Consider the following 135,605-nt stretch of genomic DNA (forward strand, 5'->3'; position numbering starts at 1 on the left):
CTCCTACTGTGTCCCTCAGCCTGGGCAGCTCAGTGGGACCTGACAGCAGCCAGACCCCTGCAGCCTTGGCCATCTCACCTCAGGGCTCTCCTGGTGTCCTCCCAGAGAACAGATTCCCACTTTGATTGTCCTGCTGGGTATTCTCTTACCAGTGCACCTCCTGTCAGGAGTCCTCCCATGGACACGTGCTGGCTGGCACAGTGATCAGCCTCCAGACAACCCATAGCTGGCAAATGTGAGCAAATCCAGCCTTGTATTGTATTTCATCCTGATTCTTTATAGTTACAGAGGCTCAAAACAGGAGAAAACACATCTGGAAGCAGATGTACAGCTCCAAATCTTGTAGACATTGTAGACCTTGCAGAATCTCCAGACCTTGGACTTGGACTCTTCCTATTGGCAGCATCTTCCCTGGTGTGCCAAGGCCATGTCATGGAGAACATGTGTCACAGAGGACTTTGGTTCCTCTTCCCACTTCTGTGACTCTCCAGGGCTGTGAGGTGAGTGCCCATGGTCTTGGGTGATCACCTTGTGGGCAATGTCCCACGAGACACCAGAAATGTGAGAAGTTATCCCAGCCCACCTGAGCTTTGGCCTGCAGTGGGAAAGGGAGCAGAGGTGTCTGCCCAGGAGGTCCATGCCTCCCTCTTCCCAGCAGAGGGGTATTTTCAGGTCTCCAAAGCTGAATATCTTTAGCTCAGCCTATTTATCTTAGTCTTGCACTCAGCAGCTGCCCAGAGACCCCTGCCATGACGATTCTGCCGGATGGAAATGAACGATTCAGCCTGAATTCTTGTCCTCAGCCTCCCAGGTGGTTTGTGCTCCTCACGTGTCAATGTGGGACTGGGCAGACCCCTGGATGGACCATGTGGAGCAGTTGGGAACTTTGGGAATGTCTTGGTGATGATCAGAGCAGCTGTCTGGGTTGGGCAGCGAGGCTCAGTGAGCCCCCACTGCACTTCAGCCTTCTAAAGAGCCTCTGCTTCAGGATAGACCCACATCCCCGACTCCTGTCCCTTGGATGCCTTGGTGGATCTCAGGATGGGCTGGTGATTCACAGCTTTCTCAGCTTAATCACTGCTTGTGCATCCATTCCCTGCAGGAGCTTCTGGCACTGGCCATTTTAACTCTGCTGGAGGAGATCTGGAGGATTCCCAGTGTCTGTGAGTGCAGCAAGAGCAGAGCAGCTTGACCTGGAGCTCGCAGTAACAACCAAATCCCTGTGAGGCTGTTTCCTCCCTGGGTCACTTGTGTCAGTGCCTTGTAAGCACTGTCCCAGTGGATGAATGCCTGTGCCCACCTCAGAGAGCATCTGGGGGTGCAGTGAGCCCCCCACCCTCTGGAGAGGGACTGCTGTCCCTTGTCATGAGGACAAAACCCTGGCAAGCCCTCTGAATTGCTGTTTCCTTTCTGTGTTCTTACTGAAGGTCCTCATGGCTACACATGAGCCACAGGCCTTGGGTGGCACTGAGCTGCCCACAGCAGCAATAAGGACATTTTGGATTCAGTGGCACCCTGGAATGGCCATGGGCTCCTGAGTGAGGTCACACCCACTGGAGACCCCATTTCCTTGCTGTGCAGAGTTCCCTGCTGGCTCAGCCCCATCCCACGGCCACCAGTTCCTGTCCAGCCATGCAGCTCAGAGCTGTTTTCAACCACTGTGGGCCCTCCTGCCCTGCTGTGGGCCAGGTGTGGACCCTCACCCAGCGCTGCCCCAGGGGAGCCCATTGCTCAGCACAGGCCATGCCCAGTGCCTGGAGGGGTGGCTAGGGTGCCCTGCTCGCCTCCAGCACCCGCAGCTGCCACCTCAGCCCCTCTCAGCTCATTCCCACCAGCTCCCACCTCCTCCTGCCCCAACACCCCCATCAGCCGGGCTGTGGTCCCCACTCGTGTCCCACCTGCCCTTTGCTGCTGCTGGGTTTGTTTCCTTTCCAGGTTCCTCGGCTCTGGTCTCTGCTGTGCCGTGTTGGGAAGACAAGGTGAGTCCAGGTGTGATCTCCACTTCTCCTCCCCAGCAGTGCTCACTCTTCACAGTGTGGACACTCCTATTCCCACGCCAGTTGTATCCCATGTCCTTAGAGGAAGGTGATTCCCCCATCCCAGGGCAACAGCACCATCCCAGGGTAAATCCCAGGCCATGGCTAATTTAAGGGGAGCCACCCCAGCTGCCAGCTCCCCATGGGAACCACCACCCCAAAACCAGGCCTAGAACCAACCTGGCCTTGCAGCCCTCTGTGCCACCGCTGCCCGGGGAAGGCACTGAGGGGCGAGGGTCCCACTGAGGTCCTGGCAGGATCCCGGTGAGGTTTCAGGGCTGGCCGGAGCTGGGAACATCCCTGCCCTCTTTGTGCTCCCCTGGTAAGCAGCGCAGTGCAAATATCAGCCGCGTTCTTTGAAATGAAAATAAAACTGATGAAAGTCGGGCAAATCCTCCTGCTGGCCCCTGCTGCTGGCCCGAGCAGTGGCTCTTTCTGCCGCCGAGCCGGCTCCCGCAGTTATCAATACATTATGTATGCCGGTGTCCGTCGGCCAGAGCCTTTTGTTGATGCTGAATATGTCCTGGCCAACAAAAGTGGACTGGATTAGCCACAGTGGATTAAAAGATTTTCTTCTTGGAGTTTACCTAATAATATAACAATTGACATTGAAGGTCTCTTTGAACCCTACACGACTCTCTTATTTTACCATCTGTGAGTTTGCTCTCGGTGCCGCTGATGGGGCTGCCGGTGGTGCCGGTGGTGGGAACGCCGCCCGCAGCCAAATTTATCACTGAGCAGAAGAAAGCAGCCCGTGTTTGAAGGGAAGCAGTGGGAAGGGAAAGTGGCACAACTTCTGTCCTCCTGCCTTTGTCCTCGGCCCTTCTGCTGGTGGCTCACCAGGCTGGCGATGCTGCGGTGTGAGGAGAGACGAGAGCCAAGGAGTGGGCTCCAGCGGTGGGGAAGCCACCCGCTCATCTGCAATTCGAGGTGTCTGGAGAGGTCCCGGACGGAATAAGCTCCTTTATTAACCATGAATTTTGGGAGAGTTGTCGAACTGTGAGCCAATGGAGTTCGCTCGTCTCGGTTCCAGCTGTTGGGATCTGGCCACTGTCCCTGGTCTCCATTGCAAGATGGGTCAGGCAGCAGCGGCAGCGACACCGGGAAACATGGAGGGCAGCGGCAGCAGGGGAGGAAGGCTCCCCCCAGCATCCTGCGGCGCCGCTGGCCCTCGCCCCCTCCTCCGGCACACCCTGGCGTCCCAGCCTCGGGCTTTGATCTCATCCGGGGGGGCTCCATTCACAAGTCTTTCATTGCAGCCTTTGGAAATATCCGTCCTCAGAAGTCGCCAGTAATGAGATGGGGAGACGATGAGCAATTTAGGCGCCGTTCTTTCTCGCTTGCGTTTTTTATCTCCATATCCCCCCCCTTTTTTTTTTCCCTCCTTTTTTCTTTTTTTTTTTTTTTTTTTGCAAAGACACTTCTGGAGCGGTGCCGACTTTGTATGGGATCACCCCACCACCCCAGACCTGCCGGGGGGGCAGGAATATGGGGGCTCGTGCCTCTCAGCCGGGGGCCTTTGATGAAGCTGCTTTGCGAAATTTGATTTGAAAGGCCTACGATGGCAATTTGGGGAGAATGGTGGAGCCTTTCTCCACCCGCCTCTCTTTGTCTCCCACCCGAAGGGGGGTTCCATTGTGGGTGCCGGGGCGAGGGGGTCGGGGCGGCGGCGTGGGTGGGGTGGGGCAGCGCGGGGAGCGCGGCGCGGGAGAACAATGAGCGGGAGATGGGGAGAGTTGGATTCTCACCTGCCCGGGCGTTCGCAGTCCGCCATGACGGGAGCAGCCGCCCTGCCTGCCTCGCGCCGGCCGCAGCACTTTTTTTCCCCAGACTCTTGAACCTATTTCCCTTTCTTGGCAAGTGCGTGGCTGGAAGATGGGAATCTTTACTTTATATTGCAGCTTGGGCTTCCCAGCCTGATTGGCTGCAGCCAGGACCAAATGCTGGTCCTTCCATCCCATCGTCACTATGGCAACCGGCCCCGTTAGGCACCACCGATTTACTTATAATTGCTGGGTAAATAGTCAAGACAGGCCGCTTTCATCCCGCACCCAGAGATTGCTCTTCCTCATCTCCTTTTTTCCCTACTTTTTTTTTTCCCCTTGGAGGAGGAAGCCCTGAAGAGCAGCAACACTTAAGGAAACTCTTTGAAGGCTGTTGCAGGAACGGTGCCTCCCTTGGCCAGCCTTTCCCATCGCTCCTGCTGCACAATGCCTCGGTGCCAAGGCTTTCCTGAACCTTCATGGCTCATCACCATCAACCCTCATCATCCTCCTCCTCAAGGAGCTCACTGGCTGCAGACACACCATGCCCTACCAGCCGTTTCTTCTGTTTCCCATGTGGATTCCACATTGGTTCATCCCAAGAGTGAGGATGGGGCCAAACTGTCCTCCATGACCTCTTCCCCCCTTCCCCACTGCTGCCATCATGATTCCTGCTCACAGCAGGGGTGTTTCCTGACAGGGAACTGGCACTGCCTGCATCAGCCATCCCTTTTCCTGGCCTTGTGGTGCTGGCTGGAATGAGGAAGTGCTGCCTTTGGCCATGCTCATCCCTGGATGCTTCCTGCCTTCCTGCTGAGCTGCTCCGAGCCAGGTCTGTGAGGCCCAGAGCCTCCCACTCCTCTGGAGGGTTTTAACCATGATGGGCAGAGCACAGGGCTGGACAGCAGTCCTGTGATGTGGGCATGGGCTCACGCTCATGGCTGAGTGGGCCCTGCAGGCGGGAATGTGCTCCTGGCTCCACCCTCATGGTCCAGGGATGGATGTGGCAGCCGAGAACAGCAAACAGCCCAGCCGAGCCCTGCTGGCTGGAACACCAACGTGGCACCTGCAATGTGCTTCTGTTCCCATGGTCATTTCTGGCACCAAACAGCAGTTCCAGGAAAGTGGGGGGAAAAGGGGTCTTAGGAAGAATCTAAAGGCTGAAGAGATCTGAAGAAAAAGGACAGCAAGGCAAGAGATGATAATGTGGGCTTGAGGGAAAGGAAGCTGAGGTCATTTTCCCTTTTCCTCCTCAAATCAATCCAGAGAGTGGAGTCCTTCAGGGCAGCTGCAGTAGGAGCATGAGGAGACTCTGCCCAAGCTCATTATTTTGTTGGGAGAACTGGGGGATTCCCACCCTGGGGAGCAGAGAGGAGACAAAGGTGACCACAGATGTCAACACGAACCCAGTTGAGAAGGGAACAGAAAGAAGCTGTGGAGCTGCAGGTGTGTCAGGGGCTTCTGAAGGAACTGGGGGAGAACAGCTGATCCTCAGCCAGATCCTACCCACCCACTGCCAGAAAGAGTTGTCTGGAGCCTGGCAGATGTGATAATAAATTTCTTTTTCACACATCACAGGGAGAGCCTGGAAAGGGCTGGTCACTGACCCCCACAGCAGTACCAGTGAGTTGGCAGAAACCCTCCTGGAAATGGAGTTTGTGGGCACCAGGATAAACACCCTCCATCTGGGAAACTGGGGGGATTGTAAAGGGAAGCCTGTCTCCTGGAGCAGCAGCATTGGATGATGCCCACAGTAAAGCTCCCATGCAAAGGGCTGCTGATAATGTGGTCACCAAAGGCTTCCAGAGAACTGGAAAAGGGCCTGGCTGGTGCCTGGAGCAGCTGCTGCTGACAGTGCTGGTCCCAGTGCTGGGCAAAGAGCCCACCTGGGGCCAGGGCAAGCAAAGGGAGGCACCAAGGGTGGGCTCTCCCTGCCCACACTCATCAGCAGCCGGCTCAGGGTGGCCGGGAAGGCTCAGCTCAAACACTCCAGCCGAGCACTGCATCCCCCATTGCAGCGAGAGGGGCCGCACCAAGGACGGTGTCCCAGCCCCAGCCGTGCTCTGGGCCAGGGATGGCTGCTCCGGGCCCTGCTGGGCACGGGGGGCAGGTCTGGGACTCGGAGATGGGACTCGGCACAGCTCGGGGGCTGTTCCAGATCCTGCCTGGGGCTGCTTTCCTGCTTGTGCTTTCTCTGTCTGCTAGGGGCAGCGTCTCTCTGAAGTGCTCTGGGTTCATCTGGGCGGGGGTCGCTCCCTGTGCCCTGAGCACACGTTGGGACTCTCGGGAAGCTGCCGGTCCCCAGCAGGGGCAGCTCCCAGCGGCGCTCGGGCCGTGGCGCCGAGCCCGCGCCGCCCTCCGAGCATCCTCCGAGCATCCTCGGGCCGCTCCCGTTCCCATGGCAACTCCCGGCTCGCACTCCGAGCCGCGGCTTTGGCCACGGCCATCACGGCTGCAGCCACTGCCGGCTCCCTTTACCAGGGCCCTCTCACCTCCCAGCCTCTCCTGCCCCGGGACCTGCTGCTCCCCCACAGAGGAGCCACTGCCTTGCTCCCCACTGCACAGGGGCTCCACAAGCCCCTCCTGTTGGAGAAGATGGAACAGGAAAGCCTTATAAATATGATTGTCTGGCAAAAGATTTTGAGAATATAGAAACTATAGATGAGATTGAAATGAAAGCAAGCTTTGAGATACCTCAGTTGCTGAACAACTGGAAAACAATGGTGTGGCCGGCTGAAGGTAATCCCCTTTTAATGGAACAACACCCTCTGCTTGCAGACAGGCCCAAGGGTCAGAGCAGACCCTACAGCTTGGCAGAAGGGGCCCAAAGAGGAGTTTATAGGGTTTAAAATGTAACACAGGATGGTTATGTAATGATTCTTATAGGCTGTATGTAAATGCTATAGGATTTGTATCTTGTACTAGGTTGGTTAGTGAGAAGTAGAATATTCAGCACAGAAGAAGATTTATTGTATTGGAACGGGAACCTCGCTCTCTTACCCTTTTACTCTCTCACCCTCTCTCCCCCTCTCTTCTCTCAGCCCGCTCTGAGCTGTGGCTGCAGCTCCCAGCAGGGCCCTGCCCCCAGGCCCTGTGCAATGAACCCCAAGTTCCTGACCTGGCTGCAGAGATCTCTGTCTCCGTCCATCCCAACTGTCCTACCCCCGATGCTCCTACATCTTCAACTAAGTATCTTTCACAGAGCCCTACAAAGGCCTGAATTCACCTTGTTCTTCAGCATATCATGCACAAGACAGGAAAAAAACCCCAATAAAAGGTGACAGAGCTTTCAAAGGAGAAGGGAGCTCAGCAGGACAAGTGGGTCTGGGTATGAGCAATTTTCACAGTACTTTCAACTCTGCACATCCCAAGACCAAGGTGATTTCAACTCTGCACATCCTCTGCATCCAAGATTTCCCTCCATTTTTGGTGCTGGCACACAGGTTCCACACTTTAAAACACTGGTAGAGAACTGCTGTGAAAAGAAAGAATCACAGCTAATGACTTCTGGAGGAAAAGCCTTGAAGCAAGACTTGAAGCTCAATAGAATGAGAGGATAAAGTGTGAGAAAGAGGAGAAAATCCCATGGATGGCAAAGTCCTGCACTGGGAGCAGAGTATGACAAGGCTCCATTCCCAGAGGTGGAGCAAGGCAGCTTAAAGTTAGGAGTAAAGACTTTCCACCCCTTGAAACCTTCCAAATCCATACATGACTTTTAGGGAGAAGGATTTAACAAGCTCAGGTCCTCCAGCAGCCTCAAAAGTCAAGGGACAGCATCGTAAGGAATGAAATGAGCAGCCATAGACAGTTATGGGCTGTGGGGGCAGAGTCACCTCACATCCAGCTGGGCAGGTGAGACTCACCTGGGGAAGTCCACCTGGGTCTCACAACACATGCAGGAGGGAGCTGACAAAGAATTTAAAGGGCTGTCAAGGAAATTAAAACACCTTGGAATGTGCGAGCAGTCTCCATGGGAATAAATACCTGGCCGAAGCACAGAAATCCCAGCCCCATCCATGCCTGGAGCACTGGCAGAGAAATCCCCTCCCCACTGCTCCCTTTTCCCTATCATGTCCCATCCTGTTTGCTCCCTCCACCTCATTCCACCTCTGCTTCTTGGGGGACACATCCCTGGGGGCACCAGGGCACAAGGACCAGCTCAGAGCAGCCCCATCCCAGGGTTCCCAGAGGCCCTGTGAGCAGAGCCCATCTCAGAAATGCCATTTTCTGTGTCTGAGTGCTCTGGCTGGCCTGAGCCAGCACCATTTCCATGTTACCATGGCAATGGCTGCCTGCAAATGTGTGCAAGGGATGCTCAGAGCAGCAGAGTCCAGCCAGGCAAAGGCCTCTGTGGCCAGCCTGGAGCTGCCACGGCCACCCCCCTCAGCTCCTCCTCCTGCAGCCAAGGAGCCCAACCTGAGCCCATGGGGTGAGGCAGGGGAGGGGAATGGAGGGAACTGCCCCTGTTCTGTGTGCCCAGTGTGCCCAGTCCAGCTCAGCCCACAGCTGCAGGAGAGAGGGTGGCAGGAACATGGCAGGGAGCTTTTGGCAATTCGTTTGCATATGGAGATTTTATTAGCTTTTTGTTTCTTTGTTTGTTTGTTTTTTGATTGTTTTTTTCTTTCTTATGACTCCTTACTGGAACAACTAAGCCCCAATGTCCCTGTCCCACTCTGCTCAGGCTCTATCAGACCCTGCCTGGCTGCAGGCTGGTGTCACCCCAGGGAGAGTCCTCCCACCACCAGGCCACCGCCCTGCCCTGACACACTGGCCATGCCTTGTCCCCTGCAGGGCTGGGGCAGCTGGGCAGGATGAGCAGTGTGTCAGGAGCCAGCAGGGCTGGAAAAGGCAGTGGTCACTCCTGAGAGCCACCAGGACCTTGTGCTGGCCACAGGCAGCAGCAGCCGAGGCTGGCAGCCCCAGGGATGCTCACACTGAGCCAGGCTGGTTCTGCTCCACTTCCCTGGGCTCCAGGTGACCCAGCACATGGCCGGTGACTCCATGCTGCCATCCCTGGCTCCTGGAGGGGATGGTTTGGCACTCCAGGCAGTTCCTTGGGAGGCTGGGAGAAGACAGAGCACAGCACATGGCAGCAGGAGGAGCTCAGGCAGGAGGGTGACTGCCCATAGCCCAGAGGAAGAGGGAGCAGCTACTGGATTGCCTCCCCTCCAGCCAGCACCTGGAGCTGCTCTTCCTCACACTCATCCTCTCCTCTCGGGCTGCCTTGCAGGGAGGAGCTGCAGCACAGAACAGTGAGCTTGGGAGGACCTCTGGAGGTCTCAGCCCAGGCTCCTGCTCCGACCAGGGCTCCAGGGCCTCACCCTGTCCTGAAAACCTCCACCTCTCCAGAGCCTGTCCCAGACCGCACCACCCTCCTGCGGAAGATTTTTGTCCAGTCCAGCCCATGGGTGTCTCACTACCCATGGGCTCCTGTTCTTCCCTCTGCAATGAGCCCAGCTCCATCTTGATCCCCAAAATCCAGAATGGTTTGTCACTCACGTGGTAAATATCCACCAGGACATTTGCTGCCATTTCCTGATCCCCAGAGCAAATTCCAGGGAGAGAGCAAATCTGTGGGGGGTAAGCGCAGCCCATACTTCCACCTCCAACAGCCTGAGCATCCCAGACCAGCTGTCTGGAAGGAATTGAGTCCTGTGGATCTGAAAACAAACACTGCAGTGACACTTGAAAGGGTTTGCTGGAATTGTCCAAGCCAGTTTCTAAATCTCATGTCTCCTTGATTAATGCCATAGGATGGGGGATGATTTCAGGCTACATTTTGACCTCTGCTGACACCAAGTTTGGGCTGATTCACACCCCTTTGCAACAGTGATTCCAAACCAAGAGCCTCCAAGCCAGGAGGGAAAGGCAGGCTCACCTTTGAGACCAGCAGGAAAGGACATGCTGCTCGTGCTGTTGCTCCCAAATATCCCTTTTGTTTGATTATAAAGGGGTTTGTTGGAAATTTACAAGGAAAATCTGTTTAATTCATGAAGGTAAACAGGTAAGAAAATGTTTGTTGAGAAGCAGAGCCTTAATCTCATGCTGGTTTTTGGATCAGTGACTGCAACTTGCTGGGAATAACAAGTGAGACAGGAAAAATCCAAACATTGCTTCAAGACACCAGCAAACACCAGAATTCAGAACCAACCAGTCCCAAAGAGCAGGATTAGTCCAGCCACCCCACCCAAGGCCTTTCCTGCTTGGATGCTTTTTCCCAATTAACCTTTTTCTCTGCTTTATGACTTTGCAGTGTTGGGTTTGGGGGTGATTGTTCCTTCACAACTGGAACAGGGTGGGCCCAAATTTCATCTTCCAAGGGTCAGTTTCATTTTTGTGGCTTGCTGGGACTATTAAAGAGAGTGGCATGTTTTTGATACCTGAGGAATGAATTAAACAGATGGATTGATGTCCCATTTCCCAGTGCTGGTGGCTGACACAGCACACGTGCCTCTCCCAGCCTCTCATCCATCATCCTTTCCCTGCTGTCTAGATGAGATCATTTTTCACCATTCCCCTTTCCAAGCACTGCTATTCCAGCCTGATCCAAGGTGACCCTGGCAGGGCTCTCAGGCAGTGTGCTGGGGGCTGTCACATCCTTGCCAGCCTGCTGTTGGATCCTCCCTGTGCTCCACGTGCCTGTGCCTGGCTCTGGGCCAGCAGCAGAGCCTGGTGCCCTTTGCAGAAGGCCAAGGCAGTGCTGGGCTCTGAGCAGGGCTGGGCAGCCAGGCCCTTCCCCTGTCCAGGGGTGGATTTTGAATTTCAAGCTGACAGCACCCTATTGCATCCTGGGTTTGTGGCATCTGTGGCTTCCTGGGAACTGGAAAACTACCAGCTCCTCTGATCCCCCTATCAGGGCAGCAAGGGAACCATTATCTGCCAGACTGAGCCCACCCAAACAGGGAAAACCATCCCTCAAGCAGCACCAAACTCTCCAGCTGCAAAATCAGGACAGGACTAACACTGAGCCCTGAGCTGTTCCTCCACCTCCTCAAGGCCACCTGGCTGGGGGGTTTGTCGCCCAAACTGCCCCAAATGCTGCACAGGGGACATGCCCCACCTTGAGACATCTGCTGCTGTGCCCAGCAGCCCTGTGTGCTCCAGCTCTGCTTCCCCTGAGGCTGCAGCTTCCCTCAAGGTAGCAGAGGAACCTATGAGCACATCTCTGGGCTTCATCCAACATGGGTGGAAGGAAAGGAGCAAGGGGAAGGTTTCTTCACAAAGGCAGGATGACAGAAAATCAGAATTCACCACATTCCAAATAGACTCCCCCAGAGAACCTCCTGCAGCTCCAGCTGTGCTCATCAGTGCCCCCCTTGAACCTCACCCCCAGCAGGATCAGGAGCTCTCCCCAAAAGCTCCTGCTACCCCTTGTCACCCACCAAGCAAAGCCTTCATCCACCCCAGATGGTTGTGCCCCAAAGTGTGACCCAAATCCCTCAGCAGGTGGACCTGAGCTCCCCAGCACAGCTCACTAACCCCTGGGTAACAGCCCTGTTTGTGTTTGAAGGTGGTGACTCCTAAATCTTATTTTGTAAAGATGTAGCTGAAGTGGGTGTTGAAGTCTTTGCTGCCAACATGCTGTGCTCATGCAGTGCCCCCCTGAGAACCCTCACCCCCAGCAGGATCAGGAGTTCTCTCCAAAAGCTCCTGCTGCCCCTGGTCACCCACTGAGCCCTCCTGAGGCAGCAGATCCTGCAGGTGCCCAGCGAGAGCTCTGCAGCTCAGTCAGGGTCCAGCCCTGGGAGGACACAAAAGCTCCACAGAGCCAGAACCTCCCACCCCTGGGACACACCAGCAGCTGCTCATTGTCCCCTCAGCCACTTGCAGCAGCTCCTCAGTGCCCAGGAGCTCTGGGGCACCCGGGCACGTTCCAGAGCAGGGCCAGGACAGAGCCATGGGCTGGAGCTTTGCTGGGAGCTGCATTAAAATGCATGAGCTGAGCTGGCCCTAATGATGAGCAGAGCTGTCAAACAAGGAGCTTGTCCCAGCTAATTATCTCTAACGAGGGCAGAGTGTCAGGGTCCCCGAGGAGCTGGGCAGCAGCTTCCCACTCAGCTCAGCTGCAGCAGAGAGAGAAGATAACCAAATGTCATTGTGCTGGCCTAGCTGCACTGTCATTAATTAGGCAAATATGACCTTCTGTGCCAGTTTGCTCTTGAGAACCTGGACTTGCTGGGGATGGAACACACAGGCAGGCTGGAGACATCCCAGCTCCTGCCACCCAGCCTGTTCCCCCTGTGCCCCTGCAAGAACAGCACAGCCCTGCCTGGCAGCCCTAGCCAGCCCTGCCAGCCTGTGCCAGGCTCCTCTGCAGGCTCAAATACCCCTTATGGGGACTCCAGCCCCTTCTCTGTCCTGGTTTTCATGAAATGTTGTTGTTCAGATCCCATTCAAGTCCAGCACCTCCCTCACCCAAGCCCCAGCACTGCCCTGTGAGGCTCTGTGCTCACCCAGTGGCTGCTTCTGCACCACCCACAAACCTTGCAGGCACTGCCAATCCCCACTGCCCTGGGGTCCTGCTCCATTCCAGCACAGAGGGCAGAGCCACACTCTGCTCTACAAGCCCAGTTTCTCTCTTATCAGTCCTTATCACAAACCAAGGCAGTGCACCTGCCCTGATGTGCCAGACAGGGGGAAGGCAAAGTCTCTTCCACAGAAATGAGCCACACAAGGTTCAGCCTGCAGGCTCTGTGCTTGCCCCTCACCTCAGAGCTGAGGGGAAAAGGGCAGAGGCTGATTTTGATCCACCCAGAAACTCACTGCACCACCACAAAGCTTCCACACAGCACCAGGGACTCCCAGTGCTGCTCATCAGCCTGTCATTATGGCAAGTGCTTTGCAGCCCCTTGTTGCCAGACAGCAGCAAAGACTTCAACACCCACTTCAGCTAAATCTTTACAAAATAAGATTTAAAAGTCACCAAATTACAACACAAACAGGGCTGTAACCCAGGGGTTAGTGAGCTGGGCTGGGGAGCTCAGCCCAGGGGTTTGGGGTCACACTTTGGGGCACAACCACCTCAGGAGGATGAAGCTGTGGATTGATCTAAGTTACACTGTGTCTCAGTCCCTGCTACAACACACGAATAAAACAAGTATCAGAGAGAAGTTTATTGATACCAAAATGTGTATTTTGTATCACAGGTGGGCTCTCAACAGCAGCCAACTGCTTGTACAGGCACAAGCTCCACAGAGTGAGTCTGACAAGAACTCTCAGAGCCACAGCACAGAAACTCTTTCCTCAGCCCACAGGAGCAGGTCCTCACTGAATTTAGGCTCTCATGACACTTCAGCAACGTGGTTTTCACGTGGCCCCTTCCCCAGCAGCCTGGTTGAGGCAGCAGAGCCCCTGAACCCCACTGCTTTCTCTGCAGCAGGGGTTTTGCTGCCAAGGTTTCTTCCTTCTACTGTTTCTGCACTGCCTGTTGCTGCTCTCTCAGCTGGTTGACAAGCTCCTCAGCATACACCTTGAAGAGGGGAACAGGGTCCTGCAACAAAGCAGAGAATAAACCATGTGAAAGGAGTGAACCTGAGTAGCAGCAGGGGAAGTGCAACGGGGAGCCCAGGGAGTGCTGGCAGCTAAAACCAGAGGAAGATGTGACTGGGCTTTATTCAGGGGCTGAACAAGGCAATCTGCTGTGCCACAGCATCAGCTCAGCTCTGTAGCCCTCCCTCAGAGAGGGCAGGCACTGTGTGGGGCACTCAGGGGCTTCCCCAGTTCTGAGAGCAGATGAGGAGCATCACTAGCTCCCAAGGATATCTCTCCCTTCCCTTCCCTCCCCTCCCCTCCCCTCCCCTTCCCTTCCCTTCCCTTCCCTTCCCTTCCCTTCCCTTCCCTTCCCTTCCCTTCCCGGAACCTTCCCTTCCCTTCCCTTCCCTTCCCTTCCCTTCCCTTCCCTTCCCTTCCCTTCCCTTCCCTTCCCTTCCCTTCCCTTCCCTTCCCTTCCCTTCCCTTCCCTTCCCTTCCCTCTCACACTGCCATCAGTGTCTCCTGGAGCCCATGGAGAAGCTGCACTGCAGCCACAACACCTCAGTGCTGAGCACTGCCTCAGGAAATCACCTTTTTTTCCAGGAGCCTCTGTTTTTCTATGGCTTCTTCCAAACTCAAGCCAACCCATTCAGCTTCTTCCTCTGGGATCACAAATTCCTGTGATGAAAGGAGGAGAAGGCAGCACAGTCTTTGCAGGTGACCAAGATACAAATCCTCTCCATGCCCAGTGTTGGAACCCTGGCTGCTGAGAATTTCAGACTTTCTGTGCTCACAGGCACTGACCCCCAAGAGAACACTTGCATTTGACCTGAAGTCAAGCAGAAAACTTCCAAAATTTAATGACAGAACTAAAATGATAAGTGTGTAGCTTAAATAGAAGTGTATAATATCACATAGTACAAAACTTAAGAGTTTAAAGTTTTAGATTATAGTAATATACATAAAACAAGATAGAAGTTTTAGAATTTAAGTTAGTCCTTCTCCTTCATAGGTTTGGGTGGTATTGTATAATATATATATTATATTTTATAAACAATGTTATTATAAATACTATTTTAAAAAATATTATTATAATTATTAAGTGTTTTTTTGTTTATCAGTTTTTGTTACATTATATTGTAAATGCTTTAAAGCTAATTATTTAAAATTAGTCTTTATGGATCTTATAATGTATTTTTCATAGTTTTATTTTTCTAAAGAATTTAGAAATTTAGTATATTTTTATTTGTAAGGCTATCTTTTGAAACTTGTTTTTAGTTGTATTTCTCTTACCAATGTTTCTTATTCTATGGTATTTTTAAGCTCATGTCTCTTATCTTGTCACCGTGATATTTTCTGAAAAATCCCTTTGCCAGGATTTCTTCTCCTGGGAAGATGAGAAGCCTCAGCTTCTCCATGTTTTGCTGCTCTGGAATGTGGTCTGGAGATTCTTTATCCAAACATGTGAATTGTTTTTAATAAATGACCAATCACAGCCAGCTGTGTCAGACTCTGAGGAGTCAGTCATGGAGTTTTTTTATTAATTCTCGTTAAATCTTCTGATGTATTCTTTCTCTTTAGTATAGTTTTAGTATATAGCATTCTATATATTATTATAATTATATATTATTATTATTCTATATATTATTATATATTATATCTATTATATTAGCATTCCGTAATGTAATGTAATGTGTAATGTAATGTAATGTAATGTAATGTAATGTAATATAATATAATATAATATAATATAATATAATATAATATATCAGCCTTCTGAGAACATGGAGTCAAATTCTCATCTCTCACCTCGTCCTGGGGACCTCACACCACGACACTTATCTTAAGGTGTATATTATGTGAGCTTTGTATTAGGCCTTGAGAATTTTTAAAAATTTAGTTTTCACAGATTTATTTTTGGCATTTCCCCCTGTCTCTTGAGCAGAAGCACATGAGGAATGGCTGGCCAGGAGCCGAGCCCACCTTGTACTTGTCATAGATGGCCTCTCTGCGGGCTGGGTCGTCGGGGTGCAGCGCGGGGTCGCGCCGGGCCAGGCGCAGCAGCATCGTCCTCTTCAGGTCCATGCCCAGCTTGGAGCACATGTCAGCCCTGGGAGTCTGCAAAGGTGTTACACAGGTGTCTCTCTGCCCCTCTGCTTGGGGGGAAACCCTCTTGTAACAGTTTGGTGTTACACGGGACTCTGTTAGTCTTCAGCGTGTTGTTTATTGTTATCTCATCTAAAGCTTTGGCACACTGTCTGTACCAGACTCAGCACACAGGGAAAGCACTGCAAAGTGGTTATAAGATGTACAGCTTCAAGGTGTTTTAAAGCTGTTTCATCTAATTAACTCTTAAAACATACGTTATTTTTACTTTTCTACTAATAACTCATCTCTCGTCTCGTTGCATTGTGGTTTTCCTCACTGTGAAAAATGTGTATTTTATGATTGGCTTTTTGCAAATACTAAAATGAATATAATATGTGTTGTGTTAGAAAGTTATGCTGTTTTAATTTTCTTAAGTAGTGTGTTAAATATAGTTTTAGGTTATAACAATGTTAAAATAGAAACTGTGCTATGTAAGATACTTTTTTAAAAGGAAGTACCCGCAGTGAGACAGCAGCCACAGGACACCTGAATCTTTCAGAGAAAGAGAATTTATTGCTCTCTTATCAGAAGAAATGAACTTCTTCCTGCCTTGCTCAGCCCTGAAGACACTGTCAGGATTCAGAGGAAGAAGCTGACACTGCCCAGACAGAATCCTGTGTTTGAATGGAATTTATGCATCATGTATGAGGTGCATGAATATGCAACAGGCTGTTGTTTTTAAGGGTTAATCCTCTGTTATGTGGGTTCTTTTTTGGGCTTATGCTGCCCAGAAAAAGGTACCTGGACTGTCTATAACTCTTTGTTTTTATTGTCTCATATTGTCCTAATCCAAATTGTCCAAATTATTATTACTCTAATTATATTGCTATTTTATAACCATTTTATTACTATTAAACTTTTAAAAATTTAAAAACAAGTGATTGACGTTTTTCACACTCACCTAATTATTTTTGTTGTACTAATACTGTGGAAAATGGGGTAGATGAAGAAGAACAAGACAGAGACAATGCCCACGATCTTCCATTTTGCTTTGGTCTACATCTATACTAAAAATCTCAAAAGCTAAATTTCTCACCCAGTGACAAACCATACTACTCTCTATTATCTATTTCACCTTCACTACTCTCTATTATCTATTTCACCTTTGCCCATGGAGAGAGAGGGCTTGCAAGGCTTTGAGATTGACTGGAGACTACCAAATAGTCAATCTCAAAGCCTTGCAAGCCCTCCCTCTCCATGGGCAAAGGTTAAAGGCAGTGTTTCTCTGGGGGTCAGAACCCCTCAGAGCAGAGAAATATTCCCTGTTGTGGAAACCCAGGGCACTGAGAATATTTCCCTGTCTGCTCTGGGGTGCTCTGACCCCCAGGGGAGCACTGACTTTGACCCTCATTCATGGAGAAAGTTTCCTAAACTCCAGAACAGACCAGAACCCACTAAGGTGTGAAGTAGATTATAGAGAGTAGTGTAGGTGTATTATTTAAGTGGGAAATTTAGGTTTTGGGATTTTTAGTATGTTGTGGATAGAAGCAAGATGGAGGGCACAGGGTGTCATCCTGGGTTTCTTCTTCATGCTCCTTCCTTCTTCTTCATGGGTTTGGGTGGCAGTTTGTAATTGGGTGGAAAAATCCGCATTGCAGATCTTTGGGATCAGTTATTGGGTTAAAAGGGAAATAATCTAGGTGTCAGCTCTTAATTTGATAATTTAGCTTGAAAAGACCTTGTCACAACAGATTGTTGGCCATTTTTGTGGTGCTTTTCCAGTGCGCTGAGCCTGGTGTGGACAGCGTGCAAAACTCTAAATAAGATAGATAAGATAATAATAAACAAGAACCTGAAGACCAAAAAAATCCAGTGTGTTTCTTTTCTGACACAAAACCACTCCAAGAGGGTCTCCCAAACAGGGAAGTCCCCTGAGAGGGCCGAGCCTGAGTCCCAAAAGTTGGGGGGATCAGCAACAGGAACGCCAACACCCTGTGCCCTGGGGTCCCACAGGGATAGGGAGCAGCTGCCAGGGGCCACAGCAGTGCCCAGGACACTGCCAGCTCACCCACAGCCAGCACAGGCTCTCAGGACACACGTGGGGAAAGATCTGTTGGATTTGTTCTGACAATCTTATCACAGCTCTGAGTTTTTGTATCAAGGGCTGCAGTCAAGAGGGAATTGAAGGCTGGGAGCATTAGAGCTGTGCTAAAGCACTGACAGCAGCAGTTGTTCAGCCTGGAGAGAGGACACTGAGGGCAGAGCTCAGGGGGGGCTGCAGCTCCTCTTGAGGGCAGCTCTGGGACAGGGAATGGCTGGAGCTGGGCCAGGGCAGGGTCAGGCTGGATTTTGGGAAAGGTTCTTCCCCCAGAGGGTGCTGGCACTGCCCAGGCTCCCCAGGGAATGGGCACAGCCCCGAGGCTGCCAGAGCTCCAGGAGTGCTTGGACAATGCTCAGGCACAGGGTGGGAGTGCTGGGGGGTCTATGCAGGGCCAGGGGCTGCCCTGGATGACCCCCGGGGGTCTATTCCAACCTGGGATTGTCTGTGCCCAATTCCAGGACTCGGTGCCTGCCAGCTGAGGCTGAGAGCACTGCAGGCACAGCCCGGGAGATGTAGAAATCGGTACCTTGAGGATGTACAAGTCGGTACCTTGAGAATATAGAAATCGGTACCTCGAGGATGTACAGTCGGTACCTTGAGGATGTTTTAGTCGGTACCTTGAGGATGTAGAAGTCGAAGCCGAAGGCGGCGTCGATGAGGTCGAGCGTGCGCATGGTGACGGTGATGGTCAGCGTGGCGTCCAGGATCTCGCTGTAGAACTGCCGCTTGAACAGCTGCGGCTTCCACGTCTTGGGCAGCCTGGTGGAGAGCTGGGCACGGCGCGGCCGTCAGGGGCTGTCCCGGGGGAGCCCCGGTGGCACCGGCCCGGCCCGGGAAGGGCGCAGCGCTCACCTTGTCGTTGCGCGCGTAGCGGAAGCCGCGCACCCATCCCTCGCCGCCCCAGAGCCCCTCGTTGGCGGCGGGCGGGAAGTACACGGGCACCGGCACGTCCTGCACGCGCTCGCGCTGCCCGGTGCGCGGGTTCCGCCGGTAGCGCAGCCCGTGCGGCTCCCAGTGCACCGGCGTGGGCGGCGTGTCGTCCTGCAGCGAGGCCAGGTAGTGCTGCGGCAGGCGGGCGTAGATGCCCTCCCGCATCCGCATGGCGGCCCAGAGCCGCGGCGGGAAGCGGTGCAGCGGCATCGCCCCGGCCCCGCGTCCCGGACCCGCGTGCCCGGCCCCGCCGCCAATTCCGCTTCCGCCGCTCCTTGGCTGGGGCGGACGGACCGCGACGGTGGCCGGGAGGGGCCGCGCCGCGCCCGCGTTTCGCCCCGGCCAGCCCTGAGGGCGGTCCCGGCTCCTCCCGGCGGGGCCCGAACCGGGACGGAACCGCTGGAATTCCACCCCAATGGACTCGGGGGCACGGCTGGAGCTGGCCAGGGCAGGGTTAGGTTGGATTTTGGGAAAGGTTCTTCCCCCAGAGGGTGCTGGCACTGCCCAGGCTCCCTAGGGAATGGGCACAGCCCCGAGGCTGCCAGAGCTCCAGGTGAGCTTGGGCAATGCTCAGGCACAGGGTGGGAGTGTTGGGGGGTCTGTGCAGGGCCAGGGGCTGCCTTGGGTGATCCTTTAGGGCCCCTTCCCACTCAGGCTATCCCGTTATCCCGTGAGGAAGAACACACGGAGGGAGCAGAGCGCTGGAGCAGCCGAGCAGGGCAGCCCTGGGCCAGCCCACAGCCCTCCTGGACACGGCCCTGGGGCTCCAGGTGACCCTGCCTGGGCAAGGGGGGTGCAGGAGATGCACCCCTTCTTCTTCTTCCACCCCTTCTTCTTCTTCCAGCCCCGGTGCTTGTGTGATTGCAGTCACCACCATCTGCCCGCAAATACCGTCACCTTTATTAAATTATAAAACTGTAAGCTTTAAAATTTACTGTATAAAATAATCACAGGTATTAACAGCAAAGAAAAAAATAACTTTTTTTTTTTTTTTTTTTCCCCCAGACGCAGGAATTTGCTCAGATTTTACCCAAAATAATTAACCCTCCCTCCTCCTGCAGGCACCAAGGCCAGGTCAGCAGGGAGGGGGCAAAGCAAAAATGGATGATACATAAAATAAAAATAAAATAAACAATCATGTCAGCGGGATTTCTTGCCCCAAAGCTTCTCCTGCTTCCAGCACAGAAATCCCTGAAGGGAAAGGCCCGATGAGGAATTATTGCTTTCTATGATAACCGGCAATACCCGGCCATGTCAGTGGCATCAGGTCACACTGGTGGCACCTGGGTCACACTGGTGGCACCTGGGCAGCACCTGAGTCACACCAACAGCACCTGGGTCACACTGGAAGCACTCAGGTCACCTTGGCAGTACCCAGGTGACACCAGTGGCACCCAAGTCACACTGGCAGCAGTCAGGTCACCCTGGTGGCACCCAGGTCCCACTGGCAGCACCTGGGTCACGCTGGCAGTACCCAAACCAGTCTGGTGGCCCCCAGATCCCACTGGTTGCACCCAGGTCCCACTGGTGGCCTGGCATGGACGGCACGGCTGTGAAGGAGCAGTGATCCCCTGCCACAGTGCTGGGGCCTCAGCACCGCTGTGCAAACAGAGACAGGGGACAAAAAAAGTGCCTAAAAGTGGTAAAAGTTGGAGGAAGCCCTGAGGGCCCCGTGTCCCCCTTCCCAGTGTGCTGCCCTGCATGGCAGCAGCACAAGGACAGGCAGGGGACATGGGTGGCAGGGGGATGACATTGCTGGGTGTGGACAAGTGTCCCTCACTTGTCCTGAGCCTGCTTAAAAAGGGGGACTCTGCAGAGGAAGGGGAGGCAGAGGGATAAAGTGCACAGCTGAGCTGGGTGCTCTTCAAAGCAGAGAAAGAACCCCGAGGAGGCAAATCCTTCATTAACAGCTCTCTCCTCCCCAAAGCCACCTGAGGAGGGGCTCCAGCAGCACACACCAGGCTGACACAGCTGCAAGGATGGAGTTGAGCCCTTATCTGTAGAAGAAGGATGGGCAAAGAGAGCTTCCCTGGTTGCCAAGTTCTGCCCTTGCTTTCTGCGTGCCCTGGAGTAAGGCTAAGGTGGGACACGCTGCAAAGGAGACCATGGCCACCCAGGGAGCCCTGGTGATGCTCCTGGCTGGGCTGGGACTGCTGAGGCCTCAGAGCCTGCAGCACACCCAGGCTCTGGGGCACAGCAGGCTGGAGGAGCAGCTCAGGCACCACCCCAAACCACCTGTGCTGCCCCAGAGAGAGCCCTGCCCACGCCAAACCCCCCAAAAAAGGAACACAGTGAATCCCTGAACACCATCAGCCTGGCTCCTTCCAGAGCTGAAGTTAAACTCAGACTAAACCCTGCACTGCTGTGGGTGTCACATGCTGCTGCTGCTGCCTCCTGCATGTCCCCACGTGGGGTTTTTCACATTCCTGCCAGGTCTGATCCTGAATCCAGGGCCCAAGTCCCAGCCTCATCCTTCCCCCACAGAATCAGGACCAGGTAAGAGCAGCAGCACCTGTTTGAGAGGGAGAGAGGCCCCAGACCCCCAGGGAGATGGCAGCCAAGGGCCCAGCACGTGCTGGGATCAGCTCCCTCTCTCCCTCCCCATCAGCACCAAGGGCACTCGGCAGCATTTGCTCCCCAGAGCAGAAGAAACTTCTGTTCCTCTCTCGGGTTCAAGTGCTGGCTGCAGGATGGCAGGGGTGTCCCCCATCCTCTGCCAGGACGGGGTGCAGAGAAGAGCCCGGCAGCCAAAGCCTTGGCTCCAGCTCAGTGTGGGCTAAGCCCAAGCCTTGTGGATGCAGCAGCAGGGGAAGAAGGGTTGGCCATCTCCCCCAGGGCTATGGGGAAGTGGGGAACAAGCTATTCCTTGATCTGGAACCACAAAGAGCCTGCCCCACCCCAGCAGAAAAGCAGAGGTGGCCTCAAGCTTGCCTCCACAAAACCAGCCCAGACCACCTTCACCTTGAAACCCAGTCCATGCTGCGCCCTCCTGCCCAGGGATGAGCCCATGAGAGGAGTGACCATGTGCCAGGGGCAGCCACGGGCAGGAGCAGCCTCCCCATCCCTGCAGCCAGGCCAGGCCAGGCCAGGCCAGGTCAGGTCACAGCATAGAGCTCCTCACGGTCGTTCTGGCAGATCTGATAGCGACACGTGAGCTTCTGGGGCCAGGCCCAGGGCTTCTTATGCTTGTCCCGAGGAGGGAGCAGGAAAGCCACGCTGCAGGCCACCAGCACGTGCCAGATGCTGTGGGTGTAGTAGTAGTTCTCATTGGTTTCCATGAAGGCGTACACTGAGATGGCAATGAAAGCCAAGGTGATCCCTGGGAGGAGGTAGAAAACCCAGCGCTTCCACGAGGAGGGGTAGCAGTGCCTGCGCTTTGCTCCATGGTGAACCTGGGGGGTCAGAGCACACTCTGGGGGTTCAGCAGCCCAGCAGAGGTGGGGAAGGGGGGAAGCAGACCCCAGAGCATCTGCCAGCCTCCCAGGGTGTGGTGTTATATTTTATTTTTATGATATGCTCTCTCTCACCCCTCAAAAATATAGAGTTTATTCCAAGCCTTGAAATATCATGGATCTGTAATCCCATTGGCCCAAGTCTTATTCTGTACCTACTTTGAATCTCTCTTTAGGCTGTGGGGGCCCTTTTCTCCCTAGGCTCTTCCTCTCTCTCCCCCTTTCCCCCTTCTCCCTCAGGAACCATGCTGCTCCCAGGGGTGGGACCCCAATAAACCCTCACCTAATCAGCACCCTCAGAAGCTGTGTGGAGTCTCCTTGCCTGCCTGCTGCTACCAGTGAACACACAGCTTGGGGGCCCCCAGGGACCCCCCCTAAATGAACTGCTACACCAGGGTGCTTGCTGTCCCTGAGGAATTTGCCCCCCCTGCTGCCTGGGCCCATCTCTGCTCTGCAAAAGCCCCCCAAGAACCCACCAGAGCCTAGCACAGCTCCTGCCCAGGGCCAAGCCACAGCCCATGTTTTGGGACAGCACTGCAGCTCCAGGTGTGAGACCCAGAACCAGGGGTTTCTCAGCTACTGCAGGGCTGGAGGGTGAATCCCTTGCCCTGCTCTCTCCACCTGGGTGTTTCAGGGTTTCAAGCCATGCCTGGATGTGCTGGAGCCTTGGGTCTGCTCTACCACCACCATTCCCCACGGGGAGCAAAGGGCAGCAGGTCCTGCCTGACTGCCCTCACTTACCCAGGCTGTAACCATGATGAGGAGGGCGAAGAGGCAGGGACCCATCATGTTCCACACCCCTCTGCGGTCCAGCTGCAGGGACATGGCAATTAACAGGGTCCCCAGGACGAAAAGGACCTGGAAAAGAGACACCCCCACTACTGGCAGGAGCTCATCTGTTGAGAGAGCACAGCCAGATGTGCCAGAGGCAAGGAGAACCTCTTCTTCTGGCTTCCCAGCTCTGCATCCACACAAGAGTCAGGAAAAACACCTTCAAGGAGGAGAAACCACAGAAGCCACAAACCTTTACCCCAAATCTCAGAGGAAACTTTCAGGCCCAGCCCCTACAAGCACACAGGCTCACAAGCCAAAGTGCTGGGACAAAACAAGCCATGGTGGCACTGGGTGACAAACAGGCTTTGTCACCCGGCTGTGTCATTAAACACAGAGGTGAGAGGGCTCAGTGTGGTCACTTGTGGCTTGGCTGGGGTCTGGCTGGGCCACATGGGGACACCTGACACTCACGTATTTCAGGATCTTCTTGAGGCGGGCCATGCAGAGGATGGTGACCCAGATGGACACCACGGAGCCCAGGAAGTCGCAGTACTGCAGGGTGTCATAGTCCATGATGCACAGCACGGCCACGCCCGGCTGGTCGCACGCGTGGTAGAACTGCGCCCAAAGGGGACAAAAGCAAAGGTCAGCATGGAGCCAGCAGCACCACAGGGCTCTCTGGGAAGGGGAGGCAGGAGAGGGCTCAGCCCACAGGCAGGATCCCTCCTGCAGTGGCTCCTGGAAGCTCCACCAAACCACTGTGGCATTGTGGAAAGAGGGTGAGAGCAGGCACCCAGCAGCTCTGACAGGCGGGACACAGAGCAGGAGCAGGGCCAGAGGAGGGACGTCACAGACATCTTTTACGAAAAATCCTTTCCTTAGGATTTTTCCTCCTGAGAAGCTGTGAGGCCTCAGGAACAAAATGTAAACAATGATTATCTGCTGCTGTGGAATGCAATAAGTGGATCTGTGATTGATCTCATGTGGTTGTTTCTAATTAATGGCCAATCACAGTCAGCTGGCTTCGACTCTCTGTCTGAGACCAAAGCCTTTGTTATCATTCTTTCTTTTTTATTCTTAGCTAGCCTTCTGATTAAATCCTTTCTTCTATTCTTTTAGTATAGTTTTAGTGTAATATATATAATAAAATAATAAATCAAGCCTTCTGAAACATGGAGTCAGATCCTCATCTCTTCCCTCATCCTAAGACCCCTGTGAACACCATCACAGAGGGACAGCTGACAAGGGGACTGAAGCACCTCCTCTGAGAAGACAGGCTGAGAAAACTTGGCCTGATCAGCCTGGAGAGGAGAAGGTTGCATGGAGAACTCACAGAATCTGAAGGGGGCTACAGGGAAGCTGAAGAGGGATTCTTCTCAGGAACTGGAGTGATGGGACAAGGACTAACGGGTACAAATTGAAAAAGGGGAAATTTAGGTTGGATTTAGGGAGAAATTTTTTACTGTGAGCATGGTGAGACACTGAAAAAGGTTTCCCAGGGAGGTTTTTGATGCCCCTGGAAGTATTCAAAGCCAGGTTGGATAAGGCCATGGATAACCAAGTCTAGTGGGGGTGTCCCTGTCCATGGACCCAGGTGATTTTTAAGGTTCATTCCAACTCCTTAACATTCTTGGATACTACAAGAATGCTAAGGGGTTGGAATGGACCTTAACATTAACATTTAACATTCTTAGATACTACAATGTGCCCATGGAGGTGCTTGTCCAATGATCCCAGGACCTCTCTGTGGAGATCAGGGATGGGCTGCTCCACCAAGGACTCCATTCTGGCACAGCATTCCCAGAGCTCAGGGGGAGGTGAGGGGACACAGGGCAGTCCCTACCGTGGAGAAGAACATGGTGTAGGTGTAGACAGAGGCCTCCACCAGGTAGAAGCGATAGACAGCGACTGCAATGGCGGGCAGGAACATGAGGTTGCTCAGGGTGAGCAGCAGCGTGGCCAGGTTCTGTGTGCCCACGGTCTGGGCCTTGCTGTCATCTGTGCAGCTCCAGCCGCCCCAGCCTGCGGACAGAGAGGCTGCTGTGGATCTCCAAGGCCCTGCCTTGTCCTCCCACAGCAACCAGCAGGAGCTGGGGTGCCTGGGAAGGAGCAATCCCACACCCAGACATCCCTGAGCCTCTTCTGCATCAGCCTCTCACGCTGCTGCTCTCAGGGTTTCATAACTCTGCTGTGGGAAGCTGGGAAAGCCCAGCAGAGCCCTGTGGCCGCCCTGAGGACATTCCCCAGGTGGTCCCCATGTAGCAGAGGCCATCCTACATCCACACTGGTGCTTTCCATCCCTGCAGTAACTCAACACATGTGCTGCTTGCTGGTGGAACATCAAGTACTCAAGGTTCAGATGCTTCATGTGATGGTGTAAGTTGGGTGCAAGATCCCTGAGGAAGCCACTGGGTTCCTCTCCTACCAGCTGTCATAGCAGGGCAGACCCCAAACCAGGTCAAGCTGCTCTGGACCTTCCCCAGCTGACTTCTGAAGATCTCCAAGGATGGAGACCTGGAACCTGTGCAAAAACAAACAGCTCTGAAGGGGAGAAAAATGTGTCTTCTTCAATTTAGGTGACAATTTCCTTGCTGCAGCCACTGTCTGTGGCCTCTTGCCCTTTCCCTGTGCTCATCCTGCACAGCTGGCTCCAGGGTCCCTGGAACCTCTGGGCAGCACAAAGTGTTACTGGTCCCACTGCAGCTCCTCTTCCACTGGCTGAACAAACTCACTGCTTCAGCCCATGGTGACATCCAGGGCTGCACAGGAGTGAAAATTTCCTAAAGGACAATGCCTGACACAACACAAAACTCTCACCCCTGACTAGATACCAAGGACTGAACTGAGGCAATCTCTACAAACACAAATCTGCCTCTTCTTTTTAAAAGCTATTTAAATTATTTAAATTAAAGATTAAGGTGCCCATGCCCTCCTTTTGAAGAAAGGAGGCCAGCCACAGGGCAGCTGGGGTATGTGCAGGCACTCCATGGTCAAGAAGCAGAGTTAACAGTGGCATCCATCTCATTCCAGAGTGACTGGAAGCCACAGCAGCAGCTCTGCCCCGAGTGCTGGCTCTGGGCCAGGCAGAGCCCAGGGAACCTACTCTCTCTGCTTTATTTCTGGGTCACCAATGTGCAGATGGGGCACTTTGCTCGGGGTGATTCAGCAGAAAGCTGTCCTCAGCCTGATTCTCCAGTTCCCTTCAGGTGCTCTGTGCTTCCCAGAACCTGGCAGCCTTGGGGAAATTGGGATGCTGCTCTCCATCTCCCTGCTCACCCATCAGCAGCACTGCAGCAGGGAGGCCCTGGCTCAGGCCCAGAGCAGCAGGGAGCCACATTCTGCCTTGTCTTTCTGCTGAGAACAGGTGCACAGACCCACCCAAGCACGGCAGAGCTCTCCTTCCCTCCACCACAGACTTCCCAGGCCATTAAGATAATGAGGAGCTGACACAGATATTCCTCCTCCAGGGGCACCTCTGAGTCTCAGGCTCTTGGCAGGAGACACAGGGACTGCATCTCATCACATCTCGTACCAGGAGCCCACACAGCAAACCCTGACGGGTACAGGCTCTGGCACAGGCATTTCAGGCACCCTGATCTCTCTGGAGATGCCCACCAGCACTGCTCCAAGCCCTGGGGTGCTCCAAGCTGTCCTCATCCCATTCCCCATCACCCCTGGGCGCTTCCCAGACCCTTCCTTCCCCGGGCACCGTGACAGTGCCACCCAGAGCAGACCCCAGGCTCCCCCACCCCAACCCCACGCCCTGACCTGTGCTGTGCCCTCGGGGAGGGTGGCAGAGCTTCCCAGGAGCGGGCACTCACCGGCCTTGCAGCTGCAGCCGGCGTAGAGGAAGCCGTGCCTGCGCAGGAGGCTGCACTGCCCGTAGGGGCCGCAGTCGTTGAAGCAGGGGGTGAGGTAGGCGAACACCGACACTCTGCCTTCAGCACCGGCACAGCCCCTGCAAGGACAGCACATCCCCTTGCTGCCACAGCCCTGGGGACAGCCCCCTCCCTGCTCCCCATGGCCAGGCCGTGCTCCTGCCTGGTATTTTGGGGTTTGCTCCACCCCTGAGAGAGCCAGGAGCAGAGCCTGCCCCTCGCCCCCTGGGCTGCCAAACTGATGTGCAGGGGGGTGGCAGCTGTCCCCAGACCCCATGGCAGTGCCCATGACTGTCCTCAGGACCAGTGTCACCAGTGGTTTTTTGCATCATGCACTTGGCATGGTTTCCTTACACAGGAGACGGGCAGGAAGGCAAATTGCAGGAATTCTGCACCTTAGAGACCTCCCAGAAGGGCAACAGCAGCGATCATTTCCCAATTTATCACCTCTGAATGCACCTGGGGAAGGGGAAGCTCCCCTAGGCAGGCTCTGCCATCTGCAGTCCATGTGAGCTGTGCCAGCTCAGCATCAAATGAGCTGCAGGGTGCTCACAAGAGAGCAGGGCCACCCCCTCCCTGCCCTCTGCAGCCACAGGGCAATGCCACCAGCTGAGAGAAGCCCACAGCCCAGACAGGGGGTCAGGTTTGCTCACACAAGGGCAGTGGGAGGCATGAGGTGACATCCAGACTCACCCCTGTGCCCTGGGGCAGAGGAGCTGCAGGGACAGGAACCAGTCATCGGTCTGTGGGTACAGGACAATCAGCGTGGCTTCTGCAGAGGACGTGCTCACACTCAGAGGGTAACCCTGGGAGAAAGCTGGAAAAAGGAGGGTGCTGTGATGTGCCAGGGCTTGGGGAGAAGGACCCACAGCAATGCCAGGCTGAGACTGACCACACAGGGACCAGCTGCCTCCTGTGGCTCCTTGCTCCCATGCTCAGGAGGCACCAGGGGCATGGAGAGCACCCCTGCTCTCAAGACCCTTTTTCTTGAGATCTCAGTTTTTTATCTCATCTCAGTTCCTGGAACATATCTGGGCAGCACAGGGCACCTGGAACAGCCTGTTGTCTTGGCTGGTCCTCCAGTGCACAGCTTAACTGCTTTGCACACCAGCAGTACCTTCACCATCCCCAAACCTCCTGCCAACAAGGCTGGAAGAGCCCCAGCTGGTAACCAGACCCTCCTTTGGTGGAGGCTATCTCGTGGTGCCAAGACACCACCTGCACCCCAGCACCCTGGGAATGTGCCAGCACAAAGACCCCAGGAGGGTTTGTGCAAAAACTGGATTCTTTGGGACACACCATGAAGTCCTGAGTCAGTTAACAGCCTGCCAGGCCGAAAAGCAGAGCCTGGGATGACACAGCTGAGCTGGTGGCAGTGCCAGCATGTCTCCTACCTGTGCTGCAGTTCTGTGTGGCGTTGAGGGACAGCACTGGAGAAGCAGCACTCACACAGGCTGCCACGGTGGCATTGGCCAGGCTCACAGATGTCTGCAAACAGAGCAGTGCCCCACGTTAGAGTGCCCCAGTGCCATCCCCCTGCACCATCCCTTTCCCACAGTGCCCAGGGAGAGTAAAGCCTTCAGGTCAAGTCACCCATCAATCCAGAAGGTTTCTGTTTCACTGGACCTTGTGCTGCCACTGTGTTGTGTCATGGATGAGAGGCAAGAGACCCTCATGGGGGAGTCTGCCCCAAAGCTGGGACACCCACTCATCATTTCAGCACCCACACAGGGGAGACACAAGTCAGAGTCTGCAGAACATTTAATGGAATTTCAGGGGGCTGATTTTGGTGGTGGTGTGGTGTCACTGAAGGAGCCTGGGGATCAGTGACTTGGACAGGAACGTCCCTGGGTTCCCCTGCCCAGCCTCCTCTGCTGGTGGCAAGGTGCCAGGCTCCCATGGAGAGGACAGCACTGCAGCTGCTTTCCATTTTGTCTCCTCTGCGTCACTGCCACCACACACCACAGGCTGTGCCATTGGAATCGGAGCTGGCAGGTGGGACACGCTGCCAGCAGCTAAAAAAGGCTTGGAGTACTTTGCAACAACAACAAGAGAAACAGTCCCACCGTGCCTACACCCCCTGGAGCCCTGCCAAGGGGACACGATGCCGTTCGTCCCCCTGCTCACCTTGTTGAGCAGCAGACTGACCACGAGGGATCCCCCGCTGTCCATGCCCGTGTTGAGGTTGAGCAGGAGCAGGGTGGGGGCCAGGGAGCTCACGGGCACGCTGGGGCCGTTCAGCAGCCGGTAGCGCACGGACACCACGTCCAGGTCCTCCCTGACCACGGGCTGGCTCTGCAGGCACGAGCTGCTGCGCTGCCCAGACGTGTTCTGTGCAGCCCCTGCTGCAGCCACAGCAGAGCTGCCTGCTGCTCCTGGCCTGTGGGCACCAGCCTGGCTCTGGTTCAGGCTGATGAAGTTAAGGAAGGAGCTGCTGCTTCCTGGTCTGCAAACTAGAGTGAAAAAGGAGAGGAATCAGCACAGCCAGGTCTAGCACCTCACCCAGCAGATCCAGCGCTCCAAGGGGCAGCACAAACTGGGGGTTTCAGGTGGTTCATGCCCTGCACAAACTGGGGGGGGTTTCAGGTGGTTCATGCCCTGCACAAACTGGGGGTTTCAAGAGGTTCATGCCCTTCACAAGCTGCAGATTTCAGGTGGTTCATGCCCTTCACAAGCTGCAGGTTTCAGAAGGTTCATGCCCTGCACAAACTGGGGGATTTCAGGGGGGTTTCAGGTGATTCATGCCCTGCACAAACTGCAGATTTCAGGAGGTTCATGCCCTGCACAAACTGGGGGGGTTTCAGGTGGTTCATGACCTGCACATACTGCAGATTTCAGGAGGTTCATGCCCTGCACAAGCTGCAGATTTCAGGAGGTTCATGCCCTGCACAAACTGGGGGATTTCAGGTGGTTCATGCCCTACACAAACTGGGGGATTTCAGGAGGTTCATGCCCTGCACAAACTGCAGGTTTCAGGTGGTTCATGCCCTGCACAAACTGGGAGGGTTTTGGGTGGTTCATGCCCTGCACAAACTGGGGGGTTTCAGTGGTTCATGCCCTGAATGAACTGTCCCTGAGGTGCCTGAACCTGTCCCTGAGGTTCCATCTTTGCAGGAGGAGCACCCACAAGCTGGGATGCTGCAGTGGTACAGTGGGTGGAAGCACTCTGGAGCTGCAGGGAAAGGGGAACAGAAGAAGGGATAACACAGCACCGTGAAGGTGCCCAGGGAGTGCTCAGTCACCACTAGCAGAGCTCAGTACTCAGCTGTCCCACAGGCTGCACAAAAGTCTCTCCCAGCTATGTGAGCAAACAAAGCTGAGCAGGAGGGAGAATCCAACCCAGTGGAGCTGGGCACACTGTGGCAGATGGAGCTGCATGGAGTTCCACTGCTGGAGACTGTCCATTGCTCCCAGAGGCTCCAGTACCACCCTCTGACAACATCTCTGCTGTCAGTGCCAGGTCTTCCAGCACACAGGACGAGGCTCTGCTTTGAAGAGGAGGTGGCAGAAGCCCCAGCAGAAGAAAACTTTAAAAATGTACCTAATTGGCGAGCTTCCAGCAGTCAAACAGGGATTATGGTCATGTAATAGCTGCAAATGTGCCTATCACAGCCACAAGGACCTTGTGACCACCTGAGCCACATGGTGTCACTGGAAATGGTGACATCCCCTTACAACAACTCCAGACACTTCCCCAAGTAAACCTCTGTGGGGTGGTTTCCTGCCTGTAGCCTGCTCTTGGCCAATTCGTAGTCAATACAGCCGTAGTCTGGTGTACCACAGAAAAATCTTTTCCCCACCAAATTTTAAGCCAGCCACTGCTTTCCAAACAACCTTTAAGACAATAACATTGAACTTTTCAGGTGTTTCCAAACAGGCAGGTCTAGCAAATGCCTCTCTGGGGTGAACACCAGAGTTTTCAATTTTATCCCCAAAGCAAAAACTATGCTGTCCAAGAGGAGGCAACCAGCATGATGGGGAGCATTGGCCATCACAGCCAGGCACCCAAACACCCAAGGGGGACACACCACACACAGAGCTCCCTCTGGTCCTTCTCTTATGCCTGAAGAACATGGAATCCCACCTGTGAAAGAAGCCAGCATCTCCACCGACACGCTGGCGTTGGCAGAGCCCAGACTCTCCACCATGATCTGCAGCCACTTCTCCCAGGGGGGCGACTCCAGGGCCAGGCTGCAGTTGGTGCTCCCCGTGCAGGTGAGGCTCCTCTGGAAGGACTGGGGCAGGGTGATGGAGCCCAGCAGCACCCTCACAGTGCAGGCTCTCTGCTCGCTGGTGACGCAGCTGCTCAGCTGGAACCGCATCGCCGCCGCGTGCTTGGGAACGAAGACCCTGCAGGGGAGGGAGCAGCAGTTGGCAGGGCTTGTACTCTCAACACAAGGTCCCCAGGGCTTTGTGACAACAGCTAGACTGCCCTGCTTCATGCTGTGAAAATCCTTCCCAAGGCAAACATCTGGAAGAACTAAAACTCCTGCAGTAGAATCTGTGACCACCTGGGAAGAGCTGGAGAAGGTGCTCGTGTGCTCCCCGTGCAGACCCTAGCACTGCTGCAGGGAGCTCAGCAACAGGCTCACAGACCCCTCAGCTCCAGCCCCACGTGGGAACAACTCTGCCTTCCCCTCAGCAGCTCGTGTGGGGAATCCCACCCTGCCATGCCCTCGGTTGCCCACCCGCTGCTCCCACTCACTTGACATGCAGTGGCTTAGCAGGCGAGACAACGGTGTGAGGCATGGGCACACCAGGCTCCAGGACAGGCATATCAGTGAGTCTGAGCACAAACATATCTGCCTGGAACATATAGGGGCATGGAGTGGAGAAGCCCTGCAGGAGGGGAGAGCACAGGGGTCAGCTGTGGTTGTGATGAGACACGAGGGGCAGGGCACTGGGCAGGAGCCTCACCTTGACCTCGATCCTGCCCGCGGCCTGGGGCAGGTGGGCGGCGATGAACCAGTCCCCAGCAGCGGGGGTGGTGACGTTGACAAAGGTGGTGTTCTGCACAGCACTGCTCAGGGTGATGCTGATGTTGTAGGAGGGACGGACGGTGGCGTTGGCAGGGAAGCGGGTGCCCAAGGGGTTAATCACAGGAGGGGCTCCGTGCCGAAAGTGCCTGCGAGAGAAACCAGGCAAGATCAACTGGGACACAAACTGGCCTGGGACTGGAAAGGGAGCAGGCTGGAAAACCCCACATTTTCAAGTGGAGTCATCATTTTCATTTAGGGAGGATTGGCTGCTATTAGCTTATCTGGGATTTATTTAGAGATTGGTTTAACTTGGCAGCTTATTAAGATTTACATGGTTCCGTCAAGCCTGGGAGCAAATTTCCAACACTTGCTAAGGCTAAGCCCCACCCACAGAATTCTGCTTTAAAACCATCAGCAAATTCCCCATATAGGGAAAATCATCTACAAAGAACTTTAATTTTCTAGCTGAGATCTGCATCTTCCCATTTCCTCTTTTAAGGAAGGCGAACAGACAGACTAAAAAGACACTTTCCAAGGAATGCCCCTATTACAGACTTCAGTACAGCAGCACTTCTACTTTCTAGATAAGCCCAGCATTTGAAGCAGCAGGAACACGCATGGCTGAGGAACGTGGGAGATATTTACCCAGTCAATTTGGCATTTAATTTGATTGCTTTTGGACTGCACTGCAACAGGTCCAGCAAGCAGACATGACAGGTGATATGTTATTACTCCTTGGAGCTTATCTGGGTTAGCCATCGTTTCTTGGATTATTGTTTAGCTGCTGCCTTGTCCCTCACGTCCCCAGACTGCTGGAAACCTTTCTGGGCAGCAGAAAGCAGGCAGATCATCTGTGCCAGGCTGCTCAGGAGCAACTAAGAGTGCCAGTCTCCCCAGGACAGACCAGGGAGGCACAAGGCAAGCAGCTTCAGTCACTCCCAGATCTCTGTGCAATGGGTGCCACAGACCCGTGTGACTCCATGGGCACAGCTTGCTGAGGAAGCTCGGTGTCCTCCAAAGATAAAGCTCAAAATCTGCCAAGTTTTGGACCTCAAATCCTTCAACAAGTCAAGCACTGTTTTAAAAGCAGCATTTCTCTCACTGGCATTGAGTTTGCAATCTCCTCATGCTCCTGTATCACACGACACCACATTCCTCTCCTATCTCTGCTCCACGCTCGCCCGCGCCCCTCACAAAGGGCCCCCAAATCTCCTCAGTGCTTCTGCATTGGGCAGTTTGCCCATCTCCGGCCTCTCTGGGTCTGCTCAAGCCCCTTGTAGCCCTGCCACATCGTTTGGCACCATGTGCAGGTTCTGCCAGGCCAGGAACAGCTCTGAGCAGCACACCTGCCCCGCTGTGCAGCTCTCTAATGTCCTAAGGGCTCTCTTGGACAGCACAGCTGACAGGCAGCCCCAGAGCCGCTGGTAACATGAACACCAAACACTCCTACAGGTTTAAACACAGACTCACTGCTGCTGCATGAAGAAACCACATGAGGAACTGCCCAGCCTCCACAACCAACCAGCCCCACCACGAGTGACCAGGACGAGGGGACAAGAAGCCCACAGGACAAGCCCTGGCACGGGGACACAGGACATACATACACAGTGATCTCCATGCTGGTGCACTCAGGGCCCTTCCCCCGGGACGCCTGCAGGAGCCAGCGCAGCAGCACGGTGTCCTCGGGCACGTGGAAGTGGAAGAGCTTGGCGTTGCCATACCAGCTGTAGAAGGAGAGCTTCTGTGCACTCTGAGAGAAGTACTCGGACACATACAGGGAGTCTGCGAGGGAGAGAGCACAGCAGTTGGTGGGGGAGCTGCTGGGGGCAGCCTGCAGGGCTTTATCCACCCACAGAAGCTCACAGGAGGTTTAATGTTTCTTGGAACAGTGCACTCTGTGTCCCTGATTTCTCATTCCAGTCCCATTAGATACGTGGTGATCCGTGCACCTCCAGCCAGAACCACCCACGTGCCTACTATGAAACCATCACCCTGAACCAGAGAGCACTAACAGATGCCTAAACTTCACCCTGAGAAACGTGCCCTGAAGATAAGAGATCACCAGAGACACCAAGGGGGAGGAATAGGTCAGGAGGAAAGGCTGATGGCAGGAAGAAAGGTGATGGAACACCAGCAGGAGCCCTGGGCACAGCACGGAGCAGATGGGTGCAGGCAGCACAGGGTGCCCTCTGCCCCAGCAGCAGCTCATGGTGCCAAGACCTGTGCCCTTGTCTCCTGCTGGGCACAGAGGCAGATGTTTTACATGGGCAGAGAGTGAAAGGATGTGGGATGATTTTAAACTAAAGGAGAGGAGATTTAGATTGGGTGTTAGGAGGAAATTCTTCCCTCTGAGGGTGAGGAGGCACAGGTTGCCCAGAAAAGCTGTGGCTGCCCCATCCATGGAAGTGTCCAAGGCCAGGTTGGATGGAGCTCAGAGCAACCTGGTCTGGTGGAAGGTGTGTCCCTGCCCATGTAAATGTCCCTTCCACCCCCAAGCATTCTGTGGTTATCCATTAACCCAGCTCAGGACACACGGTGCTGCCTTCCTGTGACACACAACACCATGCAAATTCATGTGCTGTGAGTGTAACTCTTTCAGACATACCTTCTAAAGCCTGGTGATTTTCCTAGCTAGAGGAAAGGCTGCTGGGACAGTGAGAGCAGCCCCAGGGCAGGATGAAAGGGGACAACAAGAGGACAACAGCTACTCAGCCCAAGTGCCATCAGGATGAACCAGATCCTCCATCCCTCTCTCCAGCCACACACCTAGAGATCACCTCCAGAGAAATCCACATTACCAAACCAGCCAGACTGCAGCTCAGGGCTGGGAAAGAAGCATCACACCAGCTGAGAAAGGGATAAACTGCACAGAGACAGCGGAGCCAAGGCCATCCAAAACCAAGGTTTGTAACACTCAGCAAGAGGGCAGAAGGTTATGCCTTCGTGTGTCTGTGGAGATGATGGAGCATCTTCTTGGTGCTCCTTTCCTACTTCGGAATCCCCAGAGTGGGGAGAAGCTGTGGCACCTTCCAGAGGCAGATTCCTCATTTCTAGCACGGAATAGCAGTGAGGGTGAGTTAACCTGGCCTTCCCTCAAAGCTGCACAGGGTTGTGCTGCAAACACAGAGCTGTTATACACAACTGTGCGTAAGAAAGACAGCTAGGAAAGAGGAAAACAATCCTTGGGCAGGAGCAGATCCTTGGGACGCAGTTCCTGCCGGGAGGAACCTAATCCTAGCAGGAACAACGATTCATTCATGCCCCAAAGGAGGACGCTGCACCCACAGCGGGGCCGGGAGACAGGAACGGTAATCATGGCTTAAACTCCTTGGCAACTTCCCAAGGCAGAGCCTGCGGGCATCCTGCGAGCCCGGCAGGGAAAGGAGGAGACAGGAAAGCCAGAAATTCCAGCCACACGAGGCAGCTGGAGGATCTGCTCGGGAGGAAGAGCGTGGCTCTGACCTTGCCGCAGGGGCTGCCCCAGGGGACAGAGCTGGCAGCACCTCCGTGCACAGAGCCAGGAAAGGCCACGGGGAAAAGTGAGCCTTGAGCAGGGCAGTCAAGAGAGCACAGCCCCTGGGCAGAGCTGGGGTCACACTGCTCTCCAGCCAGCAAGGAGCAGAGACCACAAAAGGGGCTTTCAAACCAAATCTGCCTGGCTGAAACGCCAGCACAGTGCGTGGGTACTGTGGACAAGAGCTGGCTGTGATCCCTGCGAGCCCAGGGACATTTCCCTCACTGGGGCTATGGAAAGGAGCAGGCTTTCATCAGTGTGTCTGTACCTCCAGCACACTCCACACACTCTTGGCACACTCGTTTCTGGCAGCCTATGGGGACATTTGGGCACAAGAGGAGGGCAGGCAGGGACACAAAGCATCATTAGAGCTGGGAGAGCCTCAATCCTTCTCCACACAACAGGTTGTCCCATCAGACAACCTCCTACCTGCCCCAAGCCCACCAGCTGTCAGCCACGGCCACCACCCATCCTGCACATCCTCACCGAGCCAAAGCTGCCTTTGTGTGGGTTTGGGGGAGGACAGGGCAGGCCAGCTGCAAACTTAAAACCTCCAGCAATCAGCAGTGCTCTTTATTAAGGACTGGTCGATTCCGTGGAGCGAGCTCAGGAGCATTACCAGGTCAGAGCAGGCAGCCCTGCCCTGCCCACGCACTGCCTGTCACCAGGTGAGCACCAGCTGGGGCTGTGGGCAAAGTCCACTGACAAACAGCTGCTTGTGGTGACAAGGGCTGAGCCCCTGCTCACAGCCTGTGCTGGGCACCCGGAGCCTGGTATGTGCCTTCATCCACTCAGGGTGACAAGGAAATAACACAGATAAGCGGGACATCAGCACAGGAAAGCCTGAAAGACAGGTCTCTGCAGCCCAATGTGTGCTCGGGCAGTCCAGTGTGTGCTCTGGCAGCCCATTTGCATCAAGAGAGAGTTCTCTGGCATGTGCTGTGCTCTCTTTGTGTCCATCCCTGTCTATTCAGTCTGCTGGATGCCAGCGTGGCAACACCTGGAAAGTCCCACTTGACAGTTCCATGATGTGAAACAAGCTTTAAACTGAGCGAGAGACCCGTCCAGTGGATGCTGTTTCCCATCTTCTTCCATACAGATCTCACATAAGCAGATTTCAAAGGTACTGTGCAAAAACCAGAAGTGTTTTAAGACAAGGAACAGAACATGGTAGAATCCCCGACGCACAGAGGAGACACATTATTTCAATTTCAGAGTAAAGAGTCACCTGCCACAGCTTGGGTTTGTTTGTCCAAAGATGATCTCATGGTAGTTTTAGGACATAATGCCTTGGCTGTGGGTTTCACAGGGCACCCCATCAAAGGGATGGAGCCCTCATTTCAAAGCAGACACCGAATAAAGCTCCAGAGTTGATGAGCCTGACTCCAGCAAAGGCTGGGCTATGTTGCAGGATGTTTCCCCACTTACAATGTAACAGCAATCCCGTTCCTTTATCCCGGCTCTAAAATCCACCTGCAAATGTTGCAGAGCAGGGATCCCCTCGCTCCCGGGGGAGCTCCCAGCTGATCTCTGCCAGCTCCCAGCCGAATCCCCACGGAGCTTTTCCCTACAGAGCCATTCCCACAGGCGGCGGGACGGCGCCGGGACAGGGCCGGCCCCACACCTGAGGCGCAGGGAGCTCTCCAGGCTGGAACCCAGCGAGCAGGATGCCAGAGCAGGGTGGGCCTGGGGCACGGGGCCACGTCCCCGCGGCTGCCGGAGCCTCACGCTCTGCGGACCGTGAGGAAGCGATAAGCAGCATCACAGGACAGCCACGGGCACAGCGAGCCCACCTCCGAGCAGGTGAACAACCTCAGCTCCCCGAACCTCTCCACCCCACAGCAGCTCAATCCCCGCCGGACCCCAGACCCACCGCTGTCCCAAAAGCCCCGCTCCCATCCATCCGTCCGCATGCACTGGAAGTAAAGTAACCTGAAAACAAGGCAACCCCAAGGAGAACAAGAGCTGCGAACACAGCAGAGCCCTCTGCGAGTGGCCTGACCTGCCGCTGCTCCGCAGGGCCGGCACAGGCGCTGCTCCCCGGGGATGCTCCGGAGCCCCCGGCTCCCTCGGGAGAGCACGAACCGCCCCAAAGCCACCGCACATCCCCCCCGACAGCAGCTGCGACACCCGGGGCAGCTCCCGGGGCTCCCCTCGACATCACCCTCCGCCGTCCCAGCGCCGCTCTGCCCCCGAGACCCCGCGGATCGCCGCTCTCCGCCCCGCCGGGACTCACCGGGGCCGGCGAGGCTGGCGGGCAGCGCCAGGAGCTGCAGCAGCAGCAGCAGCAGCAGCGGCGGCAGGGGCGGCCCGGCTGCCCCGGCCATGGCCGCCCGCCCGCCGCTGCCCCGGCCCCGCCGCCCGCCCGCCCCGCAGCGCCGCCGCCGCCGCCGCCGCTTCCGCCGCCCGCCCCGGGCCCGCCCCGGGCCCGCCCCCCGCCGCACCGGAGCGACGGAGCGGGGCTGGGCTGGGCTGGGCTGCCCGCGGGGCCGCCGCTGCTGCCGAGGCTGCCCCTACCGCCCCGTTCCGCACTGCCCCGTTCCGCCCCGCTCCGCTCCATCCTGCGAGCCCCGGGACGCGCCCGGCCGGTCGCAGCATCCCGGGCACGGCGCCGGTGCGGCTCCCGGCTGTGCTGCTCAGCGCCGGGAAGGCCGGGGAATGAGGTAGTTGGGTACTTGGAGATCAGTTGGAGCTGGAATCACAAACACGCACATGGCTCGATCATGACCGGGCAGCCCCCACCGTGCCCCCGCTCAGACGGGGAATCACGGAGGAGGCTCAGCCCTGCAGCTGATGGGTGATTTAATGTTCGTTCCTGCAAAGTCCATTGCTTTCTCTGCTCTCACGGATCTGCCATGTTCATAGGACTCACGGGAGATGTGGCTTTCATAGGCACGGTCAAGTCATTCTCTGATTTTCCAGCTGATTTCAAGAGACAAGGATTTTCTTTTACCTGCGTTTTCCTTGGGATACCTCTAATGTGTTCCCAGCTGAAATCATGCAGCTTGGGGACAATCTCAGAGTCCTTGCTCAGGCAAAAATCCCACCACTCCCTTACGAGTCAAGTCCTCCTTAGCTGAGGACTTCAGACCTGTTTCCAGTCAGCCACAAGCTCCCTCGAGGTGGAGTTTCTACTTCTGGAGCTCAAAATCTTTGCTGCTTGCTATCACAAGACTTTACTCTTTGTAATAAATTCTTGGGATGTGGGAAGGAAGTCCCCTGGGGAAGTGCCTGTCATTTTCCAGGAGCTCTGACATCACCAAAATCCCAGTCAGAGCAGGCTGTGTGCTCAAAGCTGGCAATGTCCTCACCTGATTTAGGAGAAGACTTCCCTGAAGTCAGTCCACAAGCTGAGCACATACAGCTCAAGGGATGGGAAAAGACAATTCTGCTAATTTCCAGCTTCAATTTGCTCACTGCTTGTTCATTTCCCCTTGCCCCTGTGTGATACTATCCTTGAATTTTCAGAGCTCTCCTTCTAAGTGGAAAACAAATAAACCCTTCTGTCCCCATTCTACATTAATTTAGCCTTCAACTTCACTTTTAAAGATATCAGCTCATCTCCAATCAGCCCTTATGAATTACTTTCTTGAAATGCCATTTCTAGTTATTTTCCTCTTAGAAGAGAAAAGAAAAAAAAAGTCAAAGACCTGAGCATAAATTAAGCTTATCTAACACAATTTAGAGCCAGATCCAGAATGTGTTACAATATCCATTTTTTTCACAGCTTGGGTCCCTTGGAGTTGCTTGTTCCCAAGAGAAGCATTCCAGTGTTCCCTGTAACTGTGTGGATGGATGCTGGGATGGATGCCACCTCCGGAGTGACAGCTGCTCCAAACACATGGGGACATGCAAATGTTGTCATTGGCTCAGGGACTGTCTGGGCTGCTCCTTTTCCCTTTGGCTGAGCAGCCTTGCGGCCTCAAAGGGGTGAGTTTGGGCCAGGGAGGGTCTCCTTTGGCTGCAGAGATGGAATTGGGGCTGGGGCTGGAGCTGGAGCAGGGAGCGTGTCCTTTGGCTGCAGGGCTGGAGCAGCTGAAGCTGGAGCTGGAGAAGCTGAAGCTTCCTCCACCTGCCCAGTCAGTGCATCACAAAGACCCGCAGCCAGGCAGGAGGTACAGCTGCAGTGGCATCTGCCCCATCCTGTGTGGCATCAAGAGCCCAGGGGATTCAGAAAGTCACAAAGGGGGTTCTGTCAGTGCTGCAGCCTCAGGGACCGTGGCTGTGCTGGGGACAGGGTTTCTGTCTGAGTCAGTGGCACTCTGGAAGTGGTGTCGGTGTCCCTGTGATGGTCAGGGCTCACCACTTCTGCTTCCTGCTCTGTGGTCCATGAGTCCTGAACACACAGCCCCTCCCTTCAGGAACTCAGACAAAAGAGGAGGACTCTGTTCTGGAGAGTGTGTTTCCTACAGTGTTTCAGACAGGCCTGTGGAGAAGTCTGGATTAGATACTGGAAGTATCCCTCTTTGAGGCAACAACCTGGAAAAATAAATAATGGTGGCCTGTGCAAATTGGATTTATGGAGCTTTAACAGTGCTGACCCATGAATTTTGATAAATACATTTATACTATTAATAAAGGCACTGAGCTGCTCAGCTATTGAGGGATGTCTAAAAGCTTTCTGGATGAGCAGCTGCAATGCACATTTTGCTGTATTGCTTTCCATAAATCCATAACTGGGATCCTCCTGGCCATGTGCAAAGGTCTCTGGAGAGCACAGAGCTGGCACAGTCTGCTCCCCTCTCTCTGTTTGATCCTAGTGCAAGGAATGAAAAAGGTGTCACTGACTGGAAAACTCTTTTAAGTATTAAGTTTTAAGTATTTTCAGCTAGATCTTCATTGAATTGTGTCCACCCAGCAGCTTGACTTGAAGTCACTGTGACAGGGGAAGGAAGAGAATAACGAGGAGCTGTACCCCAGGATTAGGGACCAAAACTCTGCTGTTGGAGTTGCACAGTTTCAGCTTTAGACAGAAAAGTCAAATGATGCTCCATCACTGCAGGAGGCTGCTGAAAGGATATTTGATGTACTCTGTGGAACTTTGCTATGTGCAGCTCTCAGTGTTACTCACAAAAGGAAAAACAGAAGGTCAGTCCTTTCAGTGCAGATAAAGAGGGTGACCTGGATAGGGAAATGTGATCTAAAATAGGGGAGGCTGAACTTAAACTGGCTATTACAGCTCAGGAAAAAGATGCTGAAGTCCTCACTGATGGTTTGCCAAAATTGTAGCCTTGATGTGCAGATTAAAAAAAAATACAGTGGTGTCATCAGGAAGGGCTTGGGCTTGCAAAATAACGAAGAGAACATCTCCTGCCTGTTGTGTAACACCTTGGTGCACCCACATCTGTGCAGGTCTGCCTCTGATCATGGAATCCTATAATCATGGCATAATTTGGGTTGGAATGGACTTTAAAAGGTTGTCTAGTTCATCCCCTCTGCCATGGACAGGGATGGCTTGCACTAGGTCAGGTTGCTCAGAGCCCCATCCAACCCTGGTCTTGAAAGTTTCCAGGGATGGGGCATCTGAGCTACTCTCTGAGTAACCTGTGCCAATGTTTTACCACTTCCACTGTGAAAACTTCTTCTTTACATCTAATCTAAATCAAACCTCTTTGTTTGAAACCATCACCTCTTGTGCTATGGCAACAGGACATCTTAGGATGTGAGAACATTCTGGATTTACAGCCCTGAGCAGGACAATTGAGATCAAGGGGAGGGGGTAGCTGCAATACAAAGGGTTCTGGGGAGGCTGGGATTTTTCTCTGGAGAGCAAAACATGCCAGCCCTACAAAATCATAAAGAGAATGTGGACCTGGTGCTTGATGAGAGCTAGAGGCCATTGATCAATCTGGTGGATTGATTTTAAATGGATAAAAAGGACTTTATTTGGAGCAGGTGGGAGAATGAATTTCTGGAACTCACTGCCACAGGAGGCTGTGGAAACAAATAGGATCAGCAGGTTTATAAAAGGTAGAGCAGATTCATGAGCAGCAGCAGGCCAACAGACAGATGCTGAAGGTAACAGGCAGGAATGTAGCCTCTGGAATTGTTATTACTGCTTGTGTGGGAGCTGGAGGAACACAACCAAAGCCGGGCCCTCCCCAGATGGCATCTCCTGCTGCTGAAAAATGCAGAAAAACAACACAAGGAGAGAGGAAGCACTGATGTCACCAGCAGAGCACTGCCTGCATCTCAGCTCCAAGCAAAATCAGATCTCCCAGGTGGTTGCTGTGTGGTAGGAAGACAGAGCAACCAGCAGGAAGAAAGATTTTGCATTTCTATTCAATTTCCATCTCTGTAGTGAAAATCTAATCAATGCTCATTTTCTGTCTTCCACCACTTTTCCTTTTTCCACTGGCAAAACAGCCAGTGGAGGAGGTGGGGGGATTCCAGAAAGTTTGAATTAAAGTATATTTCAATCATTCCTTATTTTCAGACTGCTTGCCTGAGGAAAAAAATCCCCTCAAAAACTGATGGAAGCCACCTCCAAACATTCAATATCTCTGGGAAAAGAGGGAGGGGATGGGGTCACAGGGACAAGACCTTAGTGTCCCTTATTGTTAGCAGGGTAAATAAAAGGAGGAAACCAAGGAACTACAAACCAGTTGGGTTCAAGTAAAAAAAAACAACAACAAAACAAACAGTGGGACTTTTAATCAAAGAAAGAGATGAGTAATAGTTGTGGCCTTTGCCAAGAATGAATCCTTTCAGATGAGTCTGTTTTCCTTCCATGACAGATTCCAGTCCTTTGTTTACCATTATTATTTACTGTTCTGTCATCAATAACTTGTTTTGTAGTGGAGAACATCCTTATTAAGTTCTCAGATGTTCCTGAGCTGGAGGGGCTGCCAGCACTGGCATAAAATTCAAAAGGATTCAGACAAATCAGGGAGGAAAAATCTCTTTTCAGCAGGAAAAATCTGACATTTAGGAAAGACTGGCTGTCCAAACACACAGCAAAGAAGCAAAAGACCTATTGGCTGCACCACTCATGGGTTACACTATTGCCATATTGAATTCCAATATGGGATGCATAAAAAAGAACAGTCTGTAAAACACATGATGTTTTCCCTCCTCATTCCAGCAAGAGGATCTCTCAACTGGTCTCCTAAGATCAGCTTCCAGCGAGAAATAAATTCTCTATCTTCCCACTGCTTGTTTTCTAGATTCCCCTTGCCGCTGGGAAGATAGAAAATTCATGGAAAATTCCCATTAAACTCCCCATGGATGCTTGACCTCCTCCAGGAGTGTGTGTTTCTGTGTCCCTCTCCAGGACACACTCCTCAGGGACATGACTATAGCCAACATAATAAGATTAGAATCCAACTATCTGGACAATGCTGTTTGCAGCCCCTCAAGAGCCTGGTGGAAGTCCTGTGATCAGGTAAGTCATTATCATCAAGCTCATTTCCTGATGTTGTTGACTCCTCTTTCAATAAGAATGAGCTCTGAGATGCCACTTGCCTTGGTGTGACCACAGAACAGAGCACTGGAGGTATCTGAACCTTGGGTGCTTTGTCCATCAAGAATAAATGAGAGCTGAGAAAGGCCTGCAGAGAGTGGAGACATCAAAGCAGGCATGACCTGGAAATATTAATCCCCTTTCTTCTGCTGAAGCAGCCTGGTGTGATTCAGCTTCCTGAGCGCTGCCATGCCTGGATCTGAGGGCTTTGTGCCCAAATCCTCCTCCTCAGCATCACCTGGGGCTGTTTCTGTGGCCATGCAGGAGTTGCCTCCAACTCTCTGCTCAGCCCTGGAGCTGCAGCAATGCCAGCTGCAAAACCAGCCTGGGCCAGCACCAGGGAAATATTTGACCTGCTGTGCTCCAGAGCTTGGCTGCTGTGTGGCTGATGGATCCTGAGGCAGCTGGGCAGGGATGCAGCTCAGGGAGTGTCAGGACCCAGGACATCCCTCTGGCTGTCCTGAGCAGCCCAGACCCCTGCCAGGGGGCTCAGAGACCCTGGCACAGAGCCCAAAATGCCCCTGTGGGTTTGATTATGACCCATGGAGCAAGTTACCAACCTTGTGTGAAGATCTGCAGGCCACAACAGTTCAAGTAGAACATTAGTGAAGTTATCATGGGGTGGAAAAGTAGATTTTAGGGTTTTTGGTGTGGAGGTTCAGGAGGCAAGATAGAGGGATTGGGGCATGTCCAGCCTTTCTCCTTCTTCTTGGCCTCCATCTCCTGCTGTGATGTTGGCTCTCACAGATTGGTTTAGAGTAGAAGCTCACTGTCTAACATAGATGACAGGTATTGGAAAGTAATTGTAAACATTGTATATGTAGTTTTTAGTATAAACACATAATACCACCCCGGGGCAGGCAGAGTGCCTCTGGCTGTCCTGCTGAGTGGACTTCAGCAGAACAGGAGAAAATTTTTTATAGGTAAGATAAAATAAACAACCTTGAGACCAAGAAATTAAGAGCTCTGACTCCTTCTTCAAGCGCCAGGCTGGGAAAAGAGACTTTGAAACTTTTCTCGGGGTCACTGTGAGCAGCTACAGACCCCGACAAGGGAGTGCCAAGCTGTGGTCAGTGTGTCTGTCCCACGGGGCTGGCTGTGTCACACACCCACGGCCACCAAGGGATGCCCAGCGAGGGGACCCCAGTGCTCTGAGCCAGAGCAGGGGGCTCGGGGCTGGAACTCTCAGCAGGGCACACGGGTGATGGGGAGGGGTCCTGCACCCCCTCCAAGCTGGCACCAGTGTCCCCAAAGCCCTGGGGCTGGCCGGCAGCCCCGCTGCTCCCAGCCCTCTGCCCGGCCCCGATAAAGCACCACGGCTGGAGGTCCCCATCTTGTGGCAGCAGGGACAACACGAGCCTGGCGGTTCCCCGGCCAGGCAGAGCCCTGGCCAAGTGCTGCAGAGGCAGGACACTGCCACTGCCACCCAACGTGTCCTGCCTGAGGGCACAGCACGGCTCGGCAGCAGTCAGAAGCTGAAGCAAGCTGGGAACAGCTCTCACCCCTCACATACACACTGTCCCCACACTGCTCTTACACCTTCTCTCCTGTACCCACCATGCTGGGGACCATGAGGACCCTCAGTGGCTGGGTTTGGAGGAGTCCAAGTCCGTGCTGGATTTGATGGTGGCCCTTCCCAATGCTTTCCACACCAGTTCACATCTCCGTGCACACCTGTGTGCCCTGAGTCCCCACTGCATCCTGGTTCTCCACGAGATCCCCAGGAAGTTGTGCCTACGCTCTCCCTGGGTGATGTTCCTGGCTGGAAGGGTGGAACCTGCTCCAACACCTGCTCCATACAAAGGTAGAGGTTGGCCAGTGATGCCCTGACTGGCTTTCTCCTCCCTTCCTCACTGTGCTCAGGAACAGTGGATGCGTGGGTTCATGACATCTGTGGTGCTTTGCAGAAGAGATCCTTAAGGGCCTCCTCCTCTCTTTGGAGTTTCTCCTGTCTCTGTGCATTCACTGACAGCACCTGGAGGCCATGGGATTATGGAAGAGGCCATCCCTGCCAGTGCCAAGGATCAGAGGAGCCTGTGGCAACCTTGCCTGGCTTTGTGAGCCATCCTGGGTCTTCCTTGATCCTTCCCCTCCTCACTAAGGACCTCCCAGCCCTTACTCAGCACCTGGCAGCTTGTAGCCTCCTGGGACTATCTGTTGCCCAGTCTCCTGCCACACCCACAGCTGGAGGAGAGCCCACACGTTCCTTTATCAGCCCCCACCAGGGCCACCCTGCTGTGGGGTGTGATAAGGGCTGGGGGGTGCAGACACCAGCACAACTCCTGGGCTCCTTTTTGTGGGGCCCTGACACCTCCCCACACTGCTGGATCTGGAGCTGAGCCCCATCTGCTCCCCTTGCAGCTCCCCAGGGCCCCTCCACAGTGACACCCAGCAATGGGCCATTTGGTGGAGGCAGAAGAAGACCCTGTGTGCTGGCTGTGCAAGGAAAGATGTCCTGGCACAGGGAGGCCCTCAGGCTATTCCCACTCTGCTACCAGGCAGAGGGTCACAAGTGCCAGGAGCTCCTGTACTCCTGTGTAGATCTTCAGGAGATGTCCTCCAGCTCTGTCCTGAACAAAGGTGCACGGGGCTGATGGTGCAAGAGGGGATCCCAGTGTGGAATTCTGGTGGGACAGCCTGGGGCTGCAGGGAGCCCCAGATCTTCCATGAGTCTCTCCCCTGCACTGGTGCCCAGAAATGCTCTGTTTCCTCCCACGGCAGCAAGGCAGTGTCTGCCTGCTGGACACCACCCCCCAAATGCTGCCTCCTCTCAGAGACAACAGAACCAGAGCCCTTTTCCTCCATGCACCCACCTGATGGGGAGACCTCCAGTCCAGACCCCCAGAGCACATCCCTCCCGCTCCCTTCCCGCGGGCAGCACACAGAGCAGGACACCGGGGGTGCAGCACAAATGCAAGAGATTTTATTTCAGAACATTTGACTGCTGGCTGTCGGAGGGCTGGTGGGGTGTTGGCTCCAGCTCTGGCCACAGCACACGCCTTAACGGTACTTGGCAGTCAGCACGGTGCCCACGGCACACAGGAACTTGTCCAGGGAAGCGTGCACCTCTGGGGTCAGCAGACTGGGGTTGCGGGTGGCCACTGCCACCAGGAAGCACTGGCCCAGCAGCTGGAAGGCAAAACGATGTGGTGAGCAAGGGAAGGAGGCAAGGGAGTAGCCAGGGGGTGCAGGAGGGAAGCCGGGCTGGTCACCCCTCCCCAGACACTCACTTTGAAGTTGACAGGGTCCACACGGAGTTTTTGGGCGTGGAGGTCGCTGAGCTTGGAGAGGGCACCAGCGAGGTCATCGATGTGGTTGACAGCTTCCACCAGGGCGCCCGCCACCTTCTTGCCGTGCCCCTTGACCTGGGCAGAGCCCTTTCCTAGGTCGAAGTGGGGGAAGTAGGTCTTGGTGGCGGGGTAGGTGGCGAACATCCTGCAGAACAGAGGGGTTCAGAGACAGGTGAGACAGGGACAGGGTGGCAAAGGATGGGGACAAAGGGGGCAGATGTGAGGGTGGAGACGAGAGACAGAGGGTCACACAGGGGACACCCACGATACCTCTCCAGGGCATCGGCGCCATATTCGTCGGCCTGGCCGCCGATTTTGGCGAAAACGCCCTTGACGTTGGTCTTGTCTGCGGCGGACAGCACCATGGTGTCACCTCCGAGTCGGCAGCGCCTGCACGGGTGTCCCCGCTGCCCGCCGCCGCCCTTATATGCGATGCTGGGGCTCCGCCCGGCCCGGGGCTGCTGGAGCCCGGCCAGGAGGGGCCGCCCTGCCCTGCCCTGCCCTGCCCCGCCCCGCTCCGCTCTGCCGGGCACCGGCACCGGCACCGGCACCAGCCCCGACAGGCACCGGCACCGGCACCGGCAGGCGGCTCTGCCTCCGGGGGCCGGCTCGGGGTTACGGTCAGGGCTTGTTCCAGAGCGAGTGGATGGTCTCTGCCCCGCGGACACAGGCTGACAGAACAGCAGGGTTAGGCTTAGGACTAGGCTGGGGGTTAGGATGCGGTTTAGGTTTAGCCGTAGTGTCCGGGCTGCCATGGGTTGTGGTCAGGGTCTGCACTGGCACTGGCGGAGGAGCCCGTGTGTGTCCCTTGGCATGGGACTGGCACAGCCTGGATGTGTTCTGGCCAGGTGTTGGCACAGCAGCGTGGGGGAGTCTGTGCCCCACACCCCCACACAGCCCCGTGTGCACCTGCATGCACAGCCTGACCATCCACCAGCCTGAACACACCCCCCGAGCTACCCCAGGACACACAGAGCACCATGTGCACCTGCATGCACAGCCTGACCATCCACCAGCCTGAACACACCCCCCGAGCTACCCCAGGACACACAGAGCCCCTCCACGCACTGCCAGCTGCCGCCTGCACGTCCTTGTGCTGTCCCTGCTCAGCCCTCTGCCTCCAACACATCCCTGTGCACGGCTGCCCCACTGCACTCCCTGCTCTGGCTCCTCAGCACACCCCACACCCGTGTACCCCACACCACCCCACAGTGTGTGTCCTCTGCAGCCCCTGCTCCTTGAGCCACTGCCAGGCCGGCAGAGCCCGGAGCTCCCCTGCCCCAGCCCCCGTCCTGCACTGCCCTGCTGCTCTGGGGCACCGGGGGACCCTGACTTCTGGGCAGGGGGGACACTGGGCAGAGCCATGGGATCAGCCCTGGGAGCTGCTCCAAGACCTTTGGGAAGATCACTGTGGTCTGTGGTGAGCCCCATTTGCTCCGAATGATGAGGAATGTAACAAGGGCAAGGAAGATGAGGGTGGTGAGGAAGGCAGGGAGGGTGAGGGGGCTCGCAGAGCTCGCAGTGGGTTCGGCAGGTGGCGCAGACCAGTAGTGACAGCTCACACCCGTGTTTCCTCCGCGGCTGAGGTTCTTATCATTTGTGTTTGGGGGAGATTAGCTCGGTCTGGCACTGCTTCAGAGTGGGGAGGGAGGGCTGGGGGGGCTGCTTTTCTGGGAAACAGCAGCGGGGCAGTGTCTGCTGCATGTGTGTGCGTGGGGAGAGCTGCCAAGGCAGCAGAGCCCTTCAGACCGGTGGCACAAAAACAAACGGGTGCAAATGCACATGAGCCCACTGGGATGTGGACTGGGATGTGTTTGGAGTGCTGCGGGTTCACCTGCAGGTGCTGCTGCGTTCAGGGACTGCCAGGCCTGTTTGTGAGCAGGCAGGGTCCCTGCATGCCCCCGCCTGCCCACACCTGGACACTCAGGCACCTCTCTCCTGCAGGATCTTATCTCCTCCTTCTGGTGTCACAGCACAGAGCAAACCCAGGGCTAATTTTGTATCTTGTAGCCCTCCACCTGTGATCACTGATTCTTTTAAAATTCAGGCTCCAAAGTCCTGAAACCAGTCCTTATACTGGACTGCAGCTTTGTCCATCCCATTCCTACCCCGCCCAGGTCCCAGGGGACGAGCAGACACCTGGGGCAGGTGTGGAGGTTCTTCCCTGGCACTTGACTGGGATTTGTGGTTCAGGAGCTTGAGTCCCAGAACACTCTTTGTGCTTAATGGTCTGCGGTGGACTTTTTTCACTCCATGAATTCTCAGATTGCTTCTGGAGCTCATGCAAGCACTTAGCTCCTGCAGCACTCCTAATAAAGCCTTAAAAAGCCATCTTGATAGATGGAGACAGGCAGGATTTACCCTACACCCCCCAGGAATCCTTCAGGGGAATGCAAAGATCACATTTGTCTCGGTGCAGGCTTTGTCCTTCTCCCTGGAGGATTGCAGGCACAGCTTCATTCCCTGGGTGCTGCCATCAGCTGCATCCCGTGCTGGGGAGGGCTGGAAGCCAGCAGGGCCCTGGGGACACCCAGGGAGCCCAGGGCTGGTGCTGCCCTTCCCGTACCTCATCCATCACACCCGCAGCCCCCTCCCTCCAGCAAGAACACTCCAGCCCAACCCAGTCCAGCCCAGCCCCCGGCCGCGGCACAAACGGAGGCGTTGCTGCAGCAAAAGAATCTTTTTTTTTATTGATGGTACACAGGCACGGCTGACAGCTTATCTGTACTTCTCAGCCAGCACGCTGGCCACGGCCGACATGAACTTGTCGACGGCAGAGTGCACCTCGGGGCTGTAGTCCTTACCCAGGCGGGTAGCCAGCGCCACCTGCAAGCACTGCGACAGGAACTGCAAGGAAAAACGGGGCTTAGCACCAATGTCCCCATCCCTGTCCCACACCCCCCGGTACCCCATCCCCTGCTGTCCACCCTCCCGCATCCCCTGTCCTCCATCCCCCGGCTCCCATCCCGATCCCTCAGTCCCCATCCCCTGCTCCCTGTCCCCCCATTCTGATCCTGTCCCCATTCCCCATTCCTCATTCTCCATTCCCCATTCCCCATGCCCATTCCCCATTCCCCGTTCCCCCTGCCTGCCTTGAAGTTGACGGGGTCCACACGCAGGTTGTAGGCGTGCAGGTTGCTGAGCTCAGACAGAGCCTGGCTGAGGTTGTCTATGTTCTTGATGGCAGTGCTGAGGGCAGCCACCACCTTCTTGCCATGGCCACGGATCTGGTCAGAGCCCGGGGACAGGTCGAAGTGGGGGAAGTAGGTCTTGGTCGGGGGGTAGGAGCAGAACATCCTGGCAGAGTGGGACAGTCAGTGGTGCTGATCCCAGCTGGACCCACCGCGCCAGCCCCTCCGTGGGGCTCCCACCCTCTTGTCCCCTGTCCCACGGGGTCCCCAGGTCTGTACCTCGTCAGGGCCTCGGCTCCGATTTCCTCCTCGGCGCCGCCCAGCTTGCCCCACATCTGCTGGATCAGCTTCTTGTCCTCGGCGGTCAGCATGGTGGCGGCTGCAGGAGTGGCCAGGGATTGGTGGCAGCAGCACTGCAGGGACACCTTTTATAGCTGCTGGCACCTCCACCCAGCCTTATCTTATCACACTGAGGGGCGGGGGGATGGCCGGGCCCTGGGAGCGGCTGCAGCACTGCCTGGGGGGCCCCAGATGCCTCGGGGGGGGGCCCTGCCCTAAGGAGGCCCCTGGGGGCCCCAGCGGCCTGTCCTGCCCCTCTGCACCAGCCCAACACCACAATGGGGCAGGGGGCAGCACCCCACCAGGCTGCCTTGTGGACAGCAGCAGCCCCAGGCGTGTCCCAGGGGTGCCACAGCCTTGTCCACCCTGGCTGGCATGTCCTCAGACCTGTTAGTGTGATCCATTATTCTCCATGGATGGGCCGGGGTCCTCCTTGGCTCTGTGGGTGTTGGGGTAGGTCCCACAAGTGTCCCGTGTCCCCTCCAGACTTTGGCACATCCAGCCCCTCTCTGCCCCAAGAGCCCCATGGTCTCTGAGTAGGGGCCATGGACAGGCCTTCCCAGAGAATTCCAGGCAGGGAACAGCCTTCTCTTTGGGTTCACAGTCTTTCCAAAGTCCATCCTGTGATGCTTGTCAGTCTTGGACTCGTTCCCTTCTTCCCACCCCAACATGTGCTCCTGACTCTCCCCATAAATGCTGGGAAATCCCTCAGACCCCATGGTGTCTGGTCATACAATGATAGAATGTTAGAATAATCAAATTATTCATGTTGGAAAAGGTGTCTAGGATCCTTGAGCCCAACCATTCCTCCAGCGCTGCCAAGGCCAGCACTAAACCAGGTCCCCAGGAGCCACATCTACACATCTGCTAAATCCCTCCAGGGACAGGGACTCCACCACTGCCCTGGACAGCCTGTGCCAATGCCTGACAAGGCTTTCAGTGGAGAAATTTTTCCTAATATCCAACCTAAGCCTCTCCTGGCACAACCTGAGGCCATTTCCTCTGACTCTCACACCCTTCTGTCAGCCTCTGCAGGAAGGAGTTGGTGCAAACACAGGGTAAGGGACACCCCAGATGCTGACCTGGCACATAAGTCATGGATTTAAACCTCCAGCTTACCTGATACCAATGGATGCAGAATGCTTTAAAAGCTGCTGTGTGACATTTTGATGTTTGGAGCCATTTGATGGCCTGAGAGCTTCCACATCATGTCACCCTGGTTTTTTCTAAGCCTTCTGATGTTGACATTCTTGTAGTGAACTTTCTCACACACTTTCTGTAAATAACTCATTGTTTTGCATTCCTTTATGCAAGAGGAGAGAATTGATGGACTGTTGGTTCGTCCAGTGTCATTGGAGAGGTGGCACTGTCACCCTCCAATCCACTGTCACTTTTGTAGAACTATAAATATTGGAGTCAGAAAATGAACTTCCCTTTTTTCCTTCACCTTGAGAACGGTGGTGAGCTTGTGTTCTTTCATGTCCTATAGTGACAACATCACATTTCTCCCCCATGCCCAAACACACTCCCTAAATCCCATGGATGAGATGAGGACTGCCACGTGCAGTGCTGGCTCAGGGTGGCCATCAGAGCAGGCTAAAGGCTTTGACCCCACTGTTTCATGCCACAAGTCTCTGAGACAGGAGTTGACATGGTCCTGTGCTTCAGGTTTTTGGTCAAACTGCCCCAGTAAAAGGCTGATGTTCCAGATTTTGTGTGAGCAGCATTTGCACAGCATCGAGACTGTCCCTGCTTCTCACTCTGCTCCCACCCAGGGAATAGATTTTGAGGTGCTGGGAGAGGACACAGCCAGGCAGATAGGCCCAACTAATCAAAGAGTTATTTCATACCATATAACACCATGCTCAGCAATGAAAGGGAAAAGAAGGGGTCTGAGGGAGTTTTAGGGGGTTATTTATGGGTTTTGCTCATGAACTGGCTGAACATCAACCTGCCTATGGGATGTGGTGAGGGATTGCCTTTGCATCCCTTGTTTTGTTTTATTCCCTGTGCTTCCACTTAGTCCTCACTTACTAAACAATTATTTCTGTGTGTTTGTTTGATCTCGATCCCCAATTTTTCTTGTTTTATCTTCCTTTGCCCTTCACCTCATCCCATTGTGGGGGGGAGGTGAGTGGGGGCAGTGGGGCGCAGTGGCTGCACAGTGGGGTTATCCCACAGAAGAAACACATCAGATACCACACCCCTACTCCATGGAGAGAGGCACAAGGAGAGGACAATGCCCTGCATTGCAATGCAGGTTTCGTTCCAACAGGCTGGGATGGGTTTTGGATGGGTCCTAGCAGGGTAAAAGACTTTGCTGGTCAGTCTGGAGACAGACTGTGGTGGATATACCTTGGTGAGCAGCTGCAGTCACAGGGCTTAAGCCCATTCTGGGCTTCTGCTCAATGTTATGTTGCTCCCACTGAATGTTTATGTTATGTTATGTTATGTTTGTTACATGTTATGTTATCCCCACTGAATTGGCACATGAACGTTCATTAGTATATGAATTAGTAGAGGAGTTTATAAAGTTTAATATTTCCCCCTCCATATTGTGTAGACATTTCAGAACACCCCTGCTTGAACAGTCAGGTGTGGGCACAACATACTGAGAAGAAAGCACAGAGACCATAGCTCACATTTGAATTGTTTATTGGGTTTTGCAGATGACTGAGCCCCTGCAGCAGGGATTTAAAGAGCTGCCCAGGAAGGGGTGATATCCCAGAGCCTGGCAGCAGGGCTGGGCTGTGGATGGGCCTCCCTCACCCTCTGTTGAGGTGATTTATCTGTACTTCTCCGTCAGAACAGAGGAAATACTGGACAGGAACTTGTCCCATGCAGCATGAACTTCTGGGGTGAAGTCACTGGGGTAGTGGGCAGCCACGGAGCACAGGATACAGTGGGAAAGCAGCTGTAAGGGAAAGCAGCATGAAATCCATCACAGTGAGTGCCAGGTATCAGTGTAGGGGTCTGCAATGGACCTTGGGCCCAGTGTGCCTGGGGATGACAGCTACATGTCCCAGCCAGGCAGTGCTGCTGCCTGAGATGGGAGTGAAGAAGCACAGTTGTCTTTTTTATAGGGCAAAAGGCACTGCTTGATCCCCCTCCCTCTCCCATGTGTCCTTTCCTTCCTCAAGTGCAACAAAGTGGGACTGCTTATAATTTATCAAAACTTTGTTCAAGACAGGTGATGTAGTTTGATGTGTGAAGCAGATTCATGAATTACAGAAAAACCAGCAGATTTGAGTCTGCCTAACACAAACCACAGGAGCTCCCTGAGGAGTTCTTTGCGTGCACTGGGCCAGAACTTCCATTAAAAGACCCAGTCTCAGGTTAAAAATCATATGAGAAACCAGCACAGTCAGGGATCAAGCTGCCTTTAGCCCACAGGACCTGTGGTCTGTAATTTTGTGATGGCAGGACCATCTTTGTGATGGCAGGGCCACCTTTCCACCCCTGAAAGCCTCTGTGCTCACTCACCTTGAAGTTCACGGGGTCCACCCTGAGGATGTAAGCGTGCAGCTCGCTGAGCTTGGCCAAAGCCTTGCGGATGTCATCGATGTTCTTCACGGCCTCCCCGATGGCACTCATCACCTTGGAGCCATGGCCACGGAGCTGAGCTGAGCCCTGGCTCAGATCAAAGTGAGGGAAGTAGGTTTTTGTCGGGGGGTAGCTGAAGAAAAGCCTGGAGGAGAACATGAGGAGCAGGGTCAGCAGAAAAATGGTAAGAGGTGGTAAAACCTCAGAACAAGAGCAGTGTGAACCTTCTGCAGCACATGCAGATGAGACAGCAGGTTTATCTGTATGTACTAGAGAAGAACTAAGTGTTAAAACTTATTAAAAACTTAATGTAGTTATATGTTTGGTTTGGTTTGGTTTTGTTTTAATAAATAAAAGCCCCAGCTTGTCACCAAATTTCCTGTATTATATTATAACGAAGTTTCCAGGACCTTCAAACAAAAATGAAAAAACAAGAATTTATATAAATGGTACTCAGAATCCTGAAAGGAGGATCACAGTACTTTATACTGAGCTGTAAAGAGCATTTAAATCACTTTGAATAACATAAAAATGTCTGATAATTCCAAGAGCCTTTTATGCCATCTTGCTTAATTGGTATGGACTTTGAATTACTGTGCCATGCTTCATGCAGGGGGTCCAGCTGTCTTGTTTCCTAACAGTTTGTTACCTAACAACTGGAACAATGAAAACTGAGCATCCAGTGAATTTAGTGGACAGCTATTCTCTTAATGCATAAAAACTGCAAGAGAAAGTGCATCACTTGTATAATAAACCACTTCAAGTTTATCCCCTAACAGGGATAATGGTGTTTAGGACACCGAGTATGAATGGCTTTGAATTCCTCACCAGTGCTTCTGGCTATGAATTCTTCTGTATGGCTATAAAGAAAAAAATAAACCTATTAAATTGTTAAAAAATAATGGTTTACTGCTAGATTGTGAAGCATTTAATAGCACAGATATAACTCCTGAAGATTACACATCAAACAGCACAACTCTTCATCAAGCCTCCCTGGTCCCAGCGTGCTCTCACTCTCCCAGGTTCTACATGAGATGCATCCCAACAGCAAAGCCCTCTTTGGGGGCCTGCTGGGGCCTTACCTCTCCAGTGACTCTGCCCCAATGGCATCAGCCTGGGTGGCCACCTTGGCCCAGACGGTGACCACGGCGGCTTTCTCGGCTTGGGTCAGCGTCATTGTGCAGGAGCTGCTGGCTCTGTCCCCTTGCAGTGACCGCTCAGAGCAGGTTTGGAGTCCCCTCCTGGCAGCCCTGGTTATAAAGGGGAAGGGGGAGAGGGCCTTGGTGGCTGTCCACACTCATTGGTCACTCCAGAGGCCCACTGTGGACTGGGGGACACTTATCTCCCGAGAAGGAATGGCTACCGTGGCAAGGGTCAGCACGCTGTCCTCCTTGCCTGCTGGCCTTATCAGCTTCTTGCTTCTTAACCTAGAGGCTGTGTGGTCCAAAGAAATTGTCTGGACACGTATTGATACATGAGCAGAGAGATAATGCTGCAAAATTCCATTGATGAAGCTTTAGGAGACATGTCTAAGCTGAGGAGCGTGTGGGCTCCAGCACACTGAGGAGCCTGGAGAGAAAACTGCATTTCCCCCCTTGGGTCACAGATGTGAACACAAGACTCTGGGCCTTGCTGACCCAGCCACTTCCAGCATATGTGCAACATTTCACATAAAATGCTTTGGAGGTAGTGGTAGGGACAAGCTGGGAGATCTGTAGTGCAGCTCAGAGGAGAAATGAAATCCTGAATTTTAAGAGTAAGTGCAGATTTTGCCATTTGCTTCAGGACTTGACTTTGCCAGCCTCTTGCCAAGAATTAGGGACTCACTTTACGATTCCTGCCTGTGGTAACACTGGTAGTAAGGATTACTTTGGGTACAGGAATAGAGAGTTTGTGAAATTGAGTATCGTGCTGGGAAAGTGTGTGTGAGAAAGCTCAATCAGATTTCTTTTTTTTATAATCCTCAAACTGCACATCTTTGATTTCTAATGGTGTGATCTTACTGTTAGTTGGTCCCTCACTATAGGACATGGAATACTATGACGTGGACATGCTGCTCTTTTCAAGGTAAAAGAGAATTTTTAAATTTTAACTCTAATATTTATAGATTTCTAAAAGTGACAGTGGATTGGAGGGTGACAGTGCCACCTCTCCAATGACACTGGATAAACAGTTTATCAAATTTCTTCTTTTCTATAAAAGAATGTAAAACAATAAGTTATTTACATAAAGTGTGTGAGAAAGTTTGTTATATACAAGAATATAAACATCAGAAAGCTTAGAAAAATCTTAAAAAATCAGGGCAACAGTTCCCTGCACTGTAAAAGAGCCCTCAGCACTCCAGTTAGTGCTGGCTGTGTTGTGCTGTGTGCTAGACATGCACAAGAGCTGCTGGTCCCACAGCAGATGGCTGGTACCATCAGGGCACGGGCCCTGGCTGGGTGAAGGACCAAACAAGCAAAACAAAGGCCAGCACAGGTCTGTAATCACAGATAAGTCGGCAAAGTGTCAAAGAAATACCCTACTGGAGATGGTTGCTGCAGAACCTCTGGGAGTAAATATCCTGCCAGCACATAAAGCAGAGGTAAATCTCTTTGCCACGCTGATAAACGGCAGCAGCCTCAGACATCAGACACCACTGAGAGCTGGCAGCTGTGCAGAGAGCACTGCCTGGTGCAGCCACAGGGGTCAGATAATGCTCTCTGCCCAAGCAGCCCTGCACCCTGGTGTGGAGAAGGTTGGTGTGTCTCGGGCAGAGATGTGTCTGCATTTCACAGCAGCACTACCCCCTGCCACAAAGGGTGTTCCCAGCCATGCTAAAGGGAAAGCCCTTCCAGGGAATAATGATCTCTGGGTGGTGCATGGACTGGGGCATGCCCAGCCTATGGGTACCTGTACCAGAGCACAGGTGTCACACAGGAGTGTGCCCTGGAGCCCCTCAGGAGCCACAGGGAGTTGTGCTGTGCTGCTGGAAAGGTGCGGGGTTTGAGGTGGCACCCCTGTGTGTGTGTATGGCAGGGATCTCTTCTGTGCTGTCACATGGGCAGAGGTCTCTCCTCTCTGGGTAGACTCCATAGCCTGGAGGAGTTGATCCATACTCTACAGACACCACTTTCCTGGGCTGTGCCTCTGGCACTGCATCCTAGGCTCAGGTGGGAATGAACCAGTGCTAGGGTCAGAACCAGGGATGGGGTCACACAGCAATTTCTGTATCCTCTGGTGTCCCCACTTTGCTGGGCAAGTGGCACTTGCAGAAGGACTCTGACCCACCTCTTGTATTCTGCACTGGGCTCTAATCTAAGCTTCTCTGCATGCCATCTGTCACAAAAATTAGAATAAACCTTGGGTTTTCCCAAAAGGCAGGCACAAAGCACTTGGGGCCCTGGAGTCTGCAAGCCTGGCTGGGTTTGGGGATCTTGAATTATCATCCCCTCCATGGAGGCCAACAACTCCTCTGGGATTTAATTTCAGATTGTGTTCAGTGCCACAGCTCCTCCTCAGTCCTCCTGACCACAGGCTGGGTAATTCACTCACTTTAAGAGGGGATATGAAAGCAGACACATCTGAGACACAAGAAGGACAATTGTTTTACCACAGGGAATATTATCAGAGGGCTCTTTGTATACCTTCCCTTTGACAGTGCCATACACATCCCCCGAAAACCCAGAGCTCACTCTGGCTACACAGGTGCAGAGCAGTGCAATCTCCAGTTCAAAGTGCCACTGGCAGAGCCAAAGCAAGGGAAACATGGCATTTAAGTTTATACAACTGAAATGGATGGCAGTACCAAGAGAGGCTGTATTCATCATCCCTGGCTACACACATTTCCAAAACCTGCAGTTTTCCCATAGAAAATTTACTTAGAAAATATAGATGTTGTTGTGAAATATCCATTTATATAATGTTTTTGTCTCCTCCCCAAAGTGCTGCCTCTTATGTGTCGTGTTCATGGCAGTGCTCCAAGCTCTCCTCAGTGAGAGTGCATTTAATCAGGGGTTACTCAACCAAGCTGTGACCCAGATAAACATAGGGATAAGGCACAGACCATGAGGATTCCTTCCTATTCTCTGTAACCTGGGCACTGCTTCTCTGTGACTGCAGGATTAAGGTTTGTGTGCACACAGAGTGATGTCTGCACAGGAGGATTCATCATCACTGAAATCATTATGGAATTTGAATTATTTTTCAGAGAGTTACTCAAATGCCAGAGCAGCCAAAATGTGACAGTGGTTTGCTAGAAGGAGCTCATTGCTCACTCAGGATCAGGGCTGTGCTGGGGATTGCTGTGGGAACAAGCCTGGTGGGAGAAGTCTGCTCCTCAACACAACGTGACATGGAAAATGACCTGGCTTTGCATGGACCTCTCAGCCAAATTCCTCATTCCAGTGCTCCAGCAACCCATGGGGTAGTGAGACAAGGGGGTCCTGGCCTCAGGAGTGCAAAGAGCTGGACAAGATGATTGCTGCTGTTCCTCTGTCACAGGGCCAGTAGTGAAGACATTTCCTCTGGGAACACGGGGAAAGCTCATGGGATTCCCTCATGGAGAAACCCCACCAAACCTGCCTTCCTCTCCTGCTGCTGCTTCTCATGATGATCCACAGCTCCACTGCAGAATGTCAACCTTTGGGCTGGTCATGAATGTTTGTCAGAAAATCACCAAAGGGGATTTTTAAAAAAAAAATTATTGTAGGTTCTTTTTAATCCAAAATCTGTTCCAAAAGCTGGCTAGCAGAATTTCTCATTTTAAACAGCAGAAGCAAGCAACAGACCTGTTAGCTAATTGTAAAAGTGGGATTCTAATTTCCAGCAGCCCTGATTGTAAATCCAATTGAATGGCATCACTGTGAGATCAGGGATAACTTTCCCCACGGGCCTGTATTATCCACAGGAATTGCCTTCCCCTCAAGGAGAATGCTGTGGATAAGGAGGGGACATATATCTGCTCTAACTCTGAAATATTTGAGGCATATTACATTTTGAAAGTCTGGAAAGTGGAGTCTAAATCCTGGCTTTACTCTTTAATTTCCTACCAGGGCTTGAAGAACATGCAATCATTGCTTTAAATGACAAGGCTAACTACAGTTAAATGTCCAAGAGCTGGGAATGACAGATAGGCCTATAATTTATTATTTAAGAAAGTAAAATTATATTTTGAAGCAGGCACAGTGAAATTTTAACATGACAGCCCAGTGCTGGTGTACAAGGAGTGCTCTGCTGTGATAACATGACTAGTCTTTAATCACCCCAGGACAACTCTCTCCCCTCAGCATTGCCTTCTCTTGCTCAATTGTTATCACTGGCCTTGTGCAGAATGGCCCTGCAGATTATGCCCTGCTGGGGCTGCTCATCTTCAGCCACCCACCTCTGTCCTGTGTCCCTGGGGGGACTGCAGAGCAAAACCCAGAGTGGGGATAGCTCAGAGTGTCCAAGCATCTAAGTAATGCCATGAAATACAGAAAAATTTGCATAAAACCCCAGGGCATCCTCAAATATAATTGCTGATAACTTCTGATCTTGCTTAAACACAAAAAAAATGAAGGCACCAAGACTGCTGCCAGGGGAGTAATGTCACCCTTCCTAAAGCAGAGGCAGGATGAAAGCACAGGAACCATGAGGCAGGGTGTGTCAGAGCTGTGAACATGAGCAACAAGCCCAAGGCAGCCTTTCCATGAGCACGGGGAGCCCACAGGTGTGACTTCCACAGCTGCCCCCCTGCAGGCACCCTGGTGTCACAGAATCATGAGGGTTGGAAAAGCCCTCTGCAATCACTCGTCTGCAATATTGACATGCTGGATTTGGCAGCTCTGATGGAAACAATCTACTGCCAGATGGTGGAAGAATGGAGAGGGACTGGAAGGGAGGACAGAGGGATTCTCCACCTGCAAATCCACCCTCAGTGGCACCCAGGCTGGCACAGGGAGGGTGGAGATGCACATTCAGCTCCTGCATCCCATGTTTTGTCCATGGCAAACCCAGGAGAGGTCATCAGTTCCTCTCCCATTAGGGAAAAAGCGTCCATGGCCTCATTCCAACCCACAAAAAATTCGCTCTGTTCTCACAATTAATTTACCCTTCTGCTCAATGTGCAGCACATGTGTCATTAGCTTCAGAAAGGCAGAAATGTTATTTCAAAAAACTGTTTGAAATGTCCCAAAGAGGCATTGCAGCAGGTTTTACCCAGTGTTCCTTTATTTCCATTCCCACTCTAATTACCAATGAGCCTCCTTATTTAATACTGTTTTACAGAGCTCTTCTTTTCTTCCCTGTTGCTACTAGAAAGTTGCTGATGTGGAAAAAAAAAAAAAAGAGGGAAAGAGTCATGAGAAGAGTCATGGCAGACTGACCACACTTTGAGAAATACCTATTCACACACACACTCCAAGGTGTTAGGTTAAACCAGCACTGTCAAGCCCACCACTAAACCATGTCCCAAAGTGCCACATCCACATGTTTTTTGAAGACTTCCAGGGGTTGTGATTCCACCACTGCCCTGGGCAGTTCCACTCTTCCATGAGGATGATAGCCTGGGTGGGTCTGGATGTCGGGGAGATGATGAGCCCTCACTGCTCTTTGTTACCAGCTCTCAGGAAAGTTCTGGAGTTCACTGAACTGTCTGAAAGCCCACAAATGACCCAAAGTGGCCAAATAACAGCATTGGGTGGTCCAGGATCCAGGAGGCCCTGTGGAAGGATCCAGGGCTGGGGCCACCATGCGCTGTCTGGGTACGGGGCTGAACTGGGGGTGCTGGGCCATGTTGGGGCCTCTGGGCCATGCTGGGGGTGCTGGGCCATGCTGGGGCCACTGGGCCATGCTGGGGGTGCTGGGCCATGCTGGGGCCACTGGGCCATGCTGGGAGGTGCTGGCTGCAGGCATGTGAAGCACTGGAATAAACTGGGAGTGTGTGGAACAGGGAATAGTGTCCATGGGACACTGGGGTGATTGAGAGAAAGTAAGCATCAGGTGCTGGTCAGAACTGGGGGGACTGGGCTATACTGGGAACAGGGCTGTGTATGAGGTGCTGGTCTGAACTGGGGGCACTGGGCTATATTGGGAACAGGGCTGTGTATGAGGTGCTGGTCTGAACTGGGGGCACTGGGTTGTACTGGGAACAGGGCTGTGTGTGAGGTGCTGGTCTGAACTGGGGATGTGGCTGTGGGTATGAACGCACAGAGGTGCTGGTATGAACTGGGAGCACTGGGAATGAGCTGTGGGGCCATGAGATGCTGGACAGAACTGAGGGCACTTGCCTGTATTGGGGATGGGGCTGTGTGTGAGGTGCTAGTCTGAACTGGGAGCACTGGGATGTACTGGGGATGACCTGTGGGGCCATGAGATGCTGGACAGAACTGGGAGCACTGGGCTATACTGGGAACAGGAACAGGGCTGTGTGTGAGGTGCTGGTCTGGACTGGGGAGCACTGGGCTGTACTGGCAATGAGCTGTTCGGCCATGTAATGCTGGTCTGGACTGGGGAGCACTGGGCTGTACTGGCAATGAGCTGTTCGGCCATGTAATGCTGGTCAGAACTGGGGGCACTGGGCTGCACTGGGCACGGGCCGTGGGGCAGAGGGCCCGGGCACAGCCGGACCCGGGCACAGCCGGCCCCGGGCAGAGCCGCCCCCCGGCAGAGCCGCCCCCGGCAGAGCCGTCCCGGCCGCGCTGTCCCGCCGGTGCCCGTAGCGGCGGCCGCACCGTGTGCCGGCGGAAGCGGAAGGCGCAGCGGCCGGGCCCTTCCTGCGGGAAGGCCGAGCCGGCATGGGCGAAAGCACCAGCCCCATCAGCGTGATCCTGGTGAGCTCGGGCAGCCGCGGCAACAAGCTGCTGTTCCGCTTCCCGTTCCAGCGCGGCGCCGAGCACCCCGCCGCGCAGGACAGTAAGTGCCGCCGCCGGGAGCTGCGGCTGCCCCCGCCCGCAGCAGCCTCCGCCGGGGCCTCGCATCCTCCCCTGGGGGGCCGGTACCCCGCACGGACCCCTCACACCGCCCGTGGGGGCCCCTCACATCCTTCACATTGTCCATGGGGGCCTGGCACCCTTCACCTGGCACTCCGCACCTCTCACACTGTCTGTGTGTATCTGTCATCACACTCCTTACACTGTCTGTGGGTACCTGCCATCCCCCCCCCACACCCCTCACACTCTGTGGGTACCTGTCATCCCCCCCATATCCCTCACACTGTCTGTGTGTTTCTGTCATCCCCCACACACCCCTCACACTGTCTGTGGGTACCTGTCATCCCCCCAGACACCTTCCTCACACCCTCTCTGGGTACCTGGCTCCCCTCACTGCCCCTGTCCATGAGGACCTGGCACCCCTCACAGCTCCCCATGGGACTCTGCATCTCTCAGCCCTTGCCCTGCAGTGCCCTCACTCCCCCAGGTGTCCTGGGAACCTCTCATCCATCAACTGAACCACATTAGTGCCAGGTGTCACTGTCCACCTGGTACCTCTGTCCCTGGGCCAGGTGAATCCTGTGGGGTTTGGGAGCTACAGGGGAAGGAGGAGGCAGGATGAGAGGAAGGCGCTGATTTGGAAGAAGTGATTCAGTACACACTACAAGCTTTAATCAATAATGGGTAGGAATTAAAAAATTTTAGTCTGTGGTCTTGAACACTGTGCTGGAGGAGGTTTAATTTCTCCTGGAAAACAGGAGTATGGGATTATTCAGCTGCCAGCACTGCTTGCACCTCTTGCTTTGAGACATGTGATTTGGGACAGTGCCTGTGGGATGATGGAGCTGTGTGATCTGGGTGGTGTGCTGGTGGCTGTGTGTCAGAAGAAGCTTAACTCCTCTGCTTAGGTTGTGAGTCAGTTTATGAAGAGAGATTCATCTCTAATTCCCTTTCCACTTTTATAGGTGAAATATGAAAAGTTGTTTATTTTGCTGACTGTTTCCCTGCCACCCCTCCTCCTGCTTTTTGTTGATAAAGGATTTCCCTTCCTATGACTTTGGGAGCATTGTAATTGTCCCAAAACCTGAGCAATAAGGAGGGAAATGGCATTGGTCAGACTTTTACTTTTCACTCTTGCACTACAAGCTGTTACCTGCGTCAGTTTTTGTGTATGCTTCACTTTCTCCTCTTCATCCCCTGAATGATAAAAATTTTCCCTTTTTTTTTAATGTTCTTTTGAGTGAGAATAGAAAAACATACATACACGCACACATTAAGCAGATTTTTCCTGGGTAAATTTATCTTTATTCTTTGCTTCAGACAAACCAAGGAGTCGATATGCTGTGAATGGCTCTGGTGACACCACAGAAGATCAAGATGGGGACTCCAGGTAGGAGGGAAAACATTTCTTCTGCCTAAGAGGTTGAAATGGAGGAGAGACAGCCTCCTGCTCTCTTGCCTCCTAGTTCCTAGGCACATTCTCTTGGACTCTATAGAAGACAACCTGGCAAAAAATGCTTTAATATCAAGTTATGAGCACCTTAGTGCTTAGGAAAGAGGACTGTCTCACCAGGGAATGCTGCTGAATCTGTTGTTTCCTGGGCAAGATCAGCTATTCTGTGCTGGTTAGAAAGGCAATATTGCCCTTTCAAACTAGGAGTATTAATCCTCTGGCAAAATCCCACTTTCCTTTACCTGCCTACTCCTACCTGGATATATTTTTCAGTTTCCTCAACTTCTTCCCTGGCTCATGTAATGTTCTATTGGAATTGCTGTGCACTAATGAATAACTAATTTTGTTTCTCCAGACAGAGCTGCTGTTGTGTCAGTGGAGTGACACAGTGGCTCAAAAGGAAACTGACACTTGAAGAGAGTTTTTTAAGTACAGGAAATCAGAGGGTAACAAATGCACTGAAAATAGGCAGTGTGGTGTTCAGCATGTGTGTATTTATGGATGGACCCTCTAATTAGTTTTGCTGAACATTTGAAATCTGCTGCATAATGCTAAATTTATCACTACTAGATAGGAGAGAAATCTGGGAGAGAAAAAGTGTTTTTGTCTGTTGGCCCACCGTTCACTTGCAGATCTTTTTTCTGATATGTATTTTAATTTCCAGTATTAATAAAAAAGAGTTATTTGCTGCTCTTCTCTTTTATAAGGGTACTAAAGAAGTAATCATCACTTTGTAAATGTAAGATTGTTGTTAACTTCATGACAGAGAATGGTTTAACTGGAGTTAAAATCACCCACATGACTGTAAACATCATCACTTAATTTCATTTTCCAGGACTGAGATCTTATGAAAACACATTTTACATGAGGTAATTTGTATCTCCTGCCATTCTGATGCCTTTGAAACCTTCAAACACAACCTTTGGCTGTGTGTCCAGTGAGTGCAGCATGGACAGGGCACAGCTGCAGGGGGAGCAAACCATGTGTGTGTTGAGGAACTGGTGACTGGCTTTTCAGGCTGGGCTGTGGGCAGCAGGAGAGCTCAGTGTTCAAACCCCTGGCTCTAGAGGTTCCCTAGGTGGATTAAGAAGGTGTTGGAATGATACCAACTCCTGTCTGACACTGATTGTTGTTGCCCCTGCTGTTTTGGCAGGTTGGGCAAAGCCCTTGATGTGTGGCTGTGTTTATTGTATGTTGCCTGTGTTGCTGAGTTGGTGTGAGACAATGTGTGGTTACTGCAGTGATGTAGGAAAAGCTTTTATCATTTCAGATGATGGTCAGGTGAGAAAACTGCTGGTGTTTCCTGAATCAGATTTTTAAATTGAATGTGCTGGCATGTAACCTACACTAAACAAATATTTAGATTATTTCATTGTAGTGATGTCCAGAACACTGGGCATGAAAGTTTATGCCTAATCTCCTGGTTAGGTACTTGTTACTAATAAAAGAATTTTTTCAGATCTGTCTGTATCCCCCATGCATATGAAAAGGGAAATAGAAGAGCAGCAGCATTTCATTATTTCTTCTAGAGGCTGGGCATTGGAGTCTGGAGCACTGCTGGTGCTGCTTATATGGCTGGGCACTTGCTCTCTGAAATTCAAGGTCCCTTTCAAAATTGTGTTTGTTTCTAGTTTGATTACTGAAAGCTTTTTCCCAGCAGCAGTGTAATCATCACTCTTAAGTCCCCTACATCCCACACAGCTGATGTAGCAGTTAAATGTGTCCTCTTCAGTGGTACCTGATAGCAGAAGAACATGCTCATGCTCTTTATATACTGAGTGCTGGTAATTTAAATTAGACAAGAGGAGTTTTGTTGGCAAAGTTTGTGTTTTTCACTGACTGGTATAGGTGGAAAAAATAATGCAAGTTTTAAGTACACAGATGCTTCTTCCAGCAGAAGACAAAAAGGCATCTTCAAAACTGTGCAATGGATTGCTCCAACTTTGATTTGTATCAGGCAATTTTAGGAGTAACAGAGGTTGGTGCCTTGGAATAGAAGAGATTCCAAGGGGAGAGTGGAGGCAGAAAAGTGCAGATTCCCTGCAGGGAGGGAGATGCACCTGCTTTGTGAGCTGGGAAAGGAAAGGAGTTTAACCTTCATATGCCATGGAGCCAATATCACCACTGATTTTTTTTCCTCACCAACATTATAAATTTTTTGCTTCAGTTTGTGTGTTTCCATTGAAGATCAGGTTGTAGAGACCAGGAATGGAGCAGCTGGTTCTGTGAGAGCCATTCCTTCAGTGGCAGCTCCATCCCTGTAAGATCCTTCTGCAGTGCAGGAGTTCCCTTCCTGAACACTCAGTGCACATGGAGAGAGTTCATCAGCATGAAGTCCAGTCTGTTTTCTGATGATTTTCTGTCTGAAATTGTCCACAATAAAAGTAATTTATGAAGTGGTTTTGTATTATTTTTGGAAGACTTCATTGAGGAAGAGTTGGAAGAAGGTTGTTTTCAATCCCTGCATGTCAGGAGCTCCCATGGGTGGTTTTGGTGGCACACAGTGAGGCTGTGGAGTGGGCAGACTGCTAGGTTGAGTTGGTGGTGTATGGCAAGTTTGATAATGTTGTAGGGTTGGGCTTTTCCCACTGCATGCTCAGTACAAGGGTTATTTCAGATTTCTCTTGTACCTGCAGTAGTTCCTAAGAGGCTTGGAGTCATCCTTTTTTATATTGGATGCCTGTCTTTAATTTATTAGTAATCTAGTACCAATTGTGTCCTAGGTAAGATTTACTGTTGTTTTTCCCCATAGCTATTGGAACCCAGATCAATTACCTTGGAACTGACCTTTCTTAATGCTCTCAGGAGGGACAAAATCAGATCAGTTTAGGTGCCTTAACTCCATTTCCATGTAGCATATTTGTACAGATAATTGGATTTCTTTTAGCCTCCAGGCTCAATTTCCTGGTCATTGTTATGCTTTTTGGTTTTTTTTATAGACAATGGCAGCTTATTCATGATAATCCTTCCCCAGGTTCCTGGGGTGTGTTTGCTTGTATTCATTTCTGCTCAATGGGGCTGTGTTTGGGTCTTCAGAGTACATATTTTATTTCCTGCTGAAAGCAAGTTGAGCAGCAGAAGTGTTTGAGGTGTGTTGATGGTGGCCATGCAACAAAAAGGTATTCAGAAGGCTGTCACTGTCAAAACAAATTGCTTGTCAAGTGTCTCTGTTGGCTTCTTCTCAGCCTTTCATCATTTGCACTTTTCAAAAACATCCTTCAGTTTCTGAGTGCTTTACCAGGAATACACCCCCTCCCAATGTTTATGGAGATGCCTGCCAGTCTTCTTTCTTTCCCCTGAAAAAAGATGAGGCAATTACTCCTTTAAAGCCATAAAATAATGCTATGTTAAATTGGTTTGAAATAGGTTTTTTTTGTAGTTTTTCTGAAGGTGGTATAGCCAGCAAGCAAATATTCTAATGAGGAGGCACATATAGTAACATCTGTTATAGCAGACTTTGCATTTTTAGTAGCAGAGCTGACTAACTGAAGGAGTTTTAGCACATTTAGCAAATGCTTCTGTTATAAAAACCCCTAAGTTCCTGACAAACAAGGGTTTGAATGTCCCTTTCTAACAAACAGTAGTTCTCCTGTGATAACATTTGTTTCCTCTGTCCCTCTTACACTGGACTCCAGTGTTGTTCCTTGTATTTGTTCTGAAAGGCTTCCTTTCTGTAAGCCTGTGCTTTTCCATTCATGCACCCATTCCTTGAGACACCCTTCCTGTAATGTCACCCCATTGTGTAGTTTGTCACTTGGGCTCTCTAGGTTCTCTTTTCATCATCACTGGCAGAAATCTGTGTTTTGTATTAAGTAATTGTTGGAGGTTTTCAGTTTGCCTCCCCTTTCTCCTGTGGGTTAGTAGAAAGCTTTTATCAGATTAATTTTTCAGTACATTTATGAAGTTGTTTTATGAAACAAGTCCTTTTTAATCTTAATTGGGGGGAAAAGTGGCAGCTGGATGTTAAAATGGAAACAGGTGTTTCTGATGTAAAAGTGAGTACAGGTGCTAACTCAGTCCTGCTCTGTACACCTGTTGTAAAGAAGGGTTTAGGATTCTTTGCCTTGAAAGCTTTTTCAATCTCCTTTTCCTAAGCTGTGCTTATTGCCTGGGGCACAGAGAGGGGCAGGGCAGGATTTTTCAGTGTGCTGTGAGTCTGGCCAGCCTTGTGCCTGCTGTGTGCATCCCTGCAGGAGCAGTGGTGCCTGTGTGTGCCCTTCACAGAATCCTGCAACAACAAACACTTGGCATCCTCTTTTCCTAAGTCTTGTGGTTATGGAAGCACCAGAACCAGCTGGGAAGAGCTGTGGGTTGTTTGGGGCTGCATGGGAGCTTCTTTGGTGGAAATGATAGCAATAGTCTAGGAAAGAAACTGAGGTTTAGAATCTGCTCTAAATCAGGCTGCAACCTCTGCTGTTTCTCTTAAGGTAAGCATGAATTAAAAAGTGTCCTGGAAATCAGCTCCATAAATGCTGTGTACTGTGGGAAAACACATGGCAGCAGCCTCTGCTAGTGCAAGGACTAAATTACCTCAGCCTGTTTTGTCAAACAGCCTGCAATGTATCCCTGGAATTCACCTTCCATTAACTTCAGACTCTCCTCAACAGTTACATTTCCTTTACAGGAGTTTAACCCTTAATAGTTCATCCTTGTTTTTAATATGATCTCTTTTTTTTTCTCTTTTGTATTTTGTGTACTTGCCTCGTTTATTTTCTTTTGTTGTGTTTTGTTTTGTGTTTATGGCCATGTTCCCATTTCAGAGACCAATGTCCTCTAACTGATGAGCAATTGGTTTCAGGGTAAGACCAAACATTCTAAACAATCACCTTTGTCTAGAATGGCTTTCTTTTCTCACCATCCTTTTAATTGTGCTTTTGTTTCTGGTTTCTGTTTTACACTGAATGATGAGAAAATCATATGCTAAATCACAGTGTCTGTAGGAAATGTATTGCTAAAGGTTTGTGCCAGGATAATTACCAAGGTCCTACTAACATTTCTGTGCTTCCTGTAGGGAATCCAGAATGGGTGTGGCACTGTCCCCTCTGTGAATTGGGAAAAGCTGGGAGGCTCTGGGAATGCAACAAGTATAACCTTGGCATTGTAGTTATTCCAACAAGGAGCCCTGAATCAAATTGTTTTCTGAGGAGAAGTGGCTTGAAAGTGCAGCTCAGTGAGTAATCTATTTAATCCCAGGGTAATGATGGAGAGCTCTTTAGGGGATCCAGGTTTGAACAGCTGTGCTGGTTGCTTGCTCTTGGTGCCCCACTCAATGGGATGGTTACACACAGAGAGGGAAAAGTGCTTAACTCAGGGCCCCAGAAGGAAAAAAAAAGCATCCCTAGTCCCTGCTTAACATAAACCTCACCTACATACTCAGATCCTGTTCTGAACTTCAAAGAAAAATTCTTAATAAAAGCCTTGCTTTGAATTCCTGTGGCATATAAAAAGTTATGATCCATTCTTGGGGGAAAAAATGAATTCATGTTTGAATCTCCCCCCCTTCTTTTCAATGTGTTGTTGCTATGTTGTGCTCTGGAGAGGAGTGGTAGAATATTTTGGAGAAATCAAAGCTTTTGTTTCTTGTATATTCTTTCTGCCTGCTGAATTCCTTAGTACAGAAGAGGTTTGCTTCCCCCTGGAATTCACAATGCTCAGACTAATCTCTTAAAAGGAGAAGGGTTACTGCCCAACTGCAAAACCTGATCTGCTTCTAACAAACTCTTGGGATCTGAGAAGTCAGTGTTTTTAGGTCATCCTAACATATCCCAAAGATAGGAAAGTGTGTGTTGAAATATTTAAAGTGTCATTTTCTAAGATGAGGTGACTAATTGAAGTAATGGGAATAACACATGTGCTGTTCCTCGATTTCCCTATTGTCCTGAGGCCTAAGAAATGTCAAAATTATGTAGAGCACTGGGGGTTAAAAAAACCCAGACAGCAAAACTATAAATCCAGGCTGTCAGAGGAGGAGAATGGGGCTGGAGTGCAGGTGACTCTTGGGAGAGCCTGTGGTGATAGGAGGTGCACCTGTGTCAGGATTCTGTCCCTGAGCATCTCCTCTAGCTGCAATTCAGTAGTCCCCCAGACACAGAAGAGTCTGCTAATAAAAAGATCCTGAGGACTTTCAAAAATCAGCCTTTTAATCTCTTCCTCCCCAAAGAGCCACACGTGAGAGAGGACAGACAGGGCTATTGGTGTCAAGAGCTCCCCTGGGAAACTGCTGAATTCCCACCTTCAGCACCACATTTATCTGTTAAAGGATCTGCTGGTGTAATTCCTTGTGGAAGTTACCAGAATGATCAGTTTATCAGCTCCCAGGTATCCTTTGCCAAGGCTGGGGGAGGGAAGGGTAACTCATTTCTTAGCAGGAAGCCGACATTTTCTAGCTTGCCCTCCTTCTCCCCTCACCCCCCAAAACATATGCTCCTTTTGGATCCACTGCTGTTCCCATCTTCCTGGCTCCATGATGAGCCTATTAACGAGCTGCTGAGCAGGGCAGAAAGAGGAGGAGAAGCTCACTGCTGTCGTGGTGACTTTTTCCCTATTTTGAATATGATCTCCAGGGACTGTCAGTCCAGGTCCTGTTCCAGCACTTTGCCCTTTGCTCCCAGACTTCCCAAGCTGTGCAGCCCAGTGGCTGAGGAGCATGGGCTCAGTGGCCCCAGGAGTCTCTGGCTAGTCTGTGCTTGCCCTTAGCTTGGAGTTGGGAGCAGAGCAGCCAGGGGTTTGGGAGTTTGTACACAGCTGCTCCTTCCATAAACCAAACATAAGCAGAGTGCTGTGGTCAGAGTGACCTGTTTGTACAAGCACCAGGGGCTTTGGCAGTTTGGACCTGTGTGGTCCTTCATCTCCAGTATTTGTAAATAAAAGGAATTCCCCCTGTGTCCTTGAGTGCATTTGTCTTAATTTCTGTAGTGCTGCATGACTCAGAGGGAAGCAGGACTAAGCTACATTAATTGCTTCTCTGGGCATGGAGGGCTCACTTGTGGCCAGGAGATAAGGTGAGCACAGCACACACCCATGCCTGCCCTCCTCTCTGAGTGATACTGGGTTATCTGGGCTACCTGCCTGCTCTAGGGGGATGGTCTGGCAGGGGCACACATCCCTGGGTGTAAATACACTAAATGCAATAAAAATTTTCATTCTTAAAAACCAGCTCTCATCAGAAAGTGGTCTGACGTTCATTTGGTCAAGTAGGAGCTTCTATAAAACAGATGAGGAGAGAACTTGTTAATAACAAGCCTTGCACTGCTCCTGTTTTAGAGCAACAAGTTTACTCTAGCAGCTGAATCCCCTTCCCTGTGGGTCTGGGCTTCACTCTCCCAGGGGACACCTTGAGGAAAACAAGTGTTGGTAGTGACCACACCAATGCTGTGAGGCCATCAGAGAGAGCAGTTGTGGAATTCCTCCCTTGTCACACAGGATTTTTAGCTGGTTTTGACCCCTTGTGGTTCTTGCCCTTTGTCTCAGAGCTGCTGCCTTGCCCTCACCAGTCCAGAGCAATTCCTGGTTGGGCATTGGGAAGGGCCTGGCCTGTCATGAGTGTGATTTATCAAATGAGAAAGCCCAGGTGAGGCCAGGCAGCTCTTGGAAGGTGCCAGTGGTCTGCTGAGCACAGGTTGAGATCTGTTAAATGAAGAGCTTGGAATGATGAGCTTTGGGAAAGGAAGGACAAGCACTGGCTGTGTTTCTTTTAATTGAATCAGCTCTTTTTTGCCTTCCCCTCTGCCATACTGGGTGGCTTAAAGATCTCTGTTGTGCTTGAGTGACAGGCTGTGTCAACATGTAATTGCTTAGTAAGTTCATTAACCTGCAGCTAAATCCAGGCAATGGCTAACTCCAGCTCTTTTCATATTTAAGCAAACTGCATCTAATCTTTTCAATGTATTTTGCTGAGCATGTAATTAAATGAGCATGACCCTGCAGTCTTTGTTGTGAACGCTTCCTGTTTTATAATTGTGATGATCTGAGGGATGTAATTTAGGGGTCCTTAATTTTACATAATTGGTGGTACTCTGGGTACAGCAATCAAGTCACAATTTACAACGCCTTAAAAACTTCAGAGTTAAATATATCTGTACTTGGAGGAATATTTTGGTGTGCTCTTTGAAAACTGTAATAACTTCTGTTTCTGCTCTTCAAGGTTTTCAGATGTCATCCTGGCAACAATTTTGGCTACCAAGTCAGATATGTGTGGCAAAAAGTTTGAATTGAAGATTGATAACGTTCGCTTTGTTGGCCATCCCACCTTGCTCCAGCATGCCCTCGGGCAGGTAGGTATGAGATCCCCTCTGGGACCTGCCTTCCTCACAAACTGCCTGGCTTTAGTGAGGAAAACTGCAATTCAGGATGGCCATGTTGGCTTTTGATCCTGCTTTTACTCCCTGATGCTCCAAGCTGTCTTTTACTTATTCTGGGTCAGTGGAGTGAGTGGCAAACTGAGGGAGCTGTCAGTGATCACAGAAACTCTTCTGGTTACTGTAGGGAAGCAGTGTGAGTAAAGAGAAGTAAAACTGGGCACTCCAACTCCAAAGCTGTTTCTCACTATTTTAGTTACTGCAAGTTAGCTTTTAGCACCTCTAATTAGTGTGGCAGTTAAAAAAACACCGCCAAAACCCTTCACAAATGCTAAAAGCTGCGTCAGCCTTGTTTGGCTTTTAACTTTTCCTGAGGCTGAAGATGATCCACAAGACTTAGATGGAATGTGTAGGATGCTGAAAGAGATCTAGAATTTTCTTGTGGACCAAGTCAGGCTGCTGTTTGCATTGAGACCTTCCCCCATGGCCTGTTTTAGGTGCTTAGAATGATAGCAGTTTGCTATCTGGACTGTAAAAGGCCCTGCTTAAATCCAGGAAAGAATTCACCTGTTTCTGTGTTCCTGATATTCTCTGTCCTGTTCCTTCTTCCTGCTCAACTGTAGGAATGAACTAGGTTTTGGTAATTTCTGAATCCAACACTGATCCCTGTCACTGAACTTCTTTGGTCTCATTTTTCAACAAATTTGCTAAGTCATTCCTTTTTTTAGGGGAAAAAGTCTGCTTGCCAATTCTGTCCTGCTTTCTAGCTATAATTAGAGGTGGAAACAGCTTGTTGGTAACTGCTGCATGATATTTAGAGGACCAGACTGCTTTAATCCCAGTGAGGAGCTGCCCTAAAGCATCAAAAGATGCTACTTTGGGAACTCAGTTGTGAGTCTGCAGGAAATGTCATGGAGAATCACCAAGACTCAGTCCTGAAAAGTTAAACTGTCTTGGAAGACAGGATTCAAGTGTGCCCAACCTGTGCAAATCCATCAGCAGCCCCAGTCAAGGCAAAGTGGGACACCAGGCCCAGGGTCTGTATTGGGACCCCAGCCAGGAGCAGAAGGGGACAGGACAGGGGTGGGATGTACTAAACCAGGAGACAGGGACAGATCCAAGGTCCATCCTGGACACAGGCACAGCTCCATGCCCTGGGCTGAGCTTAAATGGGGATCCCAGGTCATGGACTCTTGGGAGAAATTGTGTGGGAACAGGTCCTGGCCTGGGCCATTTTGGTGCCCTCAAGGCTCTGACAGCAGTGGCCTGTTCTCCCTCAGATAATTTTCCTTTCTTTTATTAATCTCATCTGAAAGGTTCAGCTTCCTAAATGTGCTCTAAACGAGGCTGAAAATTTGTATTTGCATTTTTTTCACCACTTATTACTCTACATTCTTTCCAATCAGTTTAATCCTAATTGCATGAAATGTCACTTCATTCCAGTTTGTCTAAATAAAATTGCATCTGGGCAAGTAAATAAAGTTATAAGGAGCTGTAAACACTTTTTTGTTACTTCTGAAGGAACTTCTTTTTGGGTGTGTCTTATCACCCTGGGAGTCACCCCAGAACTTTCTAGAGTCCAGAATCTTCTCGATGTGGCAGCCATCTCTGCTGGTTTGTGTCAGTGTAAATCTGGGACCCTCCTGCAGTTAGGAGGAAGCCAGATGGAGCTGCTTTTCCATGGAGTTCAGGCAGTGTCTGGAGTAACCCAGCAGCCTCTGCTTTGAGTTTCCTCAGAGTCCATACTGCAGTAAATTAATCCACAGGACAGCTCAGCATATTTTTACTCCAATGAGATTCAGGAGTTCCAAGAGCACAAACATTTAATCCTGTGTGCCAGATTGCTTTTTATGTAGCAATGTTCTGAATTCTTCAAATTCCTTCAGCATTTTCTTTCCCAGCTCAGTCTTCTTTTTTTCTGGACATGAGTTGATATAAATTCTAGCCTGCATCCCAACTGATGTTAGTGGTGGTACTTTCTCTGATTTTAAGGAAGGAGCAGGATCAGTCCTTACACTTGGAAATTCACAGGATGTCCTGGAACCTGTAACTCCAGAACAGATAAACTGCCTTTACCACTCTCCCACCACTGCCTTTCTGACTGAATGTAATTTTCACTTTAGGACAAAAAAACTCCCAAAATATGTATCACCTCTTAGTTTTCTAAATGTAGAGACTCCTGAGTGAGCACAGACAGATTTTGGAGTTTCCTGAGCAGTTCACTGTGGGTGCTGGAAACCTGTGGGGAAGGGCAGATGCTGCTGTGCTCGCCCTGGCTCAGGTGCTGCACTTACTTTGGGTAGACACCAACTTTTGTTTGGCCTGGCAGGTTCCAGCTGTTTCCCCTGGGGATGCGTGGCTGTTGAGCAGGGAGCTGCAGGGGAGGTGGGAATGTCCCCTGCATTTTGTGCTCCATCTTGTGGTGACACGTGCTCCCTTTGGAGCTGGTCTGGCTGTGCAAATTCCACTTGCTTGTCTCAGCTCCTGCTGTTTCTTCTCACTGGAAAGTTTGAATCTGCCTCAGGAATGGAGCTCTCTGCTACAAAGAGAATAGAAGAGCTGAAAAATGTGTTTGAAATCCTGCAGGAAGGGAAAAATCAAACCTTTAATTTTAGTACTGCTGTTCTAGAGCATATTTTGTGTGATAAAAGCAGCAGCTTGTAACAGGATGAAATTTGAATGGGGATTTTAGGGAAGGAAGGAATAGGTGTGGCCTGAGATCTGTGGAATTCTGTTGACAGTACATCTGACAGTTGTGCTAAAGCATTTAAACCAAAGATCCCTAATGATGCTGAATGTAATAACAGAGACACTAAGTAAGAGTGCTGCCTTAGCTAACACTCATTGCCATGCTTGTGACTAAAAGGCTTTGGTTTGAGTCTTCACAGCTGCTCAGCAAAGGCAGTGTTGTAGAGTAACTGTGACACTCCAATTAAAAACAAAAGCCTAGTTCTATATTTTGCCAGTCATATTTGATGTTATATATTGATTTGTCTACTCTCTTTTCTCAGCTTGTTATTTAACTATATTTTAAAATTTTTTTTAAAGTTACTTTCCCTTTGTTACTCTCTCCAGCTGACACTAGCCAATGGGATTTTCTAAAAAATATTTTTCAGGTATCCAAAACTGACCCCTCACCAAAGAGAGAGATGCCCACCATGATTCTGTTCAACGTGGTGTTTGCACTAAGGGTAAGGACTGTCTCCATTCCATCTGACAGTGGGATGTGCTTGCATGCATGAGACAATGCAGTAGGCTCACACTCCAGGCTTGTTTTGTGATTAATGGCCAGTGTTTGAAAGCTGCCTCCTCTCAGCAGTGAGGTAATGTGAAGGGAGAGTGCCAGGGAGCAGCAGCTGAGCAGCTAAATGAGAAGAAGGTACAAGTGAAGAATAATGAGGTTTCAATGCTCAGCAAAAGCCTAGAACAAATACATAGTTTCTGCCTGGAATTTTTTTCAGGCATCCTCTATTAACTAGATGCTGTTGTTAAGGGATCCTGGCTTGGCTAATTGGGTGTATAAAGATCTAGAAATTTCATTATGTTCAAGCATTGCTTGATTTCTGAGCTCTGGCTTTCTTTTCCCAGTTCACAGGTTGTTTAAAAAATAAAAGAGGGAGCTAAATAGTCATCTTTGTGGAAATGGTTGGTTTGTGCTCAACTGGATGTAATGTCATCATTTTTAAACCTCCAGCTCCCTGCTTATGAAAGGAATTTTTTTTTCTTTTAGTACTTTTCTTACCACTGGCTTTGCAGTGGTGACATGGACATGGCCCCAGCCTGCATGGCTTGTCATTGGATGAGGAGCAAGGTTTCACACAGCACAAGTGCCTGAATCAAGCCAGAAATTGTTTGCAGAGCTCTGCTGGGAATCCAATGTTCCTCTGCTTTAGGACACTGCTGGGTCAGGGAGTGCTGAATTTGCAATGGAGGAGTTGATTTTAGATTTCCCATGTTAAGAGATGTTGTTTTGGTGATTTGTTAGAGCCCTGTGCTTTGCTTGCAGGGAAGTGTGTGTAGATGCACCTGCAAAAACACACATTAATGCACACTGAGCAATGTGGCAGCAGAAGTGTGGAAACCAATGCTCCTTCATTCACAGTGGAGACTTGCCCACATTTTTCTGAAATCTAATTTCTAGTGCTTCTAGGAAAACTTGCTTTCTTTGCCCTTCGGCCATGAGATGATACTGATGTAATTGTGTGTGTGATGCAGCACAAAATCCATTTGCCAAATGAGACACTCTTAGTTCACAGGAGCAGTCAGGTTTCTGGAAATTGTTGGGCAAGAAGCAAGTGGAAATTTTTTTCCTAGGATGGAGCAGTGCAGTGCAGGGGGTGGGTGGAGGCCCTCAGAGATAAAGATGAGTGTCCATCTGCAGTGGGCAGACAGAGCAGGCAAAGGCCCAAGTGTGATAATCAGCACTGATCCTGCTGTGTTTGAGCTTCAGGGCTACCAATGTGGCGTGACTCAGCATGAACAGCAGTCAAAAAACTGATGAGTCACAGTTTGCTGCTTTCTGTGCCAAGTGGTCACTTGCCAGAACTTTAAATTCCTTTAAATGTCTTAACAAACATGAAGCAGCTGCTGACTCATGCTGGAGCTAGTGAATTCCCCCTCACCCCCCTTGGCAGCTGTACTGATGTGATAGATTTTTCCAGCACTTTCTTTCTGGGGCTTTCATAAATGCAGTGTTAGCAATAAGCTATATTTGTGAATTTTTTGGGAGCATAGATCCAAATTAATAGAGATTTGGGATGAAAATATTGGTCATGAGCTGGTAATTGTTACCTAGTTAGTTCCTTGTCAGTACAGAGGACAAACACCAGTGTGGCAATGTGGAGTTAGTGGGACATGTTAAAGGTGCTGTGCTGCCAGTGAGTTTCACCTGAACACTGGGATGTTCTGCCTTTTCAAAAAGCTTGACACTGTTTTGTCTCACTGTGTGAAGTTGAGATCTTTTCTCTGTGCTGGTAGAAGGTTAACAACTGGAAAAGCAACCCAGACAGAGCTGTCCCTGTCCAGGTGTGGTGTTCCTTTCTCGCACTTAACGAGCTTAAAAATCCAAATTACTTCTGGACCCCTCCGAGCTTCTGCTTGGTCGCGAGTAGAGAAAATTCTGTTCATTTCCAGTTGAGAGGCTGATTTTTGGTGTCAGTGGGAACCATTTGCCTGTTCCCCACGATGGCTGTGGTTCCCTGGCTCAGAGGCTGCTGGTGCTCCCCTCAGGCCAACGCGGACCCGTCGGTGATCAGCTGCCTGCACAACCTGTCGCGCAGGATCGCCATCGTCCTGCAGCACGAGGAGCGCCGCTGCCAGTACCTGACCCGCGAGGCCAAGCTCATCCTGGCCATCCAGGACGAGGTGTCTGCCATGGCAGAGAGTGAGTGCCTTCAGCAGCTGGGGCTCTTAACTGGGACACTCTTCCAGAGAGGTGCTGGTTGTGCCTTCTTGCTTCTCTCGTGCCTGGGATTGCTGTGAACAGGTTTTGGTGCTCTGTAGCACTGTGAACAAATTTTGGTGCTCTGTAGCATTCTGACAGCTTTTCCCTTCATTTTGCCTCAGCCAAGTTCACTATCCCTATGCAGAGATAGTGAACTTGGCTGAGGCTGATTTTTAGAGGTTTGTGGTGGTGTTCACAGGGGTCCCAGGATCAGGGAAGAGACAAGAATGACTCTGTGTTTTGACTCCATGTTTCAGAAGGCTTGATTTATTATTTTATGTTATATATTGTATTAAAACTATACTGAAAGAATAGAAGAAAGGATTTCATCAGAAGGTTAGCTGAGAATAGAAAAAGAATCATAACAAAGGCTTGTGACTGACCGAGACAGTCTGAGCCAGCTGACTGTGATTGGCCATTAATTAGAAACAACCACATGAGACCAATCACAGATGCACCTGTTGCATTCCACAGCAGCAGATAATCATTGTTTACATTTTGTTCCTGAGGCCTCACAGCTTCTCAGGAGAAAAAATCCTAAGGAAAGGATTTTTCATAAAACATGTCTGAGACAGAGGTGAAGTAGTTTCTTTGCTTTCTTTGCTAGTTAAGTTCAGCACAATCCCTGGAGACTGCACTGAGCCATCATGTTTGCCTCTCCCTGTCAGGCTGACATGGAAGAGCTCCTGTGTGGCCTCCTTCACCCAACCTAGAGCAAGTTTTGCATGCTTTAATGCTGTCTGCTGAGTCACCAGACTTGTTATATGGAAGCTTCACTCTTATGTGCTGTTACCTGGCTAGCAAACAGTTACAGAGCATTTTTATAGACTGTACTTGGAAAATGCTCTGTAACTGTAATGCTCATAACAATGTGGACTATTTAAGGTGAACTCTGACAGTGATGCATTATCTTGCTGCAAGCATTAAAAATTAAAGCTAACATCTAGAAAAACAAAGCTTTTGAAGTCATCATTTGTCCAATTTGGTTACATGTGCTTAACTGAGTTGAGGTTTAGCAGAAGTTGGCAATAATTCACTATTATCATCTTAATGTGTAACTTGAGTTATTGTAAAAGATTTGAAAGGTAATTGTAGATAAAATTATAAAATTTCTGTCACTAATGTTGATACCCAGTGGGGAAAGAGGAAACTCTTTGATTTGAAGTCAGTTACTTACTTTCTTGTTTTGAGTCTTCCCATAGCCACAGAAGGGCCCCAGTCACCTTTTCATCACATCCTCCCCAAGTGCAAACTGGCCAGAGATCTCAAAGAGACATATGACAGGTAAGTTGGATTTCAGCCTTTCAGTCTTGGCTCATGGTATGCTGTTTCTCATTGAAATCTCCTGGCTTTGTTCCTAAGGATATTATCCACTTTCTCATGCTGTTAATCATTGGGATTTGGGTTTTAAACCAGGCAGAGCCATGTGAAGCGTGGAAGTCAAGTGAAATGTTTGCAGAACTGCTATCCTAATCATTACCTTGGTCTGTCTTTGGTGTCTTGTTCTTAAAAGCTGATGATGTCTGTGACAGCTTTAAGAATTATTATTTTCTTCCTTAGCACAGGGCCACCTATTGACAAGTGAAGTGTAGAACTGACAAATATCATAACAGGGGCATCACAGCACTGGGGAAGTGCTCTAAACCTGCAGCTAAGGGGAAAGTGCTGCAGGAGCACTGATGGCAAGTCAGGTACTGCCCTAGGCCCATTTGTGCATGTCTGGACAGTGAATTTGGATGAGATGCTGAGGCTTCCAGCAGAATGGAAAGTGTAACATGCTGTTTCTTGACTGGGTTAGAAGTTCTGGCAGAGGTTTCAAAGCAGTGTGGGGCTGTTGTTGAACTTCAGCAGGAGCCTGTGCTGTCAGTGCTGCCTCCTGGGGCCCAGAGGCTCCTGCAGCCAGGATTGTGCCTGGGGAAGGGCCTGGACAGAGGGACACAGAACCTCTGTGTGGAGGGGAAGATGCTGTGCCCCTTGATTGGACTGTTTGTCAGGGATTCTGGGAATCAGGCTGGAGTTCCTCAGGGAACCCTTTGTCCTCCCTGGGTTGTGGCTTCTCATGTGCAGAGGGGATCAGAGCCCTGTAAGGTAAAGCACTGGCAGCCTAAATAATATAATGATAGCAAAGAGCATCAGAAAACTTCTGCTAAGCTGCACTTTGTGTTCCAGAGCTGTGAATTTCATCTGTTTCAAGAAATGTGGTATGTGGTTACACACACCTTGCACAAAACCTAAGTACCAAAGTTTGAGTACTAAACTTTTAAGGAAGGCAGTTTTTATGCAGCCTGTAATTCTAATATTCCAATTATATTTTTCTATTCCTCTAGGCTTATGTATTTATGACTGGGCAAAACCCTAATCATGTTTCCAAATATTTTAGGGACACAGTGACATCTTGTGGCATTTAGCTGTGACTGTAGGAACACAGAGCTCATGTGAGCCTTCCCAGAGATAAGGAGGAATAGACAGATTATGGAGAAATGCACTTTGGTGCTGCCCTCAGCTGTAAAACAAGGCAGTTTCTCCCTCATTTAGGCACTGTGAGTGGGGAAGAAGTGGTGCAAGTTGGATTTTGACACTTTTGTATGACACTGTCAAAAGCAAATGTGAGACCTTATTGGTGTGGGTAAAAAAATCTGAAGTGCCTGTGTGCTTGATTGGAAAGCTGTACTTGAAAAGGAGCTGACTGTGTTGTTGGGTGATAAGGAAATGTTCTGCAGGGCTTTTCTATTAATACTTCATATGAGAGCATAGGAAATATGCTTGTTATACCTGCAGTCAGATCAGCTGAGAGGAGCTGCAGCACCTTACCAGGCAGCCATAGATTAAAATTATTTTTTAATAAGGTAGAAAAAGGGTTCTAGAAATACAATTTTCTCCAGGATGAATTAATTGTTCCTGTGTGGCAGCAGCTCTGGAGTGAAGTCTGTGTGGTCTTCTGTGAAGTGAGGGTTAGTCACAAGTGACATGGGGTTACAAAAAAACCCAGATAGACAAGAATGCATAAAATAAATCTTGTCTGTAAGACAGGCACCAATCCTGCTCACAGTTGTAAAACTCCTGCTGTATTGAATATTTTATCCAGTTTGGACACCACATTTCAAGAGGGATTTAGGCCACCTAGAGAGTGTGGAGGAGTGTGAATGACCTCAGAGGGAAGATGGAAAGATTGGCTGTGTTGCTTTTAAAGGAGAAGGGAAGGGTGAACCTTGGGATGCATGCAGTGACAAAGTGCGGTTCTAAATTTACAGAGGCTTCTGGCATAGCCTTTGGCTGTGGGAGAGCAGCCAGTGGAGTGGAGGGAGCACTTTGAATTGCAGATGGAGCCCAGCTCTCTGTTTGAGATTTGCTCCAGCCAGCATTTCCAAGTGCCTGCTGATTTCTGCAATTCCAGCCCGATTTCCAGGGTTGCTCCAGAGGTGCTGTCGAGCCCTTGGCTTCCTGTAGATGGTGCTGAGGTATTTCAGGCAAGACCCAGCATGTTCCCTGAGCAAGCTGGTTTGTGCAAAACCACAAGTAGAGGAATATTTCTGTTGTTCAAAGTGTTCCTTGGTTTTGAATGAGATGCCTGTGTTCCATAAGGCAGGATCAGTACCCAGGACATCTTGACTAGCAATGGAGTGGTGTTACACTGACAGCTCAGAGGTTTCAGCTTCTACTTCCTGGGACATTTTGTCTCTCATGGAGAGAACTAGAATGTTTCTTTTTGATTAATTCAGAAAATTGAGAGTCTTCATTCATCTTGTCCTCAAACTGAAGCATTGTGTGGAACAGAAAGCAATGGTTTTTAGGCTCAAGAAAGTTTTCAGGACTTCAGTACTGAAAAACTTACTGCTGTTACAATATGTGTCTCTTTTGAGGAGCTTTCACATAGTTTTATCTGCAACTGTGGATAGTATGTGAGCTTGATAGTTACTAACTGCCTGTCTGGTTCTAGCAAATTTCTCTTAGCTTTGCATTGGAATAAAAGTGAAAGTATGGAGAGGTTTTTGGGGAGGTTTGGATTGTCTGTATTTTCTTTTTAGTACAGAAAGAGCCTTTTTAAAATTTTAGGGGTTTTTGGGGAGGTTTGGATTGTTTGTTTCTTCTTTTTAATACAGAAAGTGCCTTTAATTTTTTAGCCTAGTGGTACTCAACTGTGTGGTAGATCTAGCCCATCTCAGCTCAGGGAATGATTCTATGAGATTTAATGTTATTTCTGTGTCTGTGCTGTAAAATATAATCCAACTACAGTTATTTATCAAAGGACAGCCCTTTGTCCTTTATAAGGAAATGTGAAATAATTTCAAAGCTCTGAGTAGTCACAACCTCTAGGGAAAACAAACTCTAAAGCTACAACCTCACCTCCACCACACTCAAAAACATGGGGCTAATTCCTGATAAAAACAGGATAGATGTGATAGGAGGTGTGTGTATATAAAAATTAATAACTCTTTATAAATGTGAAGTGGGATTTCTTTGTTTTGTGAATAGTTATGGAAAAAGCTGCAGTTCTGGGGGATGCTGGCAAACCTTCATGTTCTCATTTTGGGGCAGTAGCTCACAATTCAAGACACAGCAGAATAGAGCAAAAGAGCAGTGATAGTCCCTAAAATATTCCCCAGCTTCCTGCAGCTCTGGGGGGTTTCTGTACATTCAGCAGCTTCCAGCTGATCTCACTTCCCAGAATTAACCTACAGTCCTGTGAGCCAGAGTAAATATTGAACAGCCACAGCATCCTCTGATAAGGAGCTCCATGTTTTAACTACTTTTTGTATTTCTTTCTTTTTCTTCTGAACTTTGCTCCATCTTGTACCATGAGATGTCTCATGGGCCTTATGATGGAGAGACATTAAACAGCTTTTTCCTGTTTGCCTCTCCCTGTCTCAGTTTTAAACTCTGTTTTCTGATCATCCTGGTCCTTGGCCATGTATCCCTCAGATCATTCATCAGGTGTTACCAACCAGAGATTAAAAAAAAAGTGTTGAAACAAAGCTTTTGTGGAATAAAATGTCTTGGAGGGTTTAATATCCTATTGCCTGAATGTTTGTGTCCATACTGGGGACATTATTTAACTCTACTGTCTGGCCAAGGGCAGTTGCAAGTGTGGCTGCTGGAGGGTGCAGCTTGTTCCTTGTCAAATTACAAACACTTAATTATTTTCCATCCAAGGGGGGGCAGGTGAAGGAGAAATTGTGTTCATAAAGCTTATAATGAAGGCTGGAAATTGTACAGCTGAATGCAAATGCAGAAGAATAAAATTAAGATCCAGATCAGAACTGAAAATCTGTTTTTCTTGTTGTCTTTAATTGTAGGCTCTTGTTGTGTAGTGCACTGCAGACAAAATTATGCTGTGGAGAGTGTAATTATGTAATTAAACCTTTTGCCTTAGTGCACTTGGACCAGACAATGAAAGGAACCAACTGGATCTTTGTCTGAATGTTAAACTCTGCAGGGGAAATGTCCCTGCAAGTGTTTCATGCTTTCCTGTATCTCTGCTGTTTTTACAACCCCAGGAGCTTTCAGGTGGTCTCTGAAGTCGCTGGTCCCATTCCTTTTTGCCATGGTTCCCCTGGTGAGGATTTGGCCTGGGAGCTGGTGTGGATAACCACAGCTCCAGCCCTTTTCCCTGATGGATTTTGGGGGAATCCAGCTTTACCTGCCAGTTGTTTGTGGTGGGATAAGCAGTGTTACTGGAGCTGCAGCATTTAATGAACATAACCAGAGGTGTTGGTGCTTTGCATGTTCCTTCAGGGCTGGGAGCCTCTGAGCAGATCAGAGCTGCTGGGGCCAGAGAAACACTGGATTCACCCTCTCAGTGCCTTTTAAAAAGAGGAAAACACACAGTATCTGCTCCCTTTGCAGCTTGAAAAATCAGCATTTTCCAGAGTTCCATGCAAGATTTGAGAACAAAAACTTTTGAGAAGTGTTGTCTGAAGGAGATGCTCCCCATGAGTCTGATCCTGTGTGAGGAGGGAGGGGATGCTGTTTGCTCCCTCACCACTCTGTTGTGGTTTGCTGAGTAGTTGCACCAGCAGCCAAAGCTACCCAGTGTTTTTGTTTAAATCTGAAATGTCTCCTCTCTCCAAACCCTCTACACAGCCAGATGAGTTTGAAAAAGAGCATGTTAGTTTGTGACCTGCAGTTGAATGCTGGTTATAAATGGTTAAATCACCACATAAAGACTTTTCCAGAAGTATTTGCTCCTGGCCTGTTCCTGGCATGTTTTTTAATCTGTTTTGTGTAGAGGGGGAAATTCATGGCAGTTATTGACACAAAAGTCAAATTGCAAGTCTCAACACACTTTGAATTTAAAATTCAGGCTGGAGTTTTCAGAGTACAAACTTTGAAATTTGATTTTAAGCCAAAAAGCATTCTTAGGGAAGAAAGTTTAAAATTGAAGGGCATTGATGAATTCAGTTCTCAGGTGTAGAGCTTGAGATAGATAGTTTATGTGTTCCTAACTCATGGAAAGGTGTGGTGGGCCTTGCTGCTTCCTCCCAGCACAGCTGTTCCAGGCCAGCATCCCCTGCCTGTGGAATGAGAATATTGGGAGGGTTTGCAGGGTTGGTGCTGCCTTAGCTCCTTATGGTACATTCCCCATTTTAAGTAAATACAGTTTCCTCCTGAGGTGGATTCCACCTCTGGTCTAGATTTGCAGACCTCTGTAAAAGCACCTGAATGATGATCCTGGTTTTAATATCCAGCTTTTCTGTTTGTTTGGTTGTTGTGGTTTTTTTGTTTTTGTTTTTTTTTTTTTTTCAGTAAAAGAGGCTTGCTGTTGCTTTCAGGCTGAGCACCAGGGTCTGACTTTACTGTCTTTATTATTCCTGGGATATCCATTGCTTCTACTCCAGTCCTGTTGTCTGGAGTCAGCTGAAGGGCTCAGCTCAGTCCCTGTGGTTTCCTAGAGTGAAGAAACCACGTAACAGGCACATTTGTGATTTCATGTCACAAGCAGGAACAGGTTAGTAAGGAAACAAACAACCTAAGCAGAGCACAAGGAGGCTGTTATTGTGGAAATGTGCTGCTTGGAACAGCCCTTGCCAGTACAGACATCCTCTTTTCTTTTTGCTTGGAGGGAAGATGGAAATTGGAGGTGAGAACTGTGCCCAGTTCATCTTTGGCCTAGAGAATTTTCCTTTGCCCTGCAGTAGATCTTGAATAAACTACTTTAACTTGAGACACTGCTGCAATGTTAAGGGCAGAGGCAGCAGGAGGTCAGTGGTGAAGTCTTTCAAATCTCCCTCAAATGCTGTAGGGGATGGTGCTCTGTATGTCCAGCTGGGGGATTCCTGTCAGCTGGTCCTCAGCCAGCCTGGGGACAGACAGGGTGCATTCAGTCTTTTCCTGATCTGATTTCTGGGTGACCCTGGAGCACAGTTTTCATTTGTGACTGAGGGTAAATGCTGTATGGATTGATTGCCTTCCTGTTTTAGTCTCTGCACCACAGGGGTGGTTCGTTTGCACATCAACAACTGGCTGGAAGTGAGTTTCTGCCTTCCTCACAAAATCCACTATGTTGCCACCAACTTCATACCCCCAGAAGCAATCGAGAGAAGTCTGAAATCCATCAGGTAAGAGCAAGCTCTGCCCCTCAGAGTGTGGCCAGTCCTTGCTCCTGTTCCAGGGGTTGTGCTGCAGATGTCTGAGGTGGCTCAGGCAGGGGCATGGTGTGACTGGGCTGTGGAGGAGGGGGACCCTGGGCTCAGACAGGACTCCCAGAATCACACAGAATCACAGAATCACAGAATGATGAGGTGTGAAGAGACCTCTAAGATCATTGAGTCCAACCTATGCCCTCGCACCTCAACCAGACTACAGCACCAAGTGCCATGTCCAGTCTTTTTTTAAACACATACAGAGATGGTGATTCTACCACCTCCCTGGGAAGGCCTTCCAGTACTTTATTATTCTTTCCTGAAAAATTTCTTCCTAATATCCAGCCTATCCCTTCCCTGCCATAGCTTGAGACTGTGTCCTCTGGTTCTGTCAGAGACCAACCCCACCTGTGTGCAGCCTCCCTTCAGGAAGGTGCAGAGAGCAATAAGGTCACCCTGAGCCTCCTCTTCTCCAGGCTGAACAGCCCCAGCTCCTTCCAACGTTCCTCACAGGGTTTGTGTTCCCAGCCCCTCACCAGCCTCACTGCCCCCTCTGGATGTGCTCAAGCATCTCAACGACGTTCTAAATTGAGGGGCCAGAACTGGACACAGCACTCCAGGTGTGGCCTCGCCAGTGCTGAGTTCAGGGGCAGAATGACCTCCCTGCTCCTGCTGGCCACACCATTCCTGATCCAGGCCAGGAGCCTTTGGCCTTCTTGGCCACCAGGGCACATTGCTGGCTCATATTCAACTGGCTGTCAACCAGCACCCCCAGGTCCCTTTCTGCCTGAACACTGTCCAGCCACACTGTCCCCAGCTTGTCCCTGGAGCTGCTGCTGTGGCTCTGTGGGGCTGCTGGATTCATGGTGGTTGGAAAGCACAGCCTTGGTGCTCTCCCTAGGTGGTTGTACTGAGGGGGTGCTGCAAGAGTGGCCTGCACTGTTTGCAGCCGGAAATTTTATGTTCATTTTAATCTTGAGGCCCAGAAGTAATTCTGGTTTTGGAAGAAAGAGAGCCCAGGTCCTGTGATACCTTATTTCCTGTGTTTGTTTACCTGCAAAAGTAATTAACTTCTGCTTTCTGCCTTTTTTCTGCTCCACTCTGTATTTCAGTATTGCAGATGAGCAGTTTTCAGACTTGTTCTCAATTGTGTGCCAATGCAGTCTTTTTTTCTTTGTCACTGGAGTATCCAGTTACCATATAACCTCTGTCTCCTTTTCACAGGGAGCCTCTTATGCTGTAACATAAAAATAAGCTGATTTTGAACCCACTTAGAGCAAAAGGATGATATTAGAAATTCTTTTTTTACCATTACATTGACCCCAGGTATCATGGTGTAGAAATAACAAAGCCTTCAGGAAAAGCTGCAGTTTTCTGTGCAAATGTATTCTATTTTTCTGCAGGCCTTACCATGCCTTATTACTTTTAAATGATGAGAAGTCATTGCTTAATGAGCTCCCGTTGGACTGCTCTCCTGCCCTGGTGAGAGTAATTAAAACTACCTCTGCTGTGAAGAATTTGCAGCAACTGGCTCAGGATGCTGACTTGGCATTGCTGCAGGTATGGGGAGCTGTCAGCAGCTGCTGAGAGCTTTTTAAATCACGAGGTGTTTTCTCCTGGGCTTGTGTGGGGCTGGAGCGTGGCAGCTCCTGGTGTGAGCAGAGAGCAGGGAGAAGGTACCAGCCCTGGAGCCTGGGGAGAGGCTGGAGGAACAAAGAGCAGGGAGAAGGTACCGGCCCAGGAGCCTGGGGAGAGGCTGGAGGAACAAAGGGCAGGGGTGCAGGGACAGTGCTGGGCGGCCCAGCAGACACAGCCTGTCTCAGATGGGAGTTTCCATCCCAGGGCTCTCTGGTCCCCATCCTCAGAGGTCTCTGGTCCCCATCCCCAGGGCTCTCTCGTCTCCATCCCAGGTCTCTGGTCTCCATCCCAGGTGTCTCTAGTCCCCATCCCAGAGGTCTTTAGTCCCCATCCTGGGGGTTTCTGGTCCCCATCCCAGGGCTCTCTGGTCTCCCCATCCCAGGTGTACTCTGGTCCTCACCACTGCTCAGGACAAGTCCATTAAATCAGGCTGATGAAAAACTTCTCTTCAAATTGTGAGCACCTCATTGTGAGGGCAGCCTCCCACAGCCTCTCTGGTCCAGCACCTGACCAGCATCAGAGTGAAACCTTTCCCCTTATCTAATGGGAATTTCCCATTGTTCTCCTTGTGGATGTTGCCTCAGGAGCTGTCCCTGTGTCCCTCTGAGGACAGTGGCTCTGTCTGCTCTGTGTCTCCTGTTTGGTAGTTAAACCAGAGCAGGTTGTACTCCTGGCTGACACCACAGGGGCCTGTCCTGGTCCTGCCACAGTGATGTCTGCATGCAAATGAAGCACCCAGAATGCAGGTGCAGGTTTACAGCTGCCATGGCCAAATACCCCTGGAGCTGCCAAGATCTTTTCCACCAAAGCCTTGTGAATGCCTGTACAAACTTTCCCATCCATTTCCCTTAGTCCATTAGTGCACACACTTGGCAGTCATGGGAAGAAGATTTATTTTGGGCTTGGGCAAAGATTTTGAGCCATTCTCCCCAAGCCAGCAGCTCTTTCCAAATGCCCTTCCAGTAGTGAGAACCAGCTCTCAAATCTGAATTGCTGGAGGTGATGTGATGAGCCCTTGGAAAGGGAAGTGGAGGGATGAGACTCTGAGTTGCTGTGAGACATGAGTTGTGAGGCCACTGAGAGACCCCTGTGGATGACTGTGATCATTTGGGATGATCCCAGAGAGGGAGGGGCTGCTCCATGCTCCTAAGGGTCAATCCAGACCCAGGGGCACAGCCTGTGCTCTGTGTGACAGGGGAAGCACAGCTCATCATCACATGTTCTCCTGCTCATAGGGCAGTGCCTCCTCCTGTTCCAAGGGAAAGGTCCTGCTTTGTAATGAACCTCCAGGGCTGCCTGCAGTGGTCTGTGGTGTTACTTGGCTATGGGATGAGCTCTGGAAATTCCCTACTGCTTCTGTAGTTTTGTTCTCCACAAAAAAGCACAGTTAAATGCATCTAATGATACAGGCTGGATTTTATGTCTTGTAGACACTATTTATGTGGCTTTTCTAGAGCCATTAGCAACCACTGACTTGTTTAACACATTAAAATACTTTATGTAGCTCATTACTGAAATACCTCTGTGCAGTAAAAAGGCAGTGTTGGTTTCCTTTATGTTTCTGTCATAGTAGAAGCTGATTCTTTTGTTTTATTTTTCATGTATAACACAATGCATTTTGTGCATAAAGAAAAATAGTTTTTGGGGGCATGAAAAGAAACTTAACTTGTATTGATACAGTTTGGAGGAATTCCTTTGAGGCAGGAAATACTAAGTTGCTTAGAAATGTGAAGCGAATCTCTGGAAATCCATAACCTTGTCAAATGCTTTTTGATCTGCCACATGTTATATTAAACCATGAATTTATTCTGAAGCCAGGGTGAAAGGGTGGACCATTTTTCTTTCATTTCAACTCAAATGAGACTTTTTTTGTTGTATGCAACACTTGCTGAGAGTTTGTATATTGATTCTGCTCCCCTAATTTTTCCCTGTTTTCTCAATACAGGTTTTCCAGCTTGCAGCACATCTTGTTTACTGGGGCAAAGCAATTATTATTTATCCTCTTTGTGAAAACAATGTCTACATGCTTTCTCCAAATGCCAGTGTCTGCCTGTAAGTAGAAGGAAAATGTGTTGGTGGCAGCACAGGGCTGAGGAGTGCAGATGCACTTTCCTTCCCTGGCTGGATACAGACTGGGATCTTTCTTCATGGATTTGTTGAGACTGTGCAGGACACAAACCAAGGCACCATGGCCATTGGGAGAGCAAGCAGAGCCACTGCAAGGAAGATGTGGAGGCAGGGGAGGGTATTTTTGCTCTGCTGAAGATTGGCAGCCCTTCCTCTGTTGAATTTTGAGATGATTTTAGACTCTGTGTTGGAACTCAGTTATAGGAAAATAGTTTTAAATCAAAACTTTGGTGATGGATGTATAAAAATAGGGCTTGAAGGGACCTTGAGGTTATTCAGCAACAACTGTGCCTGTGTCAAATATGGCAGTGCTGTTCCTGAAGGCCTTTGGAGATAGAAATGCTAAGACAGACAGTTTTCCTGATATTTAACTTGTCTGTCCTTCACTTCAGTGATGTTTCTTGACCTGTCAGCGTGGGGAGGGGGCACAGCCACATCTGCACTGCAGCTGGCACATTCAGAGGTCGTGTGTGTATCCTGCCCAGCCCTGCCCAAGCTCTGTCCCTTTCACCAGAGGCTGCACAGGTCTGGAATTTTATCCCTTTCATTTTTCTCCTCTGGATTCCCTCCACACCTTGAATGAAAGGCTGGAGCTGGATGTAAGGCTGAGGTGAGAGTGCACGAGCTCCTGGCTGCCTTCTGCAGGACACAACATGCCATCAACTGTGCTTGGGGTTTTCTAGATCACAGGGAATGTTACACTGGGGAATTGGCACTTCTGCAATGTTTAGTGGGATCCCAGCTACCCTGAGCAGCGCTGCAGAGCTGATCTGTGCCTTTGCCTCCCTGCTGCAGGTACTCTCCCCTGGCAGATGCCTTCTCCTGTCAGTTCCGGGGTCACAACCTGCCCTCCATGCTGGCCAAGTTCTCCCTGCCCGTGTCCCTGGCTGAGTTCAAGAACCCACTGGCACCACCCGTGCAGGAGGTGAGCTGGGCACTGCCCTGGGCTCCTTGTTCTGCTGCCTACAGGGATGGACTGCTCCTAGAGCACTGCTGGGCACTGCTGGGCCCTGCCCTGGGCTCTTTGGGCACTGCTGGGCACTGCTGGGCCCTGCCCTGGGCTCCTTGGGCACTGCTGGGCACTGCTGGGCCCTGCACTGGGCTCCTTGTTCTGCTGTTCATAGGGATGGTGCTGGGCACTGCCCTGGGCTCTTTGTGCACTGCTGGGCACTGTCCTGGGCTCCTTGGGCACTGCTGGGCACTACCCTGGGCTCCTGGGGCACTGCTGGGCACTGTCCTGGGCTCCTTGGGCACTGCTGGGCACTGCCCTGGGCTCCTTGTTCTGCTGCCCACAGGGATGCTGCTGCTCCTGGAGCACTGGCTCAGGAACCTGCTGTTGCACATTTACAAGTTCCCAGTTACTCTATTTCCAGCCTTGTGATTTATTGTTTCATGTCCTGGTGCCAAAAAGCTGTGGGGATATTCAAGGTGACAGGATTCTGGAAAAGCACACTCCTACAAGAAGTATTAGAATGTTTCTTTTCATGGTGTGATGTTGTAGGGAAAACTGAAACTCCATTTGGTCTGTCCCAAGCTGTTAGCAATTGGTAGGGCTGAATCAAGTTTGTGGATTCCTCACAATCACATTTGATTTTATTCTATTCCATCTGCTCCAAGCTCACAATCTGTTTTTAAAAGCAATCTGTCTTGGTTTTGCTGTAAAAGTGGAATTGTTAAAAGGCTTTTGGAGGAAGTAGGCTCAGCATGGGGTCAGCAGAAGTCCATGTGTCACTGCATTAGCTCCTGAGAGAAAAGAACTGTGTTAATAAAATATGAATTTGGGATTTGTGAGCTGTTTTGCTCGTGCATCAATCATGGCTTGTGGCATTTCTGGGAACTGGTGGAACACAGGAAGGAGCTCAATACAGTGAGGTCTCCTGGCTGACTGTGCTGTGTTCCCAGATGGAGGAGCCTGGACTGAGGCTGTGGCAAAGGAAGCACAGGCAGAGTTCTTTGGCTGCCTTCTCCTGGTGTTTGTTTCTGGCCCTCAGACCTGGGTGCCTTGGTGGCTCCATGGCTTTAGCCCTGCTCACATTTAGAGATTACCATCACCTGTGCTCTCCAGCACAGCTGGGAGGGAAGAATTGGCTGCAATTGCAGGTTCACAGAGATGATGATCTGAGATAAAAATAAGTAATGATGTAGGTCTAATTCCAGTAGCATTTACTGGTCAGCTGCAACCTTGGGAGGCAGGGGAAGAGCAGGACTCCACTCTAGTTACAGACAAATAAGTACCCTGAAAATTGAAGCTGAAGTCATAGCATTAATTTTATTATAGCTGCAGTAGCTTCAGGAGACATTTTCAGTAATCCTTTTAAAATTAATTACTTGCCTTAATACTTCTCCTTCAATAGTTCTGCTTGTTCTCAGACGTCCTACTTTTGTTTAAAATACATAAATAAGTGTCTGTCACTTACTGCTGCAGTTATGCCTTGAAACAAGGGTGCAGTAAATGCTCACCAGAGCTGATGGAGTGTTCAGGTGTTTTTTAGAGTCTGTTCCTTCCCCCTGCTGCTCACCTGCCTGTGGTGGGGTCCTAAGGATCACCAGCACAGCTTGCTTTCATCCTCCTTTCAGCCTTATTGGAAGGATGGAGGATGATGCTGTGAAAAGCTGTGGCTTTTTGATAAAGCAAAGTGTGACAGTTTTTAGGGGAATTTAGATTAGAGTGAGTTTTTATGTACTTTTGTATCAGTACATATTCTTCTACTCTGATTTACCTTTGTAGGACTTCTTGTGTTATTTTTTTGTTTTTCAGTCTTTTAAGAGACGTGACTCCAATCCCTGCCCTGAAGTGGTCAGGCTCCAGTTGTAATTACATAAGATCTAATCAATACAGCAATTAATCTAATGAAATGTGGGTGGGTTTTTGTTCCACTGTGCTGTGATAAAAGATGTACTCTGAACTGTAAATATTGTCATAATGTATTCGCTTTGCCTTTGAAAAAAAAATAGCAAAGGTGGGACTTCTCTCTGTACTTTTGTTCTTTGTGTGCACAGGAGGGGATGTGAGGTTTTTTTTAGCTTTAAAGATTTCCAGTGGTTTTCTGTTATCGGGTGCTTTTCATCAGGCTGAGGGCAGTGTTTGTGCCCCTGAGGGTCACTGTGCTGAGGGGCAGTGCTGTGGCAGGGCTGAATCTTCTGCAGAAACTGCTGTGGCCTCGTGGCATCCATGGCATCCATCCCATTTCATTCTTCTCTCAAGCATGGGATTGGCTCCCTGCTTTTGGCATGTGCTTCTGGATGGGTAAAGAATACAGGAGGCATTAATAAAGCCCTCCATAGGAAATAGGAGAGCTCTCGGAGCCCTTCCTGTTTTTATACAAAAATCTTGCTTGATTTGAAAGGGGACAAAGTTATTTTTGTTCAATTACCATTACATGAGTGGAATTCCTCTATACCTTTGAGTAGATGAAAAAAAGTGACACACATTTTTCTGCTTGGTGTGCTGTGGTATTTTTTGGCTGGTAGGAGATGTGAACAACCTGAGCAAGGACAGGGCTGCCCTGGGAGTGCATGGCTGTGTGCAGCTGCTGCTGTCTGCCTGTCAGGTAGGTGGGAGGTGCCAGGTGAGAGGTGTGTGCCAGGCCTGCCAGTGCTCTCAGTGTGCCCTGTGCCACAGACTGAAAGTCTTGGTTGTGTCATCTTGATCTCTGTTCTTGCCTGAGGTGAGGAGCAGTGTGTTGCAGTGGAACCCTGGTCAGTGTGTATCTGTTAGATGAGATTTTGGTGTCCTTGCAGTGCTCCCTGCTGCTTCCCTTTCTCTGTGTTTCCCTGGGACAGCAGCAGGGTGAGGATGAGCCCCTGCCCCCAGCTCAGCTGACCTCAAGAGATCTCAGTGCTGTTGAGCTGAGGCCCTGCTTTTCCTCCCCCCTCCCAGTGTGTGCACATGGGAGCCTTCCTCCCTTCCCTCTTCCCTCTCCTAGAGCTCTGGCCTCTGTTCATTTAACCTGTTCCAGCTGCAGAAGGGTTCTGCCAGGTGAGCAGGTGGAATTCACTTGGGGAGATGCAGTGAGCTGCAGGGCTGGCACAGAGTGAGGGAGGAGATTTCTGCAGAGCTTGTGCAGCTGGGGTGTGAGGGAAGCAGAAGCTGTTCTCCCCATTTCACAGGGAGTTGTCCCCATTGTGACTTGTCATGCCACCAGGACTTGCTGCAGTGCCTGGGTTTGTCCTGGATCTCACCACACGGTGGGGAGATCTGTGAGCTCACACCAAAGGGAACTCATCTTCACTTTTGGTGTTTTTGCTGGAAGAGGAGCAGTTTGCATCTCCCCTACCCTGAGCCCAAAGAATCTGTCCTTGTTCTGCTGCCTGTGGCTGTTGCCTCATGTCCCTGTGCTCTGCTCCTCCTGTGAGTGGCACAGCCTGGCTGTGAGTGCAGGGCACGCTGGGCTGCAGCTCTGGGGCTGCTCACTGGGGTCTGCACCCCTTCCAAACCTCCTGGGAAAGCACAGGAGCACCTGGTGACCCAAAGCCTTCAGGTCAGCACTGTTCCCTGGCAGGATCTGTCCCAGGCAGGGGGAGGCTTTACCTGCTGTTCAGGGTAAGGATTTGTTGTCCAGCATCAAATTTCTTTCCCCAGCTACTGTGCATGAAGGTGCTTTGCAAACCAAGAGTCAGGGATGATGATTGTGGCTTCCCCTCCTCTGCACTGTAACCTCAGCCAATTTATCTGCCTCAGAAGCTGCAACACCTCTGTGCCCTGCCTTGAACAAACAGGGACTAGCAGGAGGGATCTTCTCACCTGTAAGCAGTGTTCCCAGGTGAATTAGGCATCCCATTTCCTTCCTGCACCTCCTTTATCATCATGCACATTGTCATTACTGTTGTGGTTCTTTAATTCTCCCTTGAGGGGATGTGAATAACTGCAGAAAAGAAACCCCAACAGATGGGAAAGCAAAGACAGCTGCTGCTGAACAAAATCTGTTTAACTTTTCACTTTTGTTTCAGTCTGGGAGTCAGGCACAGGGAGATGAGGCCTCTGCCTTGTGCTTGCTGAAAACATGTCAAGCTTTGTGCAGGGCTGATGGAAAATGAGGCAGGGAAATGTGTCAGGGGATGGAGTGGGAGGGGAGCAGAGCTGCCTGCACACCCTGAATGGGCAGCTGTGTCTTCAGGGAGCCACACTGCACATGGGGCTGCTCTGCTGCAAGACATCAGGGAGCTTTTGTTGGCAGAAGTAGGGAAATGGGATTAAGATGCATTTATATTCAGTTGGACTGGGTATAAAGTCAGGGGTTTAGCACAGTAAGTTAAAAGAAAATGTCATGCTAGGCCTGAATGGAGGGAATGGTTAAGCTGAGGATTCACAGCTGTTAACTAATGATTAAAATGGCAATACTAGACAGTAAATGTTTCATCCTACATCAGGAGGAGTTTGCAGTCTGTTTCCTGTAAATCAGGGAGAAGTTTTCATAGCTTATGTGTTTTCCATGAAGCAGCATGGTTTGAATGCTAAAGGAAGGTAATACATGTCAGCAAACACCCCTGCACCCCAGTGGCTTTGAAGGTGTCATCATGCTGAGCCAAGGCAGCCCTCAGCTCTCCAGTCAGACCTTGAAGAGGATTTGTATCAAATAACTGGATAATCCAGGCTGGAGAAAAGGGGAATTGTGTGCTTCAGTAGGCAAAGCAAGCTGTATTTTCACTGTCTCCTCACATGGTGAGAAACAAACTGGGATTGAGTGCTTCTAGGCTGCTGTTCTCCCTTCCCTTTCCTGAACCTGGTGCTGCTCCCAGTTATCCTTTTTAGGCCTGGGAAAGAGAACAGCCTTAAAAAATCCTTGCAGGAAATGTAACACATTTCTCAAGAGTTTTACAAATGGTCCCAGAGAATAAAGAATGCTGGATCTTGGGGCTGAGCTTTCCTCTGGCCATGCTGAAGTGCCCAGCTGGGCTGATGTGCAGTGCTGTGTTTTTGGAAGCCAGTGCAGCATCTCTGCTTGTGCCAGTGAGCACAGAGCAGGGCATTATCCCAGTGCCTTGCATGACAACAGCCTGGCACTGCTCTGGGAATGGCCCTGGGCTGCTCTGTGCCAGCAGGAACAAGCCAGATGTGGCTGCAGCAGACAGGACCCCCTCTGAGCAGGCTGGAAAGAGGCAGCACGGGCAGACAGGAAGCATGAAAGGAACATGGATAAAATTTAGATTGAATTGGTAGTTAAATTAAGCAACAGAAAATGTTTCACTTTATATTTCCATCACAGTCCTGGTGTTTCAGCCAAAAAAGGCTGGCTCTGGCTTCCAGAGCATGACTGGGATGAAGCACAGCCCTGCCTGGAAAGCTGCTCCCAGCCCATGTGGCTTCAGCAAGGAGCCCAGCTCCAAGGAAGTGCCCTGAGAGCAGGCTCAGGGAGAAAGAACCCTGCCCCTCTGGGGCAGAGCAGCATTTCAGCAGCACAGCACAGGGAAACCTCTGCTCCTGCAGCCCTGGGTGAGCTCCATGGCAGCCTGGGAGCAGCAGCTGGAGAATGGAGGGAAATGCAGTGCTGGTGTCCAGAAGCACAGGCAGCAGAATGTGTTAGCAAAGCCTCTGCTAGAGCTGATCTGGGAAACACTTCTGCCTTTGGTAAGAAATGGGTCTGACCCTGGAGGAAGTGGGAATGGTGTGGGGCACATGCAGTGGTGGCACAAAGCTCATCACACAGGCAGGGCCCAGTGCAGGGTGCTGCAGCACTTGGATTTTTTCCAGGACTGGGTTTTCAGAGGTACCAAATTCCTGCTGAAGTTTGGCTTGTACAGAAAAATGTCAGGGATCATCAGTCTCTGGTCTAGGGAGGATTGCTCAAGTTTACTTCAGGATGGAAGAAGAGTTTCCTCTGGTTCTCAGAGTGGCCCCAGATCTCCAGCTCTCCCAGCCAGAGATGCACAAAGGTGTTTGGCAGGGGCTGTTTGCACAAGGTTGTGGCTGTAAGGCTGTAACACCTCTGCTGCCTGGCTCAGGTTCCACTGGGCCATAGCTGCTGGCTCAGGGTGGCTTTCTAGGTATTTCCATGAGGGTGTGGAGGTGATGGTGCATGTGTAGGATTAGACTCTCCATGCCCATGGAGCTGCAACAAAAGCAATTGGCTATTTTTGTGATTCATGGAACCACCAGAGTGCCCAGGGGGGGCTGGTTTGGGTCAGGCCTTACCCACTGCTCTGTAGGTCTGGTAGAGCCTGTCTTCCTGTCTCCTTGCATTTTTCCAGGCTTGTTTTGTGCTCTGAAACGTGCAGACCTCTTTCATTTGCTAATCAGACGTGCCAACAGGTTGGAAATTTAAGTAAAATAAATGAGCCATCTTTCCATCCAGGCCTGCATCTGGAAGGAAGGATTTCAGCAACATAATTGCTGGAGTAAACCTCACTCTTCCAGGCTGGCTTCAGATGTTAGCAAAGCATGATGTCTTTGGTGTCTTTTGCCAACCTTCCTCTTCTGCTGTAGATTTTCTGTTAAACATGTAAAATGAATTATGGCTTTTCCAAAAAATATGTGTTTGAAGGTGATCCCAGAGAAAGTTTTAAGATTAAAATCCACTGAGCCCCCAGAAGTGGTAATCTCTGAAAAGACAGGGTGTGGGTCTGTCTGCAAACAGAGAGGTTTCTTTTGTGATTTGATAGCAGAGGAGGAACTGAGAATTACCAGATTTATGGAAAAAGGAAAATTATGTGGGCTGATGAACTTGGGTTTGGGGCTTTTCTTGCGATTTGGCGAGTTACCCTGATGATTAATGCAGCAGGGGGAGCTTCCTTCTGAGCCTGAGCTCATGCTGCCTGTGTTTGTCTCACCAAAACAGTGCTGGTTGCTATGAAATCCCCAAGCAGCCTTGTCAGTAATTGTGTTCTGAGCCCCTTTGCTATGAGAGCTGCCTGCAGTGATGTGAAAAGGCTTTTCATGCAGAAATCAAGACACAATGATGCATTTTGAAGGCTCCTCCCAGATTTCTGAAAGCAGACCCTACAAACCCTTGTCCCTCGCGCTGCCCATGGTGCAGATCTCCAGCAGGTGTTGGGCAATGTTTAATGCATCTCATTGCTTTGGAGTCTCTGCCTGCCTGGAAACCCAGGTGCCTTTACTAGCTTGGCCCTACATAGCAGAGGGATGGTGACTGTGCATGGAGAGGGGACTCCTGGCAGCTCAGGCTGCTGTCCCCTGCCAGGGCTTGTGCTGCTGCTGCTGTTTCTGTGCTGCCCAGCCCTGTCAGGCTCTGATCTCCAGGGCTCTCCCATGGCTGATCAGCAGTTTCCCACCTGACAGCAAAGGGCTCCTGGCCACATCCCCTGGTTGCTTCAGCTCTGCCCCATCACCCTGCCCTCTCTCTGGCTCTCTAGAGGAGCCTGCACTTCAGTCTGACCATGTGGGATTAACCCTTTGGTGATTTATTTTAGTGGCCCTTGTGTAGAACCAGCAGTGGCCTGGAGCTGAGGCAGGGGCAGGGCAGGTTCCTTCAGGCTGTGCTGGTCAGTGCTGCATAAAGGTGTGGAGCATGAAAGGCTCCACTGCAGCCTCAGCACCCGCAGAGGCTCTGGGTGTGAAGAAGTTTTGTGTCTGGTCACCTTTTTGTGACTGGAAAAGAGATAAACTCAGTGTGGGGCTCCAAGCATTTTCCACGTGCCTCCTTACTCACCAAGTGCACACTCTGTGTGTTGTTTTCCTCCTGTGTCTCATTTCCCAGGTGTTTAACCCCTCGTTTGTCCCCCTGCAGACCCAGCTGATCCAGATGGTGATCTGGATGCTGCAGCACCGGCTGCTGATCCAGCTGCACACCTACGTGTGCCTGATGGTGCCCCCGCAGGAGGAGGAGCTCCGAGCCCAGGACGAGGACATGCCCTTCACTGCCAGGGTGGGGGGACGGAGTCTGAGCACCCCCAACGCTCTCAGCTTTGGCTCCCCAAGTATGGGCACACTTTTCTTTGCTTTTCAGACTCCATCTCACTTCTACAGCTTCCCTTAGTGCTGCCGAGGGCCATCAAGCCTTGGTAGTGAGAATCTCCACTTGCTAATTAGGTCCAGCCTTTCCTAAATTTAGAGCTGGGCACTGGTGAAAGTCCTAGGGGCTGTTTGGCTTCTTTTTAGAAAGAAGTAATGTGGATGCCATGAGACAGAGAGAGAAACAGCAAGCGTTTCTCACGGTGGCTTGTGAGAAACGCCATTTCTCTCTCTCTGTCTCATGGCATCCACAAAGTAATGCTTTGTAATTTGCCAAATTCTCATCTGGTCCTGTAAAAGGTTTTTATGAGAGGTACTTCTTTGTTTTTAAAAGTAGCTTTGTCCTCCCTTGCTGCACTCAGAAGTATCCCCTGTGTTCCTCTGGCAGATTCTGATTTTCAGGACAGAGAATTTGTTCAAGCAGCATTGGTTTCTGTGGGCTGTAGAGCCATTAGAGCCACCTGAGGAGACACAGAGCTGGCTTTGTTCTCACACGTGATTGATTTCTGTTTGTGTCCCCTGATTTCTTTAATCTCCCCAGTGCCATTCTTCAGGGTGATTCCAGGAAAGCATTCTTTCAAGAGGATGAGTCAGATATAATGCTGAAATCACCAAACTTTCCTGCTTGGGCTGTTCTGAGCAGCCTTCTCAGAACACCACTGGGCTTGGATATGGGGAGAGATCCTCTGTACAACTTTGAGCTTTACAGGAGACATGAATTAGGGCAGAAATCTTGGAAAGTGAGTCAGATGAGTCTGTGATCTGCTTTTTCTGGCTCCCTCACAAGAGGATATTGCTTCTTGGCCTCTCTGCCTGCTCCCACCTTCTGTGCTGTTAGGCTTTTCATGTTACCACTTCATGGTATTCCAGCACAGCTGTCTGGGAATTCTCTTTTCAAATGTTTTTTTATGGACTGTTTATGGTCTCCAGAAATACAGTTTTCCACACAAATTGATGACTCTGTTGAAACATTTGAATTTCCCATTGAGAAAATAGCTGTGTTGTCATATGACTAATTGCAGATTCATGGAGCACTTGGAGAGCCACTTTCTCTGCTCTCCAGACAAGAGGGATTACTTGGAAAGGCTGCACAAAACAGCCTGAATTGATAAACTTTGCATCCTTATGCTGAGGAATACAAAAATTTCATGTGTATGTGTGTCTCTCTGATAGCCAGCAGTGATGACATGACTCTGACAAGCCCTAGCATGGATAACTCCAGTGCTGAGCTGATCCCTGGTGGGGACTCACCCCTCAATAAGAGGATGACAGAGAATCTCCTGGCAAGCCTGTTGGAGCACGAGAGGGAAGCCATCCTGAACGTCCCAGCTGCCCAGAATCCAGAGGATCTCCGCATGTTTGCAAGGTGAGCAGGCCAGGGTGCAACCATTGCTGCTTATCCTCCTGCTGTATGGAAGGATTGGTGTGGAGTCTGAGCAAATCCTGTTAGCCTGTTAGGGCATTTGGAGGAGAAATTCTTTTGGGTTTGCTCCTGTATTTCATCTGTAATACAAACTAATATTGGTGGCACAAGAACACTTGGTAACAGAGAGTCCTGGGTGTGTGAGGGAGCATCAGGGAGTAGGGGTGGATTTCACTGCCCTGCCAGTTTTCCTTGTCCACACATGGCAGACACAAAACTGCACAGCCTAAAAACCCATCTCAGCAGGCAAGGCAGAGACCCAGGGATGTGATGCTGCCATTTTGTGTCCATTGGTATTTCCAAGCCAGCTCTCCTTAATTTTATGGTTTGTAAACTCCATGGAAACATGAGACACAGAGCCAGCCTGAATACTTTTACAGAGTGTCCCAAGGTGTGTTTAGCAGTGGTGAGAGCTCACTGCTTAGCTTAGCTAAGCTGAAGGCATTAGGATGTGTGACCAGTAGCACACATTTTGTTGTTACACATTTGCACTCAACAGAACCAGGCACTGTGTGGTTCTGCACGTGGTAAAAGCAGAATGACTTCCTAAGCAGCCATCTGGGAAGCAGGGATGGGGGGAAATACTTTTTCTTCCAAAGGATTTCAAAACTCAGTGGCATCACTGGAATGCAACTTCCATTGATTTCCATACTTGTGGGGCAGAAAACCACCCGAGGCAAGGACTGCAGCTGTTCCATATTTTGGATTCAGTTGGTGATACCCTGAAAACCTGGTGCTTGCCCTAGGATGGATACAGGGAGGTAGCCCAGGGCAATTGTAATAGCAGGAAGATGCTTTCCTTGTCTGTGGCAGAGTACAGCTGAGGGACTTTGACAGAGCTCTCAAAACTTGTGGGTAGTTACTGCTCTCTGAATTATTCCTCTCCTTCATCTTCTGCAAACTCTTCAGAGAATATGCTCTGACTGGGAGGCAACATTGGCCTCTTGAGAACTCTGAAGTGTTTTTCTCTTTATTACCAGCTAAGTCATTACAAAACTGAGGAAGGAAAGTAACAACAAAATCATATTTAATATCTTAAGACAGAATTTGTGGGGGACTCCTTGTACCAGTTCAGTGGTGATGCAGATTCTTAAGTTATCCTAGTAAGAGGAAAGGATGTGGTGATTGCTCCCCTCTCATACCCTCAGCTGGGTAAAAGAATCATTTGGAAGCTTGGGAATTGCAGATGCAATTTTGCATCTGCAGTTTCTTTGTGAAACCAGCTGAGTGATGTTTATTGTGCTTTTGCTCCTGCCCCAGGTTCTGCAGATCCCCAGGCCTTACCAGGTCACAATTTCCAGTCTGCTACAGATTGAATTGACAAGTGCAGAGTGCTCTGAGGCAACAGTGAGGAACAAACAGATTAACCAATAAATAAACAATAAACAGATGGGTCCTGTGGGCAGATGCTGCAGTGCACATGCAGGGATGTTCATGCCAGAGCCTCTTGGTTACTGCTGGTTTTATACACCACAACTTGTAGGTGTATTTTCTCTGGTTTTGTGTCATAACCATCAGAGATGAGTGAGTAAATCTGTTGCTCTCAGTGAAAGAGAAAAAGCCATGGTGAAGCTGCCTGAAGGAGCTGATCTCCCTCATTACCCTCATGCAGGTACTGCTCCAGCCCTGCCAGCAGCTCTGCTCTCACAGCTGCCTCCAGAGCAAAGTGCTGGACATGCACAACTGGTGCCCCAAATATCCTGTGGGATTTGCCCTTCCCAGGGTGCTGTGTGTGCACACACAGGGATGGGCCATTTCAGCACAGCAATGAAGCTCAGCCTGGCACATTTTCCTGTGCTGGTGCCTCTGAGTGCCTGTCCCTTGTCACACAGACAGCCCAGAGAGCTGGTGCCTGCCCAGGGCTCTGCACAGCCTGTGTTTGAAGACAGAAACCTTAAGAGGAAATAAGGAATTACTAAGGCTTGGCTCCAGCATTGGCTGTATTAACCCTCCTAACATTGAATGGGAATTTAAATCCAAGTTCTTTCCTAAGCTGCAATTACAGGAGGGCTGGCATGTCCATCCAGGAGGAGAAGGAGACAAGTTCTTTTTGAGCTAGATCCTCAGTAATGTACACCAAGCCTTCCTCACTGCACATTAAGCAGTGCTTTTGAAGGCTGAGGGAGCTGGAGGCTTCACTCATGGCTTCTCTCCCAAGCCATGGGTGTGGAGCTGCTTTCAGGATTTGTCTTGCTCTCAGATTGGGAGGCGAGATCCTTCCCTCCCCTGAGGAATGCTCATGGGCAGCACTGAGCTCTGGACACTTCTGCTTTCAAGCAGTGCTGTGGCAGGGACATCTCTTCTCTGAGAGAATTCTTTTCTTTTTAGTGTGTAGGAACATTCCAGTGCTGTTGGAGGGGCAGCTCTTGCAATTTGAGGAGGGGAAAACAGTGATGAGCAGTGGAAAGCACTAATCTTCCATCACTGCATCTGGATGTGCCCATCTGTCACAGACACAGCTGTGCAGCTTCAGAGGGACTCAAACACCATGCTGGTGCCCCAGGAAGTGCCATCTCATGCTGATTGTGTCCCATAAATGTCCCTTGCCCAAAAAGGTGAGGGCAGTGCCCACCTTCTCTGGAGCTGTGAGCCCCAAGGACAGCCATGTAGATTCTAGATGGACTTTTGGGAAAACCTCCTCCCTGGGAGTGTGGTGCAGCCCAGGACAGATTGCCCAAGCATCTGGAGGGATCTCCATCTTGGAAGGGTTTGAAAAAGCTCCACAGCATTAGCAATACATCTGCTGGAGCAGGATGCTGGGCTAGACTTTGGGGGTGTTTTCCAGCTGGCATTTTTGTGATAGTCTTTAATATCCTCTCTAGCTTTTATTGGAGTGGAAAGTATTTAGTCTTGACCAGTTACAAATCCAGACTCTTTCTGAATATAAGATGGATTTATTTATTGGCAAACTGCTCAGTCTGTGCTGCTGTGGAAAGCGAGGTTGTACCATTTGCATGGGAGAGAGCTGAGCCACGGTGTGAGCACATGGGCACAAGAGCCTGGCACAGGGGATCCCCAAAATCACTTTGTGAACTGTGAGGTGAGCTGTAAAATACAAATGTTTCTGTTCACGCATGTGGGAACAGTCTGGCTTTGACACAGCCAGCACTGACACTGTCCCTGTGAGTGACCATTTCTCAGTGCTCACAGCTGCCACTGGCCCAGGGGGGTGGCCAGTGAGCCTCATGTCAGTACCAGTGGGAGACAGTGCAAAAGGCAGAGGCACAGCCCAGACACAGCAAAGACTGGAGCTTGTCTCTGTTTGTTTGTGCTGCAGGTACAGAGAGGCAGCAGTGACCTGCTCCACACTGGTGCCAGCTTGAGAGCTGGCAGAGGAACAGCAGGAGGAGCTGGCAGGGAGCTGGGGCTGCCCAGCCCCAGGATGTCAGTGAGGATCCTGCTCTGAGCCCACAGACAGCTCGTGGGGAGAGGTGGCAAGCTGGGAAACAGAGAAACACCAGTAGCACTGGGCTAGAGGTGAAAGCTCTGCAGTGGGACATGTGATGGAGGGACACTTGTTGCACAGTGCCTCCTTTGCAGTCACCTGTGAGGGTGCATGACAGGAGTGCCCAGCCTGAGCAGCAGGAGGAGCCAGGCACGTGTTGGTCCTGCAGGGAAAGCAGGAGCTTTTCTCCATGCTCCAAAACAGGCCAGAATGCTCCAGTGGATATTGGGAATATTTTGAGAGCTGTTCTTGCATGGGGGCTGTATGAATGCATTGGAAAACAGATCATGTCATCTCCACTCGTTTTGCAGTCAGCTGGCATGAAGCTGCAGCTGGGTAATGGAACATGAGCAGAGGCTGCTGGAGCACAGAGAGATGTGGAACACACGTGCAGGCACAGCTGGCTGTGGAGCTGGGAAGGGACTCTGGGCCCTCACAGAGTGGGGAGTATTTGAGTCACAGCACGGCTGTGACACTTGGGAGGGTGTTGAGACAAGAGGCTGAGCAGCAAACTCAGGTTTCATGTGGGGCTGCCTTGGTGTTATGGCTCAGGGGAACTCTGGGGAGTTCTGCTGTTTGTCATGGACCTACTGTGACTGGCTGTGCAGGGCCATGGTTTTCTGATGGCTGTAGCAAAGGGGTATCTCTGCTTTGTTTAACAAAGAGAATAGGGAATTTAATGTTTTGAGCTAGGGCTTCAGGGGATTTGTAACTCCCACAGCTTCTCTGTGGTGCCTAGCACCAAAATTTCCATCTCCCTGTTGTGACTGCTCCACCCAACCCAAGCTGCCCAAACCCTGAGTGCAGGACCTGTAGTTACAAAGCCCCTTGGGCTGCTGTGAGGGAAAACACTCTTAATTCTAAAAGGCAGTGCAGGTAGGTAACCCAGGCCCCTGATGCAGAGATGTGACAAAGGGCAGTTGTAGGCTTAGCTAAGAGAGCACAGAATAAATTTGCCATGTCCTGACTTCTCAAGGCTCGTTGGCACTTGTGTTTGTTCACTTTCTGGAATTATAACTAAGTTGAAAATTGACAGTCTTGGGAAATGCCCCAGACTGGGAAACCTCTTGATCCAAGGAGAACCTTGGCAAAGCCCCACAGTGGGCAAGTCCCATCCTTTTCCAGGGGATTTCTGTGCTAGGCATGATTTAATTCCCTTTTCATGCAAATGAGGGACAAACAACCATGTGATTTGCATGCCATGGGAGAGGAGCCCTTGGGGGTGCAGTTGGAGCTGCTTTGACCCACGTGCTCCCTTGCTCTGCCCCCTGCAGGCTGCTGCACTACTTCCGCGGGCGGCACCACCTGGAGGAGATCATGTACAACGAGAACATGCGGCGCTCGCAGCTGCTGATGCTGTTCGACAAGTTCCGCAGCGTGCTGGTGGTCACCAGCCACGAGGACCCCGTCATCTCCGTCTTCCAGTCACTCCTCAAGTGACTCTGCTGGCACAGAGGGAGGAGCCTGCCATGCTCTCCATGCCGAGAGCCTAAAGGATGCCTGAAATCTGCAGGAGGTGGTTTCAGTTCTGTCTAGCCATGTGACACACAGCAGGTTGTCCCTGTCTGTGCCTCGATGTCCCAGCTGCTCCCCGAGGCTCCGGGGCTGCTGCAGGACAGCACGTGCTTGCTCAGCCTGGATCCCTGCCCTGGAACCCTCAGAGTGGGACAGGAGGGTTCTGCTGTGCTGCTGCTGGCAGAACTTTGGGGGACACTGGGAGTGCTTCCTGTGCTCTCCAGCACAGGACACTTGGCCACGAGAGCCTGTCCCCATGGCACAGCATGCATGGCCTTGCTCCAGGGCACAGGGCAGCTGGCCTGGCTCCTAGGGAATGACCCTGGCTCCTAGGGAATCACTCTGGGCACACAGGAATTGTTTGATCTCACAGCAATGAGGACAGGTGGGAAGGCAAAGTATCACAAGTAAACATGAAATCATGAATGAATGACTCAGTCACTGTGTCACAGCTCATTCTTTCCTCACCCCAATATCCTTATTCCAGTCAGTTGGAGCAGGGCTGTCACCAATGTCCTTATTCCCAAGTATCTCTTGGAGCAGGGCTGTCACCAAGCAGCCTCAGTGTTCCTGGGTTTCCATGTTTCCCAGTTTGTGCCTGGGGGAGGGACCTTGCTTGTTGAGCAGGACTGAAAGGTGCTGGCCAAGCTGCAGGTTCAGGGACTTGTTCCACCCAGAGGCTGCTGCTGAGGGCACTCAGGGCTGTCCCCCAGGGTTTGTTTTGTCCCTCCAGTCCCTGTCCCACAAGGATGGCTGGGGCTGCAGACAGGGATCCTGGCCTGGGTTAAAGCTACCCAGCAGGACAGTGAGATACAAGGCTGAGTTTCCTGCTCTGGTTTGGGACTGCTCCTCCAGCCATGCCAGGGCCAGAACAAGAGGCAAGAGCCCTGGGACATGCCAGGGCCTGGGGACAGCAGGAGCTTGTGCCAGCTCAGCCTTGCCTGTGTGAGGCTGGAGCTTTGCCCAGAGCTGCAGGCTCTCAGGAGCAGCTTCACCTGCCCACACCAACTGGGTGAAACTGGGAGCTTTAGCTGACTTACCTTCCAACAGCCACTGGGGGAGCTTCTTTGGGGTCCCTTCAGTGAGTCTGGCCCTGCAGCTGCAACAGGGATGGTAGGGAAGACCAAAAAACCCAATCTGATTTAAAAATCAGATCAACACCACTGTAGACCCTGTCTAAACCAGCCCCAGCACCTGAGCATCAAGGTGAGCTAATGCAGTCAGAAAAGCTGCCCAGAAGGGGCTGAACCCAATTCTTACATGGGATGGGGATAAGAGTATTCAAAAATAAACTTGAGCTTTTTTTATTGTATGTGAACCTTAAGGTGGGGGTGGAGATGGGGGTTGAGTCCCTGTCACCCACCCAGTGTGGCTGCAGTGCTGCAGGTCCTGCCCTGAATCCTGGAGGTTTTTCCTCCCTGTACCTCAAGCCAGGCTGCTGCACCAGTGGGGGAGTGCACTGGGGGTTCACACAGTGCTAAGTTCTGAACTGGTTTCTAAAGCAGCTGGAAAATGAACAAAAACCCATTCTTGTTCTCCAAGCTGGACATTAGAGAGAGGTGGAGGCTGGAAGGGGTCTCTGCTCAGAGGAAAGGTGTTAGCTCAGGTCACTCAGGACCCTGTTTGGGGAGGTGTGAATGGCCCACAGCTTCTCTGGGCCCCTGTTCCAGTGTCTGACCACCCTCATGGGGAACATTTTTTCCATAGAGCTAATGAGAACTTCCTGTTTTCCAGCTGGTGGCCTGTTGCCTCTCATCCTGTCTGAGAGCAGCCTGGCTCTGTCTTCTCCATCCCCTCCCCTGAGGTAGCTGCAGACAGCAGCAAGATCCTCCCTTTACACCCTTCTCTCCCAGCTCCCATCCTTTCAGTCTGCTCTGCTGCCACCCAATTTTTAACCTATTTCCCTGCAGCAGCCAAGCCCTGGCCTCTGGTGGGGGCTGAAGTGATGGGAGCAGCCCAGAGCTGTGACCCTTCTCCTCTCACCCACCCCAATTAAGCCTGGGTCCGTTGGCAAGGGAGAAAGTGGCCTTCAGTGTCCAAAGTGTCCAAAACCAGCCTCAGTTCTGGCTGGGAGGCCCACGCCAGTCTCCTACAAATAAAGCTCCACCATGTCCCATTCATTGTGACAAAATACATTTATTGTTAAAAACCCCCCAAGCCCCTCTATGTGTCATGATGCAGCTTGAGGCCATTGTACAGAGCACAGCTCAAGTCCTGGTCCCTGGTCACTTGCAAGACTCGTCAGCTGCCAGGGGAGTGTCCCCTTGCTGCCATCTCTCTCTCTACTTTCTTGTCTACAACACTCACAAATCTGTTTCCCCGTAAATAAAACCTGAGTGGTTTCTGTGCCCACTCTCCCCTGTTGCCAATGCCAATCCTGGTGGTGGCCACCACGTCCTGCTCCCCCGGCGGGTCCCGTCCCGGCACCATCCAGATGGCATCATCCTGAGTCAGGTCCCTTTGGTCAAAGGCCTTGTCGATGCCAAAGGCCTGGCAGAGCTTGGAGGGCCCATTGCAGAGCTGCCAGTCCTTGAGCAGCCTGCTGGGGGCTTTCCTGGAGGCCGAGCGCAGCTCCCTCATGGCCTCCAGGCCCTGCAGGGGCTCCAGGGAACGCAGCAGCACCGCAGCCCCTTCTCCTGTGCACAGCAAGAGCTGGGGTTAGTATGGAATGGGTTTTGGGAATGTCACCTTTCAGCCCACTGCCAGCAGCACTTCAGCTCTCAGCCTGATGGAAGAGGGAATGGCCTGGTGCTCCCAGCCATGGGCCTGTCCTTTGCTCCAAGGGCACTCCCTTCCTCCTCCAAGTGTCCTGTACTCTGTGCCCTTCACTCTGCAGTGCTGACTTGCTCTTCCCAGCTCCACCTGATGTTGCTAAGTCTGACTGCTGCTCCAAGGCTTGCCAGAGGGCAAGAACTTTTTCTTATGTCAGCACAATGTTCAGGAATAAATATACATCTGGTTCAGTTTTGGCAGAGGTATCCAAAGCTCTGCTCCCAAACCCAGTGGATTTCTAATAAACTCTGATTACAAGAACTCTAGCTAACAAAGGGAAGGAGGAATGAGTGTGGATGCTGCAGAGAAAGAGGCAGCACAAAGAGAAACCTGGGGAGGAGCTGCAGGCACTGGGAGCAGTCACTGCTGAGGGAGCCAGGGCTGGTACCAATCCAAATCCCTCTGGAGGTGTAAGAGCTGGGATGAGCATGGCCCTGGGTCACTGCACAGCTCCAGTGTGATCTGAACACGTGACACAGAAGCTCTCCCAGGGCAGGGACCTGGGGCAGGACAGGGCTGTGGGATGCACAGCCCTGGGAGCAGCCCTTAGCAGAGGAGACCTTTCTATGACAAAAATGAACAAAACTGACAAATTCTTTTCTCAAATGTGATTTGCCACCCTGTCCGAAGCCTTGGGTCCCCTGCCCTACCAGCTGTTGCAGCCAGGTGACAGCAAAGCAAAGATGCAGCTCTGACAAGACATTCCCTGTCAGACAAAGATCTCCAGCCTAAGTGTGACAGAAACGTTTCCCTGGTGGCCAGCAGGGGCCCAGGGCTCCTCCTGCCCCTGAGTGGGTGAGGAGAGCACTGGCAGAGGGCCTGGTGCAGCCCCACACAGCTCCCCCTGTGCTGGCCACCCACAGCTTCCCTCCCACCACCATCTGCACAGTGCTGCTCCCCAGAGTCCCCTCTCCCCCTCCAGCCTCAAACATCTGGAGCCAGGCTCATGCCTGGCAAAGGCTTTTTGTGTAGGCACTGGCACATCCCCAAGGACCTGTGATTTCCCAAAATAGAATCCCTCTCATTTTTTGTACAAATCCCACACTCCATTACCCCTCTGGGCTCCCAGTGAGGTCCTGGTTCCTGGCTCTCTGAGGTGTGCCTGCTGCCCTGAACCATCTCAGAACCCCTGCTGCCCTGACTACAGCTCGGTGAAGTCAGCAGCCTGGATTCCAGCAGCTGTCAGCAATCTGTTCCCAGGCACTCCCTTCTCCAAGGAGGGGGATTGATGCTAATCTGGCAGCCAAAAGCTGCTTCCCTGGCCTAACAGTGATTTAGAGCTCAAAGGTCATTTTAGATTTTTAAGAACATGTTCCATATCCTAATTCTGCTTTTTATCAATGCACAAAGAAACATCCTTCCCATCATGTTGCTGCCTCCCCTGCCAGGAACAACTTGCAGGATTCTGAGCAATCTCTCATTACACTGCTTGCTTTCACCCATCTCAACTGCAAGTGGAAACTGTGGTCACACTTGAATTGAACTGAGTCCTTGGGAGTTCACATGAAGAGAGACAAGCACGTGGAAATCTGCAGGTGCTCCCAGAGCAGCACAGAGCCCAGCAAGGGGGTACTGGCAACTTCTGTCTCTGGCTGCTCTTTCTGCATTTCCAGCTGGAAGTTTCCAGGTTCTTTCTAGCTGTGTGCAACACAGACCCCACTCTGCCCAGAGAACAGCCTTGGGAAGAGGTGGAGACAGCAGGCAGGACACGAGTGCAGGGTCACCATGATGAGCCTTCTTCCCCTCACGCCTCTGGTTCCTCCTGAGCAAACCTCCACATTAGAAATTTAATTTCGATTCCCAAAAAGTGGCTGAGTCAACTCCAGAGTGCTTCAGCTTGGCTTCTTCCCCCTCCCAGCCTGCAGCAGTTCACTCTCAAGGGTCACCTGAGTCCAGCATCTGCCCAATGTGCACACAGCAGCAGCAGCAGGGCCAGCTGGGGATGCTGAGTATTCATCACTCTCGTTAAGAGTCACTCCATATAATGAGCAGCATTCAGGGCTAAAAGCTGGGATCTAACAACACTGCAGAGGCCAATTGCCTCCCTGAGCAGTAAAATTCATAACATGACAGTGGAGTCCCACACCCCCACAGCTCCAGCTCCCAGGCTTGGAAACAGCTCTTGGCCACTGGAGAGAAGAGAATTTTCTCCTCCATTCACCCACCCACCTCAGTGCTCCCCAATACTTCCTCCAAAATCCTGGTCTAGGAGCTGAAAGTCAGGGAGAAGTCCCTGCAGTGTGACCCTGGGCTGAGCATCACCAGGCTCTTGATTTTACAAGCTGTTCTTTCAGATCTGGCAGCAAAATACAGAGCTTGGCAAATTCCAGAGAAACAGCTCACAGCTAAGTCAGAGAGAGGCACGACTGGCATTTATCCTCTTCCTGAGGCAAGGGAAGCCCCACATCTCCTGACTCTGGGGAAAGCTCTTAGCACTGAGATTATTGTGCAGCTCAGGATATACTGCAGGATTCCTGCACAGTAAAAGACTCTGGCTATATGTTTTCTATAAGCTTTTCTCCTCTACCACCCATGATTTCTCCAAATGTAGTGATGCCTGCTGTGGCTTCAGGCAGTTGCAGTATGTCACTCAGGGATGGGAGGATCTCTCACAGTAAAATTCCCCGTGATGAAGCTTTATCTCAGTGATGTGCATGAAGATTTCCCTTCCTCACTGACAAAGAATTCTGGATTCCCTCCATCTCATTATGACTTTATGAACACAGGGCTGTGGGTGACACACTCTTCCCATCCCTGAATGATACTGGAGTGTGAACCTCAGCAGAAACCAATAAACACGAATGTTTATTCCACCTGGAGTCACAGGCTGTGAGGTTGTGTATCAAAACAAGTGATCCCTAAAGAGTAAGAGCTCCACTGCTTCAGAGGATACACTTATCTCTTGGAGCTCTTTGCCTACAGAGTGTGCTATGAAGAAGGACCAAGCTATGCCACAAAAGATATTTTTGGGTTTTTTTGCCAGGGTTTCTTTGTATTTTTTCACAGCCACAGTCAAACCAAAGTTTTGAAAACCCCATATCCAGAGAATGAAATGCTTTTGCTCTCTACCCAGGTGGCACCATGAAGATGACTCCCTCAATCCTTCCCTCAGGCTAAACCACAGCACAATAAACAACTGGAGAAAAACATCTTGGGTGATTCCTCCCCAGATTCTCTCTTTCAACACTTCTGCACGTGGGCAAATGCACAGAAGGGGCAGCTCCAGTTTGTGTAGCTGCATCAGTGGTGCACAATGTGCACAGCCATGGCACTGACTGCAGGGCTCTGACAGAGCTGGCAGTGACAGCTCTGCCTGGTGTCACTGCTGTGGGACAGGATGGGGAGGGAGTTTGTAACAAAAAATGCAATGAATTCCATCCCCACAGGGAGCCCTTCAACTGCTCTGCTACAAAACTAAAAACAGGTATATAAGGAAAAATTTCCCCAACTGTGTAAGATTTCAAAGAAATCTTTCTAGAATTCAAAGGCTAAACATGTATTTTTTTAAAAAGTATGACTCTTAATATTTTAATCACCAAGAATCCCATCCTGACAAATGAACCATGTGCTTTCAAAATCTGAACAGATGTGGCAGAGCCACTGTAATGAAGTTCACATGTGTTCATCCAGCAGCCTCAGACCCTCAGTTGCACAGTCAGGCTCTTCCCCCACTCTTTAACGTGGCACTGTTTTTCTGCTTGGCTTGTGTCCAAAGGCCACAACCTGAGCATTCATGGTCACAGTTACATTTGCTCTCCACTTAGGAATACACAAGCTTTTTGACCTTTTTCACTATTTTAATGATAAAGAAGTAAATTGGGCTTGGGATTTTTCCTAACAGAGTGAGCAGTTACCTTGGAAACATTTGCTGCCATTTCAAGGTGTCTAATTAAACAAGAGATTATTGCAAGGCCAAAACTGTCATTCTTACAGGACAGGAAAAAAAAGAAAGTTTTCAGTAGTGCTTCTTAAGAGTCTTGAACTGTGAAGGACAGTTTCAGTAAATTACAGAATAATTTAGTTAGAGCTTGATTATTTTTTCTTGAGAATAATAGAAGATGATTGAAGATTCTGTAACAGTCTGGGTATTTTGATTTGAGTGGGTTTTTTTGGCTTTTAGATACAGCTGGACAGCTAAAATGCTTCTACTGACTCCTTGCTTAAGCTTAGGACATCTCAGACTTTTTGTTTTCCCCAACACTTCATTCAGCCTCTGAAGATAAAGGCAGGAGACAGAGGAGTTTCCTGCCATGGCAACAGACACCAAGATTAAGACTGTCATAAATGACTGAATTTTTCTCTACATCACCACTTTTGAGGAACAAGGTTCACTGAATCATATGACTGAGGTCACCAAAACTGAAAGCTCCATCCTATCCAGATTCTCCCTCATTTCTCAATCTTTGTGTGCCTGAACAGCTCCCAGAGCTCCCAGCTGGGACAAATGGGGCAGCTGGAGATGGGCCCTGCCTGCTGTGCTGCCTGTCCCCAGGTACACCCTGATCACAGTGGCAAAGCCCAGGTCCCAAGGGAGGATGGTGACAGCAAATCAGAGAGCCCACAGAGAGCCCACAAGTGACTTGCAGCACAACTGTAGCTCAAAATGTCAGCCCCATGCTGCTGGCATTCCACCTCTTTCAGCCTCAGCTTACCTTGGCTGGAAACATTCACGCAGAAATAAATGCCATAGATCTGGTACACATACAGAGTTCCTGGTTTCATGAACATTGCCGCGTTCCGCTGTGTTTGCTTCCCACCTTTGGAGTGGGAAGCTTCATCTTCCCCACCCAGATAAGCTTCTGTTTCAACAATCCTGCCCCAGAGCTCTCTGCCATCAGGAAGTTTGCGAACTAAAATCTGCAAGAGAGGTCAGAGTGCATCAGTTACCAGCCCTCAGTACAAAATAACCACAGCAAGAGCTGTGGAAACAGAGAAGTTGGAAAGAAAGGACCTGATGGAACTAAACCCTCTCCAGTGAGCAGTCTCTAAGCTAACTCCAACTTTTTCAGCTTCTCCCAGTACAAGGAGATCCCACCTGTCCCTCACCCCACAAAAGCCTGGAGTGTCTAGATGAGGCAGCATCAAACAGAACCAATTTATGATCCTACATACACTAAATGCTTTTGTGGTTATTCTCTGTAACTCCACTCCATCAGGTTTAAGGCAAAAATCACTGCTGATATCAACCTTGAAGCATCATGACTGTATAATCCTTAGATCAGAAGAAATATGACAGTGGCACAATTAAACAACTGCTATGATTAGACAGTTTCCCTCCCTAGAGATGTTTCAAACAAGTTCCAGTCCCAAATCACAGAGATAATCAGCTCTAGAGAGGGCATCAATGCTATTTCAGTATTTTGTGCACCACAGAGAAGGGCAGTGCAGGAGAGATGGGAATTGGCTTCAGGCAGACAACAACAGATCTTTGTTATTACAGTGTGTTCTTGCTGCTGGTACCTCCTTAAATAAAACAAAGCAGATGCAGGGGAAACAAAACATGACAGTCAAAAGATTCTCTTTAAAAATAAAACAACCACTAAACTTTGTACAAAGGATTTTGTGGTTTGACCTGATTTCTAAAGTTTGTGCTTTACTTAACGTGTATGAAATGCTGCAGCTCAGTCTCGTTTGGGCACCAGCAATCAGTTTAATTAGAACACTTTAATTATGCAGCTGTTCAAAAATGACCTTCAGAAAACAAAGCTTAATTCCTAACAGATGTTTGTGCTGGATTGCTAATGCAGATATTGATCTGATCCATAATGGATGCTCCAGGAGTTGGTTTCCAAAGCTGCAGTTCCAGTATACCACAGTTTCCCTACAGCACTTGTCAAATTGTTGAAAATAATATGTTTATTATTTTTTATGAAAAAAAAAAAAAAGCACTGGTGTTCAGCAAGTGCCTGGGAACACCCCAAAACCAGACCCATGTGGCCACATTTCTCCCTCAGTAGTGTTCCTCATGGAACACCATGGTTAGATTATGGGTTTAAAAGCATCCAGGCATTTCCCTGTCTTCAGACAAACCAAATATTCTGTTGAATAAAAAAGTTTAAAAATGGTGATAATTCCCAACACCTCACAGTAAGCCATTTCATAAAGGTTATTTTTCTCACTGAGTTCCCTCTGAAAGGCCATTCACTGCATGTACCTTTTTTGTTTCCAAGAACTCAGGTATCATGAAGATAAGCAAGATTAATACACCAGATGCCTCCAAAATTTGGCAGAATGAAGGTAATGAAGGAAACACTAAATTATCTTTATAAGAGAATAGGCTGGGTCATGGGAAACTGGGGGTTATACTTTGAAGAAAATGTAAAAGTAAGATAGAAATCATGTGGTTTGGAATACTAGGCCTACATAGGAAAAATACAGAATTAGGACTCAAAAATCATCTGCCCAAAGTAACTGAATGCAGGAGGGTGATGGAGCCATTTAGACAACAAAAATGTATCAGTAATGGGAGATTTGAGGCATCCTAAGATAGAGCAGGACATGTGCAATGTCTCCTTAGACACCATCAAATGTTGTGCAGAGTGAAGAATCAGGAACCTCATGAGAAAAGACTCAGTTCTCAGATCTGGAGCAAAACACAAAGCCTTTTCCAAAGACTTATTCCTGAAAAACAACTCAATATCATGACTGTGAAGGATAAAGTTCAGTGTCTTTTCACAAGCATTAAAGCCCAAAAATAATCTAGCAGAGTCCTGCCCAGCAGCACAAAGAGGAAACTATGTAAAGTGAGGGAGCTTGTTGGGAAGGACTTTGGAGGCAGCCAAAGGTTAAGGCCTGAAAGGCAAGCCTCTAGCAGGATGTCTGCAAAGATAGCAACACATGTGGAGTATCACAAAGAGGTGAAGGCAGGCCAGAAAGAAACCCAGCAGGGCTAAAAGGCAGAGCAAAGGTGTCACTTACAAGCAAGATATCCTTAGAAAATAAAAAAAGGCTGGATGCAGCAAAACAGGCCAAAACCAACAGTTTGTGGAACAAATTCCTGGAGTTATCTAAAGCCATGAGAACCCAGAGAGTCTGCTCACCCTGCAGACAATGAAGGTATAAAAAAGACTCAGAGAAGATAAGAGCATAGCAGTGAAACTGAACACACATTCTGCAGTTGAGTTTAGCAGCTCCAGGACTGGAACTTTTTATAGGGAAAACACTGAGGGAACTTCCTCCCCTGGAAACAGCCAGAGTTTTCTGAAGGACTCAATAAGCAGAAGAGTCAATCTCTGATTTCCAAAGGCTTTCAGCAAGGTCCAAACACTCCTCAAAGTTTATGCAATGGGCTAAGGGAGAAGTCCTTGCATGAACAGGTAATGACCTGGAAACTCAGAAACAAAAGATAGGAATGGAAATATTTGACATGAAAAGAGCTGAACTGTGGGGCTGTGCAATCCTTAGCACAACAAGACAGTAAAATGGAGGCAAAGAAGATGTTGCTGACTGCAGAGCATTGCTTTCCACTGGGCTAAGCAAGAAACAAAAACAAGTAAAGCAATTGCTGAAAGGAAGATAATGGGCCTGAAGCAGCCTTCAAACCACAAGTAGCCAAGCACATTTTAGTAAACAGAAAAAAGGAAGGAAAACTCCACCAAAAAAACCCCAATTAAAAATGTGACAGACTAAATCTGAAAAATTACTCCTCTGACTTCATCTAGAATAGATTCAGCTACTGGTCTTTAAATTCCACTGCACTTAGCAAGAGAAGGAATGAGAGCTGGTATTCCTAAAATAGCCAAGCCTAGGAGTCAAATGGCAAAAAAAGAATTTCATCCTTTCACACTAAGTTATCAGCTAGCACATAACCCAGTGCAAGAATCTCAGTGCTCGTGCCTTACCTGCCCCAGAAAGGACTTGGCCAGACTAACACAGGGCTGGTTGAAAAAATCTTCTTGCAGCTGACGAGAATTTTTCTTCTCTATCACAAAATATTTGCTGCTTTTTGGAGAAGGATCTGCTCCAGGTGTAGTGTTCAGCTGCTCCACAGCACTGACCTGAGGGAAGCTGCTGGTGTTCTGAAGAGCACTTAATTGAGCCAACAGCTTTCTTTTTCTTGGCATAGTTCTAGAAAATGGATATAAGTATCAGTGGGATTATAAAGCTTATTTAAAAGCAATTCATTTCCACAAACTTCTGTTTTTACACATCTCTGCACAACAATGACCCTGAAAGCTGACTGCATGGACAACCTATGCAAACTGCAGCAGCAGGTGACAGATTTAGCTGTGTTTGCACCAGGCTGGGCAAATATTGGGCTCCACTGATGAGCAAACAGAAACCAGCAGTTTGAGTATCCATCTTTTAAGGACTGCAGATAAAAGCAACTCTGCTCCACTAAGCACTGGAAATAAGTTTGCTGTTAGGTTAGAAAATTCAGAAAGTAACAGCAAAGATGAACCATTACTTTGTACTTTTTACTTAAAGCTAAAAAAATCTTTTAAGCAGACAGAAAAATCAGAAAAAAAGCACTTCAAAAATTGTGCTGCCTCAGAAAGCCCACAGAAGCTGTGTATCAATCATTTTCAAAGGTAATGTAACTGGATCAGAATCTAAACCTCCACAGGAAATTCACAGATGCCTTATTCAGTCACAAACTTGATTATTGTGCTGTAGAAGTGTGTTAGAATCTCCCCAAAATGATTCAACTTACCAGAAAGATTCAACCTACTGCTCCAGCCAACAGCACGGACCTGGGGCAGCTACATCACAACTGTGCAATTGTTCTCCTGGTCTGTCACCACTTCCATGTGAGCTCCACTGAGCTGGTGCTCCCTTTCCAGTGCTGCAGTCCTCACACCTGCTGAACAGGTACAAGCATTTATTCACTGGATAAAGTGCTCTGAAACAGGCCAAGAGATTCTGGAGATCTGATACCAAGAGTGCACCATTAGATCAACTCCAGAATAATTTGCAGTTTTCTGTTGGGTCAGTAAAAGCCCAACTCCCAGATGGGCAGGGCTGGAGATGCTCTGAAGCCTTTGTTATTCAGTGGGAATACACTTTTCCTACACTGAATACACAGAAAAGCTGGAACCAAACTTTTAAAATGCCCCCATTGGCACTAAATTTGAGAACTGTCAGCCTCAAAAAGAGGACTTTTACAAGAAAATGCAAAGACACCAATTCTAAATTGGACCCCATGCAGATTTAGAAATGGAGATAGAATCCTATAGCTGAACCTGCAAGCAAGTATACCCATAACTGTTGCCATTCATTTTTCACCAGATCATCAGCATTTTAAAATATTACTACAAAAACTTCCAACATCAAAAGGAATCTTTATCTTGATGTGATGATTCTCACAATGAAGTTCTACCAGCAACAGTTTATTTTCACTACAGTGAAATTCAGCATTGCTGCAATCTGAATCACCAGTGCCAATTCCCCAGCAGTGTTATGTTTCACTTCAGAAGAATCCAGACACAAACATATAAAAATAGGTAGGGGGAAAAAAAATCAAACAACATTGGCATGACTGGCAGAGAGGGAGGATGGTTTCATTTTTTTCTGAACATCTAATTCTTTATTGCAATAATTCAGTGGTGTCAGAGACTTGCCACAGCTCCATGCCAGGAATTCTTACAAATTTTGTCAGAACTCAGCAGCCAGCCTCAGACAGAACTGTCTGGTGGCCTGGGCAAGTGAGTCCTGTCCAGGAGAAAGAGCTGCAGGAAGAAGGGGCAGAGGAGAACACCTCAGCATTTCACACCGACCCTCTGAAACACTCAAGGCAGTACCTCCCATGAGGGCAATACCTCCAGACTTCTCTGACAGTATTAACTGGAGCTTCCAGCTCATCAGCCACACATAAAGACACGCTGCAAACATGGCTGACTCGAGTGGAGCATTAACTCAGTTGGTAATTTGTGCTCTCATGGAATGTGACATCAGAAACAGGATCTGAGCTGCCTGGCACCTACTGCACTTCCAATTAAATCATTCCCAAAGCTGCAAGTGCTCTGACATTCACAGCAGCAGCCTCAGGGCACTGTAACTTCACTGCTGGGGGCTGCTCCTTGACACATCTCAGCACCCTCAATAGAAACAGCAGCAGGAAATTGCAGCCAGGAGAAATGGGACACAGAAACAGAGTGCAGAGTGAGGGGCTGCAACACCAGCTGACAAACCCAGAAAAATCCCACATTCCTAATGCTCTGTGCTGCTGCTTGCTCATTGCAAGGTCTGAAACACAAAGCTCTGTGCCTCAAAGCCTATCTACACTTTCAGGAAAGGATGTTGCTTGTAAATACAAATCACAAGAAAAATCCCACTGTAGAAGGCAACACATATCCTGTGCATTTGGGAAGCAAGAGGCTCAACCTCCTCTGTAAATCCACACACAAATTCTGCAGCTCTTCATTTAATTTTCCTGCTTGTACAATAAACAAATCCTACTCCTGGGCCTCAAATCATGAGCCATGGGTTTAATCACTTTTTACTAATCCTGTTGTAACCAAATGAACTACAAGTTGTTGAGCACATCTGGTAAAAACATACAAAAAAAAGGGTATGGAAGTCAGAAAAAGAAGATCAAGAGCAGAATCAGCACAAGTGCTGCTGGGCTAATCCCAGGCAAGTGGTTCAGAAGCCTGCAAGCCAGAGTTGGAGAGACACTGCAAATCTGTGCAAAACCCAGCTCAGCAGCAGATACACCCTGTACTCAAGGCACAACAGTCTACAGAGGATTCTTTAATCCTTCTAACAAGACTGCATTTGCAGGCATTTCCTTAGGTATTTAATGAGTTTTCATGAAAAGAAAAAAAAATCCCACTAGCAATTTGCATTTGTACTTTTGGCTCCCAGGTTCAGACACCTGCACAACCTTCCTCAGGTACAATTTTTTTCTGACAGAATAATGAAGAGTACATGAACCACTGCCAGTTCTGGAGAGACAATTCCTCACAGCAATCCCCAGTTGTACAGATTTGATGTGGGAACAGAAGCCAGGTCAGTGCTGGGTCAGCCCAAAGGATACCCCACCCTGGATCCTGCTCTCCTGCCCAGGTCAAGAGCAGGAGCCTGGGGAAGAACAGAATAAACATCCAGGGCTCCTCCACACATCCTCCATGTCTCTGGACTGGAACCTTCTGATCCAAGCACAATCTTCCCTGAACCTCTGTAGCACCAGCCAAAGGGAGACTTGACCAAGAAAGAAAAATTCACAGAATCAGTTATTACTGCTCCAAAACCTCCCTCATTTTGTGTGGGGAATTTGCACTGCTCCCCACCCATATAAATCAGTTTACACCTGCACTTCACCATCCTCAGCCCTCTTTGCCACCTTCAACAAGGCAAAGCCAGCTGCAAACACTGATTTTCCATGTCATCCACAAACCATCCCTGCAGCACCCCAACGGTGACCTCCAGGCACCAGGAGAGCTGCCCATTTACTCACATCCTCTTTGCTATCTCTGCAACAGCTGTGTGTTTATGACAGGGGAACTCCCTTATTATGTCCAGGTAAAGGGCTCCTGTTAAAAACCTTCCTGAAATCTGAGTACAGACTGTGAGCCAGACCTCAACATGCTTATTTGGACCTGCAAAAAATCCCAGCATTTTTTGAGGCATAATTTGTAAGCCACATTGATTTTCCCCTCTAGATACTTATGCAGCTCTCCAATAATCCTACTTTGCTACATTTGCTATTAATTCACTTGGTGGTGGTCAAACTTCCAGGTCTACAGTCCTTGGATTTCCCTTTGAAAAATTAGTGACACATTTGCTGCTGAAACCATCACTAGCAACACTGTCCTTGGGGGCTGCATCTGGTTTGGTAGTTTATTCCTGCCTGTTTCTGCCAGTTTAACAACTTATTCCTGCCAGTTATTCCTGTTTTTTTTTTGTTCCATAACCTCTTAAACAGACATTTTAAGGCAGATCCTTCCATGAGTTCTCAGCATGAATGATGTCTCTCTGCCTTTCCTGTCTAGTCTAGCCTATTAGTAACCAGAAATAAGATAATAATGTATAGTTTTCTGGAGAACAGTGTGAGAAGCAGGAAAAAACCCCAAAAACCACTGAAAAAAGAGTGCAGGCATGAGCTAATATAACCACACAGTGTCAATTTCTCTGCACAGACAGATTCTGACAGCACGTGCAATCCTAATACTGCAAAAATAAGCCGAAAGGGATGCTTTTATTCACCTTACTAAGTGGTGGGGACCTTTTGCCTTTATCTCCTCGCAATTCAATTCCTCGCTCCTACTCCCTTACGGGGCATCTTCAGCTTTTTTGGGATGAAACCTAACTCATCCTTCTGTAAAGAATAAAGAAGGCAACATCAACCAATGACGAAAAACAAAAATAACAACAAAACAAAGCCTTCTCAGCAGAATTACATTTTGGTTGAGGCAATTCGTGATTTGGAGCGGAACCCGGGGCTGCAGCGAGGGGCGCGCCCGGCAGTGCTGGGCAAGGCCGGCCGGGCCCGTTCGGGCGCTGCGGGCGCCGCGGCCGAGCCCCGGGAACCCGAGCTCCCTCCTCCGCCCACCCCGGCCGTTCCCGGCGATTCGTGGCCATTCCCCGGCCATTCCCGGTCGCTCCCGGCCGCTCCCGGGCTCCCCCTCACGCACCTGCCGGGCCCGTTCCCGCCGCGGGCGGGGCGCGCGCAGCCCCTGCGGCGGCCCCGCGGAAGCCCCGCAGCTGCCGTGAGGGGCGGGCCGGGGCGGGGCGGGGCGGGCGCAGAGGCGCGGCCGTGAGGGGGAAGAGCCCGGTCCGGTTTATGGGTTCTTTTTCCTTAGGGATGTCTCCTCGTGGGTGTTGCTTTCTGGAGCACAGACCCTCTGTAAAACAGCGTTTGAACTCTCGCTGGTTTTCAGCATCCACTCCTCGGTTTTTCATGTTAATCGTTAATTCATCTATACAAAGGCTGAGAGAGTTGGGGGCGTTCGGCCTGGATTAGAGAAGGCGTGTGGAGACCTCAGAGTTCTTCCAGTGGCTAAAGGGCCTTCAAGAGAGCTGCAGAGAGACTGGATAAGGGCCTGGAGTGACAGGAAAAGGGGGAATGGCTTCAATCTGACTGAGGGGATATTAGGAAGAAATCCTTTCCTTATGAGGGTGAAGAGGCCCTGTCAGCCTGCCCAGAAAAGCTGTGGCTGCTCCATCCCTGGAAGTGTCCAAGGCCAGGTTGGACAGGACCTGGAATAAAGGAAAGTGTCCCTGCCCATTTTTGGAGGTGGAACTGAGTGCTCTTTAAGGTTTCTTCCAACCCAAATAATTTAGTGGTTCTACTCCAAAAAGGCATGAGCATGCATTCCAATGAACATGCATGGTCACAAGCTGGCTTTACAGAGAGCTGCATTAATGACTCCCTCACTTCCCCAAATAACAAGTATCTGGCCTGCAGAAAAAATTCTTGGCTTCAGCTTTTATCCAGATGGAGCATATGGTAAAAATGGGGGCAAAATGCGATTTTTCCTCACAACATTCTGGGGACATGCAGCTGGGGCCATTGATTCATAAACAAGTGTTTGCAGGAAGGGTATAAGAAAAAGTCTGATGAATCAAAGTGGATTTATTCCCATTTTTGTAATAAAATATTCATACCAGAATAGCACCAGCTAGGATCCAGTGATGCAGAGAATAGGCATTCACTGTCTACCCCTTTTGTGAATTCGGAAGTGAGCAGGATAAATTACTGACTATAATTTTAGGGGACATTGACAGTTTTGGAGGTGCAGCCAGGAGTATGAGTAGCTAAAGGTTCTTATGGAGGCAGAAATAGGGATCAGTTAATTTGAGCATGGAGTCATGCTCAAATGTGAGCAGGCCAGAGGAAAAACTCTGACATTCCTGTAAACCACGAACAGAGCCCAGAATTTCCAAATGTTACTATTCCAGTTTAATAAGAAGGTGTAAAAAAATACCCAAACAAACCATGAGTGGAACAAACACAGAGTCTGTTACACAATGTTAATTATTTTTGACCGTGAAAAAGCAGCTGATACACCTTGGAACCCAAAGCAACTTCAGGAATGCACTGAAAAGCCCTTAAATCATTGTAAAGCATGATAGCACTGCTACTGTAATGGTGTAAAAAAAAAAGGGGGGGAAGGAAACATGAATAAATCTTAAAGGTATTGATACTAGAGATCTCTGTGTGATGCTTTAGTTAAAATAGATAAAAATAAGCTCACAAGAGTGAGGAATCCCTGGAGGGAGGTTACCTGCTGGCTGCACAGATGTGTTTAGCTCCAGTCTGAAATGAGCTGTTTGTGTATTAGCAAAGAAAACAATCATTTAAAAATGATTAACAGTGTTGACTGAGTGTCTTTGAAAGAGCATCTCGGACTTCCTGACTTGCACGGTTCACATCCCAGCTTTAATGTGGTGTTAATATAAAAGAGGAAGACCAGGAAAGTGCGTGAAAAGGAAGATAACCAAACATCAGACTGATCTTTCAGCAAATTATGACACTTAAAGGAGAAACTGAGCAATAAGCAGAGCTGTGGGGAGGATTTCCTGGGGTCAGACTAGTTCAGCTCCGCAGACATTTCCCCTGTGGGAGGCTGTGGGACAGGCACTCTCAGGATGCTGGCTTCTTTGGCAGCAGATCTATTTCATGCCCAAAGGAAGTATTTAAAGCTTTTAGCACCTGAGGAATGCAAATTGCTCCAAGCGACAGCATATGCCATGTTCTTCATTTGTCCAATAACTTCACTGTTACAGAATCAATGCCTAAAATAGCCTCCTGTAAAAGCAGATCTTTTTGAGAAGATTAAAGTTCCTCTCCCTGTGGGGCAAAAACTTTTTAATGTGGGACGAATGACTTGGAATCTGCAGTTAGAAAATCTGGCTGGTGGAGACCCCGGGGTCTGTGGCACAATGGCTGCACGCAGCGCGCCAGGCTTTTCTTGGAGCAAAAACTGTTTGCAGAGTGGTTCCCTACAGCTCCCAGGCTGTGCAGAGCCCTGACTTATCATCCTTTTCCAGCCAGCACAGCAGAGCAGCGTGGAAGCAGGACAAAGCAGTAGGGGCAGATTTTCAAGTTTTCTCTTTGTAAGGTGCCAAACGAAGCTCAGCAGTGTCTGCTGAAAGCCTGCTCTGTCCCGTTAGGAAGAGCCACGGAATTCCCCACCGGCCATCGCCCGGACACTTCACGTGGCCACGCTGCTCTTGCCAGCAGCACGGGACAGCTGCAGCTCTTCATGAGCCAACTCCTGAAGAATTCCCGTGGATGAAAGCACTCCAAGCAGCACAGGGTTTTTATGACATCCCCTCCTGGCCTCTCCTGACATCCAGTCTTGGCTGCTGCTTCCTGCTTATCCACAACTGCCAGTGTGTCTTATCCAGAGCTATTTCCAACCAGTGTCTGAGGTACATGCAGCACTCCAAAACCTGGTGCTAGGAGGGAGAGGTGCTTGTAGCTACTTTGGTATCTCCCACACCCAAGCTGAGCCACAGATCAAATGTCCAGGTCTGCAAAGCAAGCCCGTTCAATTAGTTATGTAAGCAAATGTGTCCTAAATTTGTATCCTAAATGTATCCTAAATTTGGGGATATGCATGGTAGGTACTGGTCCACCCGCTTTGCACTCAGGGTGCAGGGAATTCTTCCAAGTGCACTGCAAGCAATGGGAAAACCCAGTAAAGCAACACAGCTTCTGGGAGCCTCAGCTCTGGACCAGACAGGGCAAGCAAGTCCTATTCAGTAACCTATTAATGGATTCTACTCAGTCTTATTTGTTTGTTTGCTTTGTGTGAAAGACATTTTTGTCCTCTGACAAGAAGAAATGGTTGACTTCACAGGATTGCTCAATGCAGAGAAACAAATAGGTTAGATATTAGGAAGAAATTCTTTCCTGTGAGGGTGGGCAGGCCCTGGCACAGGTTGCTCAGAGAAGCTGTGGCTGCCCTGTCCCTGGAAATGTCCAAGGCCAGGTTGGATGGGGCTTGGAGCAGCCTGGGATAGTGGAAGTTGTTCCTGCCCATGGCAGAGGTGGAACTGGATGGGCTGTAAGGTTCCTTCCAACCCAAACCATTAAAAAACAACAAAAGCTAAAAACCCAAGTGAGCAAAGCAAACTGCTGGGCTCTGCTCCCTACATCTGTAGGACTGACAGCTTACATGGTATCCCTGGTAAAACTGGTTTTGGTGATACCATAGGATATCTGTGCCTGGGAGCCTCTCCCAGCTGCACAGGAGAAATGGGAAGCCAGAGAGTGCGACCAAAGGCTCAGCTAAACTAGCAGGAGGTGAGGAAGGATGAGATGGAGCTGTACCAACAATCAGCCAAGCTTTTTAAAACATGGTAGTTTCCTATTCTGAAGGGGTTAAAGACACTTCATTCAGTATTTTCTAGATCAAGATGCAATCATGCTTATAAATCAGTCAGAACAGAGAGAGGGTATTCGTGGGAGTGTTGGGGGGATTTGTGGAGAAATCTGTAAATGTCTGTCCAGTCAGAGCATTGCAGGCCTGAGAGCTGTTCGCCATCTCCAGCTCTGCCCCTCTGCTGACAGTGCTCAGAATGTGCTGGATGCAGGGAAAAAGCCAATTAAAGAAATTCTTCTGGCTCCTTGCCCCTAACCACTTATTCTTGCCTCTCCTTCAGGAGAGTTTCCTCTCCACTGTACCAGTGCAGTGACATGCAGAGCTGTGCTTAAACCAGGTCCCTGAGCTGGAGGAGGGTCACATCCCTTCTCTGTGTCTGTGCCCTCTGGACTGAGCCACACCTCACCTTTGACATGGATGGCCTGGAGCAGTAAGGGCACAAACAGGCATAAATGGGGTGCAGAGCTGAGGTCAGGGTAATACACTGAGGAATCACCATTTTCCTGCATCCTGTGCAATGTCAGCAGACAGCAGCAGTGCAGATAAGCTCCTCCAGTGACTCATAACAGATCAAAAATTGTGCAGATTAGGATGCAGTTGAGCTGATGATGATCATTTGTTTTTACAGGACTAATCCTGTACCTTTTGCAATACAAAAATGCTGCTGGGAGGGAACTTTCAGAGGTGATGCTTATGTGTATGAGTGTACTGGGATAAAAATTGGTCACATTCTTACTGGCTCCCCTGGGATAAAACATCAGAGCATTTTCCAAAGGAGACCAGAAGTTAGGTAGTGACTGGGACTTGCTCACTCTCTGTCTCAGAGGTTCATTACAAACTTGGCATGGAGAGTGGGCAAAGACTGAAAAGGAAAGAAAGTGGCCTAGAAAGTGCTAGGATCAGAAAGAAAGGGACAATTTACACATAGACTGAGGAGCTGATTTCCACAGGACGCTGTGAGTACTAAAATGTTTGGGTTCAAGAACCTATTGAAGAAATACCAGGAAGAAAAGTCTGTCTAGGCTGTTACAGACAGACAGCATCTCTGCTTCAGGAAGTCCCTGAGCCACAAACCACTGGGTCTGGTGGAGTATTTAGGAGAAATATTACTCCATACATGATCTGTTTTCATACTGTCTGTAAGCTGTGACAGTTGGCTGCTGTAGGGGGTGGATATCTTCTGCTCCGTGGATCTGTTATCTGACTCATCCACCTCTTAGAAACATTTTGCAGGAGTCACAGTTGGTTTGCTCATCTGCTTAGCTGATATCTTCTAGTAAATCTGAATTCATCCAGGAAATGCTCAAAGAGCAAAAATGCCCCAAATTCTTCTTTGGTGAAACAGGAGTGCCCACCCAGCCCCTGGTGTTTGCTATCACAGACATCCAAATTTAGGAAACACATGGGCGTGGGCATGCTTAGAGTCATTGAGCACAGGCATGACATAGCACTGGTTACTAAAACTGACCTGAAGCTGTTTGCCTTGCAGGATATGGTAAAGAGACTTGGATTGAATATCATTGAGTGGGGTCACAAGAGTTAAGCTTGAAATAGCAGAACTTGAGAACATTTGGGATGTAAACAGGTGACTGGGGGAAGTATGTCACAGGCTTTTTGCAAGGGGTAATCATTGACCAGAACTGTTGGCACACAGGACCTGGTCTGAGAAAGGCTTTCCTGCCTGTATCCGTGCTGCCAACGCAAAGATTTGCTCTGCATACACTGCAAGTTAATTATAGTTGGAGTAATTTGTAACTCCATCCTGCTTGTCCTCTTAGGTTAAAAGAAAAATTAAAAAGCTGCAATAGACAAGCTCATCTCAACTCACAAGGCAGAGCAAAAGACAGAGAGCCCTTCTCTTGGGGTCTGCTTTTCAGGTTTAGTTGTTGTAACTTCAATTGCTGCTACATTTCCCTGTTAACCTTATTTCTCAGGGTAAGAAAATTTACACACTCACCTTGCCTATCTCCTTCTCTTTTAAATCTGCATGTTGAGTTCCTGTAATAAAACCTGGTTTCTGGATAGAGGGAAAAGATCTGGAATCACTCCCTCCTTCCAAAAAGAAACAAGGATGTGCTCAGCAGTTCCCTGCACTGTTTGAAGTGTTCTGGGTGATCAGAGCTGGCCAGCCAGTGCATGCATTGGCATGCAGCCTGTGGGACACAGGAGGTGGATGGTGTGGGAGGGCTGGGGACAGGGCAGCTGTCAGCATCACCAGGTCCTCAGGAAAGCAAGAGGAGACAGAGGTTATTGTGGGAAGGAAGGGAAAGGAAATGGGACAGAGGAGCCTAGGAAACTGTACTTTGTTCCATGGCTCAAAGAGCAACTTAAACATGAAGGATCTCCAGTTTCTGTCTGAGGCCTCATTTAAACAAAGGGGTTCTTGAATCCTCAAATCTGTCTTCAAACAAATCCCTTAGGTTTGATGTGATTATTTGTTTCCCAGAAAAGCACAGGCAGCCAGGGCTCCAGGGTAAGAATTCAAGTAACTGGAAAGCAGCAGGGTGCACCCTCTGCATATCAATTTTTCAGTTGGCATCAGACTTAATGTTCCAGTTCCAAGAACTGCCACAGAAAACAAACTCCTCCTTTTGAAGAGATGGGAACTCACATATTCCCAGGGAAAAAATAACGGTCTAGGGACATAAATACAATATAGGTAAAGTTTGCTTTTGCATGTAAATCACTAATGCTTTTTGCAGTGCTCACTCATTTTTAACATCTCCATCCTCACCCGCTGCTTCAGTCAGGATGGGTCTGTGTTGTGGCTCTGCAAGACAGCAAAGCTGTGTTTTACTTTGGAAATGTAAAAAATAAATTAAAAAAAGAAGAAAGAAAAGATCATATTCTCACCAAAAAACCCCTATGTTAGTAAAGCCCCAGCGTAAATGTAATTGATAGTGAAAAATGAGTCCCTTTGCTAAGGGATCTTGCTCTCTTTGAGTTACTAATTCCTCCTAAGTAACCAGGAATGCTTCTTGGCAGTATAAGCCTGATCTCTGTGTAAGTGTATTTTATCCAGCTTTGGAGGTAAATCAAATGCCTAAGGAATCATCTCTGCTGAGATTTCTCCTGAAATTGGGCAAAGATGGTGACTGAGCTCCAGCTCTTTTGGGCCATCCAAGCCTCTCTGCAACCAACTTTCAGATGACCTTGTCTAAATTACCAAGATTAAACCCAAGACACCTTCTCTGCCAAGCAAAGCTAAGGCAGTCTCTCGTGGCATTCCTGTGCAGTTTGGGGTGATTATACTGAAATCAGCAATTCCCTGGGGGATATCTACCCCAACCAAAGGTCTTGACACACCTGAAGCAGCCAGTTTAGCCAGAGCTGCTGAATCTGCTGCTTCCCCATCTGCTCCAGTGTCATGGGTGGCCAAAGAGGACATGTAAGAACTGCATCAGAAGCAGGTTTTATTCCCCTAGCAGAGTATGTGAATTTCCATAAGGGATGTAAACTGTGCTCTCCTTCCAAGCAGCAATCCCTTTTCCCTGCTGTGGGTTGCTGCCCATCAGAGCTTGGTTTCCCTTTTTGGTCTGGGAGCTGATTGAGATCAACACCACATCTGCTTGCAATGATCTGAAACTTTCTTGCCTTTCTCTGGGCACCCTCACTGAAGGCAAATCATGTGTGTACAACGTGCACATCCATGTTGCTTTAGTTGGAATATGAATCCCTTTTGGCCTCATGTTAAAATACATCATCACGTGGTGAGAAACAGAATTTTGACTGGAAAGAGAGGAACACAGAGCCAATATAAATATTCACTGAAAAAATAGGAATTACTTTCAAAAGAGCTAAACTCCCAATTTATTTCTTCCTGCTTCCTGAAAATTTATCACACTTGCCTAGCTGATGGCTTTTTCCTACTTACCTGTTTTCTTTCTGCTGATGTGTTTCAGAAAGTGCAGCAGGAGCTGTGACTCGCTACTTTTGTGGGCTGCAGTAGCTATTTAAATCAAAACTTGAAGTTGTGTCTTTAGTGGGATTGTGGGTTAGTTCTACTCTTAACAAATTTGTAGTGACACACAGTAACCAAAAATACTTTGGAGTAAGTCAGAATTCCTGCATTCCTCCTTGTGTATATAAAATGACCAGAGTTGGGGTTTGGGGTTTTCTTTTTTGGTCTGAGCTGCTGGAGAATTCTTCAGCATATCTACAGAGAAAAAGAAAATAAAACTGCCTTGGTGCAGTCAACATATGCAGTTTCATGCAGTTTCACTTTTCTCTCCACCTTTCTGAACAGTAAAGCAACCAGTGCTGGAGAGAGAAGGACAAAATTAGGAGTTCAGTGGCCATGGGAGAGTGGTTTTGTCACCCTGGAGGAGGTGAGGGAGGGGGATCAAATCATACCTTGAGCTGCTCCTGGAGCTTACAAGGACCTCATAAATGCAGGAAGCCACTAGTAATAACCAAGGAAATTCTGCTTGCCATGCTCCAGACAGGCCTGGAATGGTGCTGGGACCTCCATCCCTGGAGATTTTTAAACTTAGCTGGGCAACTCAACTCACCAAAATCCTTCAGTAAATTTTTTCTATGACTTAAGGATCAAGCAGTCCATTGCTGCTGTCAGCCACAATCACCACTTTCCCAACTCAAAGCACACAAATTTGCAGTTTGCAGGCCCTTTGCTGCAAGAATCCCACCAGCAATGGTTTCCTTGATTTCACCAAAAAGGCAACTGCTGCTTCAGCAGAAAGGGTCATCTTTCACAAGCCTGATGAATACAGGTTTCTTACAAAGAGTGCACAGAAATCTGCTCTTTCTGCCCACGGTGGAACTCAAAGAGCAGTTGCCTGTTGCCTGAGGGACTATTCTAAGCCCTTCTTTGTGAAACTCCTCCTTAAAGGGGGTCTTCCTACCTCCATGCCCCATGTCCCCTGCCTGCAGTCTCATCTCCTGAGATGCTAAGGCCCCAAAACACCATGGAGGAGCTATTTCAGAGGTCCTTTTGCCTTTAGAGAAATGGCTGCAGAGGCTGAAAGGGTGGGAGAGGACCAGGGTGGCTTAACAAGCCTGTGGGAGTGAGGAGCAGAGAGGGGCACTGGAAATGTTGAGTGACTTGGGGGACTCAGATTGCAGAGTGTGCCTTTTTTCCAGAAACTGGGACTGGCCAGATGTCACATCCCTCCTGGGAGGGCTTGCAGTACAACAAGGTTTCATGCTTGTTTTTGCATTTGGAGCCTCCTGACAGGCACTTTATCACTTATTGCCTTGCATCTGGATGCCCATTAATTTTGTTCTGTCACTTCTGTCATTTTCATTTCCATAGCATATCCCATATTTGGCCTGCTGATGTGCAGCATTTCTACAACATCCCTTCTCCAGATGTCAGCTTCAAACTGGAGATTGAAACATCTGGGGAGGACAAAAAAAGGCAGAAGCTTTGGCAGCAGCTGGGGTGGTGCATGTTATGACAGGTTTGGAAGGGAAGCACAATAGCCTGATGTATTTGCTGCAGTGACTACAGCCAAATAGCTGAGGTGTTATTTACACATGCTATTTACACACCTCACACTGGCATCCACACCAAATTCATTACAACCCAGCTCCTATTGGAATTCAGCTTAAGTTTTTTGACTAAGAGGTTTAGAAGTTAAATGTTGTATAACCAATTTTTGGAGTCGGTGCTGCCTGTCTGGAGCAATTTCTCTGGATTAGTTGAGCTCTCACAAATGCTTTCCACAAGCAATTTGCTGGACAGTTAGAGGAACTGCCATCCTATTTTCCCAGGCTGACTGATTGAAGTTTAAAAAACCTGTGCTCTAATCACAGATAAACGGAGCGATCATGAGAAAGGAAGTGCTTCAGTGAGTAACTCCTCTGTCCTGCCCTGTCACCCCACAGCGTGCTGTTTGTCTGCCCTTTCCCAGGAGAAGAATATCCTTGTGGCTGATCCCACTATTTTGGGATAATGTATATTCTGGAGATTTGCTGTGGGTGGGAACAAGAGAAGCTGAGCTTTCATACCAGCCCTCTCCTGCGCTCTCCTGGCCATGGCACAGTGAGGTGCTCTCAGTGAGGCTACTTTGGAACCTGGGTCTCTGCTGCTGGAATCCACAACAGATTTGGAGCCTGACCTCTAAAAATGGAAAGGAGTTAAACTATTTTAGGCACTGCAGGGAGGAAGGTCAAGGGAGTTTCAGAGCTATGGGGAAAGAGCAGGATGCCAGCAGAGAGGGGTGGGACCAGTGATGTGGACTGCAGCCACAAGCCTGGGATATGGAAATATTCCACAATGAGAAACAAATGAGCCACTGGCATAGTGGGCTAGAGTAACCAAAAACCTGGGGCATTAAAGAAACTGCTGAGCATCATTTTACCCAGTTGGTGTCCATGGGATGGGTCTTCCCAAAGCTAAAGGCAGGTGCTAAAGTGGCATTGCAGACCACAGGAATCTGAGCAAAACACAAAAACCCTCCAAAGCTGCAAGCTTTTTTTTTTAACCATCCCACTGCTGTCAAAATTGCTTGGTCCATGCACACTGTGATGTGTTCAGGAAAATCCCTTATGTCTGAGACCCCCCTGGGGCTTTCCAGGGCTGCTCTTGCATTAGCCGGCAAGTATTTTCTAAGAAGTTTGGAAAACGGGCAGCACAGGAGGATGTTACCTTGCACAGGTGAGGGTCACTTGTCTGGACAACATATTTTTTCAATTCCCAGTTTTCTGTGTAGAGCTGTGCTGAAGGTGACACAAGTTTAACACTGGTGAAATGCACGCCCTGGAAGCTGTCTGCTGTGGGCTTTTGCAGCTGAGCATCCCAGGGGCTTTCTCAAGGAGCCTCTGTGCCCAAGCAGCTCTGGAAACCTGTGTGCAATTGATCCCCAGTGCCAGGGAGCTGCCCTGGGAGTCCCTGGGGAAGCAGAATGGGCACATACCCAATGATCTGTCCAAAAAATTCATCCAGCATCCCAAACTGGACACAGGCCTTCAGCTGGTGTGGTGCCATCACTCAGCTGGCTGCAGAGACATCTCTGTGCCCCCTGGGGACCACCAGACCCCCACCTGAAAAGGGACAGGGTGTGGGGCAATGAAAGGGCATTGAGACTTAAACTGAGCTGGCATCCTGCAGCTGTAAAATAAGATGTAAACTCTGTGTATATTTGCAGCTAAGTTTAACCCCAGTCCTTCCAAAGCTGTGCCCACATAATTGGAGATTAGCCAGACTAGCCCACTGTAGAGCATGTGTGATATTTTGGGAAGAAGAAGGGATTTTTTTTTTTATCCCCAGAGCTTTTGCCAAACCTCAGTTTCTGAGCATGAGGATGTAGCTTGGGCAGCAGGGTCCTGTGCAGGAGTTCTCTGTGTGACCTAGGAAAAGCAAAGCAGGATGAAGCTCCATGGTGGTGGGTGGCTGCAGGCCCATGGCTTTGCCAGGCTGCCTGAGCTGCCCAGCACCACGGCACTGAGGGACTGAGGTCAGGCAGGGCTCACTGCTGCTCCCTCCTGCTCTGTCCCAGCCTGAGCTCTGAGGGAGCCCAGCATTCCCAAGCTGCTCTGGGCACTAAGCCACTGGCCTCCTTCCCGTTAGCCATAATCACTGGTTTGCTGGAAAATTTATGAGACCTGCTCTAGTGATATTCATGAATACAGAAGCTGTTGTAAATGTAATTTGTTTCTAGCGTTTGACACTCTTTATCTGAGCCACTCCAGGCACCTATCATTTGCAGTGCTTATGACAGAGCTTCTGCTGATGGACTTAGATAGCCCTGAGCTCCTGTCAAGGGTTGCAGGTTGATCCCTGACTCTCCCAGAGTCCAGCTTGTGCCAAGAAGCATGGCAGTTATTCCCTCTGCTTTGGAGCTACTGCTGGAAATGTTGTTGTTAGCCATTAAAGTCACTAACCCTATTTTCAGGGTTATTACAGTATTTAACTTGGCTGCTCCAGTGAGGTTTTAAAGTTGTATTTCCAACATATGATATGGGGTAAAAATAGTTGGTGTCTAATTAGAATAATCCCTGGAGAAACTCAGATTCTTCAATTGCACAGTGAGTTGTTCTTCTCACACACTGCAGGCACATTTCAGTCAGCGACAGGGTGTCAGCCTGGACAAGGAGAGGCTGCAGTCAGAGCCCCCAGGAGAAAATTCCTGAGAAAGCCCTGGGAGCATTTCATATCTCAGGAGACAGCAGCTTTTCCAGGCTGGATGCTTAGGTAGGACTTAGGTGACCATCATCAACAGGTTCTGCATATACATTTAGCTTTTCCTTCCCTAAGTTCCTGTGTGGGTGTGTGAGAAAAATCCCCTGCCTCATCCATTGCTGGAATTTCTGGGAATCAGGCAGACTGTGGCTGCAGCGTTGCAATTTGGGCTTTGGGATGCTGCTGGTGCCACAAATAGTATTTTGCAAGCAGCAGCACGCAGCGCTCCAGCGGGCAGTCACATTCCACTGGGCTATCATTGTCCCATGGAACATTCCTGTGTCTGCAGTGGGGCATGGGGACTGAGGGCCCATGGTGGCCTTGGGGCTGGCCACCATCCCGGCTCCATCCCGGCTCCATCCCGGCTCCATCCCAGCTCCACCCCAGCTCCATCCCAGCTCCATCCCAGCTCCATCCCAGCTCCACCCCGGCTCCATCCCGGCTCCACCCCAGCTCCATCCCACAGAGGGAGATGAGTCAGGCCCTCTGCTCTGCTGCTCTGGTAGCTGGAGAGTGGTCCAGATCTGTGATTCCCAAAGAGCAATCAGGGACTGTGCCCTGGGGAGCTCTGGTGCAGGTGATGAAGTCTAAGAGATCTGGATGAGCTGCTGGCTGTGCTGGGCAGCTCCTAATCCACAGGTGGCTCCTGAAGTCTTGCTCACTCCCACATCCTGAGGGATCATGGGGAACATTCTGTTGGAGAAGATGAGAAGGCTGGAGGGTTGCTTAGCTTTCCCTCTCAAAGCCTGCCAGCTTGGGTTTAACGTGGCTTTGCCCAGACACCCTCAGCAAGGGCTCTCCAGGGCTCAGTCTTGTTTCATTTTTTTGTTCAAGACTGAAACCAGATACACAAACAAAAATGCGAGGCAGATGCTATCAAGTTAGCAAGAAGTTGTTTGGACATCTCCCTGTGCTTCCCAGGGCACTGGGAAGTGTCCCCAGCTGGCCCTGTCCTCCAGAATGACGCCCCAGGGCTCAGAGCTGTGCTGGGATTGTGCTCTGTGTGGGACATGCATTGCCTCCCTCCCCCAGATGGATGGAAATACTTCTGTTGTCCAAAATTAGTTTCCAAATGTGGTGGAATTTTCTTTCAGTAGGAATTCTTGAAAATCTGGTCCTCATTGTGAAGTGGAATGGCAACTTTTTCCAAACCCCCTTTCCTTGGAATGTCTCACCCAAAGAGAAGAGCAGATTTCAAGCATTTTGTCCCAGGGCAGCTCTCAGGATATCCCAGAGAGGCTGATGCATGGGTGCTCTGAGGCTGATTGGATTTTCACTCTAGGAGTGTTTTGAGTGTTACAGTTACAAAAAATACTACTGTGCTGGTGTGAAAGATGCTTCTCATCTCCCCCAGTGAGATTGGGCTGCTTGGAACCCCACACAAATCCCTCACAACACCCTCTCCTTGCAAAGGGCTGCAGAGCTTTGGGTCATGCACCCCAAACCCACTCTGATACAATGAGAGCACAGCAAGGCAGAGTGTCACTAATCTTATTTAAGAATGACATCTCTTATTTTCCATGTCTTTTTGTACCATCTGGACCTCTGGGGAAATATCTGGAGCGGCCTGGCAAATTCCCAATTGCACATCTGAAAAGAGTTATTTTCAAAAGGCCACAAAACCAACTGTTTGTGAGGGCTGATTTCAGAGTCTGACCTCACTTTGAGCAGTGGCTCCTCAGCGGTTTGGTTACCAGGGTCAGGCTTTTTTTAAAAATTTATGACAAAACTCAAGCTCAAGACAGAAAACACAACTGCCTTTCAATATTAAGATGGACTCTTTGGCCCTGAACAACAAGGCAGATAATTTTATTTGAAGCCTTGATTACAGAATCTCTTTGTGTGAAATCCTTCCAGAGAAGCATTATCTCATTGCACTAAATAACCAGCCTCAGTGGGCTCCAAGGGAGCATCTATGACCAGGCCTATTTTGGAACTCTGATCCCAATGGCTCTCTTGCTCAAAAGTAGGTCAGATTTTAGTCCTTTTCCAGAAGGAAAATTTAAGAGCAAGTTCAGATGCAAGATTTCCAGGAAACCAGAAGAAATTGCTGCTTCTATTTCTAGAAGCCCTGCCAGGGAGAAGCTCCTTTGTACTCAGGCTAACTCTTCTCCTAACTTTACCTAACTGTATGATTGATGACTCAAATTATGAGGTTTCATTTCCCATTTCTACCTGAGATTTCCTGTTTGGGCCCTTCCCAGATGCAATGAGAAAGGTTACCACAAAGATATTTATGGACCTAGAACTAGAGCTGCTAAATTTGTAATTGGCCAGCCCCAGGGCGGAACATGCTTTTAGCTGAATCAGTAGCTGCAAGAATACAGCACATACCGTGAAAAACTGGCCTCACTTGCACCACCACTCACCTACCGAGGCTCCTTGGGGGTGATGATGTGCAACAAAATTAAATTAGACTTAGTGAGGGCTGACTCTGAGTCAGCAGCACTGGATGCTGTGGTCTCTCCATCTTCGCTGGTCCCTGACATGTCCACAGTGCTGTGCTGGCACTCTCCTGCCTTTCAAATGCTTCTCCTGGAGGAGTTTCTGAAGTGTTTGGTTTTGATGTTTCTGGGGACGCTGATTTTTCCTTGGAAATGTCCATTTGGAATCAGAAGCACAGCTGCTGTGCACAGCACAGTGTGTGTATCAGCCAGTGGTTTATACAAGATCGGTGCTTAAGCTGCTGCAGGTGAATCTCAGCTCAGCACCAAGGCTGAAGAGCTTATGCTGGAGATGTGTCCCATGCAGGAGCTCTGTCCCAGCAGCCTGGGATCCCTCCCACGTGTCCCAGGCATGCTCCTGTTGGAATGCCAATGGAACTGATGCCATGAGCCCAAAGGATGTGTGCACACCTGGGACGTGGAGCGTTACCCTTGGATCCACCAAGCAATATATCAAGTCACCTTTGCTAATCGATTCCACTTGCAGCTAGATCCAAACTTACCTCAGGAAAGGCACAAAAACATTTGTTCTCTCCATGGCAACACATGGAAAGGATGATGGTGGGGATAGGCCCATTTCCAGAAAGGAGGGATGCACACTTTCCAAACAAACAGGGCAGGAGTGGCTCCTCTCTGCTGGGGCAGGAGGCCTGATCCAGGAGGAGTGAGTACCAACATGCCTTGGCTGTCTGCCTGCAGCACCCCTGTCCTCATCTCTGGTGTCTGAGCTGTCAAATCCTTCCACATTCCTGACCTAATCCACCCTCAGCGGTACTTGCTGCTCCTGCCAGGGCCATGTCTGCCCCTTGTCTCAGGAGCTCACTGTGGCAGAGTGGGATGCAGTGGTGTGCCTGGGTGCCTGTGCTGTGACTGAGGGGCCCCAGGCTCCTCTGCCCCTGCCACTGTTGCAGCAGGGCAGTGTTTATGGTCTGCAGCCAGGCTCAGGTGGGAACACTGCTGGCATGTACAAATAGCCGCTGCTGAAAGAACTCAGTGAGCAGAAAGGGTCCCTTGCTGCCAGGAAAGCACATCTGAGCTCATTTAGCACTGCCCTGCCACTAATGATCATCAGTGAGCAGCTTTGGTGGTCAGCTTATCAGCACAATGCTGATTAAATAGCTCCAGCTGAGACAGCCTGAGCCTACCACAGAATGAGTTAGGTTGGAAAAGACCTCTGAGATCATTGAGTCCAACCTATGACCAAGCACCACCTTGTCACCCAGCCCTGAACACTGAGTGCCACATCCAGTCTTTGCTTAAACACCTCCAGGGATGGTGACTCCACCACCCACCTGAGCAATCCATTGCAATCTAATCATATTTTCTGTGAAAAATTCCTTCTAATTGTCCAACCTAAACCTACCATGGTGCTACTTCACACTGTGTCCTCTTGTCATGTCGCTGGTTGCCTGGGAGCAGAGCCCAACCCCTGCCTGGCTGCCAGTGTGGAGTGTGCTCCTGTGAAAGAGCACGGGGCCACTGGAGTGAAATCTGAAATCCTGCTGGGAAAGGGCACGAGGTCCCAGCTTGCTCAGTTACAGCACTTGAGTTGGAGAGAGGGTGGCACTGTGGAAGAAATGCACCTCTATTCACAGCACAGCAATCCTTCCCCATGGGCTGTGGGCTGCTCTTGGGAAGGCTGTCCCTAGCCTGAGGCACGTTGTGTTCCTGGAGATGTCATGGACATGAAGAAGTTTGTGGTTCCTCCCTGGGAGCTGAGCAGTGAGCGTGGCTGCAGGGATTGCAGGCACTACAGGGGTGTTTTCCAGCAAAAGGCCACGTAGGAGGCTGAGGAGGGAAACCATACTGCCGGCAGTCACAGATGGTGAAAAAACCACAGAACCAAAAGCCATCCCTGAGAAAACATCCTGATCACTTCCCGCTGCAAGCAGGAGTCACCACTGAGCCATTCACAGCAGACATTCTTTTTTCTGTGAGCTTGCACAGACCCAGGGGTTCCTTCTCCTCAGCAAACCCATGGTGTGCCCAGCAGGGACACCCTGCCACCCCAAACCACTCCTGAGAGCTCAGCTCCCACATAAAAAGCATCTGGACAATCTTTATCCTGGTCTTTCCTACACTTCTCCAAACCATGATGGAGCTGAGAGGCTATGAGGAAGGATTTGTGCCTGCCAGTATGAAGGTGGCATTGTGGTGAGCAAGGTTTGTCCATTTTTCCTGATTTCCCTGCTATAAATGAACCTATGAGCTGAAGGACAGCTTTGTCCCTGTTCCCTCAATGTCTTCCTGCAGGTTTTTAGACAAGACATTGAGTCTCTTGATCCCAGGGAGGATAATCACTTCCATGGCTGTTGGCAAGGGTAGGAGCTGGCTGCCCTCCGTGCTCAGTAGCTTGAGGCTGAGCATTTGCTCCATTCCCTTGGTGAGAGGAGGAATTATTTACTAGGGAAAAGATCCTCATTAGAGCTGGAACACATCCCAGGGACCAGTGACCTCAAGAAAAAGCAAATTTGCTGGTGAAACCAAGAGCAGAGGTGAAAAGGCCAGTCTGGTGCTGGGGTCTCTGCCCAAGCCAAGCCTGGTCAGCAGTGGCTGATGCACTGCCAGGCTCAGGGAGCACCAGGGCCACAGGGTGCCCACAGCAGCGTGCCTGGTGGTGGGGTTTGTGCCCCTGCTCCATCCCCCCCTGCTCTGCAAACAGGAAGCTGGCAAGCAGCTGCTGAATAAGTCATTTTGGGGAGTTTGTACCAAACTGGCTTTCAACTCCTGAATGTGTAGGAAGGAAAAAGCCGTGAATACGCCTTTGTGACCATGTCTGGCACCAGTCACGCTCTGCAAAAGGGACAAGAATGTGGCCATTTAGAGGGGATTCAGCTGCCCTTTAAGAAATGAAATGATCCCTTCCCTTTCCTGCAAGGCTTTATTCAGGGGAGAATAGGACTGAGACAGTGAGCAGCTTCTTTCTCTTTCTGGCACTGAGGGCTGTGATCCAAACTGTTGATATTGGAGCACAGGAGAGACCCCACTCCAGGAAACTGCAGACCCCAGGGATGTCCCTCCTGCTGCAGCCTGGCTGGGAAGAAATTGCACTGGGGCAGCAAACTCCAGATCTGCCCTTTTCTGCCCGATCACGTGCGCCCTGAGGTGATTCCAGTCAGATTTCAGCAAAATATCTGTCTGCCTCCTCCACAGGGCTCAGAGGGCTTTTGGAAGCAAGCAGTTTGGAAGGTTTTGCCCTTTTCTGAAACAATTCCCCACCCAGTTTTTGAGAAGTTTCTGTATATTACATGAAAAAATGGACCGTGTCCAAGCATTTGCGGGATTTGGTTTGTTTTTATTTTTGGAAAGGCTTAGATATTTCATACAGATCTTTCCTTTGTGAACAACTTGAAATCCAGGGGCTCTGTCGTAATTTGGAATGAAGACACACTCTGTTTTATCAAACCCTTCAGGATGCTGGCTGCCTGCCTTCTGCCTAGCTGGAGCTTTGACCACATTCACTGGTGCAATTGTCACATCCAGTGACAGAGGGAGTGGGTCTC

At 50.0% G+C, this 135,605-nt stretch overlaps 7 protein-coding genes across 10 annotated transcripts; 1 reads left to right on the plus strand and 6 right to left on the minus strand.

Annotated features, from left to right (window-relative positions):
- Positions 1-12,927: 12,927 nt before the first annotated feature.
- Positions 12,928-18,612, minus strand: MRPL28 (mitochondrial ribosomal protein L28). Its single transcript, XM_054270966.1, has 5 exons — positions 18,312-18,612; positions 18,077-18,229; positions 15,254-15,388; positions 13,862-13,948; positions 12,928-13,289 (listed from the first exon to the last, which is right to left on the minus strand). Exons 1-5 carry the CDS (start codon positions 18,597-18,599, stop codon positions 13,206-13,208), a joined length of 747 nt encoding a protein of 248 aa, XP_054126941.1. The 5' UTR covers positions 18,600-18,612; the 3' UTR covers positions 12,928-13,205.
- Positions 18,613-21,450: 2,838 nt separating this feature from the next.
- On the minus strand, positions 21,451-37,313 carry PGAP6 (post-GPI attachment to proteins 6). Its single transcript, XM_054270862.1, has 13 exons — positions 37,223-37,313; positions 33,077-33,254; positions 31,411-31,618; positions 31,199-31,332; positions 30,578-30,843; positions 28,621-28,946; positions 27,888-27,981; positions 27,187-27,310; positions 26,437-26,573; positions 24,459-24,637; positions 23,087-23,233; positions 22,583-22,699; positions 21,451-21,781 (listed from the first exon to the last, which is right to left on the minus strand). Exons 1-13 carry the CDS (start codon positions 37,311-37,313, stop codon positions 21,485-21,487), a joined length of 2,298 nt encoding a protein of 765 aa, XP_054126837.1. The 3' UTR covers positions 21,451-21,484.
- An 8,036-nt stretch (positions 37,314-45,349) lies between these two features.
- On the minus strand, positions 45,350-46,137 carry LOC128933750 (hemoglobin subunit alpha-A). The gene is made up of 3 exons (XM_054270822.1): positions 46,009-46,137; positions 45,679-45,883; positions 45,350-45,577 (listed from the first exon to the last, which is right to left on the minus strand). The coding sequence occupies exons 1-3, from the start codon at positions 46,101-46,103 to the stop codon at positions 45,449-45,451; spliced, it is 429 nt and encodes a 142-aa protein (XP_054126797.1). The 5' UTR covers positions 46,104-46,137; the 3' UTR covers positions 45,350-45,448.
- A 2,276-nt stretch (positions 46,138-48,413) lies between these two features.
- On the minus strand, positions 48,414-49,268 carry LOC128933627 (hemoglobin subunit alpha-D). Its single transcript, XM_054270596.1, has 3 exons — positions 49,149-49,268; positions 48,831-49,035; positions 48,414-48,585 (listed from the first exon to the last, which is right to left on the minus strand). The coding sequence occupies exons 1-3, from the start codon at positions 49,238-49,240 to the stop codon at positions 48,457-48,459; spliced, it is 426 nt and encodes a 141-aa protein (XP_054126571.1). The 5' UTR covers positions 49,241-49,268; the 3' UTR covers positions 48,414-48,456.
- Positions 49,269-51,993: 2,725 nt separating this feature from the next.
- LOC128933622 (hemoglobin subunit pi) lies at positions 51,994-53,928 on the minus strand. Its single transcript, XM_054270588.1, has 3 exons — positions 53,834-53,928; positions 52,692-52,896; positions 51,994-52,122 (listed from the first exon to the last, which is right to left on the minus strand). The coding sequence occupies exons 1-3, from the start codon at positions 53,926-53,928 to the stop codon at positions 51,994-51,996; spliced, it is 429 nt and encodes a 142-aa protein (XP_054126563.1).
- A 6,548-nt stretch (positions 53,929-60,476) lies between these two features.
- NPRL3 (NPR3 like, GATOR1 complex subunit) lies at positions 60,477-102,607 on the plus strand. Of its 3 annotated transcripts, none has more exons than XM_054271151.1 (13): positions 60,477-60,541; positions 61,961-62,030; positions 70,237-70,366; positions 73,507-73,581; positions 75,620-75,773; positions 77,036-77,117; positions 83,252-83,389; positions 84,817-84,973; positions 86,997-87,103; positions 87,974-88,103; positions 95,863-96,052; positions 97,260-97,452; positions 102,229-102,607. In XM_054271151.1, exons 3-13 carry the CDS (start codon positions 70,283-70,285, stop codon positions 102,392-102,394), a joined length of 1,476 nt encoding a protein of 491 aa, XP_054127126.1. In that variant the 5' UTR covers positions 60,477-60,541; positions 61,961-62,030; positions 70,237-70,282; the 3' UTR covers positions 102,395-102,607. The 3 variants fall into 3 exon arrangements, with proteins under 3 accessions (XP_054127126.1, XP_054127125.1, XP_054127127.1); XM_054271150.1 differs by having other exon boundaries at positions 60,493-60,623; XM_054271152.1 differs by lacking the exons at positions 60,477-60,541; positions 61,961-62,030 and adding an exon at positions 67,171-67,263.
- A 1,996-nt stretch (positions 102,608-104,603) lies between these two features.
- MPG (N-methylpurine DNA glycosylase) lies at positions 104,604-117,896 on the minus strand. Of its 2 annotated transcripts, XM_054270766.1 has the most exons (6): positions 117,817-117,840; positions 117,389-117,497; positions 113,895-114,041; positions 113,083-113,308; positions 109,894-110,098; positions 104,604-105,105 (listed from the first exon to the last, which is right to left on the minus strand). In XM_054270766.1, the coding sequence occupies exons 4-6, from the start codon at positions 113,302-113,304 to the stop codon at positions 104,711-104,713; spliced, it is 822 nt and encodes a 273-aa protein (XP_054126741.1). In that variant the 5' UTR covers positions 113,305-113,308; positions 113,895-114,041; positions 117,389-117,497; positions 117,817-117,840; the 3' UTR covers positions 104,604-104,710. The 2 variants fall into 2 exon arrangements, with proteins under 2 accessions (XP_054126741.1, XP_054126740.1); XM_054270765.1 differs by lacking the exon at positions 117,389-117,497 and having other exon boundaries at positions 117,817-117,896.
- Positions 117,897-135,605: the final 17,709 nt, after the last annotated feature.

Source organism: Melozone crissalis, unplaced genomic scaffold (assembly GCF_028551555.1).
Source record: "Melozone crissalis strain CALT ecotype California unplaced genomic scaffold, PUWL_Pcris_2 ptg000012l_1, whole genome shotgun sequence".
NCBI classification, from domain to species: domain Eukaryota; kingdom Metazoa; phylum Chordata; class Aves; order Passeriformes; family Passerellidae; genus Melozone; species Melozone crissalis.

What these genes read in the sequence shown, in the direction of transcription:
- PGAP6 (XM_054270862.1), bottom strand. Translation starts at nt 37,313, where the DNA reads ATGGCCGGGGCAGCCGGGCCGCCCCTGCCGCCGCTGCTGCTGCTGCTG. An exon ending in GATGCTGGCTTCTTTCACAG is followed by an intron (nt 28,947 to 30,577) that starts GTGGGATTCCAT and finishes TTTTCACTCTAG; the next exon opens with TTTGCAGACCAGGAAGCAGC. An exon ending in ACACCATGTTCTTCTCCACG is followed by an intron (nt 23,234 to 24,458) that starts GTAGGGACTGCC and finishes CTTTGGGCGCAG; the next exon opens with TTCTACCACGCGTGCGACCA.
- LOC128933622 (XM_054270588.1), bottom strand. Translation starts at nt 53,928, where the DNA reads ATGACGCTGACCCAAGCCGAGAAAGCCGCCGTGGTCACCGTCTGGGCC. An exon ending in GGGGCAGAGTCACTGGAGAG is followed by an intron (nt 52,897 to 53,833) that starts GTAAGGCCCCAG and finishes GTTCTCCTCCAG; the next exon opens with GCTTTTCTTCAGCTACCCCC. An exon ending in TGGACCCCGTGAACTTCAAG is followed by an intron (nt 52,123 to 52,691) that starts GTGAGTGAGCAC and finishes TTTCCCTTACAG; the next exon opens with CTGCTTTCCCACTGTATCCT.
- MRPL28 (XM_054270966.1), bottom strand. Translation starts at nt 18,599, where the DNA reads ATGCCGCTGCACCGCTTCCCGCCGCGGCTCTGGGCCGCCATGCGGATG. An exon ending in GCTACGCGCGCAACGACAAG is followed by an intron (nt 18,230 to 18,311) that starts GTGAGCGCTGCG and finishes CGCCGTGCCCAG; the next exon opens with CTCTCCACCAGGCTGCCCAA. An exon ending in TCGACTTCTACATCCTCAAG is followed by an intron (nt 15,389 to 18,076) that starts GTACCGACTAAA and finishes ACACCTTTGCAG; the next exon opens with ACTCCCAGGGCTGACATGTG.
- LOC128933750 (XM_054270822.1), bottom strand. Translation starts at nt 46,103, where the DNA reads ATGGTGCTGTCCGCCGCAGACAAGACCAACGTCAAGGGCGTTTTCGCC. An exon ending in GGCGCCGATGCCCTGGAGAG is followed by an intron (nt 45,884 to 46,008) that starts GTATCGTGGGTG and finishes TCTGTTCTGCAG; the next exon opens with GATGTTCGCCACCTACCCCG. An exon ending in TGGACCCTGTCAACTTCAAA is followed by an intron (nt 45,578 to 45,678) that starts GTGAGTGTCTGG and finishes TTTGCCTTCCAG; the next exon opens with CTGCTGGGCCAGTGCTTCCT.
- MPG (XM_054270765.1), bottom strand. Translation starts at nt 113,304, where the DNA reads ATGCCAAGAAAAAGAAAGCTGTTGGCTCAATTAAGTGCTCTTCAGAAC. An exon ending in CCAAGTCCTTTCTGGGGCAG is followed by an intron (nt 110,099 to 113,082) that starts GTAAGGCACGAG and finishes CCTCTCTTGCAG; the next exon opens with ATTTTAGTTCGCAAACTTCC. An exon ending in CGTGAATGTTTCCAGCCAAG is followed by an intron (nt 105,106 to 109,893) that starts GTAAGCTGAGGC and finishes TGCTGTGCACAG; the next exon opens with GAGAAGGGGCTGCGGTGCTG.
- LOC128933627 (XM_054270596.1), bottom strand. Translation starts at nt 49,240, where the DNA reads ATGCTGACCGCCGAGGACAAGAAGCTGATCCAGCAGATGTGGGGCAAG. An exon ending in GGAGCCGAGGCCCTGACGAG is followed by an intron (nt 49,036 to 49,148) that starts GTACAGACCTGG and finishes CCACTCTGCCAG; the next exon opens with GATGTTCTGCTCCTACCCCC. An exon ending in TGGACCCCGTCAACTTCAAG is followed by an intron (nt 48,586 to 48,830) that starts GCAGGCAGGGGG and finishes TTTTCCTTGCAG; the next exon opens with TTCCTGTCGCAGTGCTTGCA.
- NPRL3 (XM_054271150.1), top strand. Translation starts at nt 60,506, where the DNA reads ATGGGCGAAAGCACCAGCCCCATCAGCGTGATCCTGGTGAGCTCGGGC. An exon ending in GATCAAGATGGGGACTCCAG is followed by an intron (nt 62,031 to 70,236) that starts GTAGGAGGGAAA and finishes CTGCTCTTCAAG; the next exon opens with GTTTTCAGATGTCATCCTGG. An exon ending in ACGTGGTGTTTGCACTAAGG is followed by an intron (nt 73,582 to 75,619) that starts GTAAGGACTGTC and finishes TGCTCCCCTCAG; the next exon opens with GCCAACGCGGACCCGTCGGT.